Source organism: Atractosteus spatula, chromosome 13, assembly GCF_055471065.1.
Source record: "Atractosteus spatula isolate fAtrSpa1 chromosome 13, fAtrSpa1.hap1, whole genome shotgun sequence".
Taxonomy (NCBI): Eukaryota; Metazoa; Chordata; class Actinopteri; order Semionotiformes; family Lepisosteidae; genus Atractosteus; species Atractosteus spatula.
The window spans coordinates 13,283,738-13,427,916 of NC_142718.1; positions in this window are offsets into that span (position 1 = coordinate 13,283,738).

Sequence of the window (144,179 nt, forward strand, 5' to 3'; positions counted from 1 at the left end):
GAAAAACACGTTTTGACAATTTCTGAGCACTGGGGTTAAGGGCTGACTCAGTGTGCTCTTCTGAGCCAAGCAGTTACACTGCGAATCTAAGAGCTGAGAAAAAGCGTTTATTTCGGGCTGAAAAACACGTTTTGAAAACTGTGCTGTTCCTGCCCTATAAGTTACATGGGGGTTACCAAAGTTGCCAAAACATGTTTATTTCTGCTGAAAAACACGTTTTGACAATTTCTGTACACTGGGGTGAAGGGCTGACTCAATGTGCTCTTCTGAGCCAGGCAGTTACACTGCGAATCTAAGAGCTGAGAAAAAGCGTTTATTTCGGGCTGAAAAACACGTTTTGAAAACTGTGCTGTTCCTGCCCTATAAGTTACATGGGGGTTACCAAAGTTGCCAAAACATGTTTATTTCTGCTGAAAAACACGTTTTGACAATTTCTGTACACTGGGGTTAAGGGCTGACTCAATGTGCTCTTCTGTGCCAGGCAGTTACACAGCGATTCTAAGGGCTGACAAAACGCGTTTATTTCGGGCTGAAAAACACGTTTTGAAAACTGTGTTGTTCCTGCCCTATAAGTTACATGGGGGTTACCAAAGTTGCCAAAACGTGTTTATTTCTGCTGAAAAACACGTTTTGACAATTTCTGAGCACTGGGGTTAAGGGCTGACTCAGTGTGCTCTTCTGAGCCAGGCAGTTACACTGCGAATCTAAGAGCTGAGAAAAAGCGTTTATTTCGGGCTGAAAAACACGTTTTGAAAACTGTGCTGTTCCTGCCCTATAAGTTACATGGGGGTTACCAAAGTTGCCAAAACATGTTTATTTCTGCTGAAAAACACGTTTTGACAATTTCTGTACACTGGGGTGAAGGGCTGACTCAATGTGCTCTTCTGAGCCAGGCAGTTACACTGCGAATCTAAGAGCTGAGAAAAAGCGTTTATTTCGGGCTGAAAAACACGTTTTGAAAACTGTGCTGTTCCTGCCCTATAAGTTAAATGGGGGTTACCAAAGTTGCCAAAACATGTTTATTTCTGCTGAAAAACACGTTTTGACAATTTCTGTACTCTGGGGTTAAGGGCTGACTCAATGTGCTCTTCTGAGCCAGGCAGTTACACAGCGATTCTAAGGGCTGACAAAACGCGTTTATTTCGGGCTGAAAAACACGTTTTGAAAACTGTGTTGTTCCTGCCCTATAAGTTACATGGGGGTTACCAAAGTTGCCAAAACATGTTTATTTCTGCTGAAAAACACGTTTTGACAATTTCTGTACACTGGGGTTAAGGGCTGACTCAATGTGCTCTTCTGTGCCAAGCAGTTACACAGCGATTCTAAGGGCTGACAAAACGCGTTTATTTCGGGCTGAAAAACACGTTTTGAAAACTGTGTTGTTCCTGCCCTATAAGTTACATGGGGGTTACCAAAGTTGCCAAAACGTGTTTATTTCTGCTGAAAAACACGTTTTGACAATTTCTGAGCACTGGGGTTAAGGGCTGACTCAGTGTGCTCTTCTGAGCCAAGCAGTTACACTGCGAATCTAAGAGCTGAGAAAAAGCGTTTATTTCGGGCTGAAAAACACGTTTTGAAAACTGTGCTGTTCCTGCCCTATAAGTTACATGGGGGTTACCAAAGTTGCCAAAACATGTTTATTTCTGCTGAAAAACACGTTTTGACAATTTCTGTACACTGGGGTGAAGGGCTGACTCAATGTGCTCTTCTGAGCCAGGCAGTTACACTGCGAATCTAAGAGCTGAGAAAAAGCGTTTATTTCGGGCTGAAAAACACGTTTTGAAAACTGTGCTGTTCCTGCCCTATAAGTTACATGGGGGTTACCAAAGTTGCCAAAACATGTTTATTTCTGCTGAAAAACACGTTTTGACAATTTCTGTACACTGGGGTTAAGGGCTGACTCAATGTGCTCTTCTGAGCCAGGCAGTTACACAGCGATTCTAAGGGCTGACAAAACGCGTTTATTTCGGGCTGAAAAACACGTTTTGAAAACTGTGTTGTTCCTGCCCTATAAGTTACATGGGGGTTACCAAAGTTGCCAAAACATCTTTATTTCTGCTGAAAAACACGTTTTGACAATTTCTGTACACTGGGGTTAAGGGCTGACTCAATGTGCTCTTCTGTGCCAAGCAGTTACACAGCGATTCTAAGGGCTGACAAAACGCGTTTATTTCGGGCTGAAAAACACGTTTTGAAAACTGTGTTGTTCCTGCCCTATAAGTTACATGGGGGTTACCAAAGTTGCCAAAACGTGTTTATTTCTGCTGAAAAACACGTTTTGACAATTTCTGAGCACTGGGGTTAAGGGCTGACTCAGTGTGCTCTTCTGAGCCAAGCAGTTACACTGCGAATCTAAGAGCTGAGAAAAAGCGTTTATTTCGGGCTGAAAAACACGTTTTGAAAACTGTGCTGTTCCTGCCCTATAAGTTACATGGGGGTTACCAAAGTTGCCAAAACATGTTTATTTCTGCTGAAAAACACGTTTTGACAATTTCTGTACACTGGGGTGAAGGGCTGACTCAATGTGCTCTTCTGAGCCAGGCAGTTACACTGCGAATCTAAGAGCTGAGAAAAAGCGTTTATTTCGGGCTGAAAAACACGTTTTGAAAACTGTGCTGTTCCTGCCCTATAAGTTACATGGGGGTTACCAAAGTTGCCAAAACATGTTTATTTCTGCTGAAAAACACGTTTTGACAATTTCTGTACACTGGGGTTAAGGGCTGACTCAATGTGCTCTTCTGAGCCAGGCAGTTACACAGCGATTCTAAGGGCTGACAAAACGCGTTTATTTCGGGCTGAAAAACACGTTTTGAAAACTGTGTTGTTCCTGCCCTATAAGTTACATGGGGGTTACCAAAGTTGCCAAAACGTGTTTATTTCTGCTGAAAAACACGTTTTGACAATTTCTGAGCACTGGGGTTAAGGGCTGACTCAGTGTGCTCTTCTGAGCCAAGCAGTTACACTGCGAATCTAAGAGCTGAGAAAAAGCGTTTATTTCGGGCTGAAAAACACGTTTTGAAAACAGTGTTGTTCCTGCCCTATAAGTTACATGGGGGTTTCCAAAGTTGCCAAAACGTGTTTATTTCTGCTGAAAAACACGTTTTGACAATTTCTGAGCACTGGGGTTAAGGGCTGACTCAGTGTGCTCTTCTGAGCCAGGCAGTTACACTGCGAATCTAAGAGCTGAGAAAAAGCGTATATTTCGGGCTGAAAAACACGTTTTGAAAACTGTGCTGTTCCTGCCCTATAAGTTACATGGGGGTTACCAAAGTTGCCAAAACATGTTTATTTCTGCTGAAAAACACGTTTTGACAATTTCTGTACACTGGGGTTAAGGGCTGACTCAATGTGCTCTTCTGTGCCAGGCAGTTACACAGCGATTCTAAGGGCTGACAAAACGCGTTTATTTCGGGCTGAAAAACACGTTTTGAAAACTGTGTTGTTCCTGCCCTATAAGTTACATGGGGGTTACCAAAGTTGCCAAAACGTGTTTATTTCTGCTGAAAAACACGTTTTGACAATTTCTGAGCACTGGGGTTAAGGGCTGACTCAGTGTGCTCTTCTGAGCCAAGCAGTTACACTGCGAATCTAAGAGCTGAGAAAAAGCGTTTATTTCGGGCTGAAAAACACGTTTTGAAAACTGTGCTGTTCCTGCCCTATAAGTTACATGGGGGTTACCAAAGTTGCCAAAACATGTTTATTTCTGCTGAAAAACACGTTTTGACAATTTCTGTACACTGGGGTGAAGGGCTGACTCAATGTGCTCTTCTGAGCCAGGCAGTTACACTGCGAATCTAAGAGCTGAGAAAAAGCGTTTATTTCGGGCTGAAAAACACGTTTTGAAAACTGTGCTGTTCCTGCCCTATAAGTTACATGGGGGTTACCAAAGTTGCCAAAACATGTTTATTTCTGCTGAAAAACACGTTTTGACAATTTCTGTACACTGGGGTTAAGGGCTGACTCAATGTGCTCTTCTGTGCCAGGCAGTTACACAGCGATTCTAAGGGCTGACAAAACGCGTTTATTTCGGGCTGAAAAACACGTTTTGAAAACTGTGTTGTTCCTGCCCTATAAGTTACATGGGGGTTACCAAAGTTGCCAAAACGTGTTTATTTCTGCTGAAAAACACGTTTTGACAATTTCTGAGCACTGGGGTTAAGGGCTGACTCAGTGTGCTCTTCTGAGCCAAGCAGTTACACTGCGAATCTAAGAGCTGAGAAAAAGCGTTTATTTCGGGCTGAAAAACACGTTTTGAAAACAGTGTTGTTCCTGCCTTATAAGTTACATGGGGGTTACCAAAGTTGCCAAAACATCTTTATTTCTGCTGAAAAACACGTTTTGACTATTTCTGTACACTGGGGTTAAGGGCTGACTCAATGTGCTCTTCTGTGCCAAGCAGTTACACAGCGATTCTAAGGGCTGACAAAACGCGTTTATTTCGGGCTGAAAAACACGTTTTGAAAACTGTGTTGTTCCTGCCCTATAAGTTACATGGGGGTTACCAAAGTTGCCAAAACGTGTTTATTTCTGCTGAAAAACACGTTTTGACAATTTCTGAGCACTGGGGTTAAGGGCTGACTCAGTGTGCTCTTCTGAGCCAAGCAGTTACACTGCGAATCTAAGAGCTGAGAAAAAGCGTTTATTTCGGGCTGAAAAACACGTTTTGAAAACTGTGCTGTTCCTGCCCTATAAGTTACATGGGGGTTACCAAAGTTGCCAAAACATGTTTATTTCTGCTGAAAAACACGTTTTGACAATTTCTGTACACTGGGGTGAAGGGCTGACTCAATGTGCTCTTCTGAGCCAGGCAGTTACACTGCGAATCTAAGAGCTGAGAAAAAGCGTTTATTTCGGGCTGAAAAACACGTTTTGAAAACTGTGTTGTTCCTGCCCTATAAGTTACATGGGGGTTACCAAAGTTGCCAAAACGTGTTTATTTCTGCTGAAAAACACGTTTTGACAATTTCTGAGCACTGGGGTTAAGGGCTGACTCAGTGTGCTCTTCTGAGCCAAGCAGTTACACTGCGAATCTAAGAGCTGAGAAAAAGCGTTTATTTCGGGCTGAAAAACACGTTTTGAAAACTGTGCTGTTCCTGCCCTATAAGTTACATGGGGGTTACCAAAGTTGCCAAAACATGTTTATTTCTGCTGAAAAACACGTTTTGACAATTTCTGTACACTGGGGTGAAGGGCTGACTCAATGTGCTCTTCTGAGCCAGGCAGTTACACTGCGAATCTAAGAGCTGAGAAAAAGCGTTTATTTCGGGCTGAAAAACACGTTTTGAAAACTGTGCTGTTCCTGCCCTATAAGTTACATGGGGGTTACCAAAGTTGCCAAAACATGTTTATTTCTGCTGAAAAACACGTTTTGACAATTTCTGTACACTGGGGTTAAGGGCTGACTCAATGTGCTCTTCTGTGCCAGGCAGTTACACAGCGATTCTAAGGGCTGACAAAACGCGTTTATTTCGGGCTGAAAAACACGTTTTGAAAACTGTGTTGTTCCTGCCCTATAAGTTACATGGGGGTTACCAAAGTTGCCAAAACGTGTTTATTTCTGCTGAAAAACACGTTTTGACAATTTCTGAGCACTGGGGTTAAGGGCTGACTCAGTGTGCTCTTCTGAGCCAAGCAGTTACACTGCGAATCTAAGAGCTGAGAAAAAGCGTTTATTTCGGGCTGAAAAACACGTTTTGAAAACAGTGTTGTTCCTGCCTTATAAGTTACATGGGGGTTACCAAAGTTGCCAAAACGTGTTTATTTCTGCTGAAAAACACGTTTTGACAATTTCTGAGCACTGGGGTGAAGGGCTGACTCAATGTGCTCTTCTGAGCCAGGCAGTTACACTGCGAATCTAAGAGCTGAGAAAAAGCGTTTATTTCGGGCTGAAAAACACGTTTTGAAAACTGTGCTGTTCCTGCCCTATAAGTTACATGGGGGTTACCAAAGTTGCCAAAACATGTTTATTTCTGCTGAAAAACACGTTTTGACAATTTCTGTACACTGGGGTTAAGGGCTGACTCAATGTGCTCTTCTGAGCCAGGCAGTTACACAGCGATTCTAAGGGCTGACAAAACGCGTTTATTTCGGGCTGAAAAACACGTTTTGAAAACTGTGTTGTTCCTGCCCTATAAGTTACATGGGGGTTACCAAAGTTGCCAAAACATCTTTATTTCTGCTGAAAAACACGTTTTGACAATTTCTGTACACTGGGGTTAAGGGCTGACTCAATGTGCTCTTCTGTGCCAAGCAGTTACACAGCGATTCTAAGGGCTGACAAAACGCGTTTATTTCGGGCTGAAAAACACGTTTTGAAAACTGTGTTGTTCCTGCCCTATAAGTTACATGGGGGTTACCAAAGTTGCCAAAACGTGTTTATTTCTGCTGAAAAACACGTTTTGACAATTTCTGAGCACTGGGGTTAAGGGCTGACTCAGTGTGCTCTTCTGAGCCAAGCAGTTACACTGCGAATCTAAGAGCTGAGAAAAAGCGTTTATTTCGGGCTGAAAAACACGTTTTGAAAACTGTGCTGTTCCTGCCCTATAAGTTACATGGGGGTTACCAAAGTTGCCAAAACATGTTTATTTCTGCTGAAAAACACGTTTTGACAATTTCTGTACACTGGGGTGAAGGGCTGACTCAATGTGCTCTTCTGAGCCAGGCAGTTACACTGCGAATCTAAGAGCTGAGAAAAAGCGTTTATTTCGGGCTGAAAAACACGTTTTGAAAACTGTGCTGTTCCTGCCCTATAAGTTACATGGGGGTTACCAAAGTTGCCAAAACATGTTTATTTCTGCTGAAAAACACGTTTTGACAATTTCTGTACACTGGGGTTAAGGGCTGACTCAATGTGCTCTTCTGAGCCAGGCAGTTACACAGCGATTCTAAGGGCTGACAAAACGCGTTTATTTCGGGCTGAAAAACACGTTTTGAAAACTGTGTTGTTCCTGCCCTATAAGTTACATGGGGGTTACCAAAGTTGCCAAAACGTTTTTATTTCTGCTGAAAAACACGTTTTGACAATTTCTGAGCACTGGGGTTAAGGGCTGACTCAGTGTGCTCTTCTGAGCCAAGCAGTTACACTGCGAATCTAAGAGCTGAGAAAAAGCGTTTATTTCGGGCTGAAAAACACGTTTTGAAAACAGTGTTGTTCCTGCCCTATAAGTTACATGGGGGTTTCCAAAGTTGCCAAAACGTGTTTATTTCTGCTGAAAAACACGTTTTGACAATTTCTGAGCACTGGGGTTAAGGGCTGACTCAGTGTGCTCTTCTGAGCCAGGCAGTTACACTGCGAATCTAAGAGCTGAGAAAAAGCGTATATTTCGGGCTGAAAAACACGTTTTGAAAACTGTGCTGTTCCTGCCCTATAAGTTACATGGGGGTTACCAAAGTTGCCAAAACATGTTTATTTCTGCTGAAAAACACGTTTTGACAATTTCTGTACACTGGGGTTAAGGGCTGACTCAATGTGCTCTTCTGTGCCAGGCAGTTACACAGCGATTCTAAGGGCTGACAAAACGCGTTTATTTCGGGCTGAAAAACACGTTTTGAAAACTGTGTTGTTCCTGCCCTATAAGTTACATGGGGGTTACCAAAGTTGCCAAAACGTGTTTATTTCTGCTGAAAAACACGTTTTGACAATTTCTGAGCACTGGGGTTAAGGGCTGACTCAGTGTGCTCTTCTGAGCCAAGCAGTTACACTGCGAATCTAAGAGCTGAGAAAAAGCGTTTATTTCGGGCTGAAAAACACGTTTTGAAAACTGTGCTGTTCCTGCCCTATAAGTTACATGGGGGTTACCAAAGTTGCCAAAACATGTTTATTTCTGCTGAAAAACACGTTTTGACAATTTCTGTACACTGGGGTGAAGGGCTGACTCAATGTGCTCTTCTGAGCCAGGCAGTTACACTGCGAATCTAAGAGCTGAGAAAAAGCGTTTATTTCGGGCTGAAAAACACGTTTTGAAAACTGTGCTGTTCCTGCCCTATAAGTTACATGGGGGTTACCAAAGTTGCCAAAACATGTTTATTTCTGCTGAAAAACACGTTTTGACAATTTCTGTACACTGGGGTTAAGGGCTGACTCAATGTGCTCTTCTGTGCCAGGCAGTTACACAGCGATTCTAAGGGCTGACAAAACGCGTTTATTTCGGGCTGAAAAACACGTTTTGAAAACTGTGTTGTTCCTGCCCTATAAGTTACATGGGGGTTACCAAAGTTGCCAAAACGTGTTTATTTCTGCTGAAAAACACGTTTTGACAATTTCTGAGCACTGGGGTTAAGGGCTGACTCAGTGTGCTCTTCTGAGCCAAGCAGTTACACTGCGAATCTAAGAGCTGAGAAAAAGCGTTTATTTCGGGTTGAAAAACACGTTTTGAAAACAGTGTTGTTCCTGCCTTATAAGTTACATGGGGGTTACCAAAGTTGCCAAAACGTGTTTATTTCTGCTGAAAAACACGTTTTGACAATTTCTGAGCACTGGGGTTAAGGGCTGACTCAGTGTGCTCTTCTGAGCCAGGCAGTTACACTGCGAATCTAAGAGCTGAGAAAAAGCGTTTATTTCGGGCTGAAAAACACGTTTTGAAAACTGTGCTGTTCCTGCCCTATAAGTTACATGGGGGTTACCAAAGTTGCCAAAACATGTTTATTTCTGCTGAAAAACACGTTTTGACAATTTCTGTACACTGGGGTTAAGGGCTGACTCAATGTGCTCTTCTGTGCCAGGCAGTTACACAGCGATTCTAAGGGCTGAGAAAACGCGTTTATTTCGGGCTGAAAAACACGTTTTGAAAACTGTGTTGTTCCTGCCCTATAAGTTACATGGGGGTTACCAAAGTTGCCAAAACGTGTTTATTTCTGCTGAAAAACACGTTTTGACAATTTCTGAGCACTGGGGTTAAGGGCTGACTCAGTGTGCTCTTCTGAGCCAAGCAGTTACACTGCGAATCTAAGAGCTGAGAAAAAGCGTTTATTTCGGGCTGAAAAACACGTTTTGAAAACTGTGCTGTTCCTGCCCTATAAGTTACATGGGGGTTACCAAAGTTGCCAAAACATGTTTATTTCTGCTGAAAAACACGTTTTGACAATTTCTGTACACTGGGGTGAAGGGCTGACTCAATGTGCTCTTCTGAGCCAGGCAGTTACACTGCGAATCTAAGAGCTGAGAAAAAGCGTTTATTTCGGGCTGAAAAACACGTTTTGAAAACTGTGCTGTTCCTGCCCTATAAGTTACATGGGGGTTACCAAAGTTGCCAAAACATGTTTATTTCTGCTGAAAAACACGTTTTGACAATTTCTGTACTCTGGGGTTAAGGGCTGACTCAATGTGCTCTTCTGAGCCAGGCAGTTACACAGCGATTCTAAGGGCTGACAAAACGCGTTTATTTCGGGCTGAAAAACACGTTTTGAAAACTGTGTTGTTCCTGCCCTATAAGTTACATGGGGGTTACCAAAGTTGCCAAAACGTGTTTATTTCTGCTGAAAAACACGTTTTGACAATTTCTGTACACTGGGGTTAAGGGCTGACTCAATGTGCTCTTCTGTGCCAAGCAGTTACACAGCGATTCTAAGGGCTGACAAAACGCGTTTATTTCGGGCTGAAAAACACGTTTTGAAAACTGTGTTGTTCCTGCCCTATAAGTTACATGGGGGTTACCAAAGTTGCCAAAACGTGTTTATTTCTGCTGAAAAACACGTTTTGACAATTTCTGAGCACTGGGGTTAAGGGCTGACTCAGTGTGCTCTTCTGAGCCAAGCAGTTACACTGCGAATCTAAGAGCTGAGAAAAAGCGTTTATTTCGGGCTGAAAAACACGTTTTGAAAACTGTGCTGTTCCTGCCCTATAAGTTACATGGGGGTTACCAAAGTTGCCAAATCATGTTTATTTCTGCTGAAAAACACGTTTTGACAATTTCTGTACACTGGGGTGAAGGGCTGACTCAATGTGCTCTTCTGAGCCAGGCAGTTACACTGCGAATCTAAGAGCTGAGAAAAAGCGTTTATTTCGGGCTGAAAAACACGTTTTGAAAACTGTGCTGTTCCTGCCCTATAAGTTACATGGGGGTTACCAAAGTTGCCAAAACATGTTTATTTCTGCTGAAAAACACGTTTTGACAATTTCTGTACACTGGGGTTAAGGGCTGACTCAATGTGCTCTTCTGAGCCAGGCAGTTACACAGCGATTCTAAGGGCTGACAAAACGCGTTTATTTCGGGCTGAAAAACACGTTTTGAAAACTGTGTTGTTCCTGCCCTATAAGTTACATGGGGGTTACCAAAGTTGCCAAAACGTGTTTATTTCTGCTGAAAAACACGTTTTGACAATTTCTGAGCACTGGGGTTAAGGGCTGACTCAGTGTGCTCTTCTGAGCCAAGCAGTTACACTGCGAATCTAAGAGCTGAGAAAAAGCGTTTATTTCGGGCTGAAAAACACGTTTTGAAAACAGTGTTGTTCCTGCCCTATAAGTTACATGGGGGTTTCCAAAGTTGCCAAAACGTGTTTATTTCTGCTGAAAAACACGTTTTGACAATTTCTGAGCACTGGGGTTAAGGGCTGACTCAGTGTGCTCTTCTGAGCCAGGCAGTTACACTGCGAATCTAAGAGCTGAGAAAAAGCGTATATTTCGGGCTGAAAAACACGTTTTGAAAACTGTGCTGTTCCTGCCCTATAAGTTACATGGGGGTTACCAAAGTTGCCAAAACATGTTTATTTCTGCTGAAAAACACGTTTTGACAATTTCTGTACACTGGGGTTAAGGGCTGACTCAATGTGCTCTTCTGAGCCAGGCAGTTACACAGCGATTCTAAGGGCTGACAAAACGCGTTTATTTCGGGCTGAAAAACACGTTTTGAAAACTGTGTTGTTCCTGCCCTATAAGTTACATGGGGGTTACCAAAGTTGCCAAAACATGTTTATTTCTGCTGAAAAACACGTTTTGACAATTTCTGTACACTGGGGTTAAGGGCTGACTCAATGTGCTCTTCTGTGCCAGGCAGTTACACAGCGATTCTAAGGGCTGACAAAACGCGTTTATTTCGGGCTGAAAAACACGTTTTGAAAACTGTGTTGTTCCTGCCCTATAAGTTACATGGGGGTTACCAAAGTTGCCAAAACGTGTTTATTTCTGCTGAAAAACACGTTTTGACAATTTCTGAGCACTGGAGTTAAGGGCTGACTCAGTGTGCTCTTCTGAGCCAAGCAGTTACACTGCGAATCTAAGAGCTGAGAAAAAGCGTTTATTTCGGGCTGAAAAACACGTTTTGAAAACTGTGCTGTTCCTGCCCTATAAGTTACATGGGGGTTACCAAAGTTGCCAAAACATGTTTATTTCTGCTGAAAAACACGTTTTGACAATTTCTGTACACTGGGGTTAAGGGCTGACTCAATGTGCTCTTCTGTGCCAGGCAGTTACACAGCGATTCTAAGGGCTGACAAAACGCGTTTATTTCGGGCTGAAAAACACGTTTTGAAAACTGTGTTGTTCCTGCCCTATAAGTTACATGGGGGTTACCAAAGTTGCCAAAACGTGTTTATTTCTGCTGAAAAACACGTTTTGACAATTTCTGAGCACTGGGGTTAAGGGCTGACTCAGTGTGCTCTTCTGAGCCAAGCAGTTACACTGCGAATCTAAGAGCTGAGAAAAAGCGTTTATTTCGGGCTGAAAAACACGTTTTGAAAACTGTGCTGTTCCTGCCCTATAAGTTACATGGGGGTTACCAAAGTTGCCAAAACATGTTTATTTCTGCTGAAAAACACGTTTTGACAATTTCTGTACACTGGGGTGAAGGGCTGACTCAATGTGCTCTTCTGAGCCAGGCAGTTACACTGCGAATCTAAGAGCTGAGAAAAAGCGTTTATTTCGGGCTGAAAAACACGTTTTGAAAACTGTGCTGTTCCTGCCCTATAAGTTACATGGGGGTTACCAAAGTTGCCAAAACATGTTTATTTCTGCTGAAAAACACGTTTTGACAATTTCTGTACTCTGGGGTTAAGGGCTGACTCAATGTGCTCTTCTGAGCCAGGCAGTTACACAGCGATTCTAAGGGCTGACAAAACGCGTTTATTTCGGGCTGAAAAACACGTTTTGAAAACTGTGTTGTTCCTGCCCTATAAGTTACATGGGGGTTACCAAAGTTGCCAAAACATGTTTATTTCTGCTGAAAAACACGTTTTGACAATTTCTGTACACTGGGGTTAAGGGCTGACTCAATGTGCTCTTCTGTGCCAAGCAGTTACACAGCGATTCTAAGGGCTGACAAAACGCGTTTATTTCGGGCTGAAAAACACGTTTTGAAAACTGTGTTGTTCCTGCCCTATAAGTTACATGGGGGTTACCAAAGTTGCCAAAACGTGTTTATTTCTGCTGAAAAACACGTTTTGACAATTTCTGAGCACTGGGGTTAAGGGCTGACTCAGTGTGCTCTTCTGAGCCAAGCAGTTACACTGCGAATCTAAGAGCTGAGAAAAAGCGTTTATTACGGGCTGAAAAACACGTTTTGAAAACTGTGCTGTTCCTGCCCTATAAGTTACATGGGGGTTACCAAAGTTGCCAAAACATGTTTATTTCTGCTGAAAAACACGTTTTGACAATTTCTGTACACTGGGGTGAAGGGCTGACTCAATGTGCTCTTCTGAGCCAGGCAGTTACACTGCGAATCTAAGAGCTGAGAAAAAGCGTTTATTTCGGGCTGAAAAACACGTTTTGAAAACTGTGCTGTTCCTGCCCTATAAGTTACATGGGGGTTACCAAAGTTGCCAAAACATGTTTATTTCTGCTGAAAAACACGTTTTGACAATTTCTGTACACTGGGGTTAAGGGCTGACTCAATGTGCTCTTCTGAGCCAGGCAGTTACACAGCGATTCTAAGGGCTGACAAAACGCGTTTATTTCGGGCTGAAAAACACGTTTTGAAAACTGTGTTGTTCCTGCCCTATAAGTTACATGGGGGTTACCAAAGTTGCCAAAACGTGTTTATTTCTGCTGAAAAACACGTTTTGACAATTTCTGAGCACTGGGGTTAAGGGCTGACTCAGTGTGCTCTTCTGAGCCAAGCAGTTACACTGCGAATCTAAGAGCTGAGAAAAAGCGTTTATTTCGGGCTGAAAAACACGTTTTGAAAACAGTGTTGTTCCTGCCCTATAAGTTACATGGGGGTTTCCAAAGTTGCCAAAACGTGTTTATTTCTGCTGAAAAACACGTTTTGACAATTTCTGAGCACTGGGGTTAAGGGCTGACTCAGTGTGCTCTTCTGAGCCAGGCAGTTACACTGCGAATCTAAGAGCTGAGAAAAAGCGTATATTTCGGGCTGAAAAACACGTTTTGAAAACTGTGCTGTTCCTGCCCTATAAGTTACATGGGGGTTACCAAAGTTGCCAAAACATGTTTATTTCTGCTGAAAAACACGTTTTGACAATTTCTGTACACTGGGGTTAAGGGCTGACTCAATGTGCTCTTCTGAGCCAGGCAGTTACACAGCGATTCTAAGGGCTGACAAAACGCGTTTATTTCGGGTTGAAAAACACGTTTTGAAAACTGTGTTGTTCCTGCCCTATAAGTTACATGGGGGTTACCAAAGTTGCCAAAACATCTTTATTTCTGCTGAAAAACACGTTTTGACAATTTCTGTACACTGGGGTTAAGGGCTGACTCAATGTGCTCTTCTGTGCCAAGCAGTTACACAGCGATTCTAAGGGCTGACAAAACGCGTTTATTTCGGGCTGAAAAACACGTTTTGAAAACTGTGTTGTTCCTGCCCTATAAGTTACATGGGGGTTACCAAAGTTGCCAAAACGTGTTTATTTCTGCTGAAAAACACGTTTTGACAATTTCTGAGCACTGGGGTTAAGGGCTGACTCAGTGTGCTCTTCTGAGCCAAGCAGTTACACTGCGAATCTAAGAGCTGAGAAAAAGCGTTTATTTCGGGCTGAAAAACACGTTTTGAAAACTGTGCTGTTCCTGCCCTATAAGTTACATGGGGGTTACCAAAGTTGCCAAAACATGTTTATTTCTGCTGAAAAACACGTTTTGACAATTTCTGTACACTGGGGTGAAGGGCTGACTCAATGTGCTCTTCTGAGCCAGGCAGTTACACTGCGAATCTAAGAGCTGAGAAAAAGCGTTTATTTCGGGCTGAAAAACACGTTTTGAAAACTGTGCTGTTCCTGCCCTATAAGTTACATGGGGGTTACCAAAGTTGCCAAAACATGTTTATTTCTGCTGAAAAACACGTTTTGACAATTTCTGTACACTGGGGTTAAGGGCTGACTCAATGTGCTCTTCTGAGCCAGGCAGTTACACAGCGATTCTAAGGGCTGACAAAACGCGTTTATTTCGGGCTGAAAAACACGTTTTGAAAACTGTGTTGTTCCTGCCCTATAAGTTACATGGGGGTTACCAAAGTTGCCAAAACGTGTTTATTTCTGCTGAAAAACACGTTTTGACAATTTCTGAGCACTGGGGTTAAGGGCTGACTCAGTGTGCTCTTCTGAGCCAAGCAGTTACACTGCGAATCTAAGAGCTGAGAAAAAGCGTTTATTTCGGGCTGAAAAACACGTTTTGAAAACAGTGTTGTTCCTGCCCTATAAGTTACATGGGGGTTTCCAAAGTTGCCAAAACGTGTTTATTTCTGCTGAAAAACACGTTTTGACAATTTCTGAGCACTGGGGTTAAGGGCTGACTCAGTGTGCTCTTCTGAGCCAGGCAGTTACACTGCGAATCTAAGAGCTGAGAAAAAGCGTATATTTCGGGCTGAAAAACACGTTTTGAAAACTGTGCTGTTCCTGCCCTATAAGTTACATGGGGGTTACCAAAGTTGCCAAAACATGTTTATTTCTGCTGAAAAACACGTTTTGACAATTTCTGTACACTGGGGTTAAGGGCTGACTCAATGTGCTCTTCTGTGCCAGGCAGTTACACAGCGATTCTAAGGGCTGACAAAACGCGTTTATTTCGGGCTGAAAAACACGTTTTGAAAACTGTGTTGTTCCTGCCCTATAAGTTACATGGGGGTTACCAAAGTTGCCAAAACGTGTTTATTTCTGCTGAAAAACACGTTTTGACAATTTCTGAGCACTGGGGTTAAGGGCTGACTCAGTGTGCTCTTCTGAGCCAAGCAGTTACACTGCGAATCTAAGAGCTGAGAAAAAGCGTTTATTTCGGGCTGAAAAACACGTTTTGAAAACTGTGCTGTTCCTGCCCTATAAGTTACATGGGGGTTACCAAAGTTGCCAAAACATGTTTATTTCTGCTGAAAAACACGTTTTGACAATTTCTGTACACTGGGGTGAAGGGCTGACTCAATGTGCTCTTCTGAGCCAGGCAGTTACACTGCGAATCTAAGAGCTGAGAAAAAGCGTTTATTTCGGGCTGAAAAACACGTTTTGAAAACTGTGCTGTTCCTGCCCTATAAGTTACATGGGGGTTACCAAAGTTGCCAAAACATGTTTATTTCTGCTGAAAAACACGTTTTGACAATTTCTGTACACTGGGGTTAAGGGCTGACTCAATGTGCTCTTCTGTGCCAGGCAGTTACACAGCGATTCTAAGGGCTGACAAAACGCGTTTATTTCGGGCTGAAAAACACGTTTTGAAAACTGTGTTGTTCCTGCCCTATAAGTTACATGGGGGTTACCAAAGTTGCCAAAACGTGTTTATTTCTGCTGAAAAACACGTTTTGACAATTTCTGAGCACTGGGGTTAAGGGCTGACTCAGTGTGCTCTTCTGAGCCAAGCAGTTACACTGCGAATCTAAGAGCTGAGAAAAAGCGTTTATTTCGGGCTGAAAAACACGTTTTGAAAACAGTGTTGTTCCTGCCTTATAAGTTACATGGGGGTTACCAAAGTTGCCAAAACGTGTTTATTTCTGCTGAAAAACACGTTTTGACAATTTCTGAGCACTGGGGTTAAGGGCTGACTCAGTGTGCTCTTCTGAGCCAGGCAGTTACACTGCGAATCTAAGAGCTGAGAAAAAGCGTTTATTTCGGGCTGAAAAACACGTTTTGAAAACTGTGCTGTTCCTGCCCTATAAGTTACATGGGGGTTACCAAAGTTGCCAAAACATGTTTATTTCTGCTGAAAAACACGTTTTGACAATTTCTGTACACTGGGGTTAAGGGCTGACTCAATGTGCTCTTCTGTGCCAGGCAGTTACACAGCGATTCTAAGGGCTGAGAAAACGCGTTTATTTCGGGCTGAAAAACACGTTTTGAAAACTGTGTTGTTCCTGCCCTATAAGTTACATGGGGGTTACCAAAGTTGCCAAAACGTGTTTATTTCTGCTGAAAAACACGTTTTGACAATTTCTGAGCACTGGGGTTAAGGGCTGACTCAGTGTGCTCTTCTGAGCCAAGCAGTTACACTGCGAATCTAAGAGCTGAGAAAAAGCGTTTATTTCGGGCTGAAAAACACGTTTTGAAAACTGTGCTGTTCCTGCCCTATAAGTTACATGGGGGTTACCAAAGTTGCCAAAACATGTTTATTTCTGCTGAAAAACACGTTTTGACAATTTCTGTACACTGGGGTGAAGGGCTGACTCAATGTGCTCTTCTGAGCCAGGCAGTTACACTGCGAATCTAAGAGCTGAGAAAAAGCGTTTATTTCGGGCTGAAAAACACGTTTTGAAAACTGTGCTGTTCCTGCCCTATAAGTTACATGGGGGTTACCAAAGTTGCCAAAACATGTTTATTTCTGCTGAAAAACACGTTTTGACAATTTCTGTACTCTGGGGTTAAGGGCTGACTCAATGTGCTCTTCTGAGCCAGGCAGTTACACAGCGATTCTAAGGGCTGACAAAACGCGTTTATTTCGGGCTGAAAAACACGTTTTGAAAACTGTGTTGTTCCTGCCCTATAAGTTACATGGGGGTTACCAAAGTTGCCAAAACGTGTTTATTTCTGCTGAAAAACACGTTTTGACAATTTCTGTACACTGGGGTTAAGGGCTGACTCAATGTGCTCTTCTGTGCCAAGCAGTTACACAGCGATTCTAAGGGCTGACAAAACGCGTTTATTTCGGGCTGAAAAACACGTTTTGAAAACTGTGTTGTTCCTGCCCTATAAGTTACATGGGGGTTACCAAAGTTGCCAAAACGTGTTTATTTCTGCTGAAAAACACGTTTTGACAATTTCTGAGCACTGGGGTTAAGGGCTGACTCAGTGTGCTCTTCTGAGCCAAGCAGTTACACTGCGAATCTAAGAGCTGAGAAAAAGCGTTTATTTCGGGCTGAAAAACACGTTTTGAAAACTGTGCTGTTCCTGCCCTATAAGTTACATGGGGGTTACCAAAGTTGCCAAAACATGTTTATTTCTGCTGAAAAACACGTTTTGACAATTTCTGTACACTGGGGTGAAGGGCTGACTCAATGTGCTCTTCTGAGCCAGGCAGTTACACTGCGAATCTAAGAGCTGAGAAAAAGCGTTTATTTCGGGCTGAAAAACACGTTTTGAAAACTGTGCTGTTCCTGCCCTATAAGTTACATGGGGGTTACCAAAGTTGCCAAAACATGTTTATTTCTGCTGAAAAACACGTTTTGACAATTTCTGTACACTGGGGTTAAGGGCTGACTCAATGTGCTCTTCTGAGCCAGGCAGTTACACAGCGATTCTAAGGGCTGACAAAACGCGTTTATTTCGGGCTGAAAAACACGTTTTGAAAACTGTGTTGTTCCTGCCCTATAAGTTACATGGGGGTTACCAAAGTTGCCAAAACGTGTTTATTTCTGCTGAAAAACACGTTTTGACAATTTCTGAGCACTGGGGTTAAGGGCTGACTCAGTGTGCTCTTCTGAGCCAAGCAGTTACACTGCGAATCTAAGAGCTGAGAAAAAGCGTTTATTTCGGGCTGAAAAACACGTTTTGAAAACAGTGTTGTTCCTGCCCTATAAGTTACATGGGGGTTTCCAAAGTTGCCAAAACGTGTTTATTTCTGCTGAAAAACACGTTTTGACAATTTCTGAGCACTGGGGTTAAGGGCTGACTCAGTGTGCTCTTCTGAGCCAGGCAGTTACACTGCGAATCTAAGAGCTGAGAAAAAGCGTATATTTCGGGCTGAAAAACACGTTTTGAAAACTGTGCTGTTCCTGCCCTATAAGTTACATGGGGGTTACCAAAGTTGCCAAAACATGTTTATTTCTGCTGAAAAACACGTTTTGACAATTTCTGTACACTGGGGTTAAGGGCTGACTCAATGTGCTCTTCTGAGCCAGGCAGTTACACAGCGATTCTAAGGGCTGACAAAACGCGTTTATTTCGGGCTGAAAAACACGTTTTGAAAACTGTGTTGTTCCTGCCCTATAAGTTACATGGGGGTTACCAAAGTTGCCAAAACATGTTTATTTCTGCTGAAAAACACGTTTTGACAATTTCTGTACACTGGGGTTAAGGGCTGACTCAATGTGCTCTTCTGTGCCAGGCAGTTACACAGCGATTCTAAGGGCTGACAAAACGCGTTTATTTCGGGCTGAAAAACACGTTTTGAAAACTGTGTTGTTCCTGCCCTATAAGTTACATGGGGGTTACCAAAGTTGCCAAAACGTGTTTATTTCTGCTGAAAAACACGTTTTGACAATTTCTGAGCACTGGAGTTAAGGGCTGACTCAGTGTGCTCTTCTGAGCCAAGCAGTTACACTGCGAATCTAAGAGCTGAGAAAAAGCGTTTATTTCGGGCTGAAAAACACGTTTTGAAAACTGTGCTGTTCCTGCCCTATAAGTTACATGGGGGTTACCAAAGTTGCCAAAACATGTTTATTTCTGCTGAAAAACACGTTTTGACAATTTCTGTACACTGGGGTTAAGGGCTGACTCAATGTGCTCTTCTGTGCCAGGGAGTTACACAGCGATTCTAAGGGCTGACAAAACGCGTTTATTTCGGGCTGAAAAACACGTTTTGAAAACTGTGTTGTTCCTGCCCTATAAGTTACATGGGGGTTACCAAAGTTGCCAAAACGTGTTTATTTCTGCTGAAAAACACGTTTTGACAATTTCTGAGCACTGGAGTTAAGGGCTGACTCAGTGTGCTCTTCTGAGCCAAGCAGTTACACTGCGAATCTAAGAGCTGAGAAAAAGCGTTTATTTCGGGCTGAAAAACACGTTTTGAAAACTGTGCTGTTCCTGCCCTATAAGTTACATGGGGGTTACCAAAGTTGCCAAAACATGTTTATTTCTGCTGAAAAACACGTTTTGACAATTTCTGTACACTGGGGTGAAGGGCTGACTCAATGTGCTCTTCTGAGCCAGGCAGTTACACTGCGAATCTAAGAGCTGAGAAAAAGCGTTTATTTCGGGCTGAAAAACACGTTTTGAAAACTGTGCTGTTCCTGCCCTATAAGTTACATGGGGGTTACCAAAGTTGCCAAAACATGTTTATTTCTGCTGAAAAACACGTTTTGACAATTTCTGTACTCTGGGGTTAAGGGCTGACTCAATGTGCTCTTCTGAGCCAGGCAGTTACACAGCGATTCTAAGGGCTGACAAAACGCGTTTATTTCGGGCTGAAAAACACGTTTTGAAAACTGTGTTGTTCCTGCCCTATAAGTTACATGGGGGTTACCAAAGTTGCCAAAACATGTTTATTTCTGCTGAAAAACACGTTTTGACAATTTCTGTACACTGGGGTTAAGGGCTGACTCAATGTGCTCTTCTGTGCCAAGCAGTTACACAGCGATTCTAAGGGCTGACAAAACGCGTTTATTTCGGGCTGAAAAACACGTTTTGAAAACTGTTTTGTTCCTGCCCTATAAGTTACATGGGGGTTACCAAAGTTGCCAAAACGTGTTTATTTCTGCTGAAAAACACGTTTTGACAATTTCTGAGCACTGGGGTTAAGGGCTGACTCAGTGTGCTCTTCTGAGCCAAGCAGTTACACTGCGAATCTAAGAGCTGAGAAAAAGCGTTTATTTCGGGCTGAAAAACACGTTTTGAAAACTGTGCTGTTCCTGCCCTATAAGTTACATGGGGGTTACCAAAGTTGCCAAAACATGTTTATTTCTGCTGAAAAACACGTTTTGACAATTTCTGTACACTGGGGTGAAGGGCTGACTCAATGTGCTCTTCTGAGCCAGGCAGTTACACTGCGAATCTAAGAGCTGAGAAAAAGCGTTTATTTCGGGCTGAAAAACACGTTTTGAAAACTGTGCTGTTCCTGCCCTATAAGTTACATGGGGGTTACCAAAGTTGCCAAAACATGTTTATTTCTGCTGAAAAACACGTTTTGACAATTTCTGTACACTGGGGTTAAGGGCTGACTCAATGTGCTCTTCTGAGCCAGGCAGTTACACAGCGATTCTAAGGGCTGACAAAACGCGTTTATTTCGGGCTGAAAAACACGTTTTGAAAACTGTGTTGTTCCTGCCCTATAAGTTACATGGGGGTTACCAAAGTTGCCAAAACGTGTTTATTTCTGCTGAAAAACACGTTTTGACAATTTCTGAGCACTGGGGTTAAGGGCTGACTCAGTGTGCTCTTCTGAGCCAAGCAGTTACACTGCGAATCTAAGAGCTGAGAAAAAGCGTTTATATCGGGCTGAAAAACACGTTTTGAAAACTGTGCTGTTCCTGCCCTATAAGTTACATGGGGGTTACCAAAGTTGCCAAAACATGTTTATTTCTGCTGAAAAACACGTTTTGACAATTTCTGTACACTGGGGTGAAGGGCTGACTCAATGTGCTCTTCTGAGCCAGGCAGTTACACTGCGAATCTAAGAGCTGAGAAAAAGCGTTTATTTCGGGCTGAAAAACACGTTTTGAAAACTGTGCTGTTCCTGCCCTATAAGTTACATGGGGGTTACCAAAGTTGCCAAAACATGTTTATTTCTGCTGAAAAACACGTTTTGACAATTTCTGTACACTGGGGTTAAGGGCTGACTCAATGTGCTCTTCTGAGCCAGGCAGTTACACAGCGATTCTAAGGGCTGACAAAACGCGTTTATTTCGGGCTGAAAAACACGTTTTGAAAACTGTGTTGTTCCTGCCCTATAAGTTACATGGGGGTTACCAAAGTTGCCAAAACGTGTTTATTTCTGCTGAAAAACACGTTTTGACAATTTCTGAGCACTGGGGTTAAGGGCTGACTCAGTGTGCTCTTCTGAGCCAAGCAGTTACACTGCGAATCTAAGAGCTGAGAAAAAGCGTTTATTTCGGGCTGAAAAACACGTTTTGAAAACAGTGTTGTTCCTGCCCTATAAGTTACATGGGGGTTTCCAAAGTTGCCAAAACGTGTTTATTTCTGCTGAAAAACACGTTTTGACAATTTCTGAGCACTGGGGTTAAGGGCTGACTCAGTGTGCTCTTCTGAGCCAGGCAGTTACACTGCGAATCTAAGAGCTGAGAAAAAGCGTATATTTCGGGCTGAAAAACACGTTTTGAAAACTGTGCTGTTCCTGCCCTATAAGTTACATGGGGGTTACCAAAGTTGCCAAAACATGTTTATTTCTGCTGAAAAACACGTTTTGACAATTTCTGTACACTGGGGTTAAGGGCTGACTCAATGTGCTCTTCTGTGCCAGGCAGTTACACAGCGATTCTAAGGGCTGACAAAACGCGTTTATTTCGGGCTGAAAAACACGTTTTGAAAACTGTGTTGTTCCTGCCCTATAAGTTACATGGGGGTTACCAAAGTTGCCAAAACGTGTTTATTTCTGCTGAAAAACACGTTTTGACAATTTCTGAGCACTGGGGTTAAGGGCTGACTCAGTGTGCTCTTCTGAGCCAAGCAGTTACACTGCGAATCTAAGAGCTGAGAAAAAGCGTTTATTTCGGGCTGAAAAACACGTTTTGAAAACTGTGCTGTTCCTGCCCTATAAGTTACATGGGGGTTACCAAAGTTGCCAAAACATGTTTATTTCTGCTGAAAAACACGTTTTTACAATTTCTGTACACTGGGGTGAAGGGCTGACTCAATGTGCTCTTCTGAGCCAGGCAGTTACACTGCGAATCTAAGAGCTGAGAAAAAGCGTTTATTTCGGGCTGAAAAACACGTTTTGAAAACTGTGCTGTTCCTGCCCTATAAGTTACATGGGGGTTACCAAAGTTGCCAAAACATGTTTATTTCTGCTGAAAAACACGTTTTGACAATTTCTGTACACTGGGGTTAAGGGCTGACTCAATGTGCTCTTCTGTGCCAGGCAGTTACACAGCGATTCTAAGGGCTGACAAAACGCGTTTATTTCGGGCTGAAAAACACGTTTTGAAAACTGTGTTGTTCCTGCCCTATAAGTTACATGGGGGTTACCAAAGTTGCCAAAACGTGTTTATTTCTGCTGAAAAACACGTTTTGACAATTTCTGAGCACTGGGGTTAAGGGCTGACTCAGTGTGCTCTTCTGAGCCAAGCAGTTACACTGCGAATCTAAGAGCTGAGAAAAAGCGTTTATTTCGGGCTGAAAAACACGTTTTGAAAACTGTGCTGTTCCTGCCCTATAAGTTACATGGGGGTTACCAAAGTTGCCAAAACATGTTTATTTCTGCTGAAAAACACGTTTTGACAATTTCTGTACACTGGGGTGAAGGGCTGACTCAATGTGCTCTTCTGAGCCAGGCAGTTACACTGCGAATCTAAGAGCTGAGAAAAAGCGTTTATTTCGGGCTGAAAAACACGTTTTGAAAACTGTGCTGTTCCTGCCCTATAAGTTACATGGGGGTTACCAAAGTTGCCAAAACATGTTTATTTCTGCTGAAAAACACGTTTTGACAATTTCTGTACTCTGGGGTTAAGGGCTGACTCAATGTGCTCTTCTGAGCCAGGCAGTTACACAGCGATTCTAAGGGCTGACAAAACGCGTTTATTTCGGGCTGAAAAACACGTTTTGAAAACTGTGTTGTTCCTGCCCTATAAGTTACATGGGGGTTACCAAAGTTGCCAAAACGTGTTTATTTCTGCTGAAAAACACGTTTTGACAATTTCTGTACACTGGGGTTAAGGGCTGACTCAATGTGCTCTTCTGTGCCAAGCAGTTACACAGCGATTCTAAGGGCTGACAAAACGCGTTTATTTCGGGCTGAAAAACACGTTTTGAAAACTGTGTTGTTCCTGCCCTATAAGTTACATGGGGGTTACCAAAGTTGCCAAAACGTGTTTATTTCTGCTGAAAAACACGTTTTGACAATTTCTGAGCACTGGGGTTAAGGGCTGACTCAGTGTGCTCTTCTGAGCCAAGCAGTTACACTGCGAATCTAAGAGCTGAGAAAAAGCGTTTATTTCGGGCTGAAAAACACGTTTTGAAAACTGTGCTGTTCCTGCCCTATAAGTTACATGGGGGTTACCAAAGTTGCCAAAACATGTTTATTTCTGCTGAAAAACACGTTTTGACAATTTCTGTACACTGGGGTGAAGGGCTGACTCAATGTGCTCTTCTGAGCCAGGCAGTTACACAGCGATTCTAAGGGCTGACAAAACGCGTTTATTTCGGGCTGAAAAACACGTTTTGAAAACTGTGTTGTTCCTGCCCTATAAGTTACATGGGGGTTACCAAAGTTGCCAAAACGTGTTTATTTCTGCTGAAAAACACGTTTTGACAATTTCTGTACACTGGGGTTAAGGGCTGACTCAATGTGCTCTTCTGTGCCAAGCAGTTACACAGCGATTCTAAGGGCTGACAAAACGCGTTTATTTCGGGCTGAAAAACACGTTTTGAAAACTGTGTTGTTCCTGCCCTATAAGTTACATGGGGGTTACCAAAGTTGCCAAAACGTGTTTATTTCTGCTGAAAAACACGTTTTGACAATTTCTGAGCACTGGGGTTAAGGGCTGACTCAGTGTGCTCTTCTGAGCCAAGCAGTTACACTGCGAATCTAAGAGCTGAGAAAAAGCGTTTATTTCGGGCTGAAAAACACGTTTTGAAAACTGTGCTGTTCCTGCCCTATAAGTTACATGGGGGTTACCAAAGTTGCCAAAACATGTTTATTTCTGCTGAAAAACACGTTTTGACAATTTCTGTACACTGGGGTGAAGGGCTGACTCAATGTGCTCTTCTGAGCCAGGCAGTTACACTGCGAATCTAAGAGCTGAGAAAAAGCGTTTATTTCGGGCTGAAAAACACGTTTTGAAAACTGTGCTGTTCCTGCCCTATAAGTTACATGGGGGTTACCAAAGTTGCCAAAACATGTTTATTTCTGCTGAAAAACACGTTTTGACAATTTCTGTACACTGGGGTTAAGGGCTGACTCAATGTGCTCTTCTGAGCCAGGCAGTTACACAGCGATTCTAAGGGCTGACAAAACGCGTTTATTTCGGGCTGAAAAACACGTTTTGAAAACTGTGTTGTTCCTGCCCTATAAGTTACATGGGGGTTACCAAAGTTGCCAAAACGTGTTTATTTCTGCTGAAAAACACGTTTTGACAATTTCTGAGCACTGGGGTTAAGGGCTGACTCAGTGTGCTCTTCTGAGCCAAGCAGTTACACTGCGAATCTAAGAGCTGAGAAAAAGCGTTTATTTCGGGCTGAAAAACACGTTTTGAAAACAGTGTTGTTCCTGCCCTATAAGTTACATGGGGGTTTCCAAAGTTGCCAAAACGTGTTTATTTCTGCTGAAAAACACGTTTTGACAATTTCTGAGCACTGGGGTTAAGGGCTGACTCAGTGTGCTCTTCTGAGCCAGGCAGTTACACTGCGAATCTAAGAGCTGAGAAAAAGCGTATATTTCGGGCTGAAAAACACGTTTTGAAAACTGTGCTGTTCCTGCCCTATAAGTTACATGGGGGTTACCAAAGTTGCCAAAACATGTTTATTTCTGCTGAAAAACACGTTTTGACAATTTCTGTACACTGGGGTTAAGGGCTGACTCAATGTGCTCTTCTGAGCCAGGCAGTTACACAGCGATTCTAAGGGCTGACAAAACGCGTTTATTTCGGGCTGAAAAACACGTTTTGAAAACTGTGTTGTTCCTGCCCTATAAGTTACATGGGGGTTACCAAAGTTGCCAAAACATGTTTATTTCTGCTGAAAAACACGTTTTGACAATTTCTGTACACTGGGGTTAAGGGCTGACTCAATGTGCTCTTCTGTGCCAGGCAGTTACACAGCGATTCTAAGGGCTGACAAAACGCGTTTATTTCGGGCTGAAAAACACGTTTTGAAAACTGTGTTGTTCCTGCCCTATAAGTTACATGGGGGTTACCAAAGTTGCCAAAACGTGTTTATTTCTGCTGAAAAACACGTTTTGACAATTTCTGAGCACTGGAGTTAAGGGCTGACTCAGTGTGCTCTTCTGAGCCAAGCAGTTACACTGCGAATCTAAGAGCTGAGAAAAAGCGTTTATTTCGGGCTGAAAAACACGTTTTGAAAACTGTGCTGTTCCTGCCCTATAAGTTACATGGGGGTTACCAAAGTTGCCAAAACATGTTTATTTCTGCTGAAAAACACGTTTTGACAATTTCTGTACACTGGGGTTAAGGGCTGACTCAATGTGCTCTTCTGTGCCAGGCAGTTACACAGCGATTCTAAGGGCTGACAAAACGCGTTTATTTCGGGCTGAAAAACACGTTTTGAAAACTGTGTTGTTCCTGCCCTATAAGTTACATGGGGGTTACCAAAGTTGCCAAAACGTGTTTATTTCTGCTGAAAAACACGTTTTGACAATTTCTGAGCACTGGGGTTAAGGGCTGACTCAGTGTGCTCTTCTGAGCCAAGCAGTTACACTGCGAATCTAAGAGCTGAGAAAAAGCGTTTATTTCGGGCTGAAAAACACGTTTTGAAAACTGTGCTGTTCCTGCCCTATAAGTTACATGGGGGTTACCAAAGTTGCCAAAACATGTTTATTTCTGCTGAAAAACACGTTTTGACAATTTCTGTACACTGGGGTGAAGGGCTGACTCAATGTGCTCTTCTGAGCCAGGCAGTTACACTGCGAATCTAAGAGCTGAGAAAAAGCGTTTATTTCGGGCTGAAAAACACGTTTTGAAAACTGTGCTGTTCCTGCCCTATAAGTTACATGGGGGTTACCAAAGTTGCCAAAACATGTTTATTTCTGCTGAAAAACACGTTTTGACAATTTCTGTACTCTGGGGTTAAGGGCTGACTCAATGTGCTCTTCTGAGCCAGGCAGTTACACAGCGATTCTAAGGGCTGACAAAACGCGTTTATTTCGGGCTGAAAAACACGTTTTGAAAACTGTGTTGTTCCTGCCCTATAAGTTACATGGGGGTTACCAAAGTTGCCAAAACATGTTTATTTCTGCTGAAAAACACGTTTTGACAATTTCTGTACACTGGGGTTAAGGGCTGACTCAATGTGCTCTTCTGTGCCAAGCAGTTACACAGCGATTCTAAGGGCTGACAAAACGCGTTTATTTCGGGCTGAAAAACACGTTTTGAAAACTGTTTTGTTCCTGCCCTATAAGTTACATGTGGGTTACCAAAGTTGCCAAAACGTGTTTATTTCTGCTGAAAAACACGTTTTGACAATTTCTGAGCACTGGGGTTAAGGGCTGACTCAGTGTGCTCTTCTGAGCCAAGCAGTTACACTGCGAATCTAAGAGCTGAGAAAAAGCGTTTATTTCGGGCTGAAAAACACGTTTTGAAAACTGTGCTGTTCCTGCCCTATAAGTTACATGGGGGTTACCAAAGTTGCCAAAACATGTTTATTTCTGCTGAAAAACACGTTTTGACAATTTCTGTACACTGGGGTGAAGGGCTGACTCAATGTGCTCTTCTGAGCCAGGCAGTTACACTGCGAATCTAAGAGCTGAGAAAAAGCGTTTATTTCGGGCTGAAAAACACGTTTTGAAAACTGTGCTGTTCCTGCCCTATAAGTTACATGGGGGTTACCAAAGTTGCCAAAACATGTTTATTTCTGCTGAAAAACACGTTTTGACAATTTCTGTACACTGGGGTTAAGGGCTGACTCAATGTGCTCTTCTGAGCCAGGCAGTTACACAGCGATTCTAAGGGCTGACAAAACGCGTTTATTTCGGGCTGAAAAACACGTTTTGAAAACTGTGTTGTTCCTGCCCTATAAGTTACATGGGGGTTACCAAAGTTGCCAAAACGTGTTTATTTCTGCTGAAAAACACGTTTTGACAATTTCTGAGCACTGGGGTTAAGGGCTGACTCAGTGTGCTCTTCTGAGCCAAGCAGTTACACTGCGAATCTAAGAGCTGAGAAAAAGCGTTTATTTCGGGCTGAAAAACACGTTTTGAAAACAGTGTTGTTCCTGCCCTATAAGTTACATGGGGGTTTCCAAAGTTGCCAAAACGTGTTTATTTCTGCTGAAAAACACGTTTTGACAATTTCTGAGCACTGGGGTTAAGGGCTGACTCAGTGTGCTCTTCTGAGCCAGGCAGTTACACTGCGAATCTAAGAGCTGAGAAAAAGCGTATATTTCGGGCTGAAAAACACGTTTTGAAAACTGTGCTGTTCCTGCCCTATAAGTTACATGGGGGTTACCAAAGTTGCCAAAACATGTTTATTTCTGCTGAAAAACACGTTTTGACAATTTCTGTACACTGGGGTTAAGGGCTGACTCAATGTGCTCTTCTGAGCCAGGCAGTTACACAGCGATTCTAAGGGCTGACAAAACGCGTTTATTTCGGGTTGAAAAACACGTTTTGAAAACTGTGTTGTTCCTGCCCTATAAGTTACATGGGGGTTACCAAAGTTGCCAAAACATCTTTATTTCTGCTGAAAAACACGTTTTGACAATTTCTGTACACTGGGGTTAAGGGCTGACTCAATGTGCTCTTCTGTGCCAAGCAGTTACACAGCGATTCTAAGGGCTGACAAAACGCGTTTATTTCGGGCTGAAAAACACGTTTTGAAAACTGTGTTGTTCCTGCCCTATAAGTTACATGGGGGTTACCAAAGTTGCCAAAACGTGTTTATTTCTGCTGAAAAACACGTTTTGACAATTTCTGAGCACTGGGGTTAAGGGCTGACTCAGTGTGCTCTTCTGAGCCAAGCAGTTACACTGCGAATCTAAGAGCTGAGAAAAAGCGTTTATTTCGGGCTGAAAAACACGTTTTGAAAACTGTGCTGTTCCTGCCCTATAAGTTACATGGGGGTTACCAAAGTTGCCAAAACATGTTTATTTCTGCTGAAAAACACGTTTTGACAATTTCTGTACACTGGGGTGAAGGGCTGACTCAATGTGCTCTTCTGAGCCAGGCAGTTACACTGCGAATCTAAGAGCTGAGAAAAAGCGTTTATTTCGGGCTGAAAAACACGTTTTGAAAACTGTGCTGTTCCTGCCCTATAAGTTACATGGGGGTTACCAAAGTTGCCAAAACATGTTTATTTCTGCTGAAAAACACGTTTTGACAATTTCTGTACACTGGGGTTAAGGGCTGACTCAATGTGCTCTTCTGAGCCAGGCAGTTACACAGCGATTCTAAGGGCTGACAAAACGCGTTTATTTCGGGCTGAAAAACACGTTTTGAAAACTGTGTTGTTCCTGCCCTATAAGTTACATGGGGGTTACCAAAGTTGCCAAAACGTGTTTATTTCTGCTGAAAAACACGTTTTGACAATTTCTGAGCACTGGGGTTAAGGGCTGACTCAGTGTGCTCTTCTGAGCCAAGCAGTTACACTGCGAATCTAAGAGCTGAGAAAAAGCGTTTATTTCGGGCTGAAAAACACGTTTTGAAAACTGTGCTGTTCCTGCCCTATAAGTTACATGGGGGTTTCCAAAGTTGCCAAAACGTGTTTATTTCTGCTGAAAAACACGTTTTGACAATTTCTGTACACTGGGGTTAAGGGCTGACTCAATGTGCTCTTCTGAGCCAGGCAGTTACACAGCGATTCTAAGGGCTGACAAAACGCGTTTATTTCGGGTTGAAAAACACGTTTTGAAAACTGTGTTGTTCCTGCCCTATAAGTTACATGGGGGTTACCAAAGTTGCCAAAACATCTTTATTTCTGCTGAAAAACACGTTTTGACAATTTCTGTACACTGGGGTTAAGGGCTGACTCAATGTGCTCTTCTGTGCCAAGCAGTTACACAGCGATTCTAAGGGCTGACAAAACGCGTTTATTTCGGGCTGAAAAACACGTTTTGAAAACTGTGTTGTTCCTGCCCTATAAGTTACATGGGGGTTACCAAAGTTGCCAAAACGTGTTTATTTCTGCTGAAAAACACGTTTTGACAATTTCTGAGCACTGGGGTTAAGGGCTGACTCAGTGTGCTCTTCTGAGCCAAGCAGTTACACTGCGAATCTAAGAGCTGAGAAAAAGCGTTTATTTCGGGCTGAAAAACACGTTTTGAAAACTGTGCTGTTCCTGCCCTATAAGTTACATGGGGGTTACCAAAGTTGCCAAAACATGTTTATTTCTGCTGAAAAACACGTTTTGACAATTTCTGTACACTGGGGTGAAGGGCTGACTCAATGTGCTCTTCTGAGCCAGGCAGTTACACTGCGAATCTAAGAGCTGAGAAAAAGCGTTTATTTCGGGCTGAAAAACACGTTTTGAAAACTGTGCTGTTCCTGCCCTATAAGTTACATGGGGGTTACCAAAGTTGCCAAAACATGTTTATTTCTGCTGAAAAACACGTTTTGACAATTTCTGTACACTGGGGTGAAGGGCTGACTCAATGTGCTCTTCTGAGCCAGGCAGTTACACAGCGATTCTAAGGGCTGACAAAACGCGTTTATTTCGGGCTGAAAAACACGTTTTGAAAACTGTGTTGTTCCTGCCCTATAAGTTACATGGGGGTTACCAAAGTTGCCAAAACGTGTTTATTTCTGCTGAAAAACACGTTTTGACAATTTCTGAGCACTGGGGTTAAGGGCTGACTCAGTGTGCTCTTCTGAGCCAAGCAGTTACACTGCGAATCTAAGAGCTGAGAAAAAGCGTTTATTTCGGGCTGAAAAACACGTTTTGAAAACAGTGTTGTTCCTGCCCTATAAGTTACATGGGGGTTTCCAAAGTTGCCAAAACGTGTTTATTTCTGCTGAAAAACACGTTTTGACAATTTCTGAGCACTGGGGTTAAGGGCTGACTCAGTGTGCTCTTCTGAGCCAGGCAGTTACACTGCGAATCTAAGAGCTGAGAAAAAGCGTATATTTCGGGCTGAAAAACACGTTTTGAAAACTGTGCTGTTCCTGCCCTATAAGTTACATGGGGGTTACCAAAGTTGCCAAAACATGTTTATTTCTGCTGAAAAACACGTTTTGACAATTTCTGTACACTGGGGTTAAGGGCTGACTCAATGTGCTCTTCTGTGCCAGGCAGTTACACAGCGATTCTAAGGGCTGACAAAACGCGTTTATTTCGGGCTGAAAAACACGTTTTGAAAACTGTGTTGTTCCTGCCCTATAAGTTACATGGGGGTTACCAAAGTTGCCAAAACGTGTTTATTTCTGCTGAAAAACACGTTTTGACAATTTCTGAGCACTGGGGTTAAGGGCTGACTCAGTGTGCTCTTCTGAGCCAAGCAGTTACACTGCGAATCTAAGAGCTGAGAAAAAGCGTTTATTTCGGGCTGAAAAACACGTTTTGAAAACTGTGCTGTTCCTGCCCTATAAGTTACATGGGGGTTACCAAAGTTGCCAAAACATGTTTATTTCTGCTGAAAAACACGTTTTGACAATTTCTGTACACTGGGGTGAAGGGCTGACTCAATGTGCTCTTCTGAGCCAGGCAGTTACACTGCGAATCTAAGAGCTGAGAAAAAGCGTTTATTTCGGGCTGAAAAACACGTTTTGAAAACTGTGCTGTTCCTGCCCTATAAGTTACATGGGGGTTACCAAAGTTGCCAAAACATGTTTATTTCTGCTGAAAAACACGTTTTGACAATTTCTGTACACTGGGGTTAAGGGCTGACTCAATGTGCTCTTCTGTGCCAGGCAGTTACACAGCGATTCTAAGGGCTGACAAAACGCGTTTATTTCGGGCTGAAAAACACGTTTTGAAAACTGTGTTGTTCCTGCCCTATAAGTTACATGGGGGTTACCAAAGTTGCCAAAACGTGTTTATTTCTGCTGAAAAACACGTTTTGACAATTTCTGAGCACTGGGGTTAAGGGCTGACTCAGTGTGCTCTTCTGAGCCAAGCAGTTACACTGCGAATCTAAGAGCTGAGAAAAAGCGTTTATTTCGGGCTGAAAAACACGTTTTGAAAACAGTGTTGTTCCTGCCTTATAAGTTACATGGGGGTTACCAAAGTTGCCAAAACGTGTTTATTTCTGCTGAAAAACACGTTTTGACAATTTCTCAGCACTGGGGTTAAGGGCTGACTCAGTGTGCTCTTCTGAGCCAGGCAGTTACACTGCGAATCTAAGAGCTGAGAAAAAGCGTTTATTTCGGGCTGAAAAACACGTTTTGAAAACTGTGTTGTTCCTGCCCTATAAGTTACATGGGGGTTACCAAAGTTGCCAAAACATCTTTATTTCTGCTGAAAAACACGTTTTGACAATTTCTGTACACTGGGGTTAAGGGCTGACTCAATGTGCTCTTCTGTGCCAAGCAGTTACACAGCGATTCTAAGGGCTGACAAAACGCGTTTATTTCGGGCTGAAAAACACGTTTTGAAAACTGTGTTGTTCCTGCCCTATAAGTTACATGGGGGTTACCAAAGTTGCCAAAACGTGTTTATTTCTGCTGAAAAACACGTTTTGACAATTTCTGAGCACTGGGGTTAAGGGCTGACTCAGTGTGCTCTTCTGAGCCAAGCAGTTACACTGTGAATCTAAGAGCTGAGAAAAAGCGTTTATTTCGGGCTGAAAAACACGTTTTGAAAACTGTGCTGTTCCTGCCCTATAAGTTACATGGGGGTTACCAAAGTTGCCAAAACATGTTTATTTCTGCTGAAAAACACGTTTTGACAATTTCTGTACACTGGGGTGAAGGGCTGACTCAATGTGCTCTTCTGAGCCAGGCAGTTACACTGCGAATCTAAGAGCTGAGAAAAAGCGTTTATTTCGGGCTGAAAAACACGTTTTGAAAACTGTGCTGTTCCTGCCCTATAAGTTACATGGGGGTTACCAAAGTTGCCAAAACATGTTTATTTCTGCTGAAAAACACGTTTTGACAATTTCTGTACACTGGGGTTAAGGGCTGACTCAATGTGCTCTTCTGAGCCAGGCAGTTACACAGCGATTCTAAGGGCTGACAAAACGCGTTTATTTCGGGCTGAAAAACACGTTTTGAAAACTGTGTTGTTCCTGCCCTATAAGTTACATGGGGGTTACCAAAGTTGCCAAAACGTGTTTATTTCTGCTGAAAAACACGTTTTGACAATTTCTGAGCACTGGGGTTAAGGGCTGACTCAGTGTGCTCTTCTGAGCCAAGCAGTTACACTGCGAATCTAAGAGCTGAGAAAAAGCGTTTATTTCGGGCTGAAAAACACGTTTTGAAAACTGTGCTGTTCCTGCCCTATAAGTTACATGGGGGTTTCCAAAGTTGCCAAAACGTGTTTATTTCTGCTGAAAAACACGTTTTGACAATTTCTGTACACTGGGGTTAAGGGCTGACTCAATGTGCTCTTCTGAGCCAGGCAGTTACACAGCGATTCTAAGGGCTGACAAAACGCGTTTATTTCGGGTTGAAAAACACGTTTTGAAAACTGTGTTGTTCCTGCCCTATAAGTTACATGGGGGTTACCAAAGTTGCCAAAACATCTTTATTTCTGCTGAAAAACACGTTTTGACAATTTCTGTACACTGGGGTTAAGGGCTGACTCAATGTGCTCTTCTGTGCCAAGCAGTTACACAGCGATTCTAAGGGCTGACAAAACGCGTTTATTTCGGGCTGAAAAACACGTTTTGAAAACTGTGTTGTTCCTGCCCTATAAGTTACATGGGGGTTACCAAAGTTGCCAAAACGTGTTTATTTCTGCTGAAAAACACGTTTTGACAATTTCTGAGCACTGGGGTTAAGGGCTGACTCAGTGTGCTCTTCTGAGCCAAGCAGTTACACTGCGAATCTAAGAGCTGAGAAAAAGCGTTTATTTCGGGCTGAAAAACACGTTTTGAAAACTGTGCTGTTCCTGCCCTATAAGTTACATGGGGGTTACCAAAGTTGCCAAAACATGTTTATTTCTGCTGAAAAACACGTTTTGACAATTTCTGTACACTGGGGTGAAGGGCTGACTCAATGTGCTCTTCTGAGCCAGGCAGTTACACTGCGAATCTAAGAGCTGAGAAAAAGCGTTTATTTCGGGCTGAAAAACACGTTTTGAAAACTGTGCTGTTCCTGCCCTATAAGTTACATGGGGGTTACCAAAGTTGCCAAAACATGTTTATTTCTGCTGAAAAACACGTTTTGACAATTTCTGTACACTGGGGTTAAGGGCTGACTCAATGTGCTCTTCTGAGCCAGGCAGTTACACAGCGATTCTAAGGGCTGACAAAACGCGTTTATTTCGGCCTGAAAAACACGTTTTGAAAACTGTGTTGTTCCTGCCCTATAAGTTACATGGGGGTTACCAAAGTTGCCAAAACGTGTTTATTTCTGCTGAAAAACACGTTTTGACAATTTCTGAGCACTGGGGTTAAGGGCTGACTCAGTGTGCTCTTCTGAGCCAAGCAGTTACACTGCGAATCTAAGAGCTGAGAAAAAGCGTTTATTTCGGGCTGAAAAACACGTTTTGAAAACAGTGTTGTTCCTGCCCTATAAGTTACATGGGGGTTTCCAAAGTTGCCAAAACGTGTTTATTTCTGCTGAAAAACACGTTTTGACAATTTCTGAGCACTGGGGTTAAGGGCTGACTCAGTGTGCTCTTCTGAGCCAGGCAGTTACACTGCGAATCTAAGAGCTGAGAAAAAGCGTATATTTCGGGCTGAAAAACACGTTTTGAAAACTGTGCTGTTCCTGCCCTATAAGTTACATGGGGGTTACCAAAGTTGCCAAAACATGTTTATTTCTGCTGAAAAACACGTTTTGACAATTTCTGTACACTGGGGTTAAGGGCTGACTCAATGTGCTCTTCTGTGCCAGGCAGTTACACAGCGATTCTAAGGGCTGACAAAACGCGTTTATTTCGGGCTGAAAAACACGTTTTGAAAACTGTGTTGTTCCTGCCCTATAAGTTACATGGGGGTTACCAAAGTTGCCAAAACGTGTTTATTTCTGCTGAAAAACACGTTTTGACAATTTCTGAGCACTGGGGTTAAGGGCTGACTCAGTGTGCTCTTCTGAGCCAAGCAGTTACACTGCGAATCTAAGAGCTGAGAAAAAGCGTTTATTTCGGGCTGAAAAACACGTTTTGAAAACTGTGCTGTTCCTGCCCTATAAGTTACATGGGGGTTACCAAAGTTGCCAAAACATGTTTATTTCTGCTGAAAAACACGTTTTGACAATTTCTGTACACTGGGGTGAAGGGCTGACTCAATGTGCTCTTCTGAGCCAGGCAGTTACACTGCGAATCTAAGAGCTGAGAAAAAGCGTTTATTTCGGGCTGAAAAACACGTTTTGAAAACTGTGCTGTTCCTGCCCTATAAGTTACATGGGGGTTACCAAAGTTGCCAAAACATGTTTATTTCTGCTGAAAAACACGTTTTGACAATTTCTGTACTCTGGGGTTAAGGGCTGACTCAATGTGCTCTTCTGAGCCAGGCAGTTACACAGCGATTCTAAGGGCTGACAAAACGCGTTTATTTCGGGCTGAAAAACACGTTTTGAAAACTGTGTTGTTCCTGCCCTATAAGTTACATGGGGGTTACCAAAGTTGCCAAAACGTGTTTATTTCTGCTGAAAAACACGTTTTGACAATTTCTGTACACTGGGGTTAAGGGCTGACTCAATGTGCTCTTCTGTGCCAAGCAGTTACACAGCGATTCTAAGGGCTGACAAAACGCGTTTATTTCGGGCTGAAAAACACGTTTTGAAAACTGTGTTGTTCCTGCCCTATAAGTTACATGGGGGTTACCAAAGTTGCCAAAACGTGTTTATTTCTGCTGAAAAACACGTTTTGACAATTTCTGAGCACTGGGGTTAAGGGCTGACTCAGTGTGCTCTTCTGAGCCAAGCAGTTACACTGCGAATCTAAGAGCTGAGAAAAAGCGTTTATTTCGGGCTGAAAAACACGTTTTGAAAACTGTGCTGTTCCTGCCCTATAAGTTACATGGGGGTTACCAAAGTTGCCAAAACATGTTTATTTCTGCTGAAAAACACGTTTTGACAATTTCTGTACACTGGGGTGAAGGGCTGACTCAATGTGCTCTTCTGAGCCAGGCAGTTACACTGCGAATCTAAGAGCTGAGAAAAAGCGTTTATTTCGGGCTGAAAAACACGTTTTGAAAACTGTGCTGTTCCTGCCCTATAAGTTACATGGGGGTTACCAAAGTTGCCAAAACATGTTTATTTCTGCTGAAAAACACGTTTTGACAATTTCTGTACACTGGGGTTAAGGGCTGACTCAATGTGCTCTTCTGAGCCAGGCAGTTACACAGCGATTCTAAGGGCTGACAAAACGCGTTTATTTCGGGCTGAAAAACACGTTTTGAAAACTGTGTTGTTCCTGCCCTATAAGTTACATGGGGGTTACCAAAGTTGCCAAAACATCTTTATTTCTGCTGAAAAACACGTTTTGACTATTTCTGTACACTGGGGTTAAGGGCTGACTCAATGTGCTCTTCTGTGCCAAGCAGTTACACAGCGATTCTAAGGGCTGACAAAACGCGTTTATTTCGGGCTGAAAAACACGTTTTGAAAACTGTGTTGTTCCTGCCCTATAAGTTACATGGGGGTTACCAAAGTTGCCAAAACGTGTTTATTTCTGCTGAAAAACACGTTTTGACAATTTCTGAGCACTGGGGTTAAGGGCTGACTCAGTGTGCTCTTCTGAGCCAAGCAGTTACACTGCGAATCTAAGAGCTGAGAAAAAGCGTTTATTTCGGGCTGAAAAACACGTTTTGAAAACTGTGCTGTTCCTGCCCTATAAGTTACATGGGGGTTACCAAAGTTGCCAAAACATGTTTATTTCTGCTGAAAAACACGTTTTGACAATTTCTGTACACTGGGGTGAAGGGCTGACTCAATGTGCTCTTCTGAGCCAGGCAGTTACACTGCGAATCTAAGAGCTGAGAAAAAGCGTTTATTTCGGGCTGAAAAACACGTTTTGAAAACTGTGTTGTTCCTGCCCTATAAGTTACATGGGGGTTACCAAAGTTGCCAAAACGTGTTTATTTCTGCTGAAAAACACGTTTTGACAATTTCTGAGCACTGGGGTTAAGGGCTGACTCAGTGTGCTCTTCTGAGCCAAGCAGTTACACTGCGAATCTAAGAGCTGAGAAAAAGCGTTTATTTCGGGCTGAAAAACACGTTTTGAAAACTGTGCTGTTCCTGCCCTATAAGTTACATGGGGGTTACCAAAGTTGCCAAAACATGTTTATTTCTGCTGAAAAACACGTTTTGACAATTTCTGTACACTGGGGTGAAGGGCTGACTCAATGTGCTCTTCTGAGCCAGGCAGTTACACTGCGAATCTAAGAGCTGAGAAAAAGCGTTTATTTCGGGCTGAAAAACACGTTTTGAAAACTGTGCTGTTCCTGCCCTATAAGTTACATGGGGGTTACCAAAGTTGCCAAAACATGTTTATTTCTGCTGAAAAACACGTTTTGACAATTTCTGTACACTGGGGTTAAGGGCTGACTCAATGTGCTCTTCTGTGCCAGGCAGTTACACAGCGATTCTAAGGGCTGACAAAACGCGTTTATTTCGGGCTGAAAAACACGTTTTGAAAACTGTGTTGTTCCTGCCCTATAAGTTACATGGGGGTTACCAAAGTTGCCAAAACGTGTTTATTTCTGCTGAAAAACACGTTTTGACAATTTCTGAGCACTGGGGTTAAGGGCTGACTCAGTGTGCTCTTCTGAGCCAAGCAGTTACACTGCGAATCTAAGAGCTGAGAAAAAGCGTTTATTTCGGGCTGAAAAACACGTTTTGAAAACAGTGTTGTTCCTGCCTTATAAGTTACATGGGGGTTACCAAAGTTGCCAAAACGTGTTTATTTCTGCTGAAAAACACGTTTTGACAATTTCTGAGCACTGGGGTTAAGGGCTGACTCAGTGTGCTCTTCTGAGCCAGGCAGTTACACTGCGAATCTAAGAGCTGAGAAAAAGCGTTTATTTCGGGCTGAAAAACACGTTTTGAAAACTGTGCTGTTCCTGCCCTATAAGTTACATGGGGGTTACCAAAGTTGCCAAAACATGTTTATTTCTGCTGAAAAACACGTTTTGACAATTTCTGTACACTGGGGTGAAGGGCTGACTCAATGTGCTCTTCTGAGCCAGGCAGTTACACTGCGAATCTAAGAGCTGAGAAAAAGCGTTTATTTCGGGCTGAAAAACACGTTTTGAAAACTGTGCTGTTCCTGCCCTATAAGTTAAATGGGGGTTACCAAAGTTGCCAAAACATGTTTATTTCTGCTGAAAAACACGTTTTGACAATTTCTGTACTCTGGGGTTAAGGGCTGACTCAATGTGCTCTTCTGAGCCAGGCAGTTACACAGCGATTCTAAGGGCTGACAAAACGCGTTTATTTCGGGCTGAAAAACACGTTTTGAAAACTGTGTTGTTCCTGCCCTATAAGTTACATGGGGGTTACCAAAGTTGCCAAAACATGTTTATTTCTGCTGAAAAACACGTTTTGACAATTTCTGTACACTGGGGTTAAGGGCTGACTCAATGTGCTCTTCTGTGCCAAGCAGTTACACAGCGATTCTAAGGGCTGACAAAACGCGTTTATTTCGGGCTGAAAAACACGTTTTGAAAACTGTGTTGTTCCTGCCCTATAAGTTACATGGGGGTTACCAAAGTTGCCAAAACGTGTTTATTTCTGCTGAAAAACACGTTTTGACAATTTCTGAGCACTGGGGTTAAGGGCTGACTCAGTGTGCTCTTCTGAGCCAAGCAGTTACACTGCGAATCTAAGAGCTGAGAAAAAGCGTTTATTTCGGGCTGAAAAACACGTTTTGAAAACTGTGCTGTTCCTGCCCTATAAGTTACATGGGGGTTACCAAAGTTGCCAAAACATGTTTATTTCTGCTGAAAAACACGTTTTGACAATTTCTGTACACTGGGGTTAAGGGCTGACTCAATGTGCTCTTCTGAGCCAGGCAGTTACACAGCGATTCTAAGGGCTGACAAAACGCGTTTATTTCGGGCTGAAAAACACGTTTTGAAAACTGTGTTGTTCCTGCCCTATAAGTTACATGGGGGTTACCAAAGTTGCCAAAACATCTTTATTTCTGCTGAAAAACACGTTTTGACAATTTCTGTACACTGGGGTTAAGGGCTGACTCAATGTGCTCTTCTGTGCCAAGCAGTTACACAGCGATTCTAAGGGCTGACAAAACGCGTTTATTTCGGGCTGAAAAACACGTTTTGAAAACTGTGTTGTTCCTGCCCTATAAGTTACATGGGGGTTACCAAAGTTGCCAAAACGTGTTTATTTCTGCTGAAAAACACGTTTTGACAATTTCTGAGCACTGGGGTTAAGGGCTGACTCAGTGTGCTCTTCTGAGCCAAGCAGTTACACTGCGAATCTAAGAGCTGAGAAAAAGCGTTTATTTCGGGCTGAAAAACACGTTTTGAAAACTGTGCTGTTCCTGCCCTATAAGTTACATGGGGGTTACCAAAGTTGCCAAAACATGTTTATTTCTGCTGAAAAACACGTTTTGACAATTTCTGTACACTGGGGTGAAGGGCTGACTCAATGTGCTCTTCTGAGCCAGGCAGTTACACTGCGAATCTAAGAGCTGAGAAAAAGCGTTTATTTCGGGCTGAAAAACACGTTTTGAAAACTGTGCTGTTCCTGCCCTATAAGTTACATGGGGGTTACCAAAGTTGCCAAAACATGTTTATTTCTGCTGAAAAACACGTTTTGACAATTTCTGTACACTGGGGTTAAGGGCTGACTCAATGTGCTCTTCTGAGCCAGGCAGTTACACAGCGATTCTAAGGGCTGACAAAACGCGTTTATTTCGGGCTGAAAAACACGTTTTGAAAACTGTGTTGTTCCTGCCCTATAAGTTACATGGGGGTTACCAAAGTTGCCAAAACGTGTTTATTTCTGCTGAAAAACACGTTTTGACAATTTCTGAGCACTGGGGTTAAGGGCTGACTCAGTGTGCTCTTCTGAGCCAAGCAGTTACACTGCGAATCTAAGAGCTGAGAAAAAGCGTTTATTTCGGGCTGAAAAACACGTTTTGAAAACAGTGTTGTTCCTGCCCTATAAGTTACATGGGGGTTTCCAAAGTTGCCAAAACGTGTTTATTTCTGCTGAAAAACACGTTTTGACAATTTCTGAGCACTGGGGTTAAGGGCTGACTCAGTGTGCTCTTCTGAGCCAGGCAGTTACACTGCGAATCTAAGAGCTGAGAAAAAGCGTATATTTCGGGCTGAAAAACACGTTTTGAAAACTGTGCTGTTCCTGCCCTATAAGTTACATGGGGGTTACCAAAGTTGCCAAAACATGTTTATTTCTGCTGAAAAACACGTTTTGACAATTTCTGTACACTGGGGTTAAGGGCTGACTCAATGTGCTCTTCTGTGCCAGGCAGTTACACAGCGATTCTAAGGGCTGACAAAACGCGTTTATTTCGGGCTGAAAAACACGTTTTGAAAACTGTGTTGTTCCTGCCCTATAAGTTACATGGGGGTTACCAAAGTTGCCAAAACGTGTTTATTTCTGCTGAAAAACACGTTTTGACAATTTCTGAGCACTGGGGTTAAGGGCTGACTCAGTGTGCTCTTCTGAGCCAAGCAGTTACACTGCGAATCTAAGAGCTGAGAAAAAGCGTTTATTTCGGGCTGAAAAACACGTTTTGAAAACTGTGCTGTTCCTGCCCTATAAGTTACATGGGGGTTACCAAAGTTGCCAAAACATGTTTATTTCTGCTGAAAAACACGTTTTGACAATTTCTGTACACTGGGGTGAAGGGCTGACTCAATGTGCTCTTCTGAGCCAGGCAGTTACACTGCGAATCTAAGAGCTGAGAAAAAGCGTTTATTTCGGGCTGAAAAACACGTTTTGAAAACTGTGCTGTTCCTGCCCTATAAGTTACATGGGGGTTACCAAAGTTGCCAAAACATGTTTATTTCTGCTGAAAAACACGTTTTGACAATTTCTGTACACTGGGGTTAAGGGCTGACTCAATGTGCTCTTCTGTGCCAGGCAGTTACACAGCGATTCTAAGGGCTGACAAAACGCGTTTATTTCGGGCTGAAAAACACGTTTTGAAAACTGTGTTGTTCCTGCCCTATAAGTTACATGGGGGTTACCAAAGTTGCCAAAACGTGTTTATTTCTGCTGAAAAACACGTTTTGACAATTTCTGTACACTGGGGTGAAGGGCTGACTCAATGTGCTCTTCTGAGCCAGGCAGTTACACTGCGAATCTAAGAGCTGAGAAAAAGCGTTTATTTCGGGCTGAAAAACACGTTTTGAAAACTGTGCTGTTCCTGCCCTATAAGTTACATGGGGGTTACCAAAGTTGCCAAAACATGTTTATTTCTGCTGAAAAACACGTTTTGACAATTTCTGTACACTGGGGTGAAGGGCTGACTCAATGTGCTCTTCTGAGCCAGGCAGTTACACTGCGAATCTAAGAGCTGAGAAAAAGCGTTTATTTCGGGCTGAAAAACACGTTTTGAAAACTGTGCTGTTCCTGCCCTATAAGTTAAATGGGGGTTACCAAAGTTGCCAAAACATGTTTATTTCTGCTGAAAAACACGTTTTGACAATTTCTGTACTCTGGGGTTAAGGGCTGACTCAATGTGCTCTTCTGAGCCAGGCAGTTACACAGCGATTCTAAGGGCTGACAAAACGCGTTTATTTCGGGCTGAAAAACACGTTTTGAAAACTGTGTTGTTCCTGCCCTATAAGTTACATGGGGGTTACCAAAGTTGCCAAAACATGTTTATTTCTGCTGAAAAACACGTTTTGACAATTTCTGTACACTGGGGTTAAGGGCTGACTCAATGTGCTCTTCTGTGCCAAGCAGTTACACAGCGATTCTAAGGGCTGACAAAACGCGTTTATTTCGGGCTGAAAAACACGTTTTGAAAACTGTGTTGTTCCTGCCCTATAAGTTACATGGGGGTTACCAAAGTTGCCAAAACGTGTTTATTTCTGCTGAAAAACACGTTTTGACAATTTCTGAGCACTGGGGTTAAGGGCTGACTCAGTGTGCTCTTCTGAGCCAAGCAGTTACACTGCGAATCTAAGAGCTGAGAAAAAGCGTTTATTTCGGGCTGAAAAACACGTTTTGAAAACTGTGCTGTTCCTGCCCTATAAGTTACATGGGGGTTACCAAAGTTGCCAAAACATGTTTATTTCTGCTGAAAAACACGTTTTGACAATTTCTGTACACTGGGGTGAAGGGCTGACTCAATGTGCTCTTCTGAGCCAGGCAGTTACACTGCGAATCTAAGAGCTGAGAAAAAGCGTTTATTTCGGGCTGAAAAACACGTTTTGAAAACTGTGCTGTTCCTGCCCTATAAGTTACATGGGGGTTACCAAAGTTGCCAAAACATGTTTATTTCTGCTGAAAAACACGTTTTGACAATTTCTGTACACTGGGGTTAAGGGCTGACTCAATGTGCTCTTCTGAGCCAGGCAGTTACACAGCGATTCTAAGGGCTGACAAAACGCGTTTATTTCGGGCTGAAAAACACGTTTTGAAAACTGTGTTGTTCCTGCCCTATAAGTTACATGGGGGTTACCAAAGTTGCCAAAACATCTTTATTTCTGCTGAAAAACACGTTTTGACAATTTCTGTACACTGGGGTTAAGGGCTGACTCAATGTGCTCTTCTGTGCCAAGCAGTTACACAGCGATTCTAAGGGCTGACAAAACGCGTTTATTTCGGGCTGAAAAACACGTTTTGAAAACTGTGTTGTTCCTGCCCTATAAGTTACATGGGGGTTACCAAAGTTGCCAAAACGTGTTTATTTCTGCTGAAAAACACGTTTTGACAATTTCTGAGCACTGGGGTTAAGGGCTGACTCAGTGTGCTCTTCTGAGCCAAGCAGTTACACTGCGAATCTAAGAGCTGAGAAAAAGCGTTTATTTCGGGCTGAAAAACACGTTTTGAAAACTGTGCTGTTCCTGCCCTATAAGTTACATGGGGGTTACCAAAGTTGCCAAAACATGTTTATTTCTGCTGAAAAACACGTTTTGACAATTTCTGTACACTGGGGTGAAGGGCTGACTCAATGTGCTCTTCTGAGCCAGGCAGTTACACTGCGAATCTAAGAGCTGAGAAAAAGCGTTTATTTCGGGCTGAAAAACACGTTTTGAAAACTGTGCTGTTCCTGCCCTATAAGTTACATGGGGGTTACCAAAGTTGCCAAAACATGTTTATTTCTGCTGAAAAACACGTTTTGACAATTTCTGTACACTGGGGTTAAGGGCTGACTCAATGTGCTCTTCTGAGCCAGGCAGTTACACAGCGATTCTAAGGGCTGACAAAACGCGTTTATTTCGGGCTGAAAAACACGTTTTGAAAACTGTGTTGTTCCTGCCCTATAAGTTACATGGGGGTTACCAAAGTTGCCAAAACGTGTTTATTTCTGCTGAAAAACACGTTTTGACAATTTCTGAGCACTGGGGTTAAGGGCTGACTCAGTGTGCTCTTCTGAGCCAAGCAGTTACACTGCGAATCTAAGAGCTGAGAAAAAGCGTTTATTTCGGGCTGAAAAACACGTTTTGAAAACAGTGTTGTTCCTGCCCTATAAGTTACATGGGGGTTTCCAAAGTTGCCAAAACGTGTTTATTTCTGCTGAAAAACACGTTTTGACAATTTCTGAGCACTGGGGTTAAGGGCTGACTCAGTGTGCTCTTCTGAGCCAGGCAGTTACACTGCGAATCTAAGAGCTGAGAAAAAGCGTATATTTCGGGCTGAAAAACACGTTTTGAAAACTGTGCTGTTCCTGCCCTATAAGTTACATGGGGGTTACCAAAGTTGCCAAAACATGTTTATTTCTGCTGAAAAACACGTTTTGACAATTTCTGTACACTGGGGTTAAGGGCTGACTCAATGTGCTCTTCTGTGCCAGGCAGTTACACAGCGATTCTAAGGGCTGACAAAACGCGTTTATTTCGGGCTGAAAAACACGTTTTGAAAACTGTGTTGTTCCTGCCCTATAAGTTACATGGGGGTTACCAAAGTTGCCAAAACGTGTTTATTTCTGCTGAAAAACACGTTTTGACAATTTCTGAGCACTGGGGTTAAGGGCTGACTCAGTGTGCTCTTCTGAGCCAAGCAGTTACACTGCGAATCTAAGAGCTGAGAAAAAGCGTTTATTTCGGGCTGAAAAACACGTTTTGAAAACTGTGCTGTTCCTGCCCTATAAGTTACATGGGGGTTACCAAAGTTGCCAAAACATGTTTATTTCTGCTGAAAAACACGTTTTGACAATTTCTGTACACTGGGGTGAAGGGCTGACTCAATGTGCTCTTCTGAGCCAGGCAGTTACACTGCGAATCTAAGAGCTGAGAAAAAGCGTTTATTTCGGGCTGAAAAACACGTTTTGAAAACTGTGCTGTTCCTGCCCTATAAGTTACATGGGGGTTACCAAAGTTGCCAAAACATGTTTATTTCTGCTGAAAAACACGTTTTGACAATTTCTGTACACTGGGGTTAAGGGCTGACTCAATGTGCTCTTCTGTGCCAGGCAGTTACACAGCGATTCTAAGGGCTGACAAAACGCGTTTATTTCGGGCTGAAAAACACGTTTTGAAAACTGTGTTGTTCCTGCCCTATAAGTTACATGGGGGTTACCAAAGTTGCCAAAACGTGTTTATTTCTGCTGAAAAACACGTTTTGACAATTTCTGAGCACTGGGGTTAAGGGCTGACTCAGTGTGCTCTTCTGAGCCAAGCAGTTACACTGCGAATCTAAGAGCTGAGAAAAAGCGTTTATTTCGGGCTGAAAAACACGTTTTGAAAACAGTGTTGTTCCTGCCTTATAAGTTACATGGGGGTTACCAAAGTTGCCAAAACGTGTTTATTTCTGCTGAAAAACACGTTTTGACAATTTCTGAGCACTGGGGTTAAGGGCTGACTCAGTGTGCTCTTCTGAGCCAGGCAGTTACACTGCGAATCTAAGAGCTGAGAAAAAGCGTTTATTTCGGGCTGAAAAACACGTTTTGAAAACTGTGCTGTTCCTGCCCTATAAGTTACATGGGGGTTACCAAAGTTGCCAAAACATGTTTATTTCTGCTGAAAAACACGTTTTGACAATTTCTGTACACTGGGGTTAAGGGCTGACTCAATGTGCTCTTCTGTGCCAGGCAGTTACACAGCGATTCTAAGGGCTGAGAAAACGCGTTTATTTCGGGCTGAAAAACACGTTTTGAAAACTGTGTTGTTCCTGCCCTATAAGTTACATGGGGGTTACCAAAGTTGCCAAAACGTGTTTATTTCTGCTGAAAAACACGTTTTGACAATTTCTGAGCACTGGGGTTAAGGGCTGACTCAGTGTGCTCTTCTGAGCCAAGCAGTTACACTGCGAATCTAAGAGCTGAGAAAAAGCGTTTATTTCGGGCTGAAAAACACGTTTTGAAAACTGTGCTGTTCCTGCCCTATAAGTTACATGGGGGTTACCAAAGTTGCCAAAACATGTTTATTTCTGCTGAAAAACACGTTTTGACAATTTCTGTACACTGGGGTGAAGGGCTGACTCAATGTGCTCTTCTGAGCCAGGCAGTTACACTGCGAATCTAAGAGCTGAGAAAAAGCGTTTATTTCGGGCTGAAAAACACGTTTTGAAAACTGTGCTGTTCCTGCCCTATAAGTTACATGGGGGTTACCAAAGTTGCCAAAACATGTTTATTTCTGCTGAAAAACACGTTTTGACAATTTCTGTACTCTGGGGTTAAGGGCTGACTCAATGTGCTCTTCTGAGCCAGGCAGTTACACAGCGATTCTAAGGGCTGACAAAACGCGTTTATTTCGGGCTGAAAAACACGTTTTGAAAACTGTGTTGTTCCTGCCCTATAAGTTACATGGGGGTTACCAAAGTTGCCAAAACGTGTTTATTTCTGCTGAAAAACACGTTTTGACAATTTCTGTACACTGGGGTTAAGGGCTGACTCAATGTGCTCTTCTGTGCCAAGCAGTTACACAGCGATTCTAAGGGCTGACAAAACGCGTTTATTTCGGGCTGAAAAACACGTTTTGAAAACTGTGTTGTTCCTGCCCTATAAGTTACATGGGGGTTACCAAAGTTGCCAAAACGTGTTTATTTCTGCTGAAAAACACGTTTTGACAATTTCTGAGCACTGGGGTTAAGGGCTGACTCAGTGTGCTCTTCTGAGCCAAGCAGTTACACTGCGAATCTAAGAGCTGAGAAAAAGCGTTTATTTCGGGCTGAAAAACACGTTTTGAAAACTGTGCTGTTCCTGCCCTATAAGTTACATGGGGGTTACCAAAGTTGCCAAAACATGTTTATTTCTGCTGAAAAACACGTTTTGACAATTTCTGTACACTGGGGTGAAGGGCTGACTCAATGTGCTCTTCTGAGCCAGGCAGTTACACTGCGAATCTAAGAGCTGAGAAAAAGCGTTTATTTCGGGCTGAAAAACACGTTTTGAAAACTGTGCTGTTCCTGCCCTATAAGTTACATGGGGGTTACCAAAGTTGCCAAAACATGTTTATTTCTGCTGAAAAACACGTTTTGACAATTTCTGTACACTGGGGTTAAGGGCTGACTCAATGTGCTCTTCTGAGCCAGGCAGTTACACAGCGATTCTAAGGGCTGACAAAACGCGTTTATTTCGGGCTGAAAAACACGTTTTGAAAACTGTGTTGTTCCTGCCCTATAAGTTACATGGGGGTTACCAAAGTTGCCAAAACGTGTTTATTTCTGCTGAAAAACACGTTTTGACAATTTCTGAGCACTGGGGTTAAGGGCTGACTCAGTGTGCTCTTCTGAGCCAAGCAGTTACACTGCGAATCTAAGAGCTGAGAAAAAGCGTTTATTTCGGGCTGAAAAACACGTTTTGAAAACAGTGTTGTTCCTGCCCTATAAGTTACATGGGGGTTTCCAAAGTTGCCAAAACGTGTTTATTTCTGCTGAAAAACACGTTTTGACAATTTCTGAGCACTGGGGTTAAGGGCTGACTCAGTGTGCTCTTCTGAGCCAGGCAGTTACACTGCGAATCTAAGAGCTGAGAAAAAGCGTATATTTCGGGCTGAAAAACACGTTTTGAAAACTGTGCTGTTCCTGCCCTATAAGTTACATGGGGGTTACCAAAGTTGCCAAAACATGTTTATTTCTGCTGAAAAACACGTTTTGACAATTTCTGTACACTGGGGTTAAGGGCTGACTCAATGTGCTCTTCTGAGCCAGGCAGTTACACAGCGATTCTAAGGGCTGACAAAACGCGTTTATTTCGGGCTGAAAAACACGTTTTGAAAACTGTGTTGTTCCTGCCCTATAAGTTACATGGGGGTTACCAAAGTTGCCAAAACATGTTTATTTCTGCTGAAAAACACGTTTTGACAATTTCTGTACACTGGGGTTAAGGGCTGACTCAATGTGCTCTTCTGTGCCAGGCAGTTACACAGCGATTCTAAGGGCTGACAAAACGCGTTTATTTCGGGCTGAAAAACACGTTTTGAAAACTGTGTTGTTCCTGCCCTATAAGTTACATGGGGGTTACCAAAGTTGCCAAAACGTGTTTATTTCTGCTGAAAAACACGTTTTGACAATTTCTGAGCACTGGAGTTAAGGGCTGACTCAGTGTGCTCTTCTGAGCCAAGCAGTTACACTGCGAATCTAAGAGCTGAGAAAAAGCGTTTATTTCGGGCTGAAAAACACGTTTTGAAAACTGTGCTGTTCCTGCCCTATAAGTTACATGGGGGTTACCAAAGTTGCCAAAACATGTTTATTTCTGCTGAAAAACACGTTTTGACAATTTCTGTACACTGGGGTTAAGGGCTGACTCAATGTGCTCTTCTGTGCCAGGCAGTTACACAGCGATTCTAAGGGCTGACAAAACGCGTTTATTTCGGGCTGAAAAACACGTTTTGAAAACTGTGTTGTTCCTGCCCTATAAGTTACATGGGGGTTACCAAAGTTGCCAAAACGTGTTTATTTCTGCTGAAAAACACGTTTTGACAATTTCTGAGCACTGGGGTTAAGGGCTGACTCAGTGTGCTCTTCTGAGCCAAGCAGTTACACTGCGAATCTAAGAGCTGAGAAAAAGCGTTTATTTCGGGCTGAAAAACACGTTTTGAAAACTGTGCTGTTCCTGCCCTATAAGTTACATGGGGGTTACCAAAGTTGCCAAAACATGTTTATTTCTGCTGAAAAACACGTTTTGACAATTTCTGTACACTGGGGTGAAGGGCTGACTCAATGTGCTCTTCTGAGCCAGGCAGTTACACTGCGAATCTAAGAGCTGAGAAAAAGCGTTTATTTCGGGCTGAAAAACACGTTTTGAAAACTGTGCTGTTCCTGCCCTATAAGTTACATGGGGGTTACCAAAGTTGCCAAAACATGTTTATTTCTGCTGAAAAACACGTTTTGACAATTTCTGTACTCTGGGGTTAAGGGCTGACTCAATGTGCTCTTCTGAGCCAGGCAGTTACACAGCGATTCTAAGGGCTGACAAAACGCGTTTATTTCGGGCTGAAAAACACGTTTTGAAAACTGTGTTGTTCCTGCCCTATAAGTTACATGGGGGTTACCAAAGTTGCCAAAACATGTTTATTTCTGCTGAAAAACACGTTTTGACAATTTCTGTACACTGGGGTTAAGGGCTGACTCAATGTGCTCTTCTGTGCCAAGCAGTTACACAGCGATTCTAAGGGCTGACAAAACGCGTTTATTTCGGGCTGAAAAACACGTTTTGAAAACTGTGTTGTTCCTGCCCTATAAGTTACATGGGGGTTACCAAAGTTGCCAAAACGTGTTTATTTCTGCTGAAAAACACGTTTTGACAATTTCTGAGCACTGGGGTTAAGGGCTGACTCAGTGTGCTCTTCTGAGCCAGGCAGTTACACTGCGAATCTAAGAGCTGAGAAAAAGCGTATATTTCGGGCTGAAAAACACGTTTTGAAAACTGTGCTGTTCCTGCCCTATAAGTTACATGGGGGTTACCAAAGTTGCCAAAACATGTTTATTTCTGCTGAAAAACACGTTTTGACAATTTCTGTACACTGGGGTTAAGGGCTGACTCAATGTGCTCTTCTGAGCCAGGCAGTTACACAGCGATTCTAAGGGCTGACAAAACGCGTTTATTTCGGGTTGAAAAACACGTTTTGAAAACTGTGTTGTTCCTGCCCTATAAGTTACATGGGGGTTACCAAAGTTGCCAAAACATCTTTATTTCTGCTGAAAAACACGTTTTGACAATTTCTGTACACTGGGGTTAAGGGCTGACTCAATGTGCTCTTCTGTGCCAAGCAGTTACACAGCGATTCTAAGGGCTGACAAAACGCGTTTATTTCGGGCTGAAAAACACGTTTTGAAAACTGTGTTGTTCCTGCCCTATAAGTTACATGGGGGTTACCAAAGTTGCCAAAACGTGTTTATTTCTGCTGAAAAACACGTTTTGACAATTTCTGAGCACTGGGGTTAAGGGCTGACTCAGTGTGCTCTTCTGAGCCAAGCAGTTACACTGCGAATCTAAGAGCTGAGAAAAAGCGTTTATTTCAGGCTGAAAAACACGTTTTGAAAACTGTGCTGTTCCTGCCCTATAAGTTACATGGGGGTTACCAAAGTTGCCAAAACATGTTTATTTCTGCTGAAAAACACGTTTTGACAATTTCTGTACACTGGGGTGAAGGGCTGACTCAATGTGCTCTTCTGAGCCAGGCAGTTACACTGCGAATCTAAGAGCTGAGAAAAAGCGTTTATTTCGGGCTGAAAAACACGTTTTGAAAACTGTGCTGTTCCTGCCCTATAAGTTACATGGGGGTTACCAAAGTTGCCAAAACATGTTTATTTCTGCTGAAAAACACGTTTTGACAATTTCTGTACACTGGGGTTAAGGGCTGACTCAATGTGCTCTTCTGAGCCAGGCAGTTACACAGCGATTCTAAGGGCTGACAAAACGCGTTTATTTCGGGCTGAAAAACACGTTTTGAAAACTGTGTTGTTCCTGCCCTATAAGTTACATGGGGGTTACCAAAGTTGCCAAAACGTGTTTATTTCTGCTGAAAAACACGTTTTGACAATTTCTGAGCACTGGGGTTAAGGGCTGACTCAGTGTGCTCTTCTGAGCCAAGCAGTTACACTGCGAATCTAAGAGCTGAGAAAAAGCGTTTATTTCGGGCTGAAAAACACGTTTTGAAAACAGTGTTGTTCCTGCCCTATAAGTTACATGGGGGTTTCCAAAGTTGCCAAAACGTGTTTATTTCTGCTGAAAAACACGTTTTGACAATTTCTGAGCACTGGGGTTAAGGGCTGACTCAGTGTGCTCTTCTGAGCCAGGCAGTTACACTGCGAATCTAAGAGCTGAGAAAAAGCGTATATTTCGGGCTGAAAAACACGTTTTGAAAACTGTGCTGTTCCTGCCCTATAAGTTACATGGGGGTTACCAAAGTTGCCAAAACATGTTTATTTCTGCTGAAAAACACGTTTTGACAATTTCTGTACACTGGGGTTAAGGGCTGACTCAATGTGCTCTTCTGTGCCAGGCAGTTACACAGCGATTCTAAGGGCTGACAAAACGCGTTTATTTCGGGCTGAAAAACACGTTTTGAAAACTGTGTTGTTCCTGCCCTATAAGTTACATGGGGGTTACCAAAGTTGCCAAAACGTGTTTATTTCTGCTGAAAAACACGTTTTGACAATTTCTGAGCACTGGGGTTAAGGGCTGACTCAGTGTGCTCTTCTGAGCCAAGCAGTTACACTGCGAATCTAAGAGCTGAGAAAAAGCGTTTATTTCGGGCTGAAAAACACGTTTTGAAAACTGTGCTGTTCCTGCCCTATAAGTTACATGGGGGTTACCAAAGTTGCCAAAACATGTTTATTTCTGCTGAAAAACACGTTTTGACAATTTCTGTACACTGGGGTGAAGGGCTGACTCAATGTGCTCTTCTGAGCCAGGCAGTTACACTGCGAATCTAAGAGCTGAGAAAAAGCGTTTATTTCGGGCTGAAAAACACGTTTTGAAAACTGTGCTGTTCCTGCCCTATAAGTTACATGGGGGTTACCAAAGTTGCCAAAACATGTTTATTTCTGCTGAAAAACACGTTTTGACAATTTCTGTACACTGGGGTTAAGGGCTGACTCAATGTGCTCTTCTGTGCCAGGCAGTTACACAGCGATTCTAAGGGCTGACAAAACGCGTTTATTTCGGGCTGAAAAACACGTTTTGAAAACTGTGTTGTTCCTGCCCTATAAGTTACATGGGGGTTACCAAAGTTGCCAAAACGTGTTTATTTCTGCTGAAAAACACGTTTTGACAATTTCTGAGCACTGGGGTTAAGGGCTGACTCAGTGTGCTCTTCTGAGCCAAGCAGTTACACTGCGAATCTAAGAGCTGAGAAAAAGCGTTTATTTCGGGCTGAAAAACACGTTTTGAAAACAGTGTTGTTCCTGCCTTATAAGTTACATGGGGGTTACCAAAGTTGCCAAAACGTGTTTATTTCTGCTGAAAAACACGTTTTGACAATTTCTGAGCACTGGGGTTAAGGGCTGACTCAGTGTGCTCTTCTGAGCCAGGCAGTTACACTGCGAATCTAAGAGCTGAGAAAAAGCGTTTATTTCGGGCTGAAAAACACGTTTTGAAAACTGTGCTGTTCCTGCCCTATAAGTTACATGGGGGTTACCAAAGTTGCCAAAACATGTTTATTTCTGCTGAAAAACACGTTTTGACAATTTCTGTACACTGGGGTTAAGGGCTGACTCAATGTGCTCTTCTGTGCCAGGCAGTTACACAGCGATTCTAAGGGCTGAGAAAACGCGTTTATTTCGGGCTGAAAAACACGTTTTGAAAACTGTGTTGTTCCTGCCCTATAAGTTACATGGGGGTTACCAAAGTTGCCAAAACGTGTTTATTTCTGCTGAAAAACACGTTTTGACAATTTCTGAGCACTGGGGTTAAGGGCTGACTCAGTGTGCTCTTCTGAGCCAAGCAGTTACACTGCGAATCTAAGAGCTGAGAAAAAGCGTTTATTTCGGGCTGAAAAACACGTTTTGAAAACTGTGCTGTTCCTGCCCTATAAGTTACATGGGGGTTACCAAAGTTGCCAAAACATGTTTATTTCTGCTGAAAAACACGTTTTGACAATTTCTGTACACTGGGGTGAAGGGCTGACTCAATGTGCTCTTCTGAGCCAGGCAGTTACACTGCGAATCTAAGAGCTGAGAAAAAGCGTTTATTTCGGGCTGAAAAACACGTTTTGAAAACTGTGCTGTTCCTGCCCTATAAGTTACATGGGGGTTACCAAAGTTGCCAAAACATGTTTATTTCTGCTGAAAAACACGTTTTGACAATTTCTGTACTCTGGGGTTAAGGGCTGACTCAATGTGCTCTTCTGAGCCAGGCAGTTACACAGCGATTCTAAGGGCTGACAAAACGCGTTTATTTCGGGCTGAAAAACACGTTTTGAAAACTGTGTTGTTCCTGCCCTATAAGTTACATGGGGGTTACCAAAGTTGCCAAAACGTGTTTATTTCTGCTGAAAAACACGTTTTGACAATTTCTGTACACTGGGGTTAAGGGCTGACTCAATGTGCTCTTCTGTGCCAAGCAGTTACACAGCGATTCTAAGGGCTGACAAAACGCGTTTATTTCGGGCTGAAAAACACGTTTTGAAAACTGTGTTGTTCCTGCCCTATAAGTTACATGGGGGTTACCAAAGTTGCCAAAACGTGTTTATTTCTGCTGAAAAACACGTTTTGACAATTTCTGAGCACTGGGGTTAAGGGCTGACTCAGTGTGCTCTTCTGAGCCAAGCAGTTACACTGCGAATCTAAGAGCTGAGAAAAAGCGTTTATTTCGGGCTGAAAAACACGTTTTGAAAACTGTGCTGTTCCTGCCCTATAAGTTACATGGGGGTTACCAAAGTTGCCAAAACATGTTTATTTCTGCTGAAAAACACGTTTTGACAATTTCTGTACACTGGGGTGAAGGGCTGACTCAATGTGCTCTTCTGAGCCAGGCAGTTACACTGCGAATCTAAGAGCTGAGAAAAAGCGTTTATTTCGGGCTGAAAAACACGTTTTGAAAACTGTGCTGTTCCTGCCCTATAAGTTACATGGGGGTTACCAAAGTTGCCAAAACATGTTTATTTCTGCTGAAAAACACGTTTTGACAATTTCTGTACACTGGGGTTAAGGGCTGACTCAATGTGCTCTTCTGAGCCAGGCAGTTACACAGCGATTCTAAGGGCTGACAAAACGCGTTTATTTCGGTCTGAAAAACACGTTTTGAAAACTGTGTTGTTCCTGCCCTATAAGTTACATGGGGGTTACCAAAGTTGCCAAAACGTGTTTATTTCTGCTGAAAAACACGTTTTGACAATTTCTGAGCACTGGGGTTAAGGGCTGACTCAGTGTGCTCTTCTGAGCCAAGCAGTTACACTGCGAATCTAAGAGCTGAGAAAAAGCGTTTATTTCGGGCTGAAAAACACGTTTTGAAAACAGTGTTGTTCCTGCCCTATAAGTTACATGGGGGTTTCCAAAGTTGCCAAAACGTGTTTATTTCTGCTGAAAAACACGTTTTGACAATTTCTGAGCACTGGGGTTAAGGGCTGACTCAGTGTGCTCTTCTGAGCCAGGCAGTTACACTGCGAATCTAAGAGCTGAGAAAAAGCGTATATTTCGGGCTGAAAAACACGTTTTGAAAACTGTGCTGTTCCTGCCCTATAAGTTACATGGGGGTTACCAAAGTTGCCAAAACATGTTTATTTCTGCTGAAAAACACGTTTTGACAATTTCTGTACACTGGGGTTAAGGGCTGACTCAATGTGCTCTTCTGAGCCAGGCAGTTACACAGCGATTCTAAGGGCTGACAAAACGCGTTTATTTCGGGCTGAAAAACACGTTTTGAAAACTGTGTTGTTCCTGCCCTATAAGTTACATGGGGGTTACCAAAGTTGCCAAAACATGTTTATTTCTGCTGAAAAACACGTTTTGACAATTTCTGTACACTGGGGTTAAGGGCTGACTCAATGTGCTCTTCTGTGCCAGGCAGTTACACAGCGATTCTAAGGGCTGACAAAACGCGTTTATTTCGGGCTGAAAAACACGTTTTGAAAACTGTGTTGTTCCTGCCCTATAAGTTACATGGGGGTTACCAAAGTTGCCAAAACGTGTTTATTTCTGCTGAAAAACACGTTTTGACAATTTCTGAGCACTGGAGTTAAGGGCTGACTCAGTGTGCTCTTCTGAGCCAAGCAGTTACACTGCGAATCTAAGAGCTGAGAAAAAGCGTTTATTTCGGGCTGAAAAACACGTTTTGAAAACTGTGCTGTTCCTGCCCTATAAGTTACATGGGGGTTACCAAAGTTGCCAAAACATGTTTATTTCTGCTGAAAAACACGTTTTGACAATTTCTGTACACTGGGGTTAAGGGCTGACTCAATGTGCTCTTCTGTGCCAGGCAGTTACACAGCGATTCTAAGGGCTGACAAAACGCGTTTATTTCGGGCTGAAAAACACGTTTTGAAAACTGTGTTGTTCCTGCCCTATAAGTTACATGGGGGTTACCAAAGTTGCCAAAACGTGTTTATTTCTGCTGAAAAACACGTTTTGACAATTTCTGAGCACTGGGGTTAAGGGCTGACTCAGTGTGCTCTTCTGAGCCAAGCAGTTACACTGCGAATCTAAGAGCTGAGAAAAAGCGTTTATTTCGGGCTGAAAAACACGTTTTGAAAACTGTGCTGTTCCTGCCCTATAAGTTACATGGGGGTTACCAAAGTTGCCAAAACATGTTTATTTCTGCTGAAAAACACGTTTTGACAATTTCTGTACACTGGGGTGAAGGGCTGACTCAATGTGCTCTTCTGAGCCAGGCAGTTACACTGCGAATCTAAGAGCTGAGAAAAAGCGTTTATTTCGGGCTGAAAAACACGTTTTGAAAACTGTGCTGTTCCTGCCCTATAAGTTACATGGGGGTTACCAAAGTTGCCAAAACATGTTTATTTCTGCTGAAAAACACGTTTTGACAATTTCTGTACTCTGGGGTTAAGGGCTGACTCAATGTGCTCTTCTGAGCCAGGCAGTTACACAGCGATTCTAAGGGCTGACAAAACGCGTTTATTTCGGGCTGAAAAACACGTTTTGAAAACTGTGTTGTTCCTGCCCTATAAGTTACATGGGGGTTACCAAAGTTGCCAAAACATGTTTATTTCTGCTGAAAAACACGTTTTGACAATTTCTGTACACTGGGGTTAAGGGCTGACTCAATGTGCTCTTCTGTGCCAAGCAGTTACACAGCGATTCTAAGGGCTGACAAAACGCGTTTATTTCGGGCTGAAAAACACGTTTTGAAAACTGTTTTGTTCCTGCCCTATAAGTTACATGGGGGTTACCAAAGTTGCCAAAACGTGTTTATTTCTGCTGAAAAACACGTTTTGACAATTTCTGAGCACTGGGGTTAAGGGCTGACTCAGTGTGCTCTTCTGAGCCAAGCAGTTACACTGCGAATCTAAGAGCTGAGAAAAAGCGTTTATTTCGGGCTGAAAAACACGTTTTGAAAACTGTGCTGTTCCTGCCCTATAAGTTACATGGGGGTTACCAAAGTTGCCAAAACATGTTTATTTCTGCTGAAAAACACGTTTTGACAATTTCTGTACACTGGGGTGAAGGGCTGACTCAATGTGCTCTTCTGAGCCAGGCAGTTACACTGCGAATCTAAGAGCTGAGAAAAAGCGTTTATTTCGGGCTGAAAAACACGTTTTGAAAACTGTGCTGTTCCTGCCCTATAAGTTACATGGGGGTTACCAAAGTTGCCAAAACATGTTTATTTCTGCTGAAAAACACGTTTTGACAATTTCTGTACACTGGGGTTAAGGGCTGACTCAATGTGCTCTTCTGAGCCAGGCAGTTACACAGCGATTCTAAGGGCTGACAAAACGCGTTTATTTCGGGCTGAAAAACACGTTTTGAAAACTGTGTTGTTCCTGCCCTATAAGTTACATGGGGGTTACCAAAGTTGCCAAAACGTGTTTATTTCTGCTGAAAAACACGTTTTGACAATTTCTGAGCACTGGGGTTAAGGGCTGACTCAGTGTGCTCTTCTGAGCCAAGCAGTTACACTGCGAATCTAAGGGCTGACAAAACGCGTTTATTTCGGGCTGAAAAACACGTTTTGAAAACTGTGTTGTTCCTGCCCTATAAGTTACATGGGGGTTACCAAAGTTGCCAAAACGTGTTTATTTCTGCTGAAAAACACGTTTTGACAATTTCTGAGCACTGGGGTTAAGGGCTGACTCAGTGTGCTCTTCTGAGCCAAGCAGTTACACTGCGAATCTAAGAGCTGAGAAAAAGCGTTTATTTCGGGCTGAAAAACACGTTTTGAAAACAGTGTTGTTCCTGCCCTATAAGTTACATGGGGGTTTCCAAAGTTGCCAAAACGTGTTTATTTCTGCTGAAAAACACGTTTTGACAATTTCTGAGCACTGGGGTTAAGGGCTGACTCAGTGTGCTCTTCTGAGCCAGGCAGTTACACTGCGAATCTAAGAGCTGAGAAAAAGCGTATATTTCGGGCTGAAAAACACGTTTTGAAAACTGTGCTGTTCCTGCCCTATAAGTTACATGGGGGTTACCAAAGTTGCCAAAACATGTTTATTTCTGCTGAAAAACACGTTTTGACAATTTCTGTACACTGGGGTTAAGGGCTGACTCAATGTGCTCTTCTGTGCCAGGCAGTTACACAGCGATTCTAAGGGCTGACAAAACGCGTTTATTTCGGGCTGAAAAACACGTTTTGAAAACTGTGCTGTTCCTGCCCTATAAGTTACATGGGGGTTACCAAAGTTGCCAAAACATGTTTATTTCTGCTGAAAAACACGTTTTGACAATTTCTGTACACTGGGGTTAAGGGCTGACTCAATGTGCTCTTCTGTGCCAGGCAGTTACACAGCGATTCTAAGGGCTGACAAAACGCGTTTATTTCGGGCTGAAAAACACGTTTTGAAAACTGTGTTGTTCCTGCCCTATAAGTTACATGGGGGTTACCAAAGTTGCCAAAACGTGTTTATTTCTGCTGAAAAACACGTTTTGACAATTTCTGAGCACTGGGGTTAAGGGCTGACTCAGTGTGCTCTTCTGAGCCAAGCAGTTACACTGCGAATCTAAGAGCTGAGAAAAAGCGTTTATTTCGGGCTGAAAAACACGTTTTGAAAACTGTGCTGTTCCTGCCCTATAAGTTACATGGGGGTTACCAAAGTTGCCAAAACATGTTTATTTCTGCTGAAAAACACGTTTTGACAATTTCTGTACACTGGGGTGAAGGGCTGACTCAATGTGCTCTTCTGAGCCAGGCAGTTACACTGCGAATCTAAGAGCTGAGAAAAAGCGTTTATTTCGGGCTGAAAAACACGTTTTGAAAACTGTGCTGTTCCTGCCCTATAAGTTACATGGGGGTTACCAAAGTTGCCAAAACATGTTTATTTCTGCTGAAAAACACGTTTTGACAATTTCTGTACTCTGGGGTTAAGGGCTGACTCAATGTGCTCTTCTGAGCCAGGCAGTTACACAGCGATTCTAAGGGCTGACAAAACGCGTTTATTTCGGGCTGAAAAACACGTTTTGAAAACTGTGTTGTTCCTGCCCTATAAGTTACATGGGGGTTACCAAAGTTGCCAAAACGTGTTTATTTCTGCTGAAAAACACGTTTTGACAATTTCTGTACACTGGGGTTAAGGGCTGACTCAATGTGCTCTTCTGTGCCAAGCAGTTACACAGCGATTCTAAGGGCTGACAAAACGCGTTTATTTCGGGCTGAAAAACACGTTTTGAAAACTGTGTTGTTCCTGCCCTATAAGTTACATGGGGGTTACCAAAGTTGCCAAAACGTGTTTATTTCTGCTGAAAAACACGTTTTGACAATTTCTGAGCACTGGGGTTAAGGGCTGACTCAGTGTGCTCTTCTGAGCCAAGCAGTTACACTGCGAATCTAAGAGCTGAGAAAAAGCGTTTATTTCGGGCTGAAAAACACGTTTTGAAAACTGTGCTGTTCCTGCCCTATAAGTTACATGGGGGTTACCAAAGTTGCCAAAACATGTTTATTTCTGCTGAAAAACACGTTTTGACAATTTCTGTACACTGGGGTGAAGGGCTGACTCAATGTGCTCTTCTGAGCCAGGCAGTTACACTGCGAATCTAAGAGCTGAGAAAAAGCGTTTATTTCGGGCTGAAAAACACGTTTTGAAAACTGTGCTGTTCCTGCCCTATAAGTTACATGGGGGTTACCAAAGTTGCCAAAACATGTTTATTTCTGCTGAAAAACACGTTTTGACAATTTCTGTACACTGGGGTTAAGGGCTGACTCAATGTGCTCTTCTGAGCCAGGCAGTTACACAGCGATTCTAAGGGCTGACAAAACGCGTTTATTTCGGGCTGAAAAACACGTTTTGAAAACTGTGTTGTTCCTGCCCTATAAGTTACATGGGGGTTACCAAAGTTGCCAAAACATGTTTATTTCTGCTGAAAAACACGTTTTGACAATTTCTGAGCACTGGGGTTAAGGGCTGACTCAGTGTGCTCTTCTGAGCCAAGCAGTTACACTGCGAATCTAAGAGCTGAGAAAAAGCGTTTATTTCGGGCTGAAAAACACGTTTTGAAAACAGTGTTGTTCCTGCCCTATAAGTTACATGGGGGTTTCCAAAGTTGCCAAAACGTGTTTATTTCTGCTGAAAAACACGTTTTGACAATTTCTGAGCACTGGGGTTAAGGGCTGACTCAGTGTGCTCTTCTGAGCCAGGCAGTTACACTGCGAATCTAAGAGCTGAGAAAAAGCGTATATTTCGGGCTGAAAAACACGTTTTGAAAACTGTGCTGTTCCTGCCCTATAAGTTACATGGGGGTTACCAAAGTTGCCAAAACATGTTTATTTCTGCTGAAAAACACGTTTTGACAATTTCTGTACACTGGGGTTAAGGGCTGACTCAATGTGCTCTTCTGAGCCAGGCAGTTACACAGCGATTCTAAGGGCTGACAAAACGCGTTTATTTCGGGCTGAAAAACACGTTTTGAAAACTGTGTTGTTCCTGCCCTATAAGTTACATGGGGGTTACCAAAGTTGCCAAAACATGTTTATTTCTGCTGAAAAACACGTTTTGACAATTTCTGTACACTGGGGTTAAGGGCTGACTCAATGTGCTCTTCTGTGCCAGGCAGTTACACAGCGATTCTAAGGGCTGACAAAACGCGTTTATTTCGGGCTGAAAAACACGTTTTGAAAACTGTGTTGTTCCTGCCCTATAAGTTACATGGGGGTTACCAAAGTTGCCAAAACGTGTTTATTTCTGCTGAAAAACACGTTTTGACAATTTCTGAGCACTGGAGTTAAGGGCTGACTCAGTGTGCTCTTCTGAGCCAAGCAGTTACACTGCGAATCTAAGAGCTGAGAAAAAGCGTTTATTTCGGGCTGAAAAACACGTTTTGAAAACTGTGCTGTTCCTGCCCTATAAGTTACATGGGGGTTACCAAAGTTGCCAAAACATGTTTATTTCTGCTGAAAAACACGTTTTGACAATTTCTGTACACTGGGGTTAAGGGCTGACTCAATGTGCTCTTCTGTGCCAGGCAGTTACACAGCGATTCTAAGGGCTGACAAAACGCGTTTATTTCGGGCTGAAAAACACGTTTTGAAAACTGTGTTGTTCCTGCCCTATAAGTTACATGGGGGTTACCAAAGTTGCCAAAACGTGTTTATTTCTGCTGAAAAACACGTTTTGACAATTTCTGAGCACTGGGGTTAAGGGCTGACTCAGTGTGCTCTTCTGAGCCAAGCAGTTACACTGCGAATCTAAGAGCTGAGAAAAAGCGTTTATTTCGGGCTGAAAAACACGTTTTGAAAACTGTGCTGTTCCTGCCCTATAAGTTACATGGGGGTTACCAAAGTTGCCAAAACATGTTTATTTCTGCTGAAAAACACGTTTTGACAATTTCTGTACACTGGGGTGAAGGGCTGACTCAATGTGCTCTTCTGAGCCAGGCAGTTACACTGCGAATCTAAGAGCTGAGAAAAAGCGTTTATTTCGGGCTGAAAAACACGTTTTGAAAACTGTGCTGTTCCTGCCCTATAAGTTACATGGGGGTTACCAAAGTTGCCAAAACATGTTTATTTCTGCTGAAAAACACGTTTTGACAATTTCTGTACTCTGGGGTTAAGGGCTGACTCAATGTGCTCTTCTGAGCCAGGCAGTTACACAGCGATTCTAAGGGCTGACAAAACGCGTTTATTTCGGGCTGAAAAACACGTTTTGAAAACTGTGTTGTTCCTGCCCTATAAGTTACATGGGGGTTACCAAAGTTGCCAAAACATGTTTATTTCTGCTGAAAAACACGTTTTGACAATTTCTGTACACTGGGGTTAAGGGCTGACTCAATGTGCTCTTCTGTGCCAAGCAGTTACACAGCGATTCTAAGGGCTGACAAAACGCGTTTATTTCGGGCTGAAAAACACGTTTTGAAAACTGTTTTGTTCCTGCCCTATAAGTTACATGGGGGTTACCAAAGTTGCCAAAACGTGTTTATTTCTGCTGAAAAACACGTTTTGACAATTTCTGAGCACTGGGGTTAAGGGCTGACTCAGTGTGCTCTTCTGAGCCAAGCAGTTACACTGCGAATCTAAGAGCTGAGAAAAAGCGTTTATTTCGGGCTGAAAAACACGTTTTGAAAACTGTGCTGTTCCTGCCCTATAAGTTACATGGGGGTTACCAAAGTTGCCAAAACATGTTTATTTCTGCTGAAAAACACGTTTTGACAATTTCTGTACACTGGGGTGAAGGGCTGACTCAATGTGCTCTTCTGAGCCAGGCAGTTACACTGCGAATCTAAGAGCTGAGAAAAAGCGTTTATTTCGGGCTGAAAAACACGTTTTGAAAACTGTGCTGTTCCTGCCCTATAAGTTACATGGGGGTTACCAAAGTTGCCAAAACATGTTTATTTCTGCTGAAAAACACGTTTTGACAATTTCTGTACACTGGGGTTAAGGGCTGACTCAATGTGCTCTTCTGAGCCAGGCAGTTACACAGCGATTCTAAGGGCTGACAAAACGCGTTTATTTCGGGCTGAAAAACACGTTTTGAAAACTGTGTTGTTCCTGCCCTATAAGTTACATGGGGGTTACCAAAGTTGCCAAAACGTGTTTATTTCTGCTGAAAAACACGTTTTGACAATTTCTGAGCACTGGGGTTAAGGGCTGACTCAGTGTGCTCTTCTGAGCCAAGCAGTTACACTGCGAATCTAAGAGCTGAGAAAAAGCGTTTATTTCGGGCTGAAAAACACGTTTTGAAAACAGTGTTGTTCCTGCCCTATAAGTTACATGGGGGTTACCAAAGTTGCCAAAACATGTTTATTTCTGCTGAAAAACACGTTTTGACAATTTCTGTACACTGGGGTTAAGGGCTGACTCAATGTGCTCTTCTGAGCCAGGCAGTTACACAGCGATTCTAAGGGCTGACAAAACGCGTTTATTTCGGGTTGAAAAACACGTTTTGAAAACTGTGTTGTTCCTGCCCTATAAGTTACATGGGGGTTACCAAAGTTGCCAAAACATCTTTATTTCTGCTGAAAAACACGTTTTGACAATTTCTGTACACTGGGGTTAAGGGCTGACTCAATGTGCTCTTCTGTGCCAAGCAGTTACACAGCGATTCTAAGGGCTGACAAAACGCGTTTATTTCGGGCTGAAAAACACGTTTTGAAAACTGTGTTGTTCCTGCCCTATAAGTTACATGGGGGTTACCAAAGTTGCCAAAACGTGTTTATTTCTGCTGAAAAACACGTTTTGACAATTTCTGAGCACTGGGGTTAAGGGCTGACTCAGTGTGCTCTTCTGAGCCAAGCAGTTACACTGCGAATCTAAGAGCTGAGAAAAAGCGTTTATTTCGGGCTGAAAAACACGTTTTGAAAACTGTGCTGTTCCTGCCCTATAAGTTACATGGGGGTTACCAAAGTTGCCAAAACATGTTTATTTCTGCTGAAAAACACGTTTTGACAATTTCTGTACACTGGGGTGAAGGGCTGACTCAATGTGCTCTTCTGAGCCAGGCAGTTACACTGCGAATCTAAGAGCTGAGAAAAAGCGTTTATTTCGGGCTGAAAAACACGTTTTGAAAACTGTGCTGTTCCTGCCCTATAAGTTACATGGGGGTTACCAAAGTTGCCAAAACATGTTTATTTCTGCTGAAAAACACGTTTTGACAATTTCTGTACACTGGGGTTAAGGGCTGACTCAATGTGCTCTTCTGAGCCAGGCAGTTACACAGCGATTCTAAGGGCTGACAAAACGCGTTTATTTCGGGCTGAAAAACACGTTTTGAAAACTGTGTTGTTCCTGCCCTATAAGTTACATGGGGGTTACCAAAGTTGCCAAAACGTGTTTATTTCTGCTGAAAAACACGTTTTGACAATTTCTGAGCACTGGGGTTAAGGGCTGACTCAGTGTGCTCTTCTGAGCCAAGCAGTTACACTGCGAATCTAAGAGCTGAGAAAAAGCGTTTATTTCGGGCTGAAAAACACGTTTTGAAAACAGTGTTGTTCCTGCCCTATAAGTTACATGGGGGTTTCCAAAGTTGCCAAAACGTGTTTATTTCTGCTGAAAAACACGTTTTGACAATTTCTGAGCACTGGGGTTAAGGGCTGACTCAGTGTGCTCTTCTGAGCCAGGCAGTTACACTGCGAATCTAAGAGCTGAGAAAAAGCGTATATTTCGGGCTGAAAAACACGTTTTGAAAACTGTGCTGTTCCTGCCCTATAAGTTACATGGGGGTTACCAAAGTTGCCAAAACATGTTTATTTCTGCTGAAAAACACGTTTTGACAATTTCTGTACACTGGGGTTAAGGGCTGACTCAATGTGCTCTTCTGTGCCAGGCAGTTACACAGCGATTCTAAGGGCTGACAAAACGCGTTTATTTCGGGCTGAAAAACACGTTTTGAAAACTGTGTTGTTCCTGCCCTATAAGTTACATGGGGGTTACCAAAGTTGCCAAAACGTGTTTATTTCTGCTGAAAAACACGTTTTGACAATTTCTGAGCACTGGGGTTAAGGGCTGACTCAGTGTGCTCTTCTGAGCCAAGCAGTTACACTGCGAATCTAAGAGCTGAGAAAAAGCGTTTATTTCGGGCTGAAAAACACGTTTTGAAAACTGTGCTGTTCCTGCCCTATAAGTTACATGGGGGTTACCAAAGTTGCCAAAACATGTTTATTTCTGCTGAAAAACACGTTTTGACAATTTCTGTACACTGGGGTGAAGGGCTGACTCAATGTGCTCTTCTGAGCCAGGCAGTTACACTGCGAATCTAAGAGCTGAGAAAAAGCGTTTATTTCGGGCTGAAAAACACGTTTTGAAAACTGTGCTGTTCCTGCCCTATAAGTTACATGGGGGTTACCAAAGTTGCCAAAACATGTTTATTTCTGCTGAAAAACACGTTTTGACAATTTCTGTACACTGGGGTTAAGGGCTGACTCAATGTGCTCTTCTGTGCCAGGCAGTTACACAGCGATTCTAAGGGCTGACAAAACGCGTTTATTTCGGGCTGAAAAACACGTTTTGAAAACTGTGTTGTTCCTGCCCTATAAGTTACATGGGGGTTACCAAAGTTGCCAAAACGTGTTTATTTCTGCTGAAAAACACGTTTTGACAATTTCTGAGCACTGGGGTTAAGGGCTGACTCAGTGTGCTCTTCTGAGCCAAGCAGTTACACTGCGAATCTAAGAGCTGAGAAAAAGCGTTTATTTCGGGCTGAAAAACACGTTTTGAAAACAGTGTTGTTCCTGCCTTATAAGTTACATGGGGGTTACCAAAGTTGCCAAAACGTGTTTATTTCTGCTGAAAAACACGTTTTGACAATTTCTGAGCACTGGGGTTAAGGGCTGACTCAGTGTGCTCTTCTGAGCCAGGCAGTTACACTGCGAATCTAAGAGCTGAGAAAAAGCGTTTATTTCGGGCTGAAAAACACGTTTTGAAAACTGTGCTGTTCCTGCCCTATAAGTTACATGGGGGTTACCAAAGTTGCCAAAACATGTTTATTTCTGCTGAAAAACACGTTTTGACAATTTCTGTACACTGGGGTTAAGGGCTGACTCAATGTGCTCTTCTGTGCCAGGCAGTTACACAGCGATTCTAAGGGCTGAGAAAACGCGTTTATTTCGGGCTGAAAAACACGTTTTGAAAACTGTGTTGTTCCTGCCCTATAAGTTACATGGGGGTTACCAAAGTTGCCAAAACGTGTTTATTTCTGCTGAAAAACACGTTTTGACAATTTCTGAGCACTGGGGTTAAGGGCTGACTCAGTGTGCTCTTCTGAGCCAAGCAGTTACACTGCGAATCTAAGAGCTGAGAAAAAGCGTTTATTTCGGGCTGAAAAACACGTTTTGAAAACTGTGCTGTTCCTGCCCTATAAGTTACATGGGGGTTACCAAAGTTGCCAAAACATGTTTATTTCTGCTGAAAAACACGTTTTGACAATTTCTGTACACTGGGGTGAAGGGCTGACTCAATGTGCTCTTCTGAGCCAGGCAGTTACACTGCGAATCTAAGAGCTGAGAAAAAGCGTTTATTTCGGGCTGAAAAACACGTTTTGAAAACTGTGCTGTTCCTGCCCTATAAGTTACATGGGGGTTACCAAAGTTGCCAAAACATGTTTATTTCTGCTGAAAAACACGTTTTGACAATTTCTGTACTCTGGGGTTAAGGGCTGACTCAATGTGCTCTTCTGAGCCAGGCAGTTACACAGCGATTCTAAGGGCTGACAAAACGCGTTTATTTCGGGCTGAAAAACACATTTTGAAAACTGTGTTGTTCCTGCCCTATAAGTTACATGGGGGTTACCAAAGTTGCCAAAACGTGTTTATTTCTGCTGAAAAACACGTTTTGACAATTTCTGTACACTGGGGTTAAGGGCTGACTCAATGTGCTCTTCTGTGCCAAGCAGTTACACAGCGATTCTAAGGGCTGACAAAACGCGTTTATTTCGGGCTGAAAAACACGTTTTGAAAACTGTGTTGTTCCTGCCCTATAAGTTACATGGGGGTTACCAAAGTTGCCAAAACGTGTTTATTTCTGCTGAAAAACACGTTTTGACAATTTCTGAGCACTGGGGTTAAGGGCTGACTCAGTGTGCTCTTCTGAGCCAAGCAGTTACACTGCGAATCTAAGAGCTGAGAAAAAGCGTTTATTTCGGGCTGAAAAACACGTTTTGAAAACTGTGCTGTTCCTGCCCTATAAGTTACATGGGGGTTACCAAAGTTGCCAAAACATGTTTATTTCTGCTGAAAAACACGTTTTGACAATTTCTGTACACTGGGGTGAAGGGCTGACTCAATGTGCTCTTCTGAGCCAGGCAGTTACACAGCGATTCTAAGGGCTGACAAAACGCGTTTATTTCGGGCTGAAAAACACGTTTTGAAAACTGTGTTGTTCCTGCCCTATAAGTTACATGGGGGTTACCAAAGTTGCCAAAACATCTTTATTTCTGCTGAAAAACACGTTTTGACTATTTCTGTACACTGGGGTTAAGGGCTGACTCAATGTGCTCTTCTGTGCCAAGCAGTTACACAGCGATTCTAAGGGCTGACAAAACGCGTTTATTTCGGGCTGAAAAACACGTTTTGAAAACTGTGTTGTTCCTGCCCTATAAGTTACATGGGGGTTACCAAAGTTGCCAAAACGTGTTTATTTCTGCTGAAAAACACGTTTTGACATTTTCTGAGCACTGGGGTTAAGGGCTGACTCAGTGTGCTCTTCTGAGCCAAGCAGTTACACTGCGAATCTAAGAGCTGAGAAAAAGCGTTTATTTCGGGCTGAAAAACACGTTTTGAAAACTGTGCTGTTCCTGCCCTATAAGTTACATGGGGGTTACCAAAGTTGCCAAAACATGTTTATTTCTGCTGAAAAACACGTTTTGACAATTTCTGTACACTGGGGTGAAGGGCTGACTCAATGTGCTCTTCTGAGCCAGGCAGTTACACTGCGAATCTAAGAGCTGAGAAAAAGCGTTTATTTCGGGCTGAAAAACACGTTTTGAAAACTGTGCTGTTCCTGCCCTATAAGTTACATGGGGGTTACCAAAGTTGCCAAAACATGTTTATTTCTGCTGAAAAACACGTTTTGACAATTTCTGTACACTGGGGTTAAGGGCTGACTCAATGTGCTCTTCTGAGCCAGGCAGTTACACAGCGATTCTAAGGGCTGACAAAACGCGTTTATTTCGGGCTGAAAAACACGTTTTGAAAACTGTGTTGTTCCTGCCCTATAAGTTACATGGGGGTTACCAAAGTTGCCAAAACATGTTTATTTCTGCTGAAAAACACGTTTTGACAATTTCTGAGCACTGGGGTTAAGGGCTGACTCAGTGTGCTCTTCTGAGCCAAGCAGTTACACTGCGAATCTAAGAGCTGAGAAAAAGCGTTTATTTCGGGCTGAAAAACACGTTTTGAAAACAGTGTTGTTCCTGCCCTATAAGTTACATGGGGGTTTCCAAAGTTGCCAAAACGTGTTTATTTCTGCTGAAAAACACGTTTTGACAATTTCTGAGCACTGGGGTTAAGGGCTGACTCAGTGTGCTCTTCTGAGCCAGGCAGTTACACTGCGAATCTAAGAGCTGAGAAAAAGCGTATATTTCGGGCTGAAAAACACGTTTTGAAAACTGTGCTGTTCCTGCCCTATAAGTTACATGGGGGTTACCAAAGTTGCCAAAACATGTTTATTTCTGCTGAAAAACACGTTTTGACAATTTCTGTACACTGGGGTTAAGGGCTGACTCAATGTGCTCTTCTGAGCCAGGCAGTTACACAGCGATTCTAAGGGCTGACAAAACGCGTTTATTTCGGGCTGAAAAACACGTTTTGAAAACTGTGTTGTTCCTGCCCTATAAGTTACATGGGGGTTACCAAAGTTGCCAAAACATGTTTATTTCTGCTGAAAAACACGTTTTGACAATTTCTGTACACTGGGGTTAAGGGCTGACTCAATGTGCTCTTCTGTGCCAGGCAGTTACACAGCGATTCTAAGGGCTGACAAAACGCGTTTATTTCGGGCTGAAAAACACGTTTTGAAAACTGTGTTGTTCCTGCCCTATAAGTTACATGGGGGTTACCAAAGTTGCCAAAACGTGTTTATTTCTGCTGAAAAACACGTTTTGACAATTTCTGAGCACTGGAGTTAAGGGCTGACTCAGTGTGCTCTTCTGAGCCAAGCAGTTACACTGCGAATCTAAGAGCTGAGAAAAAGCGTTTATTTCGGGCTGAAAAACACGTTTTGAAAACTGTGCTGTTCCTGCCCTATAAGTTACATGGGGGTTACCAAAGTTGCCAAAACATGTTTATTTCTGCTGAAAAACACGTTTTGACAATTTCTGTACACTGGGGTTAAGGGCTGACTCAATGTGCTCTTCTGTGCCAGGCAGTTACACAGCGATTCTAAGGGCTGACAAAACGCGTTTATTTCGGGCTGAAAAACACGTTTTGAAAACTGTGTTGTTCCTGCCCTATAAGTTACATGGGGGTTACCAAAGTTGCCAAAACGTGTTTATTTCTGCTGAAAAACACGTTTTGACAATTTCTGAGCACTGGGGTTAAGGGCTGACTCAGTGTGCTCTTCTGAGCCAAGCAGTTACACTGCAAATCTAAGAGCTGAGAAAAAGCGTTTATTTCGGGCTGAAAAACACGTTTTGAAAACTGTGCTGTTCCTGCCCTATAAGTTACATGGGGGTTACCAAAGTTGCCAAAACATGTTTATTTCTGCTGAAAAACACGTTTTGACAATTTCTGTACACTGGGGTGAAGGGCTGACTCAATGTGCTCTTCTGAGCCAGGCAGTTACACTGCGAATCTAAGAGCTGAGAAAAAGCGTTTATTTCGGGCTGAAAAACACGTTTTGAAAACTGTGCTGTTCCTGCCCTATAAGTTACATGGGGGTTACCAAAGTTGCCAAAACATGTTTATTTCTGCTGAAAAACACGTTTTGACAATTTCTGTACTCTGGGGTTAAGGGCTGACTCAATGTGCTCTTCTGAGCCAGGCAGTTACACAGCGATTCTAAGGGCTGACAAAACGCGTTTATTTCGGGCTGAAAAACACGTTTTGAAAACTGTGTTGTTCCTGCCCTATAAGTTACATGGGGGTTACCAAAGTTGCCAAAACATGTTTATTTCTGCTGAAAAACACGTTTTGACAATTTCTGTACACTGGGGTTAAGGGCTGACTCAATGTGCTCTTCTGTGCCAAGCAGTTACACAGCGATTCTAAGGGCTGACAAAACGCGTTTATTTCGGGCTGAAAAACACGTTTTGAAAACTGTTTTGTTCCTGCCCTATAAGTTACATGGGGGTTACCAAAGTTGCCAAAACGTGTTTATTTCTGCTGAAAAACACGTTTTGACAATTTCTGAGCACTGGGGTTAAGGGCTGACTCAGTGTGCTCTTCTGAGCCAAGCAGTTACACTGCGAATCTAAGAGCTGAGAAAAAGCGTTTATTTCGGGCTGAAAAACACGTTTTGAAAACTGTGCTGTTCCTGCCCTATAAGTTACATGGGGGTTACCAAAGTTGCCAAAACATGTTTATTTCTGCTGAAAAACACGTTTTGACAATTTCTGTACACTGGGGTGAAGGGCTGACTCAATGTGCTCTTCTGAGCCAGGCAGTTACACTGCGAATCTAAGAGCTGAGAAAAAGCGTTTATTTCGGGCTGAAAAACACGTTTTGAAAACTGTGCTGTTCCTGCCCTATAAGTTACATGGGGGTTACCAAAGTTGCCAAAACATGTTTATTTCTGCTGAAAAACACGTTTTGACAATTTCTGTACACTGGGGTTAAGGGCTGACTCAATGTGCTCTTCTGAGCCAGGCAGTTACACAGCGATTCTAAGGGCTGACAAAACGCGTTTATTTCGGGCTGAAAAACACGTTTTGAAAACTGTGTTGTTCCTGCCCTATAAGTTACATGGGGGTTACCAAAGTTGCCAAAACGTGTTTATTTCTGCTGAAAAACACGTTTTGACAATTTCTGAGCACTGGGGTTAAGGGCTGACTCAGTGTGCTCTTCTGAGCCAAGCAGTTACACTGCGAATCTAAGAGCTGAGAAAAAGCGTTTATTTCGGGCTGAAAAACACGTTTTGAAAACAGTGTTGTTCCTGCCCTATAAGTTACATGGGGGTTACCAAAGTTGCCAAAACATGTTTATTTCTGCTGAAAAACACGTTTTGACAATTTCTGTACACTGGGGTTAAGGGCTGACTCAATGTGCTCTTCTGAGCCAGGCAGTTACACAGCGATTCTAAGGGCTGACAAAACGCGTTTATTTCGGGTTGAAAAACACGTTTTGAAAACTGTGTTGTTCCTGCCCTATAAGTTACATGGGGGTTACCAAAGTTGCCAAAACATCTTTATTTCTGCTGAAAAACACGTTTTGACAATTTCTGTACACTGGGGTTAAGGGCTGACTCAATGTGCTCTTCTGTGCCAAGCAGTTACACAGCGATTCTAAGGGCTGACAAAACGCGTTTATTTCGGGCTGAAAAACACGTTTTGAAAACTGTGTTGTTCCTGCCCTATAAGTTACATGGGGGTTACCAAAGTTGCCAAAACGTGTTTATTTCTGCTGAAAAACACGTTTTGACAATTTCTGAGCACTGGGGTTAAGGGCTGACTCAGTGTGCTCTTCTGAGCCAAGCAGTTACACTGCGAATCTAAGAGCTGAGAAAAAGCGTTTATTTCGGGCTGAAAAACACGTTTTGAAAACTGTGCTGTTCCTGCCCTATAAGTTACATGGGGGTTACCAAAGTTGCCAAAACATGTTTATTTCTGCTGAAAAACACGTTTTGACAATTTCTGTACACTGGGGTGAAGGGCTGACTCAATGTGCTCTTCTGAGCCAGGCAGTTACACTGCGAATCTAAGAGCTGAGAAAAAGCGTTTATTTCGGGCTGAAAAACACGTTTTGAAAACTGTGCTGTTCCTGCCCTATAAGTTACATGGGGGTTACCAAAGTTGCCAAAACATGTTTATTTCTGCTGAAAAACACGTTTTGACAATTTCTGTACACTGGGGTTAAGGGCTGACTCAATGTGCTCTTCTGAGCCAGGCAGTTACACAGCGATTCTAAGGGCTGACAAAACGCGTTTATTTCGGGCTGAAAAACACGTTTTGAAAACTGTGTTGTTCCTGCCCTATAAGTTACATGGGGGTTACCAAAGTTGCCAAAACGTGTTTATTTCTGCTGAAAAACACGTTTTGACAATTTCTGAGCACTGGGGTTAAGGGCTGACTCAGTGTGCTCTTCTGAGCCAAGCAGTTACACTGCGAATCTAAGAGCTGAGAAAAAGCGTTTATTTCGGGCTGAAAAACACGTTTTGAAAACAGTGTTGTTCCTGCCCTATAAGTTACATGGGGGTTTCCAAAGTTGCCAAAACGTGTTTATTTCTGCTGAAAAACACGTTTTGACAATTTCTGAGCACTGGGGTTAAGGGCTGACTCAGTGTGCTCTTCTGAGCCAGGCAGTTACACTGCGAATCTAAGAGCTGAGAAAAAGCGTATATTTCGGGCTGAAAAACACGTTTTGAAAACTGTGCTGTTCCTGCCCTATAAGTTACATGGGGGTTACCAAAGTTGCCAAAACATGTTTATTTCTGCTGAAAAACACGTTTTGACAATTTCTGTACACTGGGGTTAAGGGCTGACTCAATGTGCTCTTCTGTGCCAGGCAGTTACACAGCGATTCTAAGGGCTGACAAAACGCGTTTATTTCGGGCTGAAAAACACGTTTTGAAAACTGTGTTGTTCCTGCCCTATAAGTTACATGGGGGTTACCAAAGTTGCCAAAACGTGTTTATTTCTGCTGAAAAACACGTTTTGACAATTTCTGAGCACTGGGGTTAAGGGCTGACTCAGTGTGCTCTTCTGAGCCAAGCAGTTACACTGCGAATCTAAGAGCTGAGAAAAAGCGTTTATTTCGGGCTGAAAAACACGTTTTGAAAACTGTGCTGTTCCTGCCCTATAAGTTACATGGGGGTTACCAAAGTTGCCAAAACATGTTTATTTCTGCTGAAAAACACGTTTTGACAATTTCTGTACACTGGGGTGAAGGGCTGACTCAATGTGCTCTTCTGAGCCAGGCAGTTACACTGCGAATCTAAGAGCTGAGAAAAAGCGTTTATTTCGGGCTGAAAAACACGTTTTGAAAACTGTGCTGTTCCTGCCCTATAAGTTACATGGGGGTTACCAAAGTTGCCAAAACATGTTTATTTCTGCTGAAAAACACGTTTTGACAATTTCTGTACACTGGGGTTAAGGGCTGACTCAATGTGCTCTTCTGTGCCAGGCAGTTACACAGCGATTCTAAGGGCTGACAAAACGCGTTTATTTCGGGCTGAAAAACACGTTTTGAAAACTGTGTTGTTCCTGCCCTATAAGTTACATGGGGGTTACCAAAGTTGCCAAAACGTGTTTATTTCTGCTGAAAAACACGTTTTGACAATTTCTGAGCACTGGGGTTAAGGGCTGACTCAGTGTGCTCTTCTGAGCCAAGCAGTTACACTGCGAATCTAAGAGCTGAGAAAAAGCGTTTATTTCGGGCTGAAAAACACGTTTTGAAAACAGTGTTGTTCCTGCCTTATAAGTTACATGGGGGTTACCAAAGTTGCCAAAACGTGTTTATTTCTGCTGAAAAACACGTTTTGACAATTTCTGAGCACTGGGGTTAAGGGCTGACTCAGTGTGCTCTTCTGAGCCAGGCAGTTACACTGCGAATCTAAGAGCTGAGAAAAAGCGTTTATTTCGGGCTGAAAAACACGTTTTGAAAACTGTGCTGTTCCTGCCCTATAAGTTACATGGGGGTTACCAAAGTTGCCAAAACATGTTTATTTCTGCTGAAAAACACGTTTTGACAATTTCTGTACACTGGGGTTAAGGGCTGACTCAATGTGCTCTTCTGTGCCAGGCAGTTACACAGCGATTCTAAGGGCTGAGAAAACGCGTTTATTTCGGGCTGAAAAACACGTTTTGAAAACTGTGTTGTTCCTGCCCTATAAGTTACATGGGGGTTACCAAAGTTGCCAAAACGTGTTTATTTCTGCTGAAAAACACGTTTTGACAATTTCTGAGCACTGGGGTTAAGGGCTGACTCAGTGTGCTCTTCTGAGCCAAGCAGTTACACTGCGAATCTAAGAGCTGAGAAAAAGCGTTTATTTCGGGCTGAAAAACACGTTTTGAAAACTGTGCTGTTCCTGCCCTATAAGTTACATGGGGGTTACCAAAGTTGCCAAAACATGTTTATTTCTGCTGAAAAACACGTTTTGACAATTTCTGTACACTGGGGTGAAGGGCTGACTCAATGTGCTCTTCTGAGCCAGGCAGTTACACTGCGAATCTAAGAGCTGAGAAAAAGCGTTTATTTCGGGCTGAAAAACACGTTTTGAAAACTGTGCTGTTCCTGCCCTATAAGTTACATGGGGGTTACCAAAGTTGCCAAAACATGTTTATTTCTGCTGAAAAACACGTTTTGACAATTTCTGTACTCTGGGGTTAAGGGCTGACTCAATGTGCTCTTCTGAGCCAGGCAGTTACACAGCGATTCTAAGGGCTGACAAAACGCGTTTATTTCGGGCTGAAAAACACGTTTTGAAAACTGTGTTGTTCCTGCCCTATAAGTTACATGGGGGTTACCAAAGTTGCCAAAACGTGTTTATTTCTGCTGAAAAACACGTTTTGACAATTTCTGTACACTGGGGTTAAGGGCTGACTCAATGTGCTCTTCTGTGCCAAGCAGTTACACAGCGATTCTAAGGGCTGACAAAACGCGTTTATTTCGGGCTGAAAAACACGTTTTGAAAACTGTGTTGTTCCTGCCCTATAAGTTACATGGGGGTTACCAAAGTTGCCAAAACGTGTTTATTTCTGCTGAAAAACACGTTTTGACAATTTCTGAGCACTGGGGTTAAGGGCTGACTCAGTGTGCTCTTCTGAGCCAAGCAGTTACACTGCGAATCTAAGAGCTGAGAAAAAGCGTTTATTTCGGGCTGAAAAACACGTTTTGAAAACTGTGCTGTTCCTGCCCTATAAGTTACATGGGGGTTACCAAAGTTGCCAAAACATGTTTATTTCTGCTGAAAAACACGTTTTGACAATTTCTGTACACTGGGGTGAAGGGCTGACTCAATGTGCTCTTCTGAGCCAGGCAGTTACACAGCGATTCTAAGGGCTGACAAAACGCGTTTATTTCGGGCTGAAAAACACGTTTTGAAAACTGTGTTGTTCCTGCCCTATAAGTTACATGGGGGTTACCAAAGTTGCCAAAACATCTTTATTTCTGCTGAAAAACACGTTTTGACTATTTCTGTACACTGGGGTTAAGGGCTGACTCAATGTGCTCTTCTGTGCCAAGCAGTTACACAGCGATTCTAAGGGCTGACAAAACGCGTTTATTTCGGGCTGAAAAACACGTTTTGAAAACTGTGTTGTTCCTGCCCTATAAGTTACATGGGGGTTACCAAAGTTGCCAAAACGTGTTTATTTCTGCTGAAAAACACGTTTTGACAATTTCTGAGCACTGGGGTTAAGGGCTGACTCAGTGTGCTCTTCTGAGCCAAGCAGTTACACTGCGAATCTAAGAGCTGAGAAAAAGCGTTTATTTCGGGCTGAAAAACACGTTTTGAAAACTGTGCTGTTCCTGCCCTATAAGTTACATGGGGGTTACCAAAGTTGCCAAAACATGTTTATTTCTGCTGAAAAACACGTTTTGACAATTTCTGTACACTGGGGTGAAGGGCTGACTCAATGTGCTCTTCTGAGCCAGGCAGTTACACTGCGAATCTAAGAGCTGAGAAAAAGCGTTTATTTCGGGCTGAAAAACACGTTTTGAAAACTGTGTTGTTCCTGCCCTATAAGTTACATGGGGGTTACCAAAGTTGCCAAAACGTGTTTATTTCTGCTGAAAAACACGTTTTGACAATTTCTGAGCACTGGGGTTAAGGGCTGACTCAGTGTGCTCTTCTGAGCCAAGCAGTTACACTGCGAATCTAAGAGCTGAGAAAAAGCGTTTATTTCGGGCTGAAAAACACGTTTTGAAAACTGTGCTGTTCCTGCCCTATAAGTTACATGGGGGTTACCAAAGTTGCCAAAACATGTTTATTTCTGCTGAAAAACACGTTTTGACAATTTCTGTACACTGGGGTGAAGGGCTGACTCAATGTGCTCTTCTGAGCCAGGCAGTTACACTGCGAATCTAAGAGCTGAGAAAAAGCGTTTATTTCGGGCTGAAAAACACGTTTTGAAAACTGTGCTGTTCCTGCCCTATAAGTTACATGGGGGTTACCAAAGTTGCCAAAACATGTTTATTTCTGCTGAAAAACACGTTTTGACAATTTCTGTACACTGGGGTTAAGGGCTGACTCAATGTGCTCTTCTGAGCCAGGCAGTTACACAGCGATTCTAAGGGCTGACAAGCGTTTATTTCGGGCTGAAAAACACGTTTTGAAAACTGTGTTGTTCCTGCCCTATAAGTTACATGGGGGTTACCAAAGTTGCCAAAACATCTTTATTTCTGCTGAAAAACACGTTTTGACAATTTCTGTACACTGGGGTTAAGGGCTGACTCAATGTGCTCTTCTGTGCCAAGCAGTTACACAGCGATTCTAAGGGCTGACAAAACGCGTTTATTTCGGGCTGAAAAACACGTTTTGAAAACTGTGTTGTTCCTGCCCTATAAGTTACATGGGGGTTACCAAAGTTGCCAAAACGTGTTTATTTCTGCTGAAAAACACGTTTTGACAATTTCTGAGCACTGGGGTTAAGGGCTGACTCAGTGTGCTCTTCTGAGCCAAGCAGTTACACTGCGAATCTAAGAGCTGAGAAAAAGCGTTTATTTCGGGCTGAAAAACACGTTTTGAAAACTGTGCTGTTCCTGCCCTATAAGTTACATGGGGGTTACCAAAGTTGCCAAAACATGTTTATTTCTGCTGAAAAACACGTTTTGACAATTTCTGTACACTGGGGTGAAGGGCTGACTCAATGTGCTCTTCTGAGCCAGGCAGTTACACTGCGAATCTAAGAGCTGAGAAAAAGCGTTTATTTCGGGCTGAAAAACACGTTTTGAAAACTGTGCTGTTCCTGCCCTATAAGTTACATGGGGGTTACCAAAGTTGCCAAAACATGTTTATTTCTGCTGAAAAACACGTTTTGACAATTTCTGTACACTGGGGTTAAGGGCTGACTCAATGTGCTCTTCTGAGCCAGGCAGTTACACAGCGATTCTAAGGGCTGACAAAACGCGTTTATTTCGGGCTGAAAAACACGTTTTGAAAACTGTGTTGTTCCTGCCCTATAAGTTACATGGGGGTTACCAAAGTTGCCAAAACGTGTTTATTTCTGCTGAAAAACACGTTTTGACAATTTCTGAGCACTGGGGTTAAGGGCTGACTCAGTGTGCTCTTCTGAGCCAAGCAGTTACACTGCGAATCTAAGAGCTGAGAAAAAGCGTTTATTTCGGGCTGAAAAACACGTTTTGAAAACAGTGTTGTTCCTGCCCTATAAGTTACATGGGGGTTACCAAAGTTGCCAAAACATGTTTATTTCTGCTGAAAAACACGTTTTGACAATTTCTGTACACTGGGGTGAAGGGCTGACTCAATGTGCTCTTCTGAGCCAGGCAGTTACACAGCGATTCTAAGGGCTGACAAAACGCGTTTATTTCGGGCTGAAAAACACGTTTTGAAAACTGTGTTGTTCCTGCCCTATAAGTTACATGGGGGTTACCAAAGTTGCCAAAACGTGTTTATTTCTGCTGAAAAACACGTTTTGACAATTTCTGAGCACTGGGGTTAAGGGCTGACTCAGTGTGCTCTTCTGAGCCAAGCAGTGACACTGCGAATCTAAGAGCTGAGAAAAAGCGTTTATTTCGGGCTGAAAAACACGTTTTGAAAACAGTGTTGTTCCTGCCCTATAAGTTACATGGGGGTTTCCAAAGTTGCCAAAACGTGTTTATTTCTGCTGAAAAACACGTTTTGACAATTTCTGTACACTGGGGTTAAGGGCTGACTCAATGTGCTCTTCTGAGCCAGGCAGGTACACAGCGATTCTAAGGGCTGACAAAACGCGTTTATTTCGGGCTGAAAAACACGTTTTGAAAACTGTGTTGTTCCTGCCCTATAAGTTACATGGGGGTTACCAAAGTTGCCAAAACGTGTTTATTTCTGCTGAAAAACACGTTTTGACAATTTCTGAGCACTGGGGTTAAGGGCTGACTCAGTGTGCTCTTCTGTGCCAAGCAGTTACACAGCGATTCTAAGGGCTGACAAAACGCGTTTATTTCGGGCTGAAAAACACGTTTTGAAAACTGTGTTGTTCCTGCCCTATAAGTTACATGGGGGTTACCAAAGTTGCCAAAACGTGTTTATTTCTGCTGAAAAACACGTTTTGACAATTTCTGAGCACTGGGGTTAAGGGCTGACTCAGTGTGCTCTTCTGAGCCAAGCAGTTACACTGCGAATCTAAGAGCTGAGAAAAAGCGTTTATTTCGGGCTGAAAAACACGTTTTGAAAACTGTGCTGTTCCTGCCCTATAAGTTACATGGGGGTTACCAAAGTTGCCAAAACATGTTTATTTCTGCTGAAAAACACGTTTTGACAATTTCTGTACACTGGGGTGAAGGGCTGACTCAATGTGCTCTTCTGAGCCAGGCAGTTACACTGCGAATCTAAGAGCTGAGAAAAAGCGTTTATTTCGGGCTGAAAAACACGTTTTGAAAACTGTGCTGTTCCTGCCCTATAAGTTACATGGGGGTTACCAAAGTTGCCAAAACATGTTTATTTCTGCTGAAAAACACGTTTTGACAATTTCTGTACACTGGGGTTAAGGGCTGACTCAATGTGCTCTTCTGAGCCAGGCAGTTACACAGCGATTCTAAGGGCTGACAAAACGCGTTTATTTCGGGCTGAAAAACACGTTTTGAAAACTGTGTTGTTCCTGCCCTATAAGTTACATGGGGGTTACCAAAGTTGCCAAAACATGTTTATTTCTGCTGAAAAACACGTTTTGACAATTTCTGAGCACTGGGGTTAAGGGCTGACTCAGTGTGCTCTTCTGAGCCAAGCAGTTACACTGCGAATCTAAGAGCTGAGAAAAAGCGTTTATTTCGGGCTGAAAAACACGTTTTGAAAACAGTGTTGTTCCTGCCCTATAAGTTACATGGGGGTTTCCAAAGTTGCCAAAACGTGTTTATTTCTGCTGAAAAACACGTTTTGACAATTTCTGAGCACTGGGGTTAAGGGCTGACTCAGTGTGCTCTTCTGAGCCAGGCAGTTACACTGCGAATCTAAGAGCTGAGAAAAAGCGTATATTTCGGGCTGAAAAACACGTTTTGAAAACTGTGCTGTTCCTGCCCTATAAGTTACATGGGGGTTACCAAAGTTGCCAAAACATGTTTATTTCTGCTGAAAAACACGTTTTGACAATTTCTGTACACTGGGGTTAAGGGCTGACTCAATGTGCTCTTCTGTGCCAGGCAGTTACACAGCGATTCTAAGGGCTGACAAAACGCGTTTATTTCGGGCTGAAAAACACGTTTTGAAAACTGTGTTGTTCCTGCCCTATAAGTTACATGGGGGTTACCAAAGTTGCCAAAACGTGTTTATTTCTGCTGAAAAACACGTTTTGACAATTTCTGAGCACTGGGGTTAAGGGCTGACTCAGTGTGCTCTTCTGAGCCAAGCAGTTACACTGCGAATCTAAGAGCTGAGAAAAAGCGTTTATTTCGGGCTGAAAAACACGTTTTGAAAACTGTGCTGTTCCTGCCCTATAAGTTACATGGGGGTTACCAAAGTTGCCAAAACATGTTTATTTCTGCTGAAAAACACGTTTTGACAATTTCTGTACACTGGGGTGAAGGGCTGACTCAATGTGCTCTTCTGAGCCAGGCAGTTACACTGCGAATCTAAGAGCTGAGAAAAAGCGTTTATTTCGGGCTGAAAAACACGTTTTGAAAACTGTGCTGTTCCTGCCCTATAAGTTACATGGGGGTTACCAAAGTTGCCAAAACATGTTTATTTCTGCTGAAAAACACGTTTTGACAATTTCTGTACACTGGGGTTAAGGGCTGACTCAATGTGCTCTTCTGTGCCAGGCAGTTACACAGCGATTCTAAGGGCTGACAAAACGCGTTTATTTCGGGCTGAAAAACACGTTTTGAAAACTGTGTTGTTCCTGCCCTATAAGTTACATGGGGGTTACCAAAGTTGCCAAAACGTGTTTATTTCTGCTGAAAAACACGTTTTGACAATTTCTGAGCACTGGGGTTAAGGGCTGACTCAGTGTGCTCTTCTGAGCCAAGCAGTTACACTGCGAATCTAAGAGCTGAGAAAAAGCGTTTATTTCGGGCTGAAAAACACGTTTTGAAAACAGTGTTGTTCCTGCCTTATAAGTTACATGGGGGTTACCAAAGTTGCCAAAACGTGTTTATTTCTGCTGAAAAACACGTTTTGACAATTTCTGAGCACTGGGGTTAAGGGCTGACTCAGTGTGCTCTTCTGAGCCAGGCAGTTACACTGCGAATCTAAGAGCTGAGAAAAAGCGTTTATTTCGGGCTGAAAAACACGTTTTGAAAACTGTGCTGTTCCTGCCCTATAAGTTACATGGGGGTTACCAAAGTTGCCAAAACATGTTTATTTCTGCTGAAAAACACGTTTTGACAATTTCTGTACACTGGGGTTAAGGGCTGACTCAATGTGCTCTTCTGTGCCAGGCAGTTACACAGCGATTCTAAGGGCTGAGAAAACGCGTTTATTTCGGGCTGAAAAACACGTTTTGAAAACTGTGCTGTTCCTGCCCTATAAGTTACATGGGGGTTACCAAAGTTGCCAAAACATGTTTATTTCTGCTGAAAAACACGTTTTGACAATTTCTGTACACTGGGGTTAAGGGCTGACTCAATGTGCTCTTCTGTGCCAGGCAGTTACACAGCGATTCTAAGGGCTGACAAAACGCGTTTATTTCGGGCTGAAAAACACGTTTTGAAAACTGTGTTGTTCCTGCCCTATAAGTTACATGGGGGTTACCAAAGTTGCCAAAACGTGTTTATTTCTGCTGAAAAACACGTTTTGACAATTTCTGAGCACTGGGGTTAAGGGCTGACTCAGTGTGCTCTTCTGAGCCAAGCAGTTACACTGCGAATCTAAGAGCTGAGAAAAAGCGTTTATTTCGGGCTGAAAAACACGTTTTGAAAACAGTGTTGTTCCTGCCTTATAAGTTACATGGGGGTTACCAAAGTTGCCAAAACGTGTTTATTTCTGCTGAAAAACACGTTTTGACAATTTCTGAGCACTGGGGTTAAGGGCTGACTCAGTGTGCTCTTCTGAGCCAGGCAGTTACACTGCGAATCTAAGAGCTGAGAAAAAGCGTTTATTTCGGGCTGAAAAACACGTTTTGAAAACTGTGCTGTTCCTGCCCTATAAGTTACATGGGGGTTACCAAAGTTGCCAAAACATGTTTATTTCTGCTGAAAAACACGTTTTGACAATTTCTGTACACTGGGGTGAAGGGCTGACTCAATGTGCTCTTCTGAGCCAGGCAGTTACACTGCGAATCTAAGAGCTGAGAAAAAGCGTTTATTTCGGGCTGAAAAACACGTTTTGAAAACTGTGCTGTTCCTGCCCTATAAGTTACATGGGGGTTACCAAAGTTGCCAAAACATGTTTATTTCTGCTGAAAAACACGTTTTGACAATTTCTGTACTCTGGGGTTAAGGGCTGACTCAATGTGCTCTTCTGAGCCAGGCAGTTACACAGCGATTCTAAGGGCTGACAAAACGCGTTTATTTCGGGCTGAAAAACACGTTTTGAAAACTGTGTTGTTCCTGCCCTATAAGTTACATGGGGGTTACCAAAGTTGCCAAAACGTGTTTATTTCTGCTGAAAAACACGTTTTGACAATTTCTGTACACTGGGGTTAAGGGCTGACTCAATGTGCTCTTCTGTGCCAAGCAGTTACACAGCGATTCTAAGGGCTGACAAAACGCGTTTATTTCGGGCTGAAAAACACGTTTTGAAAACTGTGTTGTTCCTGCCCTATAAGTTACATGGGGGTTACCAAAGTTGCCAAAACGTGTTTATTTCTGCTGAAAAACACGTTTTGACAATTTCTGAGCACTGGGGTTAAGGGCTGACTCAGTGTGCTCTTCTGAGCCAAGCAGTTACACTGCGAATCTAAGAGCTGAGAAAAAGCGTTTATTTCGGGCTGAAAAACACGTTTTGAAAACTGTGCTGTTCCTGCCCTATAAGTTACATGGGGGTTACCAAAGTTGCCAAAACATGTTTATTTCTGCTGAAAAACACGTTTTGACAATTTCTGTACACTGGGGTGAAGGGCTGACTCAATGTGCTCTTCTGAGCCAGGCAGTTACACTGCGAATCTAAGAGCTGAGAAAAAGCGTTTATTTCGGGCTGAAAAACACGTTTTGAAAACTGTGCTGTTCCTGCCCTATAAGTTACATGGGGGTTACCAAAGTTGCCAAAACATGTTTATTTCTGCTGAAAAACACGTTTTGACAATTTCTGTACACTGGGGTTAAGGGCTGACTCAATGTGCTCTTCTGAGCCAGGCAGTTACACAGCGATTCTAAGGGCTGACAAAACGCGTTTATTTCGGGCTGAAAAACACGTTTTGAAAACTGTGTTGTTCCTGCCCTATAAGTTACATGGGGGTTACCAAAGTTGCCAAAACATCTTTATTTCTGCTGAAAAACACGTTTTGACTATTTCTGTACACTGGGGTTAAGGGCTGACTCAATGTGCTCTTCTGTGCCAAGCAGTTACACAGCGATTCTAAGGGCTGACAAAACGCGTTTATTTCGGGCTGAAAAACACGTTTTGAAAACTGTGTTGTTCCTGCCCTATAAGTTACATGGGGGTTACCAAAGTTGCCAAAACGTGTTTATTTCTGCTGAAAAACACGTTTTGACAATTTCTGAGCACTGGGGTTAAGGGCTGACTCAGTGTGCTCTTCTGAGCCAAGCAGTTACACTGCGAATCTAAGAGCTGAGAAAAAGCGTTTATTTCGGGCTGAAAAACACGTTTTGAAAACTGTGCTGTTCCTGCCCTATAAGTTACATGGGGGTTACCAAAGTTGCCAAAACATGTTTATTTCTGCTGAAAAACACGTTTTGACAATTTCTGTACACTGGGGTGAAGGGCTGACTCAATGTGCTCTTCTGAGCCAGGCAGTTACACTGCGAATCTAAGAGCTGAGAAAAAGCGTTTATTTCGGGCTGAAAAACACGTTTTGAAAACTGTGTTGTTCCTGCCCTATAAGTTACATGGGGGTTACCAAAGTTGCCAAAACGTGTTTATTTCTGCTGAAAAACACGTTTTGACAATTTCTGAGCACTGGGGTTAAGGGCTGACTCAGTGTGCTCTTCTGAGCCAAGCAGTTACACTGCGAATCTAAGAGCTGAGAAAAAGCGTTTATTTCGGGCTGAAAAACACGTTTTGAAAACTGTGCTGTTCCTGCCCTATAAGTTACATGGGGGTTACCAAAGTTGCCAAAACATGTTTATTTCTGCTGAAAAACACGTTTTGACAATTTCTGTACACTGGGGTGAAGGGCTGACTCAATGTGCTCTTCTGAGCCAGGCAGTTACACTGCGAATCTAAGAGCTGAGAAAAAGCGTTTATTTCGGGCTGAAAAACACGTTTTGAAAACTGTGCTGTTCCTGCCCTATAAGTTACATGGGGGTTACCAAAGTTGCCAAAACATGTTTATTTCTGCTGAAAAACACGTTTTGACAATTTCTGTACACTGGGGTTAAGGGCTGACTCAATGTGCTCTTCTGTGCCAGGCAGTTACACAGCGATTCTAAGGGCTGACAAAACGCGTTTATTTCGGGCTGAAAAACACGTTTTGAAAACTGTGTTGTTCCTGCCCTATAAGTTACATGGGGGTTACCAAAGTTGCCAAAACGTGTTTATTTCTGCTGAAAAACACGTTTTGACAATTTCTGAGCACTGGGGTTAAGGGCTGACTCAGTGTGCTCTTCTGAGCCAAGCAGTTACACTGCGAATCTAAGAGCTGAGAAAAAGCGTTTATTTCGGGCTGAAAAACACGTTTTGAAAACAGTGTTGTTCCTGCCTTATAAGTTACATGGGGGTTACCAAAGTTGCCAAAACGTGTTTATTTCTGCTGAAAAACACGTTTTGACAATTTCTGAGCACTGGGGTTAAGGGCTGACTCAGTGTGCTCTTCTGAGCCAGGCAGTTACACTGCGAATCTAAGAGCTGAGAAAAAGCGTTTATTTCGGGCTGAAAAACACGTTTTGAAAACTGTGCTGTTCCTGCCCTATAAGTTACATGGGGGTTACCAAAGTTGCCAAAACATGTTTATTTCTGCTGAAAAACACGTTTTGACAATTTCTGTACACTGGGGTGAAGGGCTGACTCAATGTGCTCTTCTGAGCCAGGCAGTTACACTGCGAATCTAAGAGCTGAGAAAAAGCGTTTATTTCGGGCTGAAAAACACGTTTTGAAAACTGTGCTGTTCCTGCCCTATAAGTTAAATGGGGGTTACCAAAGTTGCCAAAACATGTTTATTTCTGCTGAAAAACACGTTTTGACAATTTCTGTACTCTGGGGTTAAGGGCTGACTCAATGTGCTCTTCTGAGCCAGGCAGTTACACAGCGATTCTAAGGGCTGACAAAACGCGTTTATTTCGGGCTGAAAAACACGTTTTGAAAACTGTGTTGTTCCTGCCCTATAAGTTACATGGGGGTTACCAAAGTTGCCAAAACATGTTTATTTCTGCTGAAAAACACGTTTTGACAATTTCTGTACACTGGGGTTAAGGGCTGACTCAATGTGCTCTTCTGTGCCAAGCAGTTACACAGCGATTCTAAGGGCTGACAAAACGCGTTTATTTCGGGCTGAAAAACACGTTTTGAAAACTGTGTTGTTCCTGCCCTATAAGTTACATGGGGGTTACCAAAGTTGCCAAAACATGTTTATTTCTGCTGAAAAACACGTTTTGACAATTTCTGTACACTGGGGTGAAGGGCTGACTCAATGTGCTCTTCTGAGCCAGGCAGTTACACTGCGAATCTAAGAGCTGAGAAAAAGCGTTTATTTCGGGCTGAAAAACACGTTTTGAAAACTGTGCTGTTCCTGCCCTATAAGTTACATGGGGGTTACCAAAGTTGCCAAAACATGTTTATTTCTGCTGAAAAACACGTTTTGACAATTTCTGTACACTGGGGTTAAGGGCTGACTCAATGTGCTCTTCTGAGCCAGGCAGTTACACAGCGATTCTAAGGGCTGACAAAACGCGTTTATTTCGGGCTGAAAAACACGTTTTGAAAACTGTGTTGTTCCTGCCCTATAAGTTACATGGGGGTTACCAAAGTTGCCAAAACGTGTTTATTTCTGCTGAAAAACACGTTTTGACAATTTCTGAGCACTGGGGTTAAGGGCTGACTCAGTGTGCTCTTCTGAGCCAAGCAGTTACACTGCGAATCTAAGAGCTGAGAAAAAGCGTTTATTTCGGGCTGAAAAACACGTTTTGAAAACAGTGTTGTTCCTGCCCTATAAGTTACATGGGGGTTTCCAAAGTTGCCAAAACGTGTTTATTTCTGCTGAAAAACACGTTTTGACAATTTCTGAGCACTGGGGTTAAGGGCTGACTCAGTGTGCTCTTCTGAGCCAGGCAGTTACACTGCGAATCTAAGAGCTGAGAAAAAGCGTATATTTCGGGCTGAAAAACACGTTTTGAAAACTGTGCTGTTCCTGCCCTATAAGTTACATGGGGGTTACCAAAGTTGCCAAAACATGTTTATTTCTGCTGAAAAACACGTTTTGACAATTTCTGTACACTGGGGTTAAGGGCTGACTCAATGTGCTCTTCTGTGCCAGGCAGTTACACAGCGATTCTAAGGGCTGACAAAACGCGTTTATTTCGGGCTGAAAAACACGTTTTGAAAACTGTGTTGTTCCTGCCCTATAAGTTACATGGGGGTTACCAAAGTTGCCAAAACGTGTTTATTTCTGCTGAAAAACACGTTTTGACAATTTCTGAGCACTGGGGTTAAGGGCTGACTCAGTGTGCTCTTCTGAGCCAAGCAGTTACACTGCGAATCTAAGAGCTGAGAAAAAGCGTTTATTTCGGGCTGAAAAACACGTTTTGAAAACTGTGCTGTTCCTGCCCTATAAGTTACATGGGGGTTACCAAAGTTGCCAAAACATGTTTATTTCTGCTGAAAAACACGTTTTGACAATTTCTGTACACTGGGGTGAAGGGCTGACTCAATGTGCTCTTCTGAGCCAGGCAGTTACACTGCGAATCTAAGAGCTGAGAAAAAGCGTTTATTTCGGGCTGAAAAACACGTTTTGAAAACTGTGCTGTTCCTGCCCTATAAGTTACATGGGGGTTACCAAAGTTGCCAAAACATGTTTATTTCTGCTGAAAATCACGTTTTGACAATTTCTGTACACTGGGGTTAAGGGCTGACTCAATGTGCTCTTCTGTGCCAGGCAGTTACACAGCGATTCTAAGGGCTGACAAAACGCGTTTATTTCGGGCTGAAAAACACGTTTTGAAAACTGTGTTGTTCCTGCCCTATAAGTTACATGGGGGTTACCAAAGTTGCCAAAACGTGTTTATTTCTGCTGAAAAACACGTTTTGACAATTTCTGAGCACTGGGGTTAAGGGCTGACTCAGTGTGCTCTTCTGAGCCAAGCAGTTACACTGCGAATCTAAGAGCTGAGAAAAAGCGTTTATTTCGGGCTGAAAAACACGTTTTGAAAACAGTGTTGTTCCTGCCTTATAAGTTACATGGGGGTTACCAAAGTTGCCAAAACGTGTTTATTTCTGCTGAAAAACACGTTTTGACAATTTCTGAGCACTGGGGTTAAGGGCTGACTCAGTGTGCTCTTCTGAGCCAGGCAGTTACACTGCGAATCTAAGAGCTGAGAAAAAGCGTTTATTTCGGGCTGAAAAACACGTTTTGAAAACTGTGCTGTTCCTGCCCTATAAGTTACATGGGGGTTACCAAAGTTGCCAAAACATGTTTATTTCTGCTGAAAAACACGTTTTGACAATTTCTGTACACTGGGGTTAAGGGCTGACTCAATGTGCTCTTCTGTGCCAGCAGTTACACAGCGATTCTAAGGGCTGAGAAAACGCGTTTATTTCGGGCTGAAAAACACGTTTTGAAAACTGTGTTGTTCCTGCCCTATAAGTTACATGGGGGTTACCAAAGTTGCCAAAACGTGTTTATTTCTGCTGAAAAACACGTTTTGACAATTTCTGAGCACTGGGGTTAAGGGCTGACTCAGTGTGCTCTTCTGAGCCAAGCAGTTACACTGCGAATCTAAGAGCTGAGAAAAAGCGTTTATTTCGGGCTGAAAAACACGTTTTGAAAACTGTGCTGTTCCTGCCCTATAAGTTACATGGGGGTTACCAAAGTTGCCAAAACATGTTTATTTCTGCTGAAAAACACGTTTTGACAATTTCTGTACACTGGGGTGAAGGGCTGACTCAATGTGCTCTTCTGAGCCAGGCAGTTACACTGCGAATCTAAGAGCTGAGAAAAAGCGTTTATTTCGGGCTGAAAAACACGTTTTGAAAACTGTGCTGTTCCTGCCCTATAAGTTACATGGGGGTTACCAAAGTTGCCAAAACATGTTTATTTCTGCTGAAAAACACGTTTTGACAATTTCTGTACTCTGGGGTTAAGGGCTGACTCAATGTGCTCTTCTGAGCCAGGCAGTTACACAGCGATTCTAAGGGCTGACAAAACGCGTTTATTTCGGGCTGAAAAACACGTTTTGAAAACTGTGTTGTTCCTGCCCTATAAGTTACATGGGGGTTACCAAAGTTGCCAAAACGTGTTTATTTCTGCTGAAAAACACGTTTTGACAATTTCTGTACACTGGGGTTAAGGGCTGACTCAATGTGCTCTTCTGTGCCAAGCAGTTACACAGCGATTCTAAGGGCTGACAAAACGCGTTTATTTCGGGCTGAAAAACACGTTTTGAAAACTGTGTTGTTCCTGCCCTATAAGTTACATGGGGGTTACCAAAGTTGCCAAAACGTGTTTATTTCTGCTGAAAAACACGTTTTGACAATTTCTGAGCACTGGGGTTAAGGGCTGACTCAGTGTGCTCTTCTGAGCCAAGCAGTTACACTGCGAATCTAAGAGCTGAGAAAAAGCGTTTATTTCGGGCTGAAAAACACGTTTTGAAAACTGTGCTGTTCCTGCCCTATAAGTTACATGGGGGTTACCAAAGTTGCCAAAACATGTTTATTTCTGCTGAAAAACACGTTTTGACAATTTCTGTACACTGGGGTGAAGGGCTGACTCAATGTGCTCTTCTGAGCCAGGCAGTTACACTGCGAATCTAAGAGCTGAGAAAAAGCGTTTATTTCGGGCTGAAAAACACGTTTTGAAAACTGTGCTGTTCCTGCCCTATAAGTTACATGGGGGTTACCAAAGTTGCCAAAACATGTTTATTTCTGCTGAAAAACACGTTTTGACAATTTCTGTACACTGGGGTTAAGGGCTGACTCAATGTGCTCTTCTGAGCCAGGCAGTTACACAGCGATTCTAAGGGCTGACAAAACGCGTTTATTTCGGGCTGAAAAACACGTTTTGAAAACTGTGTTGTTCCTGCCCTATAAGTTACATGGGGGTTACCAAAGTTGCCAAAACGTGTTTATTTCTGCTGAAAAACACGTTTTGACAATTTCTGAGCACTGGGGTTAAGGGCTGACTCAGTGTGCTCTTCTGAGCCAAGCAGTTACACTGCGAATCTAAGAGCTGAGAAAAAGCGTTTATTTCGGGCTGAAAAACACGTTTTGAAAACAGTGTTGTTCCTGCCCTATAAGTTACATGGGGGTTTCCAAAGTTGCCAAAACGTGTTTATTTCTGCTGAAAAACACGTTTTGACAATTTCTGAGCACTGGGGTTAAGGGCTGACTCAGTGTGCTCTTCTGAGCCAGGCAGTTACACTGCGAATCTAAGAGCTGAGAAAAAGCGTATATTTCGGGCTGAAAAACACGTTTTGAAAACTGTGCTGTTCCTGCCCTATAAGTTACATGGGGGTTACCAAAGTTGCCAAAACATGTTTATTTCTGCTGAAAAACACGTTTTGACAATTTCTGTACACTGGGGTTAAGGGCTGACTCAATGTGCTCTTCTGAGCCAGGCAGTTACACAGCGATTCTAAGGGCTGACAAAACGCGTTTATTTCGGGCTGAAAAACACGTTTTGAAAACTGTGTTGTTCCTGCCCTATAAGTTACATGGGGGTTACCAAAGTTGCCAAAACATGTTTATTTCTGCTGAAAAACACGTTTTGACAATTTCTGTACACTGGGGTTAAGGGCTGACTCAATGTGCTCTTCTGTGCCAGGCAGTTACACAGCGATTCTAAGGGCTGACAAAACGCGTTTATTTCGGGCTGAAAAACACGTTTTGAAAACTGTGTTGTTCCTGCCCTATAAGTTACATGGGGGTTACCAAAGTTGCCAAAACGTGTTTATTTCTGCTGAAAAACACGTTTTGACAATTTCTGAGCACTGGAGTTAAGGGCTGACTCAGTGTGCTCTTCTGAGCCAAGCAGTTACACTGCGAATCTAAGAGCTGAGAAAAAGCGTTTATTTCGGGCTGAAAAACACGTTTTGAAAACTGTGCTGTTCCTGCCCTATAAGTTACATGGGGGTTACCAAAGTTGCCAAAACATGTTTATTTCTGCTGAAAAACACGTTTTGACAATTTCTGTACACTGGGGTTAAGGGCTGACTCAATGTGCTCTTCTGTGCCAGGCAGTTACACAGCGATTCTAAGGGCTGACAAAACGCGTTTATTTCGGGCTGAAAAACACGTTTTGAAAACTGTGTTGTTCCTGCCCTATAAGTTACATGGGGGTTACCAAAGTTGCCAAAACGTGTTTATTTCTGCTGAAAAACACGTTTTGACAATTTCTGAGCACTGGGGTTAAGGGCTGACTCAGTGTGCTCTTCTGAGCCAAGCAGTTACACTGCGAATCTAAGAGCTGAGAAAAAGCGTTTATTTCGGGCTGAAAAACACGTTTTGAAAACTGTGCTGTTCCTGCCCTATAAGTTACATGGGGGTTACCAAAGTTGCCAAAACATGTTTATTTCTGCTGAAAAACACGTTTTGACAATTTCTGTACACTGGGGTGAAGGGCTGACTCAATGTGCTCTTCTGAGCCAGGCAGTTACACTGCGAATCTAAGAGCTGAGAAAAAGCGTTTATTTCGGGCTGAAAAACACGTTTTGAAAACTGTGCTGTTCCTGCCCTATAAGTTACATGGGGGTTACCAAAGTTGCCAAAACATGTTTATTTCTGCTGAAAAACACGTTTTGACAATTTCTGTACACTGGGGTTAAGGGCTGACTCAATGTGCTCTTCTGAGCCAGGCAGTTACACAGCGATTCTAAGGGCTGACAAAACGCGTTTATTTCGGGCTGAAAAACACGTTTTGAAAACTGTGTTGTTCCTGCCCTATAAGTTACATGGGGGTTACCAAAGTTGCCAAAACGTGTTTATTTCTGCTGAAAAACACGTTTTGACAATTTCTGAGCACTGGGGTTAAGGGCTGACTCAGTGTGCTCTTCTGAGCCAAGCAGTTACACTGCGAATCTAAGAGCTGAGAAAAAGCGTTTATTTCGGGCTGAAAAACACGTTTTGAAAACAGTGTTGTTCCTGCCCTATAAGTTACATGGGGGTTTCCAAAGTTGCCAAAACGTGTTTATTTCTGCTGAAAAACACGTTTTGACAATTTCTGAGCACTGGGGTTAAGGGCTGACTCAGTGTGCTCTTCTGAGCCAGGCAGTTACACTGCGAATCTAAGAGCTGAGAAAAAGCGTATATTTCGGGCTGAAAAACACGTTTTGAAAACTGTGCTGTTCCTGCCCTATAAGTTACATGGGGGTTACCAAAGTTGCCAAAACATGTTTATTTCTGCTGAAAAACACGTTTTGACAATTTCTGTACACTGGGGTTAAGGGCTGACTCAATGTGCTCTTCTGAGCCAGGCAGTTACACAGCGATTCTAAGGGCTGACAAAACGCGTTTATTTCGGGTTGAAAAACACGTTTTGAAAACTGTGTTGTTCCTGCCCTATAAGTTACATGGGGGTTACCAAAGTTGCCAAAACATCTTTATTTCTGCTGAAAAACACGTTTTGACAATTTCTGTACACTGGGGTTAAGGGCTGACTCAATGTGCTCTTCTGTGCCAAGCAGTTACACAGCGATTCTAAGGGCTGACAAAACGCGTTTATTTCGGGCTGAAAAACACGTTTTGAAAACTGTGTTGTTCCTGCCCTATAAGTTACATGGGGGTTACCAAAGTTGCCAAAACGTGTTTATTTCTGCTGAAAAACACGTTTTGACAATTTCTGAGCACTGGGGTTAAGGGCTGACTCAGTGTGCTCTTCTGAGCCAAGCAGTTACACTGCGAATCTAAGAGCTGAGAAAAAGCGTTTATTTCGGGCTGAAAAACACGTTTTGAAAACTGTGCTGTTCCTGCCCTATAAGTTACATGGGGGTTACCAAAGTTGCCAAAACATGTTTATTTCTGCTGAAAAACACGTTTTGACAATTTCTGTACACTGGGGTGAAGGGCTGACTCAATGTGCTCTTCTGAGCCAGGCAGTTACACTGCGAATCTAAGAGCTGAGAAAAAGCGTTTATTTCGGGCTGAAAAACACGTTTTGAAAACTGTGCTGTTCCTGCCCTATAAGTTACATGGGGGTTACCAAAGTTGCCAAAACATGTTTATTTCTGCTGAAAAACACGTTTTGACAATTTCTGTACACTGGGGTTAAGGGCTGACTCAATGTGCTCTTCTGAGCCAGGCAGTTACACAGCGATTCTAAGGGCTGACAAAACGCGTTTATTTCGGGCTGAAAAACACGTTTTGAAAACTGTGTTGTTCCTGCCCTATAAGTTACATGGGGGTTACCAAAGTTGCCAAAACGTGTTTATTTCTGCTGAAAAACACGTTTTGACAATTTCTGAGCACTGGGGTTAAGGGCTGACTCAGTGTGCTCTTCTGAGCCAAGCAGTTACACTGCGAATCTAAGAGCTGAGAAAAAGCGTTTATTTCGGGCTGAAAAACACGTTTTGAAAACAGTGTTGTTCCTGCCCTATAAGTTACATGGGGGTTTCCAAAGTTGCCAAAACGTGTTTATTTCTGCTGAAAAACACGTTTTGACAATTTCTGAGCACTGGGGTTAAGGGCTGACTCAGTGTGCTCTTCTGAGCCAGGCAGTTACACTGCGAATCTAAGAGCTGAGAAAAAGCGTATATTTCGGGCTGAAAAACACGTTTTGAAAACTGTGCTGTTCCTGCCCTATAAGTTACATGGGGGTTACCAAAGTTGCCAAAACATGTTTATTTCTGCTGAAAAACACGTTTTGACAATTTCTGTACACTGGGGTTAAGGGCTGACTCAATGTGCTCTTCTGTGCCAGGCAGTTACACAGCGATTCTAAGGGCTGACAAAACGCGTTTATTTCGGGCTGAAAAACACGTTTTGAAAACTGTGTTGTTCCTGCCCTATAAGTTACATGGGGGTTACCAAAGTTGCCAAAACGTGTTTATTTCTGCTGAAAAACACGTTTTGACAATTTCTGAGCACTGGGGTTAAGGGCTGACTCAGTGTGCTCTTCTGAGCCAAGCAGTTACACTGCGAATCTAAGAGCTGAGAAAAAGCGTTTATTTCGGGCTGAAAAACACGTTTTGAAAACTGTGCTGTTCCTGCCCTATAAGTTACATGGGGGTTACCAAAGTTGCCAAAACATGTTTATTTCTGCTGAAAAACACGTTTTGACAATTTCTGTACACTGGGGTGAAGGGCTGACTCAATGTGCTCTTCTGAGCCAGGCAGTTACACTGCGAATCTAAGAGCTGAGAAAAAGCGTTTATTTCGGGCTGAAAAACACGTTTTGAAAACTGTGCTGTTCCTGCCCTATAAGTTACATGGGGGTTACCAAAGTTGCCAAAACATGTTTATTTCTGCTGAAAAACACGTTTTGACAATTTCTGTACACTGGGGTTAAGGGCTGACTCAATGTGCTCTTCTGTGCCAGGCAGTTACACAGCGATTCTAAGGGCTGACAAAACGCGTTTATTTCGGGCTGAAAAACACGTTTTGAAAACTGTGTTGTTCCTGCCCTATAAGTTACATGGGGGTTACCAAAGTTGCCAAAACGTGTTTATTTCTGCTGAAAAACACGTTTTGACAATTTCTGAGCACTGGGGTTAAGGGCTGACTCAGTGTGCTCTTCTGAGCCAAGCAGTTACACTGCGAATCTAAGAGCTGAGAAAAAGCGTTTATTTCGGGCTGAAAAACACGTTTTGAAAACAGTGTTGTTCCTGCCTTATAAGTTACATGGGGGTTACCAAAGTTGCCAAAACGTGTTTATTTCTGCTGAAAAACACGTTTTGACAATTTCTGAGCACTGGGGTTAAGGGCTGACTCAGTGTGCTCTTCTGAGCCAGGCAGTTACACTGCGAATCTAAGAGCTGAGAAAAAGCGTTTATTTCGGGCTGAAAAACACGTTTTGAAAACTGTGCTGTTCCTGCCCTATAAGTTACATGGGGGTTACCAAAGTTGCCAAAACATGTTTATTTCTGCTGAAAAACACGTTTTGACAATTTCTGTACACTGGGGTTAAGGGCTGACTCAATGTGCTCTTCTGTGCCAGGCAGTTACACAGCGATTCTAAGGGCTGAGAAAACGCGTTTATTTCGGGCTGAAAAACACGTTTTGAAAACTGTGTTGTTCCTGCCCTATAAGTTACATGGGGGTTACCAAAGTTGCCAAAACGTGTTTATTTCTGCTGAAAAACACGTTTTGACAATTTCTGAGCACTGGGGTTAAGGGCTGACTCAGTGTGCTCTTCTGAGCCAAGCAGTTACACTGCGAATCTAAGAGCTGAGAAAAAGCGTTTATTTCGGGCTGAAAAACACGTTTTGAAAACTGTGCTGTTCCTGCCCTATAAGTTACATGGGGGTTACCAAAGTTGCCAAAACATGTTTATTTCTGCTGAAAAACACGTTTTGACAATTTCTGTACACTGGGGTGAAGGGCTGACTCAATGTGCTCTTCTGAGCCAGGCAGTTACACTGCGAATCTAAGAGCTGAGAAAAAGCGTTTATTTCGGGCTGAAAAACACGTTTTGAAAACTGTGCTGTTCCTGCCCTATAAGTTACATGGGGGTTACCAAAGTTGCCAAAACATGTTTATTTCTGCTGAAAAACACGTTTTGACAATTTCTGTACTCTGGGGTTAAGGGCTGACTCAATGTGCTCTTCTGAGCCAGGCAGTTACACAGCGATTCTAAGGGCTGACAAAACGCGTTTATTTCGGGCTGAAAAACACGTTTTGAAAACTGTGTTGTTCCTGCCCTATAAGTTACATGGGGGTTACCAAAGTTGCCAAAACGTGTTTATTTCTGCTGAAAAACACGTTTTGACAATTTCTGTACACTGGGGTTAAGGGCTGACTCAATGTGCTCTTCTGTGCCAAGCAGTTACACAGCGATTCTAAGGGCTGACAAAACGCGTTTCTTTCGGGCTGAAAAACACGTTTTGAAAACTGTGTTGTTCCTGCCCTATAAGTTACATGGGGGTTACCAAAGTTGCCAAAACGTGTTTATTTCTGCTGAAAAACACGTTTTGACAATTTCTGAGCACTGGGGTTAAGGGCTGACTCAGTGTGCTCTTCTGAGCCAAGCAGTTACACTGCGAATCTAAGAGCTGAGAAAAAGCGTTTATTTCGGGCTGAAAAACACGTTTTGAAAACTGTGCTGTTCCTGCCCTATAAGTTACATGGGGGTTACCAAAGTTGCCAAAACATGTTTATTTCTGCTGAAAAACACGTTTTGACAATTTCTGTACACTGGGGTGAAGGGCTGACTCAATGTGCTCTTCTGAGCCAGGCAGTTACACAGCGATTCTAAGGGCTGACAAAACGCGTTTATTTCGGGCTGAAAAACACGTTTTGAAAACTGTGTTGTTCCTGCCCTATAAGTTACATGGGGGTTACCAAAGTTGCCAAAACATCTTTATTTCTGCTGAAAAACACGTTTTGACTATTTCTGTACACTGGGGTTAAGGGCTGACTCAATGTGCTCTTCTGTGCCAAGCAGTTACACAGCGATTCTAAGGGCTGACAAAACGCGTTTATTTCGGGCTGAAAAACACGTTTTGAAAACTGTGTTGTTCCTGCCCTATAAGTTACATGGGGGTTACCAAAGTTGCCAAAACGTGTTTATTTCTGCTGAAAAACACGTTTTGACAATTTCTGAGCACTGGGGTTAAGGGCTGACTCAGTGTGCTCTTCTGAGCCAAGCAGTTACACTGCGAATCTAAGAGCTGAGAAAAAGCGTTTATTTCGGGCTGAAAAACACGTTTTGAAAACTGTGCTGTTCCTGCCCTATAAGTTACATGGGGGTTACCAAAGTTGCCAAAACATGTTTATTTCTGCTGAAAAACACGTTTTGACAATTTCTGTACACTGGGGTGAAGGGCTGACTCAATGTGCTCTTCTGAGCCAGGCAGTTACACTGCGAATCTAAGAGCTGAGAAAAAGCGTTTATTTCGGGCTGAAAAACACGTTTTGAAAACTGTGTTGTTCCTGCCCTATAAGTTACATGGGGGTTACCAAAGTTGCCAAAACGTGTTTATTTCTGCTGAAAAACACGTTTTGACAATTTCTGAGCACTGGGGTTAAGGGCTGACTCAGTGTGCTCTTCTGAGCCAAGCAGTTACACTGCGAATCTAAGAGCTGAGAAAAAGCGTTTATTTCGGGCTGAAAAACACGTTTTGAAAACTGTGCTGTTCCTGCCCTATAAGTTACATGGGGGTTACCAAAGTTGCCAAAACATGTTTATTTCTGCTGAAAAACACGTTTTGACAATTTCTGTACACTGGGGTGAAGGGCTGACTCAATGTGCTCTTCTGAGCCAGGCAGTTACACTGCGAATCTAAGAGCTGAGAAAAAGCGTTTATTTCGGGCTGAAAAACACGTTTTGAAAACTGTGCTGTTCCTGCCCTATAAGTTACATGGGGGTTACCAAAGTTGCCAAAACATGTTTATTTCTGCTGAAAAACACGTTTTGACAATTTCTGTACACTGGGGTTAAGGGCTGACTCAATGTGCTCTTCTGAGCCAGGCAGTTACACAGCGATTCTAAGGGCTGACAAGCGTTTATTTCGGGCTGAAAAACACGTTTTGAAAACTGTGCTGTTCCTGCCCTATAAGTTACATGGGGGTTACCAAAGTTGCCAAAACATGTTTATTTCTGCTGAAAAACACGTTTTGACAATTTCTGTACACTGGGGTGAAGGGCTGACTCAATGTGCTCTTCTGAGCCAGGCAGTTACACTGCGAATCTAAGAGCTGAGAAAAAGCGTTTATTTCGGGCTGAAAAACACGTTTTGAAAACTGTGCTGTTCCTGCCCTATAAGTTACATGGGGGTTACCAAAGTTGCCAAAACATGTTTATTTCTGCTGAAAAACACGTTTTGACAATTTCTGTACACTGGGGTTAAGGGCTGACTCAATGTGCTCTTCTGAGCCAGGCAGTTACACAGCGATTCTAAGGGCTGACAAGCGTTTATTTCGGGCTGAAAAACACGTTTTGAAAACTGTGTTGTTCCTGCCCTATAAGTTACATGGGGGTTACCAAAGTTGCCAAAACATCTTTATTTCTGCTGAAAAACACGTTTTGACAATTTCTGTACACTGGGGTTAAGGGCTGACTCAATGTGCTCTTCTGTGCCAAGCAGTTACACAGCGATTCTAAGGGCTGACAAAACGCGTTTATTTCGGGCTGAAAAACACGTTTTGAAAACTGTGTTGTTCCTGCCCTATAAGTTACATGGGGGTTACCAAAGTTGCCAAAACGTGTTTATTTCTGCTGAAAAACACGTTTTGACAATTTCTGAGCACTGGGGTTAAGGGCTGACTCAGTGTGCTCTTCTGAGCCAAGCAGTTACACTGCGAATCTAAGAGCTGAGAAAAAGCGTTTATTTCGGGCTGAAAAACACGTTTTGAAAACTGTGCTGTTCCTGCCCTATAAGTTACATGGGGGTTACCAAAGTTGCCAAAACATGTTTATTTCTGCTGAAAAACACGTTTTGACAATTTCTGTACACTGGGGTGAAGGGCTGACTCAATGTGCTCTTCTGAGCCAGGCAGTTACACTGCGAATCTAAGAGCTGAGAAAAAGCGTTTATTTCGGGCTGAAAAACACGTTTTGAAAACTGTGCTGTTCCTGCCCTATAAGTTACATGGGGGTTACCAAAGTTGCCAAAACATGTTTATTTCTGCTGAAAAACACGTTTTGACAATTTCTGTACACTGGGGTTAAGGGCTGACTCAATGTGCTCTTCTGAGCCAGGCAGTTACACAGCGATTCTAAGGGCTGACAAAACGCGTTTATTTCGGGCTGAAAAACACGTTTTGAAAACTGTGTTGTTCCTGCCCTATAAGTTACATGGGGGTTACCAAAGTTGCCAAAACGTGTTTATTTCTGCTGAAAAACACGTTTTGACAATTTCTGAGCACTGGGGTTAAGGGCTGACTCAGTGTGCTCTTCTGAGCCAAGCAGTTACACTGCGAATCTAAGAGCTGAGAAAAAGCGTTTATTTCGGGCTGAAAAACACGTTTTGAAAACAGTGTTGTTCCTGCCCTATAAGTTACATGGGGGTTACCAAAGTTGCCAAAACATGTTTATTTCTGCTGAAAAACACGTTTTGACAATTTCTGTACACTGGGGTTAAGGGCTGACTCAATGTGCTCTTCTGAGCCAGGCAGTTACACAGCGATTCTAAGGGCTGACAAAACGCGTTTATTTCGGGCTGAAAAACACGTTTTGAAAACTGTGTTGTTCCTGCCCTATAAGTTACATGGGGGTTACCAAAGTTGCCAAAACGTGTTTATTTCTGCTGAAAAACACGTTTTGACAATTTCTGAGCACTGGGGTTAAGGGCTGACTCAGTGTGCTCTTCTGAGCCAAGCAGTGACACTGCGAATCTAAGAGCTGAGAAAAAGCGTTTATTTCGGGCTGAAAAACACGTTTTGAAAACAGTGTTGTTCCTGCCCTATAAGTTACATGGGGGTTTCCAAAGTTGCCAAAACGTGTTTATTTCTGCTGAAAAACACGTTTTGACAATTTCTGTACACTGGGGTTAAGGGCTGACTCAATGTGCTCTTCTGAGCCAGGCAGGTACACAGCGATTCTAAGGGCTGACAAAACGCGTTTATTTCGGGCTGAAAAACACGTTTTGAAAACTGTGTTGTTCCTGCCCTATAAGTTACATGGGGGTTACCAAAGTTGCCAAAACGTGTTTATTTCTGCTGAAAAACACGTTTTGACAATTTCTGAGCACTGGGGTTAAGGGCTGACTCAGTGTGCTCTTCTGTGCCAAGCAGTTACACAGCGATTCTAAGGGCTGACAAAACGCGTTTATTTCGGGCTGAAAAACACGTTTTGAAAACTGTGTTGTTCCTGCCCTATAAGTTACATGGGGGTTACCAAAGTTGCCAAAACGTGTTTATTTCTGCTGAAAAACACGTTTTGACAATTTCTGAGCACTGGGGTTAAGGGCTGACTCAGTGTGCTCTTCTGAGCCAAGCAGTTACACTGCGAATCTAAGAGCTGAGAAAAAGCGTTTATTTCGGGCTGAAAAACACGTTTTGAAAACTGTGCTGTTCCTGCCCTATAAGTTACATGGGGGTTTCCAAAGTTGCCAAAACGTGTTTATTTCTGCTGAAAAACACGTTTTGACAATTTCTGTACACTGGGGTTAAGGGCTGACTCAATGTGCTCTTCTGAGCCAGGCAGTTACACTGCGAATCTAAGAGCTGAGAAAAAGCGTTTATTTCGGGCTGAAAAACACGTTTTGAAAACTGTGCTGTTCCTGCCCTATAAGTTACATGGGGGTTACCAAAGTTGCCAAAACATGTTTATTTCTGCTGAAAAACACGTTTTGACAATTTCTGTACACTGGGGTTAAGGGCTGACTCAATGTGCTCTTCTGAGCCAGGCAGTTACACAGCGATTCTAAGGGCTGACAAAACGCGTTTATTTCGGGCTGAAAAACACGTTTTGAAAACTGTGTTGTTCCTGCCCTATAAGTTACATGGGGGTTACCAAAGTTGCCAAAACGTGTTTATTTCTGCTGAAAAACACGTTTTGACAATTTCTGAGCACTGGGGTTAAGGGCTGACTCAGTGTGCTCTTCTGAGCCAAGCAGTTACACTGCGAATCTAAGAGCTGAGAAAAAGCGTTTATTTCGGGCTGAAAAACACGTTTTGAAAACAGTGTTGTTCCTGCCCTATAAGTTACATGGGGGTTTCCAAAGTTGCCAAAACGTGTTTATTTCTGCTGAAAAACACGTTTTGACAATTTCTGAGCACTGGGGTTAAGGGCTGACTCAGTGTGCTCTTCTGAGCCAGGCAGTTACACTGCGAATCTAAGAGCTGAGAAAAAGCGTATATTTCGGGCTGAAAAACACGTTTTGAAAACTGTGCTGTTCCTGCCCTATAAGTTACATGGGGGTTACCAAAGTTGCCAAAACATGTTTATTTCTGCTGAAAAACACGTTTTGACAATTTCTGTACACTGGGGTTAAGGGCTGACTCAATGTGCTCTTCTGTGCCAGGCAGTTACACAGCGATTCTAAGGGCTGACAAAACGCGTTTATTTCGGGCTGAAAAACACGTTTTGAAAACTGTGTTGTTCCTGCCCTATAAGTTACATGGGGGTTACCAAAGTTGCCAAAACGTGTTTATTTCTGCTGAAAAACACGTTTTGACAATTTCTGAGCACTGGGGTTAAGGGCTGACTCAGTGTGCTCTTCTGAGCCAAGCAGTTACACTGCGAATCTAAGAGCTGAGAAAAAGCGTTTATTTCGGGCTGAAAAACACGTTTTGAAAACTGTGCTGTTCCTGCCCTATAAGTTACATGGGGGTTACCAAAGTTGCCAAAACATGTTTATTTCTGCTGAAAAACACGTTTTGACAATTTCTGTACACTGGGGTGAAGGGCTGACTCAATGTGCTCTTCTGAGCCAGGCAGTTACACTGCGAATCTAAGAGCTGAGAAAAAGCGTTTATTTCGGGCTGAAAAACACGTTTTGAAAACTGTGCTGTTCCTGCCCTATAAGTTACATGGGGGTTACCAAAGTTGCCAAAACATGTTTATTTCTGCTGAAAAACACGTTTTGACAATTTCTGTACACTGGGGTTAAGGGCTGACTCAATGTGCTCTTCTGTGCCAGGCAGTTACACAGCGATTCTAAGGGCTGACAAAACGCGTTTATTTCGGGCTGAAAAACACGTTTTGAAAACTGTGTTGTTCCTGCCCTATAAGTTACATGGGGGTTACCAAAGTTGCCAAAACGTGTTTATTTCTGCTGAAAAACACGTTTTGACAATTTCTGAGCACTGGGGTTAAGGGCTGACTCAGTGTGCTCTTCTGAGCCAAGCAGTTACACTGCGAATCTAAGAGCTGAGAAAAAGCGTTTATTTCGGGCTGAAAAACACGTTTTGAAAACAGTGTTGTTCCTGCCTTATAAGTTACATGGGGGTTACCAAAGTTGCCAAAACGTGTTTATTTCTGCTGAAAAACACGTTTTGACAATTTCTGAGCACTGGGGTTAAGGGCTGACTCAGTGTGCTCTTCTGAGCCAGGCAGTTACACTGCGAATCTAAGAGCTGAGAAAAAGCGTTTATTTCGGGCTGAAAAACACGTTTTGAAAACTGTGCTGTTCCTGCCCTATAAGTTACATGGGGGTTACCAAAGTTGCCAAAACATGTTTATTTCTGCTGAAAAACACGTTTTGACAATTTCTGTACACTGGGGTTAAGGGCTGACTCAATGTGCTCTTCTGTGCCAGGCAGTTACACAGCGATTCTAAGGGCTGAGAAAACGCGTTTATTTCGGGCTGAAAAACACGTTTTGAAAACTGTGCTGTTCCTGCCCTATAAGTTACATGGGGGTTACCAAAGTTGCCAAAACATGTTTATTTCTGCTGAAAAACACGTTTTGACAATTTCTGTACACTGGGGTTAAGGGCTGACTCAATGTGCTCTTCTGTGCCAGGCAGTTACACAGCGATTCTAAGGGCTGACAAAACGCGTTTATTTCGGGCTGAAAAACACGTTTTGAAAACTGTGTTGTTCCTGCCCTATAAGTTACATGGGGGTTACCAAAGTTGCCAAAACGTGTTTATTTCTGCTGAAAAACACGTTTTGACAATTTCTGAGCACTGGGGTTAAGGGCTGACTCAGTGTGCTCTTCTGAGCCAAGCAGTTACACTGCGAATCTAAGAGCTGAGAAAAAGCGTTTATTTCGGGCTGAAAAACACGTTTTGAAAACAGTGTTGTTCCTGCCTTATAAGTTACATGGGGGTTACCAAAGTTGCCAAAACGTGTTTATTTCTGCTGAAAAACACGTTTTGACAATTTCTGAGCACTGGGGTTAAGGGCTGACTCAGTGTGCTCTTCTGAGCCAGGCAGTTACACTGCGAATCTAAGAGCTGAGAAAAAGCGTTTATTTCGGGCTGAAAAACACGTTTTGAAAACTGTGCTGTTCCTGCCCTATAAGTTACATGGGGGTTACCAAAGTTGCCAAAACATGTTTATTTCTGCTGAAAAACACGTTTTGACAATTTCTGTACACTGGGGTTAAGGGCTGACTCAATGTGCTCTTCTGTGCCAGGCAGTTACACAGCGATTCTAAGGGCTGAGAAAACGCGTTTATTTCGGGCTGAAAAACACGTTTTGAAAACTGTGTTGTTCCTGCCCTATAAGTTACATGGGGGTTACCAAAGTTGCCAAAACGTGTTTATTTCTGCTGAAAAACACGTTTTGACAATTTCTGAGCACTGGGGTTAAGGGCTGACTCAGTGTGCTCTTCTGAGCCAAGCAGTTACACTGCGAATCTAAGAGCTGAGAAAAAGCGTTTATTTCGGGCTGAAAAACACGTTTTGAAAACTGTGCTGTTCCTGCCCTATAAGTTACATGGGGGTTACCAAAGTTGCCAAAACATGTTTATTTCTGCTGAAAAACACGTTTTGACAATTTCTGTACACTGGGGTGAAGGGCTGACTCAATGTGCTCTTCTGAGCCAGGCAGTTACACTGCGAATCTAAGAGCTGAGAAAAAGCGTTTATTTCGGGCTGAAAAACACGTTTTGAAAACTGTGCTGTTCCTGCCCTATAAGTTACATGGGGGTTACCAAAGTTGCCAAAACATGTTTATTTCTGCTGAAAAACACGTTTTGACAATTTCTGTACTCTGGGGTTAAGGGCTGACTCAATGTGCTCTTCTGAGCCAGGCAGTTACACAGCGATTCTAAGGGCTGACAAAACGCGTTTATTTCGGGCTGAAAAACACGTTTTGAAAACTGTGTTGTTCCTGCCCTATAAGTTACATGGGGGTTACCAAAGTTGCCAAAACGTGTTTATTTCTGCTGAAAAACACGTTTTGACAATTTCTGTACACTGGGGTTAAGGGCTGACTCAATGTGCTCTTCTGTGCCAAGCAGTTACACAGCGATTCTAAGGGCTGACAAAACGCGTTTATTTCGGGCTGAAAAACACGTTTTGAAAACTGTGTTGTTCCTGCCCTATAAGTTACATGGGGGTTACCAAAGTTGCCAAAACGTGTTTATTTCTGCTGAAAAACACGTTTTGACAATTTCTGAGCACTGGGGTGAAGGGCTGACTCAGTGTGCTCTTCTGAGCCAAGCAGTTACACTGCGAATCTAAGAGCTGAGAAAAAGCGTTTATTTCGGGCTGAAAAACACGTTTTGAAAACTGTGCTGTTCCTGCCCTATAAGTTACATGGGGGTTACCAAAGTTGCCAAAACATGTTTATTTCTGCTGAAAAACACGTTTTGACAATTTCTGTACACTGGGGTGAAGGGCTGACTCAATGTGCTCTTCTGAGCCAGGCAGTTACACTGCGAATCTAAGAGCTGAGAAAAAGCGTTTATTTCGGGCTGAAAAACACGTTTTGAAAACTGTGCTGTTCCTGCCCTATAAGTTACATGGGGGTTACCAAAGTTGCCAAAACATGTTTATTTCTGCTGAAAAACACGTTTTGACAATTTCTGTACACTGGGGTTAAGGGCTGACTCAATGTGCTCTTCTGAGCCAGGCAGTTACACAGCGATTCTAAGGGCTGACAAAACGCGTTTATTTCGGGCTGAAAAACACGTTTTGAAAACTGTGTTGTTCCTGCCCTATAAGTTACATGGGGGTTACCAAAGTTGCCAAAACATCTTTATTTCTGCTGAAAAACACGTTTTGACTATTTCTGTACACTGGGGTTAAGGGCTGACTCAATGTGCTCTTCTGTGCCAAGCAGTTACACAGCGATTCTAAGGGCTGACAAAACGCGTTTATTTCGGGCTGAAAAACACGTTTTGAAAACTGTGTTGTTCCTGCCCTATAAGTTACATGGGGGTTACCAAAGTTGCCAAAACGAGTTTATTTCTGCTGAAAAACACGTTTTGACAATTTCTGAGCACTGGGGTTAAGGGCTGACTCAGTGTGCTCTTCTGAGCCAAGCAGTTACACTGCGAATCTAAGAGCTGAGAAAAAGCGTTTATTTCGGGCTGAAAAACACGTTTTGAAAACTGTGCTGTTCCTGCCCTATAAGTTACATGGGGGTTACCAAAGTTGCCAAAACATGTTTATTTCTGCTGAAAAACACGTTTTGACAATTTCTGTACACTGGGGTGAAGGGCTGACTCAATGTGCTCTTCTGAGCCAGGCAGTTACACTGCGAATCTAAGAGCTGAGAAAAAGCGTTTATTTCGGGCTGAAAAACACGTTTTGAAAACTGTGTTGTTCCTGCCCTATAAGTTACATGGGGGTTACCAAAGTTGCCAAAACGTGTTTATTTCTGCTGAAAAACACGTTTTGACAATTTCTGAGCACTGGGGTTAAGGGCTGACTCAGTGTGCTCTTCTGAGCCAAGCAGTTACACTGCGAATCTAAGAGCTGAGAAAAAGCGTTTATTTCGGGCTGAAAAACACGTTTTGAAAACTGTGCTGTTCCTGCCCTATAAGTTACATGGGGGTTACCAAAGTTGCCAAAACATGTTTATTTCTGCTGAAAAACACGTTTTGACAATTTCTGTACACTGGGGTGAAGGGCTGACTCAATGTGCTCTTCTGAGCCAGGCAGTTACACTGCGAATCTAAGAGCTGAGAAAAAGCGTTTATTTCGGGCTGAAAAACACGTTTTGAAAACTGTGCTGTTCCTGCCCTATAAGTTACATGGGGGTTACCAAAGTTGCCAAAACATGTTTATTTCTGCTGAAAAACACGTTTTGACAATTTCTGTACACTGGGGTTAAGGGCTGACTCAATGTGCTCTTCTGTGCCAGGCAGTTACACAGCGATTCTAAGGGCTGACAAAACGCGTTTATTTCGGGCTGAAAAACACGTTTTGAAAACTGTGTTGTTCCTGCCCTATAAGTTACATGGGGGTTACCAAAGTTGCCAAAACGTGTTTATTTCTGCTGAAAAACACGTTTTGACAATTTCTGAGCACTGGGGTTAAGGGCTGACTCAGTGTGCTCTTCTGAGCCAAGCAGTTACACTGCGAATCTAAGAGCTGAGAAAAAGCGTTTATTTCGGGCTGAAAAACACGTTTTGAAAACAGTGTTGTTCCTGCCTTATAAGTTACATGGGGGTTACCAAAGTTGCCAAAACGTGTTTATTTCTGCTGAAAAACACGTTTTGACAATTTCTGAGCACTGGGGTTAAGGGCTGACTCAGTGTGCTCTTCTGAGCCAGGCAGTTACACTGCGAATCTAAGAGCTGAGAAAAAGCGTTTATTTCGGGCTGAAAAACACGTTTTGAAAACTGTGCTGTTCCTGCCCTATAAGTTACATGGGGGTTACCAAAGTTGCCAAAACATGTTTATTTCTGCTGAAAAACACGTTTTGACAATTTCTGTACACTGGGGTGAAGGGCTGACTCAATGTGCTCTTCTGAGCCAGGCAGTTACACTGCGAATCTAAGAGCTGAGAAAAAGCGTTTATTTCGGGCTGAAAAACACGTTTTGAAAACTGTGCTGTTCCTGCCCTATAAGTTAAATGGGGGTTACCAAAGTTGCCAAAACATGTTTATTTCTGCTGAAAAACACGTTTTGACAATTTCTGTACTCTGGGGTTAAGGGCTGACTCAATGTGCTCTTCTGAGCCAGGCAGTTACACAGCGATTCTAAGGGCTGACAAAACGCGTTTATTTCGGGCTGAAAAACACGTTTTGAAAACTGTGTTGTTCCTGCCCTATAAGTTACATGGGGGTTACCAAAGTTGCCAAAACATGTTTATTTCTGCTGAAAAACACGTTTTGACAATTTCTGTACACTGGGGTTAAGGGCTGACTCAATGTGCTCTTCTGTGCCAAGCAGTTACACAGCGATTCTAAGGGCTGACAAAACGCGTTTATTTCGGGCTGAAAAACACGTTTTGAAAACTGTGTTGTTCCTGCCCTATAAGTTACATGGGGGTTACCAAAGTTGCCAAAACGTGTTTATTTCTGCTGAAAAACACGTTTTGACAATTTCTGAGCACTGGGGTTAAGGGCTGACTCAGTGTGCTCTTCTGAGCCAAGCAGTTACACTGCGAATCTAAGAGCTGAGAAAAAGCGTTTATTTCGGGCTGAAAAACACGTTTTGAAAACTGTGCTGTTCCTGCCCTATAAGTTACATGGGGGTTACCAAAGTTGCCAAAACATGTTTATTTCTGCTGAAAAACACGTTTTGACAATTTCTGTACACTGGGGTGAAGGGCTGACTCAATGTGCTCTTCTGAGCCAGGCAGTTACACTGCGAATCTAAGAGCTGAGAAAAAGCGTTTATTTCGGGCTGAAAAACACGTTTTGAAAACTGTGCTGTTCCTGCCCTATAAGTTACATGGGGGTTACCAAAGTTGCCAAAACATGTTTATTTCTGCTGAAAAACACGTTTTGACAATTTCTGTACACTGGGGTTAAGGGCTGACTCAATGTGCTCTTCTGAGCCAGGCAGTTACACAGCGATTCTAAGGGCTGACAAAACGCGTTTATTTCGGGCTGAAAAACACGTTTTGAAAACTGTGTTGTTCCTGCCCTATAAGTTACATGGGGGTTACCAAAGTTGCCAAAACATCTTTATTTCTGCTGAAAAACACGTTTTGACAATTTCTGTACACTGGGGTTAAGGGCTGACTCAATGTGCTCTTCTGTGCCAAGCAGTTACACAGCGATTCTAAGGGCTGACAAAACGCGTTTATTTCGGGCTGAAAAACACGTTTTGAAAACTGTGTTGTTCCTGCCCTATAAGTTACATGGGGGTTACCAAAGTTGCCAAAACGTGTTTATTTCTGCTGAAAAACACGTTTTGACAATTTCTGAGCACTGGGGTTAAGGGCTGACTCAGTGTGCTCTTCTGAGCCAAGCAGTTACACTGCGAATCTAAGAGCTGAGAAAAAGCGTTTATTTCGGGCTGAAAAACACGTTTTGAAAACTGTGCTGTTCCTGCCCTATAAGTTACATGGGGGTTACCAAAGTTGCCAAAACATGTTTATTTCTGCTGAAAAACACGTTTTGACAATTTCTGTACACTGGGGTGAAGGGCTGACTCAATGTGCTCTTCTGAGCCAGGCAGTTACACTGCGAATCTAAGAGCTGAGAAAAAGCGTTTATTTCGGGCTGAAAAACACGTTTTGAAAACTGTGTTGTTCCTGCCCTATAAGTTACATGGGGGTTACCAAAGTTGCCAAAACGTGTTTATTTCTGCTGAAAAACACGTTTTGACAATTTCTGAGCACTGGGGTTAAGGGCTGACTCAGTGTGCTCTTCTGAGCCAAGCAGTTACACTGCGAATCTAAGAGCTGAGAAAAAGCGTTTATTTCGGGCTGAAAAACACGTTTTGAAAACAGTGTTGTTCCTGCCCTATAAGTTACATGGGGGTTTCCAAAGTTGCCAAAACGTGTTTATTTCTGCTGAAAAACACGTTTTGACAATTTCTGAGCACTGGGGTTAAGGGCTGACTCAGTGTGCTCTTCTGAGCCAGGCAGTTACACTGCGAATCTAAGAGCTGAGAAAAAGCGTATATTTCGGGCTGAAAAACACGTTTTGAAAACTGTGCTGTTCCTGCCCTATAAGTTACATGGGGGTTACCAAAGTTGCCAAAACATGTTTATTTCTGCTGAAAAACACGTTTTGACAATTTCTGTACACTGGGGTTAAGGGCTGACTCAATGTGCTCTTCTGTGCCAGGCAGTTACACAGCGATTCTAAGGGCTGACAAAACGCGTTTATTTCGGGCTGAAAAACACGTTTTGAAAACTGTGTTGTTCCTGCCCTATAAGTTACATGGGGGTTACCAAAGTTGCCAAAACGTGTTTATTTCTGCTGAAAAACACGTTTTGACAATTTCTGAGCACTGGGGTTAAGGGCTGACTCAGTGTGCTCTTCTGAGCCAAGCAGTTACACTGCGAATCTAAGAGCTGAGAAAAAGCGTTTATTTCGGGCTGAAAAACACGTTTTGAAAACTGTGCTGTTCCTGCCCTATAAGTTACATGGGGGTTACCAAAGTTGCCAAAACATGTTTATTTCTGCTGAAAAACACGTTTTGACAATTTCTGTACACTGGGGTGAAGGGCTGACTCAATGTGCTCTTCTGAGCCAGGCAGTTACACTGCGAATCTAAGAGCTGAGAAAAAGCGTTTATTTCTGGCTGAAAAACACGTTTTGAAAACTGTGCTGTTCCTGCCCTATAAGTTACATGGGGGTTACCAAAGTTGCCAAAACATGTTTATTTCTGCTGAAAAACACGTTTTGACAATTTCTGTACACTGGGGTTAAGGGCTGACTCAATGTGCTCTTCTGAGCCAGGCAGTTACACAGCGATTCTAAGGGCTGACAAAACGCGTTTATTTCGGGCTGAAAAACACGTTTTGAAAACTGTGTTGTTCCTGCCCTATAAGTTACATGGGGGTTACCAAAGTTGCCAAAACATGTTTATTTCTGCTGAAAAACACGTTTTGACAATTTCTGTACACTGGGGTTAAGGGCTGACTCAATGTGCTCTTCTGTGCCAGGCAGTTACACAGCGATTCTAAGGGCTGACATAACGCGTTTATTTCGGGCTGAAAAACACGTTTTGAAAACTGTGTTGTTCCTGCCCTATAAGTTACATGGGGGTTACCAAAGTTGCCAAAACGTGTTTATTTCTGCTGAAAAACACGTTTTGACAATTTCTGAGCACTGGGGTTAAGGGCTGACTCAGTGTGCTCTTCTGAGCCAAGCAGTTACACTGCGAATCTAAGAGCTGAGAAAAAGCGTTTATTTCGGGCTGAAAAACACGTTTTGAAAACTGTGCTGTTCCTGCCCTATAAGTTACATGGGGGTTACCAAAGTTGCCAAAACATGTTTATTTCTGCTGAAAAACACGTTTTGACAATTTCTGTACACTGGGGTGAAGGGCTGACTCAATGTGCTCTTCTGAGCCAGGCAGTTACACTGCGAATCTAAGAGCTGAGAAAAAGCGTTTATTTCGGGCTGAAAAACACGTTTTGAAAACTGTGCTGTTCCTGCCCTATAAGTTACATGGGGGTTACCAAAGTTGCCAAAACATGTTTATTTCTGCTGAAAAACACGTTTTGACAATTTCTGTACACTGGGGTTAAGGGCTGACTCAATGTGCTCTTCTGAGCCAGGCAGTTACACAGCGATTCTAAGGGCTGACAAGCGTTTATTTCGGGCTGAAAAACACGTTTTGAAAACTGTGTTGCTCCTGCCCTATAAGTTACATGGGGGTTACCAAAGTTGCCAAAACATCTTTATTTCTGCTGAAAAACACGTTTTGACAATTTCTGTACACTGGGGTTAAGGGCTGACTCAATGTGCTCTTCTGTGCCAAGCAGTTACACAGCGATTCTAAGGGCTGACAAAACGCGTTTATTTCGGGCTGAAAAACACGTTTTGAAAACTGTGTTGTTCCTGCCCTATAAGTTACATGGGGGTTACCAAAGTTGCCAAAACGTGTTTATTTCTGCTGAAAAACACGTTTTGACAATTTCTGAGCACTGGGGTTAAGGGCTGACTCAGTGTGCTCTTCTGAGCCAAGCAGTTACACTGCGAATCTAAGAGCTGAGAAAAAGCGTTTATTTCGGGCTGAAAAACACGTTTTGAAAACAGTGTTGTTCCTGCCCTATAAGTTACATGGGGGTTACCAAAGTTGCCAAAACATGTTTATTTCTGCTGAAAAACACGTTTTGACAATTTCTGTACACTGGGGTTAAGGGCTGACTCAATGTGCTCTTCTGAGCCAGGCAGTTACACAGCGATTCTAAGGGCTGACAAAACGCGTTTATTTCGGGCTGAAAAACACGTTTTGAAAACTGTGTTGTTCCTGCCCTATAAGTTACATGGGGGTTACCAAAGTTGCCAAAACGTGTTTATTTCTGCTGAAAAACACGTTTTGACAATTTCTGAGCACTGGGGTTAAGGGCTGACTCAGTGTGCTCTTCTGAGCCAAGCAGTGACACTGCGAATCTAAGAGCTGAGAAAAAGCGTTTATTTCGGGCTGAAAAACACGTTTTGAAAACAGTGTTGTTCCTGCCCTATAAGTTACATGGGGGTTTCCAAAGTTGCCAAAACGTGTTTATTTCTGCTGAAAAACACGTTTTGACAATTTCTGTACACTGGGGTTAAGGGCTGACTCAATGTGCTCTTCTGAGCCAGGCAGGTACACAGCGATTCTAAGGGCTGACAAAACGCGTTTATTTCGGGCTGAAAAACACGTTTTGAAAACTGTGTTGTTCCTGCCCTATAAGTTACATGGGGGTTACCAAAGTTGCCAAAACGTGTTTATTTCTGCTGAAAAACACGTTTTGACAATTTCTGAGCACTGGGGTTAAGGGCTGACTCAGTGTGCTCTTCTGTGCCAAGCAGTTACACAGCGATTCTAAGGGCTGACAAAACGCGTTTATTTCGGGCTGAAAAACACGTTTTGAAAACTGTGTTGTTCCTGCCCTATAAGTTACATGGGGGTTACCAAAGTTGCCAAAACGTGTTTATTTCTGCTGAAAAACACGTTTTGACAATTTCTGAGCACTGGGGTTAAGGGCTGACTCAGTGTGCTCTTCTGAGCCAAGCAGTTACACTGCGAATCTAAGAGCTGAGAAAAAGCGTTTATTTCGGGCTGAAAAACACGTTTTGAAAACTGTGCTGTTCCTGCCCTATAAGTTACATGGGGGTTACCAAAGTTGCCAAAACATGTTTATTTCTGCTGAAAAACACGTTTTGACAATTTCTGTACACTGGGGTGAAGGGCTGACTCAATGTGCTCTTCTGAGCCAGGCAGTTACACTGCGAATCTAAGAGCTGAGAAAAAGCGTTTATTTCGGGCTGAAAAACACGTTTTGAAAACTGTGCTGTTCCTGCCCTATAAGTTACATGGGGGTTACCAAAGTTGCCAAAACATGTTTATTTCTGCTGAAAAACACGTTTTGACAATTTCTGTACACTGGGGTTAAGGGCTGACTCAATGTGCTCTTCTGAGCCAGGCAGTTACACAGCGAATCTAAGAGCTGAGAAAAAGCGTTTATTTCGGGCTGAAAAACACGTTTTGAAAACTGTGCTGTTCCTGCCCTATAAGTTACATGGGGGTTACCAAAGTTGCCAAAACATGTTTATTTCTGCTGAAAAACACGTTTTGACAATTTCTGTACACTGGGGTGAAGGGCTGACTCAATGTGCTCTTCTGAGCCAGGCAGTTACACTGCGAATCTAAGAGCTGAGAAAAAGCGTTTATTTCGGGCTGAAAAACACGTTTTGAAAACTGTGCTGTTCCTGCCCTATAAGTTACATGGGGGTTACCAAAGTTGCCAAAACATGTTTATTTCTGCTGAAAAACACGTTTTGACAATTTCTGTACACTGGGGTTAAGGGCTGACTCAATGTGCTCTTCTGAGCCAGGCAGTTACACAGCGATTCTAAGGGCTGACAAAACGCGTTTATTTCGGGCTGAAAAACACGTTTTGAAAACTGTGTTGTTCCTGCCCTATAAGTTACATGGGGGTTACCAAAGTTGCCAAAACATGTTTATTTCTGCTGAAAAACACGTTTTGACAATTTCTGTACACTGGGGTTAAGGGCTGACTCAATGTGCTCTTCTGTGCCAGGCAGTTACACAGCGATTCTAAGGGCTTACAAAACGCGTTTATTTCGGGCTGAAAAACACGTTTTGAAAACTGTGTTGTTCCTGCCCTATAAGTTACATGGGGGTTACCAAAGTTGCCAAAACGTGTTTATTTCTGCTGAAAAACACGTTTTGACAATTTCTGAGCACTGGGGTTAAGGGCTGACTCAGTGTGCTCTTCTGAGCCAAGCAGTTACACTGCGAATCTAAGAGCTGAGAAAAAGCGTTTATTTCGGGCTGAAAAACACGTTTTGAAAACTGTGCTGTTCCTGCCCTATAAGTTACATGGGGGTTACCAAAGTTGCCAAAACATGTTTATTTCTGCTGAAAAACACGTTTTGACAATTTCTGTACACTGGGGTGAAGGGCTGACTCAATGTGCTCTTCTGAGCCAGGCAGTTACACTGCGAATCTAAGAGCTGAGAAAAAGCGTTTATTTCGGGCTGAAAAACACGTTTTGAAAACTGTGCTGTTCCTGCCCTATAAGTTACATGGGGGTTACCAAAGTTGCCAAAACATGTTTATTTCTGCTGAAAAACACGTTTTGACAATTTCTGTACACTGGGGTTAAGGGCTGACTCAATGTGCTCTTCTGAGCCAGGCAGTTACACAGCGATTCTAAGGGCTGACAAGCGTTTATTTCGGGCTGAAAAACACGTTTTGAAAACTGTGTTGTTCCTGCCCTATAAGTTACATGGGGGTTACCAAAGTTGCCAAAACATCTTTATTTCTGCTGAAAAACACGTTTTGACAATTTCTGTACACTGGGGTTAAGGGCTGACTCAATGTGCTCTTCTGTGCCAAGCAGTTACACAGCGATTCTAAGGGCTGACAAAACGCGTTTATTTCGGGCTGAAAAACACGTTTTGAAAACTGTGTTGTTCCTGCCCTATAAGTTACATGGGGGTTACCAAAGTTGCCAAAACGTGTTTATTTCTGCTGAAAAACACGTTTTGACAATTTCTGAGCACTGGGGTTAAGGGCTGACTCAGTGTGCTCTTCTGAGCCAAGCAGTTACACTGCGAATCTAAGAGCTGAGAAAAAGCGTTTATTTCGGGCTGAAAAACACGTTTTGAAAACTGTGCTGTTCCTGCCCTATAAGTTACATGGGGGTTACCAAAGTTGCCAAAACATGTTTATTTCTGCTGAAAAACACGTTTTGACAATTTCTGTACACTGGGGTGAAGGGCTGACTCAATGTGCTCTTCTGAGCCAGGCAGTTACACTGCGAATCTAAGAGCTGAGAAAAAGCGTTTATTTCGGGCTGAAAAACACGTTTTGAAAACTGTGCTGTTCCTGCCCTATAAGTTACATGGGGGTTACCAAAGTTGCCAAAACATGTTTATTTCTGCTGAAAAACACGTTTTGACAATTTCTGTACACTGGGGTTAAGGGCTGACTCAATGTGCTCTTCTGAGCCAGGCAGTTACACAGCGATTCTAAGGGCTGACAAAACGCGTTTATTTCGGGCTGAAAAACACGTTTTGAAAACTGTGTTGTTCCTGCCCTATAAGTTACATGGGGGTTACCAAAGTTGCCAAAACGTGTTTATTTCTGCTGAAAAACACGTTTTGACAATTTCTGAGCACTGGGGTTAAGGGCTGACTCAGTGTGCTCTTCTGAGCCAAGCAGTTACACTGCGAATCTAAGAGCTGAGAAAAAGCGTTTATTTCGGGCTGAAAAACACGTTTTGAAAACAGTGTTGTTCCTGCCCTATAAGTTACATGGGGGTTACCAAAGTTGCCAAAACATGTTTATTTCTGCTGAAAAACACGTTTTGACAATTTCTGTACACTGGGGTTAAGGGCTGACTCAATGTGCTCTTCTGAGCCAGGCAGTTACACAGCGATTCTAAGGGCTGACAAAACGCGTTTATTTCGGGCTGAAAAACACGTTTTGAAAACTGTGTTGTTCCTGCCCTATAAGTTACATGGGGGTTACCAAAGTTGCCAAAACGTGTTTATTTCTGCTGAAAAACACGTTTTGACAATTTCTGAGCACTGGGGTTAAGGGCTGACTCAGTGTGCTCTTCTGAGCCAAGCAGTTACACTGCGAATCTAAGAGCTGAGAAAAAGCGTTTATTTCGGGCTGAAAAACACGTTTTGAAAACTGTGCTGTTCCTGCCCTATAAGTTACATGGGGGTTACCAAAGTTGCCAAAACATGTTTATTTCTGCTGAAAAACACGTTTTGACAATTTCTGTACACTGGGGTGAAGGGCTGACTCAATGTGCTCTTCTGAGCCAGGCAGTTACACTGCGAATCTAAGAGCTGAGAAAAAGCGTTTATTTCGGGCTGAAAAACACGTTTTGAAAACTGTGCTGTTCCTGCCCTATAAGTTACATGGGGGTTACCAAAGTTGCCAAAACATGTTTATTTCTGCTGAAAAACACGTTTTGACAATTTCTGTACACTGGGGTTAAGGGCTGACTCAATGTGCTCTTCTGAGCCAGGCAGTTACACAGCGATTCTAAGGGCTGACAAAACGCGTTTATTTCGGGCTGAAAAACACGTTTTGAAAACTGTGTTGTTCCTGCCCTATAAGTTACATGGGGGTTACCAAAGTTGCCAAAACGTGTTTATTTCTGCTGAAAAACACGTTTTGACAATTTCTGAGCACTGGGGTTAAGGGCTGACTCAGTGTGCTCTTCTGAGCCAAGCAGTTACACTGCGAATCTAAGAGCTGAGAAAAAGCGTTTATTTCGGGCTGAAAAACACGTTTTGAAAACAGTGTTGTTCCTGCCCTATAAGTTACATGGGGGTTTCCAAAGTTGCCAAAACGTGTTTATTTCTGCTGAAAAACACGTTTTGACAATTTCTGAGCACTGGGGTTAAGGGCTGACTCAGTGTGCTCTTCTGAGCCAGGCAGTTACACTGCGAATCTAAGAGCTGAGAAAAAGCGTATATTTCGGGCTGAAAAACACGTTTTGAAAACTGTGCTGTTCCTGCCCTATAAGTTACATGGGGGTTACCAAAGTTGCCAAAACATGTTTATTTCTGCTGAAAAACACGTTTTGACAATTTCTGTACACTGGGGTTAAGGGCTGACTCAATGTGCTCTTCTGTGCCAGGCAGTTACACAGCGATTCTAAGGGCTGACAAAACGCGTTTATTTCGGGCTGAAAAACACGTTTTGAAAACTGTTTTGTTCCTGCCCTATAAGTTACATGGGGGTTACCAAAGTTACCAAAACGTGTTTATTTCTGCTGAAAAACACGTTTTGACAATTTCTGAGCACTGGGGTTAAGGGCTGACTCAGTGTGCTCTTCTGAGCCAAGCAGTTACACTGCGAATCTAAGAGCTGAGAAAAAGCGTTTATTTCGGGCTGAAAAACACGTTTTGAAAACTGTGCTGTTCCTGCCCTATAAGTTACATGGGGGTTACCAAAGTTGCCAAAACATGTTTATTTCTGCTGAAAAACACGTTTTGACAATTTCTGTACACTGGGGTGAAGGGCTGACTCAATGTGCTCTTCTGAGCCAGGCAGTTACACTGCGAATCTAAGAGCTGAGAAAAAGCGTTTATTTCGGGCTGAAAAACACGTTTTGAAAACTGTGCTGTTCCTGCCCTATAAGTTACATGGGGGTTACCAAAGTTGCCAAAACATGTTTATTTCTGCTGAAAAACACGTTTTGACAATTTCTGTACACTGGGGTTAAGGGCTGACTCAATGTGCTCTTCTGAGCCAGGCAGTTACACAGCGATTCTAAGGGCTGACAAAACGCGTTTATTTCGGGCTGAAAAACACGTTTTGAAAACTGTGTTGTTCCTGCCCTATAAGTTACATGGGGGTTACCAAAGTTGCCAAAACATGTTTATTTCTGCTGAAAAACACGTTTTGACAATTTCTGTACACTGGGGTTAAGGGCTGACTCAATGTGCTCTTCTGTGCCAGGCAGTTACACAGCGATTCTAAGGGCTTACAAAACGCGTTTATTTCGGGCTGAAAAACACGTTTTGAAAACTGTGTTGTTCCTGCCCTATAAGTTACATGGGGGTTACCAAAGTTGCCAAAACGTGTTTATTTCTGCTGAAAAACACGTTTTGACAATTTCTGAGCACTGGGGTTAAGGGCTGACTCAGTGTGCTCTTCTGAGCCAAGCAGTTACACTGCGAATCTAAGAGCTGAGAAAAAGCGTTTATTTCGGGCTGAAAAACACGTTTTGAAAACTGTGCTGTTCCTGCCCTATAAGTTACATGGGGGTTACCAAAGTTGCCAAAACATGTTTATTTCTGCTGAAAAACACGTTTTGACAATTTCTGTACACTGGGGTGAAGGGCTGACTCAATGTGCTCTTCTGAGCCAGGCAGTTACACTGCGAATCTAAGAGCTGAGAAAAAGCGTTTATTTCGGGCTGAAAAACACGTTTTGAAAACTGTGCTGTTCCTGCCCTATAAGTTACATGGGGGTTACCAAAGTTGCCAAAACATGTTTATTTCTGCTGAAAAACACGTTTTGACAATTTCTGTACACTGGGGTTAAGGGCTGACTCAATGTGCTCTTCTGAGCCAGGCAGTTACACAGCGATTCTAAGGGCTGACAAGCGTTTATTTCGGGCTGAAAAACACGTTTTGAAAACTGTGTTGTTCCTGCCCTATAAGTTACATGGGGGTTACCAAAGTTGCCAAAACATCTTTATTTCTGCTGAAAAACACGTTTTGACAATTTCTGTACACTGGGGTTAAGGGCTGACTCAATGTGCTCTTCTGTGCCAAGCAGTTACACAGCGATTCTAAGGGCTGACAAAACGCGTTTATTTCGGGCTGAAAAACACGTTTTGAAAACTGTGTTGTTCCTGCCCTATAAGTTACATGGGGGTTACCAAAGTTGCCAAAACGTGTTTATTTCTGCTGAAAAACACGTTTTGACAATTTCTGAGCACTGGGGTTAAGGGCTGACTCAGTGTGCTCTTCTGAGCCAAGCAGTTACACTGCGAATCTAAGAGCTGAGAAAAAGCGTTTATTTCGGGCTGAAAAACACGTTTTGAAAACAGTGTTGTTCCTGCCCTATAAGTTACATGGGGGTTACCAAAGTTGCCAAAACGTGTTTATTTCTGCTGAAAAACACGTTTTGACAATTTCTGAGCACTGGGGTTAAGGGCTGACTCAGTGTGCTCTTCTGAGCCAAGCAGTTACACTGCGAATCTAAGAGCTGAGAAAAAGCGTTTATTTCGGGCTGAAAAACACGTTTTGAAAACTGTGCTGTTCCTGCCCTATAAGTTACATGGGGGTTACCAAAGTTGCCAAAACATGTTTATTTCTGCTGAAAAACACGTTTTGACAATTTCTGTACACTGGGGTGAAGGGCTGACTCAATGTGCTCTTCTGAGCCAGGCAGTTACACTGCGAATCTAAGAGCTGAGAAAAAGCGTTTATTTCGGGCTGAAAAACACGTTTTGAAAACTGTGCTGTTCCTGCCCTATAAGTTACATGGGGGTTACCAAAGTTGCCAAAACATGTTTATTTCTGCTGAAAAACACGTTTTGACAATTTCTGTACACTGGGGTTAAGGGCTGACTCAATGTGCTCTTCTGAGCCAGGCAGTTACACAGCGATTCTAAGGGCTGACAAAACGCGTTTATTTCGGGCTGAAAAACACGTTTTGAAAACTGTGTTGTTCCTGCCCTATAAGTTACATGGGGGTTACCAAAGTTGCCAAAACGTGTTTATTTCTGCTGAAAAACACGTTTTGACAATTTCTGAGCACTGGGGTTAAGGGCTGACTCAGTGTGCTCTTCTGAGCCAAGCAGTTACACTGCGAATCTAAGAGCTGAGAAAAAGCGTTTATTTCGGGCTGAAAAACACGTTTTGAAAACAGTGTTGTTCCTGCCCTATAAGTTACATGGGGGTTACCAAAGTTGCCAAAACATGTTTATTTCTGCTGAAAAACACGTTTTGACAATTTCTGTACACTGGGGTTAAGGGCTGACTCAATGTGCTCTTCTGAGCCAGGCAGTTACACAGCGATTCTAAGGGCTGACAAAACGCGTTTATTTCGGGCTGAAAAACACGTTTTGAAAACTGTGTTGTTCCTGCCCTATAAGTTACATGGGGGTTACCAAAGTTGCCAAAACGTGTTTATTTCTGCTGAAAAACACGTTTTGACAATTTCTGAGCACTGGGGTTAAGGGCTGACTCAGTGTGCTCTTCTGAGCCAAGCAGTGACACTGCGAATCTAAGAGCTGAGAAAAAGCGTTTATTTCGGGCTGAAAAACACGTTTTGAAAACAGTGTTGTTCCTGCCCTATAAGTTACATGGGGGTTTCCAAAGTTGCCAAAACGTGTTTATTTCTGCTGAAAAACACGTTTTGACAATTTCTGTACACTGGGGTTAAGGGCTGACTCAATGTGCTCTTCTGAGCCAGGCAGGTACACAGCGATTCTAAGGGCTGACAAAACGCGTTTATTTCGGGCTGAAAAACACGTTTTGAAAACTGTGTTGTTCCTGCCCTATAAGTTACATGGGGGTTACCAAAGTTGCCAAAACGTGTTTATTTCTGCTGAAAAACACGTTTTGACAATTTCTGAGCACTGGGGTTAAGGGCTGACTCAGTGTGCTCTTCTGTGCCAAGCAGTTACACAGCGATTCTAAGGGCTGACAAAACGCGTTTATTTCGGGCTGAAAAACACGTTTTGAAAACTGTGTTGTTCCTGCCCTATAAGTTACATGGGGGTTACCAAAGTTGCCAAAACGTGTTTATTTCTGCTGAAAAACACGTTTTGACAATTTCTGAGCACTGGGGTTAAGGGCTGACTCAGTGTGCTCTTCTGAGCCAAGCAGTTACACTGCGAATCTAAGAGCTGAGAAAAAGCGTTTATTTCGGGCTGAAAAACACGTTTTGAAAACTGTGCTGTTCCTGCCCTATAAGTTACATGGGGGTTACCAAAGTTGCCAAAACATGTTTATTTCTGCTGAAAAACACGTTTTGACAATTTCTGTACACTGGGGTGAAGGGCTGACTCAATGTGCTCTTCTGAGCCAGGCAGTTACACTGCGAATCTAAGAGCTGAGAAAAAGCGTTTATTTCGGGCTGAAAAACACGTTTTGAAAACTGTGCTGTTCCTGCCCTATAAGTTACATGGGGGTTACCAAAGTTGCCAAAACATGTTTATTTCTGCTGAAAAACACGTTTTGACAATTTCTGTACACTGGGGTTAAGGGCTGACTCAATGTGCTCTTCTGAGCCAGGCAGTTACACAGCGATTCTAAGGGCTGACAAAACGCGTTTATTTCGGGCTGAAAAACACGTTTTGAAAACTGTGTTGTTCCTGCCCTATAAGTTACATGGGGGTTACCAAAGTTGCCAAAACGTGTTTATTTCTGCTGAAAAACACGTTTTGACAATTTCTGAGCACTGGGGTTAAGGGCTGACTCAGTGTGCTCTTCTGAGCCAAGCAGTTACACTGCGAATCTAAGAGCTGAGAAAAAGCGTTTATTTCGGGCTGAAAAACACGTTTTGAAAACAGTGTTGTTCCTGCCCTATAAGTTACATGGGGGTTTCCAAAGTTGCCAAAACGTGTTTATTTCTGCTGAAAAACACGTTTTGACAATTTCTGAGCACTGGGGTTAAGGGCTGACTCAGTGTGCTCTTCTGAGCCAGGCAGTTACACTGCGAATCTAAGAGCTGAGAAAAAGCGTATATTTCGGGCTGAAAAACACGTTTTGAAAACTGTGCTGTTCCTGCCCTATAAGTTACATGGGGGTTACCAAAGTTGCCAAAACATGTTTATTTCTGCTGAAAAACACGTTTTGACAATTTCTGTACACTGGGGTTAAGGGCTGACTCAATGTGCTCTTCTGTGCCAGGCAGTTACACAGCGATTCTAAGGGCTGACAAAACGCGTTTATTTCGGGCTGAAAAACACGTTTTGAAAACTGTTTTGTTCCTGCCCTATAAGTTACATGGGGGTTACCAAAGTTACCAAAACGTGTTTATTTCTGCTGAAAAACACGTTTTGACAATTTCTGAGCACTGGGGTTAAGGGCTGACTCAGTGTGCTCTTCTGAGCCAAGCAGTTACACTGCGAATCTAAGAGCTGAGAAAAAGCGTTTATTTCGGGCTGAAAAACACGTTTTGAAAACTGTGCTGTTCCTGCCCTATAAGTTACATGGGGGTTACCAAAGTTGCCAAAACATGTTTATTTCTGCTGAAAAACACGTTTTGACAATTTCTGTACACTGGGGTGAAGGGCTGACTCAATGTGCTCTTCTGAGCCAGGCAGTTACACTGCGAATCTAAGAGCTGAGAAAAAGCGTTTATTTCGGGCTGAAAAACACGTTTTGAAAACTGTGCTGTTCCTGCCCTATAAGTTACATGGGGGTTACCAAAGTTGCCAAAACATGTTTATTTCTGCTGAAAAACACGTTTTGACAATTTCTGTACACTGGGGTTAAGGGCTGACTCAATGTGCTCTTCTGAGCCAGGCAGTTACACAGCGATTCTAAGGGCTGACAAAACGCGTTTATTTCGGGCTGAAAAACACGTTTTGAAAACTGTGTTGTTCCTGCCCTATAAGTTACATGGGGGTTACCAAAGTTGCCAAAACATGTTTATTTCTGCTGAAAAACACGTTTTGACAATTTCTGTACACTGGGGTTAAGGGCTGACTCAATGTGCTCTTCTGTGCCAGGCAGTTACACAGCGATTCTAAGGGCTTACAAAACGCGTTTATTTCGGGCTGAAAAACACGTTTTGAAAACTGTGTTGTTCCTGCCCTATAAGTTACATGGGGGTTACCAAAGTGGCCAAAACGTGTTTATTTCTGCTGAAAAACACGTTTTGACAATTTCTGAGCACTGGGGTTAAGGGCTGACTCAGTGTGCTCTTCTGAGCCAAGCAGTTACACTGCGAATCTAAGAGCTGAGAAAAAGCGTTTATTTCGGGCTGAAAAACACGTTTTGAAAACTGTGCTGTTCCTGCCCTATAAGTTACATGGGGGTTACCAAAGTTGCCAAAACATGTTTATTTCTGCTGAAAAACACGTTTTGACAATTTCTGTACTCTGGGGTTAAGGGCTGACTCAATGTGCTCTTCTGAGCCAGGCAGTTACACAGCGATTCTAAGGGCTGACAAAACGCGTTTATTTCGGGCTGAAAAACACGTTTTGAAAACTGTGTTGTTCCTGCCCTATAAGTTACATGGGGGTTACCAAAGTTGCCAAAACGTGTTTATTTCTGCTGAAAAACACGTTTTGACAATTTCTGAGCACTGGGGTTAAGGGCTGACTCAGTGTGCTCTTCTGAGCCAAGCAGTTACACTGCGAATCTAAGAGCTGAGAAAAAGCGTTTATTTCGGGCTGAAAAACACGTTTTGAAAACAGTGTTGTTCCTGCCTTATAAGTTACATGGGGGTTACCAAAGTTGCCAAAACGTGTTTATTTCTGCTGAAAAACACGTTTTGACAATTTCTGAGCACTGGGGTTAAGGGCTGACTCAGTGTGCTCTTCTGAGCCAGGCAGTTACACTGCGAATCTAAGAGCTGAGAAAAAGCTTTTATTTCGGGCTGAAAAACACGTTTTGAAAACTGTGCTGTTCCTGCCCTATAAGTTACATGGGGGTTACCAAAGTTGCCAAAACATGTTTATTTCTGCTGAAAAACACGTTTTGACAATTTCTGTACACTGGGGTGAAGGGCTGACTCAATGTGCTCTTCTGAGCCAGGCAGTTACACTGCGAATCTAAGAGCTGAGAAAAAGCGTTTATTTCGGGCTGAAAAACACGTTTTGAAAACTGTGCTGTTCCTGCCCTATAAGTTAAATGGGGGTTACCAAAGTTGCCAAAACATGTTTATTTCTGCTGAAAAACACGTTTTGACAATTTCTGTACTCTGGGGTTAAGGGCTGACTCAATGTGCTCTTCTGAGCCAGGCAGTTACACAGCGATTCTAAGGGCTGACAAAACGCGTTTATTTCGGGCTGAAAAACACGTTTTGAAAACTGTGTTGTTCCTGCCCTATAAGTTACATGGGGGTTACCAAAGTTGCCAAAACATGTTTATTTCTGCTGAAAAACACGTTTTGACAATTTCTGTACACTGGGGTTAAGGGCTGACTCAATGTGCTCTTCTGTGCCAAGCAGTTACACAGCGATTCTAAGGGCTGACAAAACGCGTTTATTTCGGGCTGAAAAACACGTTTTGAAAACTGTGTTGTTCCTGCCCTATAAGTTACATGGGGGTTACCAAAGTTGCCAAAACGTGTTTATTTCTGCTGAAAAACACGTTTTGACAATTTCTGAGCACTGGGGTTAAGGGCTGACTCAGTGTGCTCTTCTGAGCCAAGCAGTTACACTGCGAATCTAAGAGCTGAGAAAAAGCGTTTATTTCGGGCTGAAAAACATGTTTTGAAAACTGTGCTGTTCCTGCCCTATAAGTTACATGGGGGTTACCAAAGTTGCCAAAACATGTTTATTTCTGCTGAAAAACACGTTTTGACAATTTCTGTACACTGGGGTGAAGGGCTGACTCAATGTGCTCTTCTGAGCCAGGCAGTTACACTGCGAATCTAAGAGCTGAGAAAAAGCGTTTATTTCGGGCTGAAAAACACGTTTTGAAAACTGTGCTGTTCCTGCCCTATAAGTTACATGGGGGTTACCAAAGTTGCCAAAACATGTTTATTTCTGCTGAAAAACACGTTTTGACAATTTCTGTACACTGGGGTTAAGGGCTGACTCAATGTGCTCTTCTGAGCCAGGCAGTTACACAGCGATTCTAAGGGCTGACAAAACGCGTTTATTTCGGGCTGAAAAACACGTTTTGAAAACTGTGTTGTTCCTGCCCTATAAGTTACATGGGGGTTACCAAAGTTGCCAAAACATCTTTATTTCTGCTGAAAAACACGTTTTGACAATTTCTGTACACTGGGGTTAAGGGCTGACTCAATGTGCTCTTCTGTGCCAAGCAGTTACACAGCGATTCTAAGGGCTGACAAAACGCGTTTATTTCGGGCTGAAAAACACGTTTTGAAAACTGTGTTGTTCCTGCCCTATAAGTTACATGGGGGTTACCAAAGTTGCCAAAACGTGTTTATTTCTGCTGAAAAACACGTTTTGACAATTTCTGAGCACTGGGGTTAAGGGCTGACTCAGTGTGCTCTTCTGAGCCAAGCAGTTACACTGCGAATCTAAGAGCTGAGAAAAAGCGTTTATTTCGGGCTGAAAAACACGTTTTGAAAACTGTGCTGTTCCTGCCCTATAAGTTACATGGGGGTTACCAAAGTTGCCAAAACATGTTTATTTCTGCTGAAAAACACGTTTTGACAATTTCTGTACACTGGGGTGAAGGGCTGACTCAATGTGCTCTTCTGAGCCAGGCAGTTACACTGCGAATCTAAGAGCTGAGAAAAAGCGTTTATTTCGGGCTGAAAAACACGTTTTGAAAACTGTGTTGTTCCTGCCCTATAAGTTACATGGGGGTTACCAAAGTTGCCAAAACGTGTTTATTTCTGCTGAAAAACACGTTTTGACAATTTCTGAGCACTGGGGTTAAGGGCTGACTCAGTGTGCTCTTCTGAGCCAAGCAGTTACACTGCGAATCTAAGAGCTGAGAAAAAGCGTTTATTTCGGGCTGAAAAACACGTTTTGAAAACAGTGTTGTTCCTGCCCTATAAGTTACATGGGGGTTTCCAAAGTTGCCAAAACGTGTTTATTTCTGCTGAAAAACACGTTTTGACAATTTCTGAACACTGGGGTTAAGGGCTGACTCAGTGTGCTCTTCTGAGCCAGGCAGTTACACTGCGAATCTAAGAGCTGAGAAAAAGCGTATATTTCGGGCTGAAAAACACGTTTTGAAAACTGTGCTGTTCCTGCCCTATAAGTTACATGGGGGTTACCAAAGTTGCCAAAACATGTTTATTTCTGCTGAAAAACACGTTTTGACAATTTCTGTACACTGGGGTTAAGGGCTGACTCAATGTGCTCTTCTGTGCCAGGCAGTTACACAGCGATTCTAAGGGCTGACAAAACGCGTTTATTTCGGGCTGAAAAACACGTTTTGAAAACTGTGTTGTTCCTGCCCTATAAGTTACATGGGGGTTACCAAAGTTGCCAAAACGTGTTTATTTCTGCTGAAAAACACGTTTTGACAATTTCTGAGCACTGGGGTTAAGGGCTGACTCAGTGTGCTCTTCTGAGCCAAGCAGTTACACTGCGAATCTAAGAGCTGAGAAAAAGCGTTTATTTCGGGCTGAAAAACACGTTTTGAAAACTGTGCTGTTCCTGCCCTATAAGTTACATGGGGGTTACCAAAGTTGCCAAAACATGTTTATTTCTGCTGAAAAACACGTTTTGACAATTTCTGTACACTGGGGTGAAGGGCTGACTCAATGTGCTCTTCTGAGCCAGGCAGTTACACTGCGAATCTAAGAGCTGAGAAAAAGCGTTTATTTCGGGCTGAAAAACACGTTTTGAAAACTGTGCTGTTCCTGCCCTATAAGTTACATGGGGGTTACCAAAGTTGCCAAAACATGTTTATTTCTGCTGAAAAACACGTTTTGACAATTTCTGTACACTGGGGTTAAGGGCTGACTCAATGTGCTCTTCTGTGCCAGGCAGTTACACAGCGATTCTAAGGGCTGAGAAAACGCGTTTATTTCGGGCTGAAAAACACGTTTTGAAAACTGTGTTGTTCCTGCCCTATAAGTTACATGGGGGTTACCAAAGTTGCCAAAACGTGTTTATTTCTGCTGAAAAACACGTTTTGACAATTTCTGAGCACTGGGGTTAAGGGCTGACTCAGTGTGCTCTTCTGAGCCAAGCAGTTACACTGCGAATCTAAGAGCTGAGAAAAAGCGTTTATTTCGGGCTGAAAAACACGTTTTGAAAACTGTGCTGTTCCTGCCCTATAAGTTACATGGGGGTTACCAAAGTTGCCAAAACATGTTTATTTCTGCTGAAAAACACGTTTTGACAATTTCTGTACACTGGGGTGAAGGGCTGACTCAATGTGCTCTTCTGAGCCAGGCAGTTACACTGCGAATCTAAGAGCTGAGAAAAAGCGTTTATTTCGGGCTGAAAAACACGTTTTGAAAACTGTGCTGTTCCTGCCCTATAAGTTACATGGGGGTTACCAAAGTTTCCAAAACATGTTTATTTCTGCTGAAAAACACGTTTTGACAATTTCTGTACTCTGGGGTTAAGGGCTGACTCAATGTGCTCTTCTGAGCCAGGCAGTTACACAGCGATTCTAAGGGCTGACAAAACGCGTTTATTTCGGGCTGAAAAACACGTTTTGAAAACTGTGTTGTTCCTGCCCTATAAGTTACATGGGGGTTACCAAAGTTGCCAAAACATGTTTATTTCTGCTGAAAAACACGTTTTGACAATTTCTGTACACTGGGGTTAAGGGCTGACTCAATGTGCTCTTCTGTGCCAAGCAGTTACACAGCGATTCTAAGGGCTGACAAAACGCGTTTATTTCGGGCTGAAAAACACGTTTTGAAAACTGTGTTGTTCCTGCCCTATAAGTTACATGGGGGTTACCAAAGTTGCCAAAACGTGTTTATTTCTGCTGAAAAACACGTTTTGACAATTTCTGAGCACTGGGGTTAAGGGCTGACTCAGTGTGCTCTTCTGAGCCAAGCAGTTACACTGCGAATCTAAGAGCTGAGAAAAAGCGTTTATTTCGGGCTGAAAAACACGTTTTGAAAACTGTGCTGTTCCTGCCCTATAAGTTACATGGGGGTTACCAAAGTTGCCAAAACATGTTTATTTCTGCTGAAAAACACGTTTTGACAATTTCTGTACACTGGGGTGAAGGGCTGACTCAATGTGCTCTTCTGAGCCAGGCAGTTACACTGCGAATCTAAGAGCTGAGAAAAAGCGTTTATTTCGGGCTGAAAAACACGTTTTGAAAACTGTGCTGTTCCTGCCCTATAAGTTACATGGGGGTTACCAAAGTTGCCAAAACATGTTTATTTCTGCTGAAAAACACGTTTTGACAATTTCTGTACACTGGGGTTAAGGGCTGACTCAATGTGCTCTTCTGAGCCAGGCAGTTACACAGCGATTCTAAGGGCTGACAAGCGTTTATTTCGGGCTGAAAAACACGTTTTGAAAACTGTGTTGTTCCTGCCCTATAAGTTACATGGGGGTTACCAAAGTTGCCAAAACATGTTTATTTCTGCTGAAAAACACGTTTTGACAATTTCTGTACACTGGGGTTAAGGGCTGACTCAATGTGCTCTTCTGTGCCAAGCAGTTACACAGCGATTCTAAGGGCTGACAAAACGCGTTTATTTCGGGCTGAAAAACACGTTTTGAAAACTGTGTTGTTCCTGCCCTATAAGTTACATGGGGGTTACCAAAGTTGCCAAAACGTGTTTATTTCTGCTGAAAAACACGTTTTGACAATTTCTGAGCACTGGGGTTAAGGGCTGACTCAGTGTGCTCTTCTGAGCCAAGCAGTTACACTGCGAATCTAAGAGCTGAGAAAAAGCGTTTATTTCGGGCTGAAAAACACGTTTTGAAAACTGTGCTGTTCCTGCCCTATAAGTTACATGGGGGTTACCAAAGTTGCCAAAACATGTTTATTTCTGCTGAAAAACACGTTTTGACAATTTCTGTACACTGGGGTGAAGGGCTGACTCAATGTGCTCTTCTGAGCCAGGCAGTTACACTGCGAATCTAAGAGCTGAGAAAAAGCGTTTATTTCGGGCTGAAAAACACGTTTTGAAAACTGTGCTGTTCCTGCCCTATAAGTTACATGGGGGTTACCAAAGTTGCCAAAACATGTTTATTTCTGCTGAAAAACACGTTTTGACAATTTCTGTACACTGGGGTTAAGGGCTGACTCAATGTGCTCTTCTGAGCCAGGCAGTTACACAGCGATTCTAAGGGCTGACAAAACGCGTTTATTTCGGGCTGAAAAACACGTTTTGAAAACTGTGTTGTTCCTGCCCTATAAGTTACATGGGGGTTACCAAAGTTGCCAAAACGTGTTTATTTCTGCTGAAAAACACGTTTTGACAATTTCTGAGCACTGGGGTTAAGGGCTGACTCAGTGTGCTCTTCTGAGCCAAGCAGTTACACTGCGAATCTAAGAGCTGAGAAAAAGCGTTTATTTCGGGCTGAAAAACACGTTTTGAAAACAGTGTTGTTCCTGCCCTATAAGTTACATGGGGGTTACCAAAGTTGCCAAAACATGTTTATTTCTGCTGAAAAACACGTTTTGACAATTTCTGTACACTGGGGTTAAGGGCTGACTCAATGTGCTCTTCTGAGCCAGGCAGTTACACAGCGATTCTAAGGGCTGACAAAATGCGTTTATTTCGGGCTGAAAAACACGTTTTGAAAACTGTGTTGTTCCTGCCCTATAAGTTACATGGGGGTTACCAAAGTTGCCAAAACGTGTTTATTTCTGCTGAAAAACACGTTTTGACAATTTCTGAGCACTGGGGTTAAGGGCTGACTCAGTGTGCTCTTCTGAGCCAAGCAGTGACACTGCGAATCTAAGAGCTGAGAAAAAGCGTTTATTTCGGGCTGAAAAACACGTTTTGAAAACAGTGTTGTTCCTGCCCTATAAGTTACATGGGGGTTTCCAAAGTTGCCAAAACGTGTTTATTTCTGCTGAAAAACACGTTTTGACAATTTCTGTACACTGGGGTTAAGGGCTGACTCAATGTGCTCTTCTGAGCCAGGCAGGTACACAGCGATTCTAAGGGCTGACAAAACGCGTTTATTTCGGGCTGAAAAACACGTTTTGAAAACTGTGTTGTTCCTGCCCTATAAGTTACATGGGGGTTACCAAAGTTGCCAAAACGTGTTTATTTCTGCTGAAAAACACGTTTTGACAATTTCTGAGCACTGGGGTTAAGGGCTGACTCAGTGTGCTCTTCTGTGCCAAGCAGTTACACAGCGATTCTAAGGGCTGACAAAACGCGTTTATTTCGGGCTGAAAAACACGTTTTGAAAACTGTGTTGTTCCTGCCCTATAAGTTACATGGGGGTTACCAAAGTTGCCAAAACGTGTTTATTTCTGCTGAAAAACACGTTTTGACAATTTCTGAGCACTGGGGTTAAGGGCTGACTCAGTGTGCTCTTCTGAGCCAAGCAGTTACACTGCGAATCTAAGAGCTGAGAAAAAGCGTTTATTTCGGGCTGAAAAACACGTTTTGAAAACTGTGCTGTTCCTGCCCTATAAGTTACATGGGGGTTACCAAAGTTGCCAAAACATGTTTATTTCTGCTGAAAAACACGTTTTGACAATTTCTGTACACTGGGGTGAAGGGCTGACTCAATGTGCTCTTCTGAGCCAGGCAGTTACACTGCGAATCTAAGAGCTGAGAAAAAGCGTTTATTTCGGGCTGAAAAACACGTTTTGAAAACTGTGCTGTTCCTGCCCTATAAGTTACATGGGGGTTACCAAAGTTGCCAAAACATGTTTATTTCTGCTGAAAAACACGTTTTGACAATTTCTGTACACTGGGGTTAAGGGCTGACTCAATGTGCTCTTCTGAGCCAGGCAGTTACACAGCGATTCTAAGGGCTGACAAAACGCGTTTATTTCGGGCTGAAAAACACGTTTTGAAAACTGTGTTGTTCCTGCCCTATAAGTTACATGGGGGTTACCAAAGTTGCCAAAACGTGTTTATTTCTGCTGAAAAACACGTTTTGACAATTTCTGAGCACTGGGGTTAAGGGCTGACTCAGTGTGCTCTTCTGAGCCAAGCAGTTACACTGCGAATCTAAGAGCTGAGAAAAAGCGTTTATTTCGGGCTGAAAAACACGTTTTGAAAACAGTGTTGTTCCTGCCCTATAAGTTACATGGGGGTTTCCAAAGTTGCCAAAACGTGTTTATTTCTGCTGAAAAACACGTTTTGACAATTTCTGAGCACTGGGGTTAAGGGCTGACTCAGTGTGCTCTTCTGAGCCAGGCAGTTACACTGCGAATCTAAGAGCTGAGAAAAAGCGTATATTTCGGGCTGAAAAACACGTTTTGAAAACTGTGCTGTTCCTGCCCTATAAGTTACATGGGGGTTACCAAAGTTGCCAAAACATGTTTATTTCTGCTGAAAAACACGTTTTGACAATTTCTGTACACTGGGGTTAAGGGCTGACTCAATGTGCTCTTCTGTGCCAGGCAGTTACACAGCGATTCTAAGGGCTGACAAAACGCGTTTATTTCGGGCTGAAAAACACGTTTTGAAAACTGTTTTGTTCCTGCCCTATAAGTTACATGGGGGTTACCAAAGTTACCAAAACGTGTTTATTTCTGCTGAAAAACACGTTTTGACAATTTCTGAGCACTGGGGTTAAGGGCTGACTCAGTGTGCTCTTCTGAGCCAAGCAGTTACACTGCGAATCTAAGAGCTGAGAAAAAGCGTTTATTTCGGGCTGAAAAACACGTTTTGAAAACTGTGCTGTTCCTGCCCTATAAGTTACATGGGGGTTACCAAAGTTGCCAAAACATGTTTATTTCTGCTGAAAAACACGTTTTGACAATTTCTGTACACTGGGGTGAAGGGCTGACTCAATGTGCTCTTCTGAGCCAGGCAGTTACACTGCGAATCTAAGAGCTGAGAAAAAGCGTTTATTTCGGGCTGAAAAACACGTTTTGAAAACTGTGCTGTTCCTGCCCTATAAGTTACATGGGGGTTACCAAAGTTGCCAAAACATGTTTATTTCTGCTGAAAAACACGTTTTGACAATTTCTGTACACTGGGGTTAAGGGCTGACTCAATGTGCTCTTCTGAGCCAGGCAGTTACACAGCGATTCTAAGGGCTGACAAAACGCGTTTATTTCGGGCTGAAAAACACGTTTTGAAAACTGTGTTGTTCCTGCCCTATAAGTTACATGGGGGTTACCAAAGTTGCCAAAACATGTTTATTTCTGCTGAAAAACACGTTTTGACAATTTCTGTACACTGGGGTTAAGGGCTGACTCAATGTGCTCTTCTGTGCCAGGCAGTTACACAGCGATTCTAAGGGCTTACAAAACGCGTTTATTTCGGGCTGAAAAACACGTTTTGAAAACTGTGTTGTTCCTGCCCTATAAGTTACATGGGGGTTACCAAAGTTGCCAAAACGTGTTTATTTCTGCTGAAAAACACGTTTTGACAATTTCTGAGCACTGGGGTTAAGGGCTGACTCAGTGTGCTCTTCTGAGCCAAGCAGTTACACTGCGAATCTAAGAGCTGAGAAAAAGCGTTTATTTCGGGCTGAAAAACACGTTTTGAAAACTGTGCTGTTCCTGCCCTATAAGTTACATGGGGGTTACCAAAGTTGCCAAAACATGTTTATTTCTGCTGAAAAACACGTTTTGACAATTTCTGTACACTGGGGTGAAGGGCTGACTCAATGTGCTCTTCTGAGCCAGGCAGTTACACTGCGAATCTAAGAGCTGAGAAAAAGCGTTTATTTCGGGCTGAAAAACACGTTTTGAAAACTGTGCTGTTCCTGCCCTATAAGTTACATGGGGGTTACCAAAGTTGCCAAAACATGTTTATTTCTGCTGAAAAACACGTTTTGACAATTTCTGTACACTGGGGTTAAGGGCTGACTCAATGTGCTCTTCTGAGCCAGGCAGTTACACAGCGATTCTAAGGGCTGACAAGCGTTTATTTCGGGCTGAAAAACACGTTTTGAAAACTGTGTTGTTCCTGCCCTATAAGTTACATGGGGGTTACCAAAGTTGCCAAAACATCTTTATTTCTGCTGAAAAACACGTTTTGACAATTTCTGTACACTGGGGTTAAGGGCTGACTCAATGTGCTCTTCTGTGCCAAGCAGTTACACAGCGATTCTAAGGGCTGACAAAACGCGTTTATTTCGGGCTGAAAAACACGTTTTGAAAACTGTGTTGTTCCTGCCCTATAAGTTACATGGGGGTTACCAAAGTTGCCAAAACGTGTTTATTTCTGCTGAAAAACACGTTTTGACAATTTCTGAGCACTGGGGTTAAGGGCTGACTCAGTGTGCTCTTCTGAGCCAAGCAGTTACACTGCGAATCTAAGAGCTGAGAAAAAGCGTTTATTTCGGGCTGAAAAACACGTTTTGAAAACTGTGCTGTTCCTGCCCTATAAGTTACATGGGGGTTACCAAAGTTGCCAAAACATGTTTATTTCTGCTGAAAAACACGTTTTGACAATTTCTGTACACTGGGGTGAAGGGCTGACTCAATGTGCTCTTCTGAGCCAGGCAGTTACACTGCGAATCTAAGAGCTGAGAAAAAGCGTTTATTTCGGGCTGAAAAACACGTTTTGAAAACTGTGCTGTTCCTGCCCTATAAGTTACATGGGGGTTACCAAAGTTGCCAAAACATGTTTATTTCTGCTGAAAAACACGTTTTGACAATTTCTGTACACTGGGGTTAAGGGCTGACTCAATGTGCTCTTCTGAGCCAGGCAGTTACACAGCGATTCTAAGGACTGACAAAACGCGTTTATTTCGGGCTGAAAAACACGTTTTGAAAACTGTGTTGTTCCTGCCCTATAAGTTACATGGGGGTTACCAAAGTTGCCAAAACGTGTTTATTTCTGCTGAAAAACACGTTTTGACAATTTCTGAGCACTGGGGTTAAGGGCTGACTCAGTGTGCTCTTCTGAGCCAAGCAGTTACACTGCGAATCTAAGAGCTGAGAAAAAGCGTTTATTTCGGGCTGAAAAACACGTTTTGAAAACAGTGTTGTTCCTGCCTTATAAGTTACATGGGGGTTACCAAAGTTGCCAAAACGTGTTTATTTCTGCTGAAAAACACGTTTTGACAATTTCTGAGCACTGGGGTTAAGGGCTGACTCAGTGTGCTCTTCTGAGCCAGGCAGTTACACTGCGAATCTAAGAGCTGAGAAAAAGCGTTTATTTCGGGCTGAAAAACACGTTTTGAAAACTGTGCTGTTCCTGCCCTATAAGTTACATGGGGGTTACCAAAGTTGCCAAAACATGTTTATTTCTGCTGAAAAACACGTTTTGACAATTTCTGTACACTGGGGTTAAGGGCTGACTCAATGTGCTCTTCTGTGCCAGGCAGTTACACAGCGATTCTAAGGGCTGAGAAAACGCGTTTATTTCGGGCTGAAAAACACGTTTTGAAAACTGTGTTGTTCCTGCCCTATAAGTTACATGGGGGTTACCAAAGTTGCCAAAACGTGTTTATTTCTGCTGAAAAACACGTTTTGACAATTTCTGAGCACTGGGGTTAAGGGCTGACTCAGTGTGCTCTTCTGAGCCAAGCAGTTACACTGCGAATCTAAGAGCTGAGAAAAAGCGTTTATTTCGGGCTGAAAAACACGTTTTGAAAACTGTGCTGTTCCTGCCCTATAAGTTACATGGGGGTTACCAAAGTTGCCAAAACATGTTTATTTCTGCTGAAAAACACGTTTTGACAATTTCTGTACACTGGGGTGAAGGGCTGACTCAATGTGCTCTTCTGAGCCAGGCAGTTACACTGCGAATCTAAGAGCTGAGAAAAAGCGTTTATTTCGGGCTGAAAAACACGTTTTGAAAACTGTGCTGTTCCTGCCCTATAAGTTACATGGGGGTTACCAAAGTTGCCAAAACATGTTTATTTCTGCTGAAAAACACGTTTTGACAATTTCTGTACTCTGGGGTTAAGGGCTGACTCAATGTGCTCTTCTGAGCCAGGCAGTTACACAGCGATTCTAAGGGCTGACAAAACGCGTTTATTTCGGGCTGAAAAACACGTTTTGAAAACTGTGTTGTTCCTGCCCTATAAGTTACATGGGGGTTACCAAAGTTGCCAAAACATGTTTATTTCTGCTGAAAAACACGTTTTGACAATTTCTGTACACTGGGGTTAAGGGCTGACTCAATGTGCTCTTCTGTGCCAAGCAGTTACACAGCGATTCTAAGGGCTGACAAAACGCGTTTATTTCGGGCTGAAAAACACGTTTTGAAAACTGTGTTGTTCCTGCCCTATAAGTTACATGGGGGTTACCAAAGTTGCCAAAACGTGTTTATTTCTGCTGAAAAACACGTTTTGACAATTTCTGAGCACTGGGGTTAAGGGCTGACTCAGTGTGCTCTTCTGAGCCAAGCAGTTACACTGCGAATCTAAGAGCTGAGAAAAAGCGTTTATTTCGGGCTGAAAAACACGTTTTGAAAACTGTGCTGTTCCTGCCCTATAAGTTACATGGGGGTTACCAAAGTTGCCAAAACATGTTTATTTCTGCTGAAAAACACGTTTTGACAATTTCTGTACACTGGGGTGAAGGGCTGACTCAATGTGCTCTTCTGAGCCAGGCAGTTACACTGCGAATCTAAGAGCTGAGAAAAAGCGTTTATTTCGGGCTGAAAAACACGTTTTGAAAACTGTGCTGTTCCTGCCCTATAAGTTACATGGGGGTTACCAAAGTTGCCAAAACATGTTTATTTCTGCTGAAAAACACGTTTTGACAATTTCTGTACACTGGGGTTAAGGGCTGACTCAATGTGCTCTTCTGAGCCAGGCAGTTACACAGCGATTCTAAGGGCTGACAAGCGTTTATTTCGGGCTGAAAAACACGTTTTGAAAACTGTGTTGTTCCTGCCCTATAAGTTACATGGGGGTTACCAAAGTTGCCAAAACGTGTTTATTTCTGCTGAAAAACACGTTTTGACAATTTCTGAGCACTGGGGTTAAGGGCTGACTCAGTGTGCTCTTCTGAGCCAAGCAGTTACACTGCGAATCTAAGAGCTGAGAAAAAGCGTTTATTTCGGGCTGAAAAACACGTTTTGAAAACTGTGCTGTTCCTGCCCTATAAGTTACATGGGGGTTACCAAAGTTGCCAAAACATGTTTATTTCTGCTGAAAAACACGTTTTGACAATTTCTGTACACTGGGGTGAAGGGCTGACTCAATGTGCTCTTCTGAGCCAGGCAGTTACACTGCGAATCTAAGAGCTGAGAAAAAGCGTTTATTTCGGGCTGAAAAACACGTTTTGAAAACTGTGCTGTTCCTGCCCTATAAGTTACATGGGGGTTACCAAAGTTGCCAAAACATGTTTATTTCTGCTGAAAAACACGTTTTGACAATTTCTGTACACTGGGGTTAAGGGCTGACTCAATGTGCTCTTCTGAGCCAGGCAGTTACACAGCGATTCTAAGGGCTGACAAAACGCGTTTATTTCGGGCTGAAAAACACGTTTTGAAAACTGTGTTGTTCCTGCCCTATAAGTTACATGGGGGTTACCAAAGTTGCCAAAACGTGTTTATTTCTGCTGAAAAACACGTTTTGACAATTTCTGAGCACTGGGGTTAAGGGCTGACTCAGTGTGCTCTTCTGAGCCAAGCAGTTACACTGCGAATCTAAGAGCTGAGAAAAAGCGTTTATTTCGGGCTGAAAAACACGTTTTGAAAACAGTGTTGTTCCTGCCCTATAAGTTACATGGGGGTTACCAAAGTTGCCAAAACATGTTTATTTCTGCTGAAAAACACGTTTTGACAATTTCTGTACACTGGGGTTAAGGGCTGACTCAATGTGCTCTTCTGAGCCAGGCAGTTACACAGCGATTCTAAGGGCTGACAAAACGCGTTTATTTCGGGCTGAAAAACACGTTTTGAAAACTGTGTTGTTCCTGCCCTATAAGTTACATGGGGGTTACCAAAGTTGCCAAAACGTGTTTATTTCTGCTGAAAAACACGTTTTGACAATTTCTGAGCACTGGGGTTAAGGGCTGACTCAGTGTGCTCTTCTGAGCCAAGCAGTGACACTGCGAATCTAAGAGCTGAGAAAAAGCGTTTATTTCGGGCTGAAAAACACGTTTTGAAAACAGTGTTGTTCCTGCCCTATAAGTTACATGGGGGTTTCCAAAGTTGCCAAAACGTGTTTATTTCTGCTGAAAAACACGTTTTGACAATTTCTGTACACTGGGGTTAAGGGCTGACTCAATGTGCTCTTCTGAGCCAGGCAGGTACACAGCGATTCTAAGGGCTGACAAAACGCGTTTATTTCGGGCTGAAAAACACGTTTTGAAAACTGTGTTGTTCCTGCCCTATAAGTTACATGGGGGTTACCAAAGTTGCCAAAACGTGTTTATTTCTGCTGAAAAACACGTTTTGACAATTTCTGAGCACTGGGGTTAAGGGCTGACTCAGTGTGCTCTTCTGTGCCAAGCAGTTACACAGCGATTCTAAGGGCTGACAAAACGCGTTTATTTCGGGCTGAAAAACACGTTTTGAAAACTGTGTTGTTCCTGCCCTATAAGTTACATGGGGGTTACCAAAGTTGCCAAAACGTGTTTATTTCTGCTGAAAAACACGTTTTGACAATTTCTGAGCACTGGGGTTAAGGGCTGACTCAGTGTGCTCTTCTGAGCCAAGCAGTTACACTGCGAATCTAAGAGCTGAGAAAAAGCGTTTATTTCGGGCTGAAAAACACGTTTTGAAAACTGTGCTGTTCCTGCCCTATAAGTTACATGGGGGTTACCAAAGTTGCCAAAACATGTTTATTTCTGCTGAAAAACACGTTTTGACAATTTCTGTACACTGGGGTGAAGGGCTGACTCAATGTGCTCTTCTGAGCCAGGCAGTTACACTGCGAATCTAAGAGCTGAGAAAAAGCGTTTATTTCGGGCTGAAAAACACGTTTTGAAAACTGTGCTGTTCCTGCCCTATAAGTTACATGGGGGTTACCAAAGTTGCCAAAACATGTTTATTTCTGCTGAAAAACACGTTTTGACAATTTCTGTACACTGGGGTTAAGGGCTGACTCAATGTGCTCTTCTGAGCCAGGCAGTTACACAGCGATTCTAAGGGCTGACAAAACGCGTTTATTTCGGGCTGAAAAACACGTTTTGAAAACTGTGTTGTTCCTGCCCTATAAGTTACATGGGGGTTACCAAAGTTGCCAAAACGTGTTTATTTCTGCTGAAAAACACGTTTTGACAATTTCTGAGCACTGGGGTTAAGGGCTGACTCAGTGTGCTCTTCTGAGCCAAGCAGTTACACTGCGAATCTAAGAGCTGAGAAAAAGCGTTTATTTCGGGCTGAAAAACACGTTTTGAAAACAGTGTTGTTCCTGCCCTATAAGTTACATGGGGGTTTCCAAAGTTGCCAAAACATGTTTATTTCTGCTGAAAAACACGTTTTGACAATTTCTGAGCACTGGGGTTAAGGGCTGACTCAGTGTGCTCTTCTGAGCCAGGCAGTTACACTGCGAATCTAAGAGCTGAGAAAAAGCGTATATTTCGGGCTGAAAAACACGTTTTGAAAACTGTGCTGTTCCTGCCCTATAAGTTACATGGGGGTTACCAAAGTTGCCAAAACATGTTTATTTCTGCTGAAAAACACGTTTTGACAATTTCTGTACACTGGGGTTAAGGGCTGACTCAATGTGCTCTTCTGTGCCAGGCAGTTACACAGCGATTCTAAGGGCTGACAAAACGCGTTTATTTCGGGCTGAAAAACACGTTTTGAAAACTGTTTTGTTCCTGCCCTATAAGTTACATGGGGGTTACCAAAGTTACCAAAACGTGTTTATTTCTGCTGAAAAACACGTTTTGACAATTTCTGAGCACTGGGGTTAAGGGCTGACTCAGTGTGCTCTTCTGAGCCAAGCAGTTACACTGCGAATCTAAGAGCTGAGAAAAAGCGTTTATTTCGGGCTGAAAAACACGTTTTGAAAACTGTGCTGTTCCTGCCCTATACAGTGCCTTGCGAAAGTATTCGGCCCCCTTGAACTTTTCAACCTTTTGCCACATTTCAGGCTTCAAACATAAAGATATACATTTTTTATTTTATGTGAAGAATCACCAACAAGTGGGACACAATTGTGAAGTGGAACGAAATCTATTGGATTTTTGAAACTTTTTTAACTAATAAAAAAATGAAAAGTGGGGCGTGCAAAATTATTCGGCCCCCTTGCGTTAATACTTTGTAGAGCCACCTTTTGCTGCGATTACAGCTGCAAGTCGCTTGGGGTATGTCTCTATCAGTTTTGCACATCGAGAGACTGAAATTCTTGCCCATTCTTCCTTGCAAAACAGCTCGAGCTCAGTGAGGTTGGATGGAGAGCGTTTGTGAACAGCAGTTTTCAGCTCTTTCCACAGATTCTCGATTGGATTCAGGTCTGGACTTTGACTTGGCCATTCAAACACCTGGATACGTTTATTTGTGAACCATTCCTTTGTAGATTTTGCTGTATGTTTGGGATCATTGTCTTGTTGGAAGATAAATCTCCGTCCCAGTCTCAGGTCTTTTGCAGACTCCAACAGGTTTTCATCCAGAATGGTCCTGTATTTGGCTGCATCCATCTTCCCCTCAATTGTAACCATCTTCCCTGTCCCTGCTGAAGAAAAGCAGGCCCAAACCATGATGCTGCCACCACCATGTTTGACAGTGGGGATGGTGTGTTGAGGGTGATGAGCTGTGATGCTTTTACGCCAAACATATCGTTTTGCATTGTGGCCAAAAAGTTCGATTTTGGTTTCATCTGACCAGAGCACCTTCTTCCACATGTTTGGGGTGTCTCCCAGGTGGCTTGTGGCAAACTTTAGACGAGACTTTTTATGGATATCTTTGAGAAATGGCTTTCTTCTTGCCACTCTTCCATAAAGGCCAGATTTGTGCAGTGTAAGACTGATTGTTGTCCTATGGACAGACTCTCCCACCTCAGCTGTAGTTCTCTGCAGTTCATCCAGAGTGATCATGGGCCTCTTGGCTGCATCTCTGATCAGTCTTCTCCTTGTCTGAGCTGAAAGTTTAGAGGGACGGCCAGGTCTTGGTAGATTTGCAGTGGTCTGATACTCCTTCCATTTCAAGATGATCGCTTGCACAGTGCTCCTTGGGATGTTTGAAGCTTGGGAAATCTTTTTGTATCCAAATCCGGCTTTAAACTTCTCCACAACAGTATTACGGACCTGCCTGGTGTGTTCCTTGGTCTTCATGATGCTCTCTGCGCTTTCAACAGAACCTTGAGACTATCACAGAGCAGGTGCATTTATACAGAGACTTGATTACACACAGGTGGATTCTATTTATCACCATCAGTCATTTAGGACAACATTGGATCATTCAGAGATCCTCGCTGAACTTCTGGAGTGAGTTTGCTGCACTGAAAGTAAAGGGGCCGAATAATTTTGCACGCCCCACTTTTCATTTTTTTATTAGTTAGAAAAGTTTCAAAAATCCAATAGATTTCGTTCCACTTCACAATTGTGTCCCACTTGTTGGTGATTCTTCACATAAAATAAAAAATGTATATCTTTATGTTTGAAGCCTGAAATGTGGCAAAAGGTTGAAAAGTTCAAGGGGGCCGAATACTTTCGCAAGGCACTGTAAGTTACATGGGGGTTACCAAAGTTGCCAAAACATGTTTATTTCTGCTGAAAAACACGTTTTGACAATTTCTGTACACTGGGGTGAAGGGCTGACTCAATGTGCTCTTCTGAGCCAGGCAGTTACACTGCGAATCTAAGAGCTGAGAAAAAGCGTTTATTTCGGGCTGAAAAACACGTTTTGAAAACTGTGCTGTTCCTGCCCTATAAGTTACATGGGGGTTACCAAAGTTGCCAAAACATGTTTATTTCTGCTGAAAAACACGTTTTGACAATTTCTGTACACTGGGGTTAAGGGCTGACTCAATGTGCTCTTCTGAGCCAGGCAGTTACACAGCGATTCTAAGGGCTGACAAAACGCGTTTATTTCGGGCTGAAAAACACGTTTTGAAAACTGTGTTGTTCCTGCCCTATAAGTTACATGGGGGTTACCAAAGTTGCCAAAACATGTTTATTTCTGCTGAAAAACACGTTTTGACAATTTCTGTACACTGGGGTTAAGGGCTGACTCAATGTGCTCTTCTGTGCCAGGCAGTTACACAGCGATTCTAAGGGCTTACAAAACGCGTTTATTTCGGGCTGAAAAACACGTTTTGAAAACTGTGTTGTTCCTGCCCTATAAGTTACATGGGGGTTACCAAAGTGGCCAAAACGTGTTTATTTCTGCTGAAAAACACGTTTTGACAATTTCTGAGCACTGGGGTTAAGGGCTGACTCAGTGTGCTCTTCTGAGCCAAGCAGTTACACTGCGAATCTAAGAGCTGAGAAAAAGCGTTTATTTCGGGCTGAAAAACACGTTTTGAAAACTGTGCTGTTCCTGCCCTATAAGTTACATGGGGGTTACCAAAGTTGCCAAAACATGTTTATTTCTGCTGAAAAACACGTTTTGACAATTTCTGTACACTGGGGTTAAGGGCTGACTCAATGTGCTCTTCTGAGCCAGGCAGTTACACAGCGATTCTAAGGGCTGACAAGCGTTTATTTCGGGCTGAAAAACACGTTTTGAAAACTGTGTTGTTCCTGCCCTATAAGTTACATGGGGGTTACCAAAGTTGCCAAAACGTGTTTATTTCTGCTGAAAAACACGTTTTGACAATTTCTGAGCACTGGGGTTAAGGGCTGACTCAGTGTGCTCTTCTGAGCCAAGCAGTTACACTGCGAATCTAAGAGCTGAGAAAAAGCGTTTATTTCGGGCTGAAAAACACGTTTTGAAAACTGTGCTGTTCCTGCCCTATAAGTTACATGGGGGTTACCAAAGTTGCCAAAACATGTTTATTTCTGCTGAAAAACACGTTTTGACAATTTCTGTACACTGGGGTGAAGGGCTGACTCAATGTGCTCTTCTGAGCCAGGCAGTTACACTGCGAATCTAAGAGCTGAGAAAAAGCGTTTATTTCGGGCTGAAAAACACGTTTTGAAAACTGTGCTGTTCCTGCCCTATAAGTTACATGGGGGTTACCAAAGTTGCCAAAACATGTTTATTTCTGCTGAAAAACACGTTTTGACAATTTCTGTACACTGGGGTTAAGGGCTGACTCAATGTGCTCTTCTGAGCCAGGCAGTTACACAGCGATTCTAAGGGCTGACAAAACGCGTTTATTTCGGGCTGAAAAACACGTTTTGAAAACTGTGTTGTTCCTGCCCTATAAGTTACATGGGGGTTACCAAAGTTGCCAAAACGTGTTTATTTCTGCTGAAAAACACGTTTTGACAATTTCTGAGCACTGGGGTTAAGGGCTGACTCAGTGTGCTCTTCTGAGCCAAGCAGTTACACTGCGAATCTAAGAGCTGAGAAAAAGCGTTTATTTCGGGCTGAAAAACACGTTTTGAAAACAGTGTTGTTCCTGCCCTATAAGTTACATGGGGGTTACCAAAGTTGCCAAAACATGTTTATTTCTGCTGAAAAACACGTTTTGACAATTTCTGTACACTGGGGTTAAGGGCTGACTCAATGTGCTCTTCTGAGCCAGGCAGTTACACAGCGATTCTAAGGGCTGACAAAACGCGTTTATTTCGGGCTGAAAAACACGTTTTGAAAACTGTGTTGTTCCTGCCCTATAAGTTACATGGGGGTTACCAAAGTTGCCAAAACGTGTTTATTTCTGCTGAAAAACACGTTTTGACAATTTCTGAGCACTGGGGTTAAGGGCTGACTCAGTGTGCTCTTCTGAGCCAAGCAGTGACACTGCGAATCTAAGAGCTGAGAAAAAGCGTTTATTTCGGGCTGAAAAACACGTTTTGAAAACAGTGTTGTTCCTGCCCTATAAGTTACATGGGGGTTTCCAAAGTTGCCAAAACGTGTTTATTTCTGCTGAAAAACACGTTTTGACAATTTCTGTACACTGGGGTTAAGGGCTGACTCAATGTGCTCTTCTGAGCCAGGCAGGTACACAGCGATTCTAAGGGCTGACAAAACGCGTTTATTTCGGGCTGAAAAACACGTTTTGAAAACTGTGTTGTTCCTGCCCTATAAGTTACATGGGGGTTACCAAAGTTGCCAAAACGTGTTTATTTCTGCTGAAAAACACGTTTTGACAATTTCTGAGCACTGGGGTTAAGGGCTGACTCAGTGTGCTCTTCTGTGCCAAGCAGTTACACAGCGATTCTAAGGGCTGACAAAACGCGTTTATTTCGGGCTGAAAAACACGTTTTGAAAACTGTGTTGTTCCTGCCCTATAAGTTACATGGGGGTTACCAAAGTTGCCAAAACGTGTTTATTTCTGCTGAAAAACACGTTTTGACAATTTCTGAGCACTGGGGTTAAGGGCTGACTCAGTGTGCTCTTCTGAGCCAAGCAGTTACACTGCGAATCTAAGAGCTGAGAAAAAGCGTTTATTTCGGGCTGAAAAACACGTTTTGAAAACTGTGCTGTTCCTGCCCTATAAGTTACATGGGGGTTACCAAAGTTGCCAAAACATGTTTATTTCTGCTGAAAAACACGTTTTGACAATTTCTGTACACTGGGGTGAAGGGCTGACTCAATGTGCTCTTCTGAGCCAGGCAGTTACACTGCGAATCTAAGAGCTGAGAAAAAGCGTTTATTTCGGGCTGAAAAACACGTTTTGAAAACTGTGCTGTTCCTGCCCTATAAGTTACATGGGGGTTACCAAAGTTGCCAAAACATGTTTATTTCTGCTGAAAAACACGTTTTGACAATTTCTGTACACTGGGGTTAAGGGCTGACTCAATGTGCTCTTCTGAGCCAGGCAGTTACACAGCGATTCTAAGGGCTGACAAAACGCGTTTATTTCGGGCTGAAAAACACGTTTTGAAAACTGTGTTGTTCCTGCCCTATAAGTTACATGGGGGTTACCAAAGTTGCCAAAACGTGTTTATTTCTGCTGAAAAACACGTTTTGACAATTTCTGAGCACTGGGGTTAAGGGCTGACTCAGTGTGCTCTTCTGAGCCAAGCAGTTACACTGCGAATCTAAGAGCTGAGAAAAAGCGTTTATTTCGGGCTGAAAAACACGTTTTGAAAACAGTGTTGTTCCTGCCCTATAAGTTACATGGGGGTTTCCAAAGTTGCCAAAACGTGTTTATTTCTGCTGAAAAACACGTTTTGACAATTTCTGAGCACTGGGGTTAAGGGCTGACTCAGTGTGCTCTTCTGAGCCAGGCAGTTACACTGCGAATCTAAGAGCTGAGAAAAAGCGTATATTTCGGGCTGAAAAACACGTTTTGAAAACTGTGCTGTTCCTGCCCTATAAGTTACATGGGGGTTACCAAAGTTGCCAAAACATGTTTATTTCTGCTGAAAAACACGTTTTGACAATTTCTGTACACTGGGGTTAAGGGCTGACTCAATGTGCTCTTCTGTGCCAGGCAGTTACACAGCGATTCTAAGGGCTGACAAAACGCGTTTATTTCGGGCTGAAAAACACGTTTTGAAAACTGTTTTGTTCCTGCCCTATAAGTTACATGGGGGTTACCAAAGTTACCAAAACGTGTTTATTTCTGCTGAAAAACACGTTTTGACAATTTCTGAGCACTGGGGTTAAGGGCTGACTCAGTGTGCTCTTCTGAGCCAAGCAGTTACACTGCGAATCTAAGAGCTGAGAAAAAGCGTTTATTTCGGGCTGAAAAACACGTTTTGAAAACTGTGCTGTTCCTGCCCTATAAGTTACATGGGGGTTACCAAAGTTGCCAAAACATGTTTATTTCTGCTGAAAAACACGTTTTGACAATTTCTGTACACTGGGGTGAAGGGCTGACTCAATGTGCTCTTCTGAGCCAGGCAGTTACACTGCGAATCTAAGAGCTGAGAAAAAGCGTTTATTTCGGGCTGAAAAACACGTTTTGAAAACTGTGCTGTTCCTGCCCTATAAGTTACATGGGGGTTACCAAAGTTGCCAAAACATGTTTATTTCTGCTGAAAAACAAGTTTTGACAATTTCTGTACACTGGGGTTAAGGGCTGACTCAATGTGCTCTTCTGAGCCAGGCAGTTACACAGCGATTCTAAGGGCTGACAAAACGCGTTTATTTCGGGCTGAAAAACACGTTTTGAAAACTGTGTTGTTCCTGCCCTATAAGTTACATGGGGGTTACCAAAGTTGCCAAAACATGTTTATTTCTGCTGAAAAACACGTTTTGACAATTTCTGTACACTGGGGTTAAGGGCTGACTCAATGTGCTCTTCTGTGCCAGGCAGTTACACAGCGATTCTAAGGGCTTACAAAACGCGTTTATTTCGGGCTGAAAAACACGTTTTGAAAACTGTGTTGTTCCTGCCCTATAAGTTACATGGGGGTTACCAAAGTGGCCAAAACGTGTTTATTTCTGCTGAAAAACACGTTTTGACAATTTCTGAGCACTGGGGTTAAGGGCTGACTCAGTGTGCTCTTCTGAGCCAAGCAGTTACACTGCGAATCTAAGAGCTGAGAAAAAGCGTTTATTTCGGGCTGAAAAACACGTTTTGAAAACTGTGCTGTTCCTGACCTATAAGTTACATGGGGGTTTCCAAAGTTGCCAAAACGTGTTTATTTCTGCTGAAAAACACGTTTTGACAATTTCTGAGCACTGGGGTTAAGGGCTGACTCAGTGTGCTCTTCTGAGCCAGGCATTTACACTGCGAATCTAAGAGCTGAGAAAAAGCGTTTATTTCGGGCTGAAAAACACGTTTTGAAAACTGTGCTGTTCCTGCCCTATAAGTTACATGGGGGTTACCAAAGTTGCCAAAACATGTTTATTTCTGCTGAAAAACACGTTTTGACAATTTCTGTACACTGGGGTTAAGGGCTGACTCAATGTGCTCTTCTGTGCCAGGCAGTTACACAGCGATTCTAAGGGCTGACAAAACGCGTTTATTTCGGGCTGAAAAACACGTTTTGAAAACTGTGTTGTTCCTGCCCTATAAGTTACATGGGGGTTACCAAAGTTGCCAAAACGTGTTTATTTCTGCTGAAAAACACGTTTTGACAATTTCTGAGCACTGGGGTTAAGGGCTGACTCAGTGTGCTCTTCTGAGCCAAGCAGTTACACTGCGAATCTAAGAGCTGAGAAAAAGCGTTTATTTCGGGCTGAAAAACACGTTTTGAAAACTGTGCTGTTCCTGCCCTATAAGTTACATGGGGGTTACCAAAGTTGCCAAAACATGTTTATTTCTGCTGAAAAACACGTTTTGACAATTTCTGTACACTGGGGTGAAGGGCTGACTCAATGTGCTCTTCTGAGCCAGGCAGTTACACTGCGAATCTAAGAGCTGAGAAAAAGCGTTTATTTCTGGCTGAAAAACACGTTTTGAAAACTGTGCTGTTCCTGCCCTATAAGTTACATGGGGGTTACCAAAGTTGCCAAAACATGTTTATTTCTGCTGAAAAACACGTTTTGACAATTTCTGTACACTGGGGTTAAGGGCTGACTCAATGTGCTCTTCTGAGCCAGGCAGTTACACAGCGATTCTAAGGGCTGACAAAACGCGTTTATTTCGGGCTGAAAAACACGTTTTGAAAACTGTGTTGTTCCTGCCCTATAAGTTACATGGGGGTTACCAAAGTTGCCAAAACGTGTTTATTTCTGCTGAAAAACACGTTTTGACAATTTCTGAGCACTGGGGTTAAGGGCTGACTCAGTGTGCTCTTCTGAGCCAAGCAGTTACACTGCGAATCTAAGAGCTGAGAAAAAGCGTTTATTTCGGGCTGAAAAACACGTTTTGAAAACTGTGCTGTTCCTGCCCTATAAGTTACATGGGGGTTACCAAAGTTGCCAAAACATGTTTATTTCTGCTGAAAAACACGTTTTGACAATTTCTGTACACTGGGGTGAAGGGCTGACTCAATGTGCTCTTCTGAGCCAAGCAGTTACACAGCGATTCTAAGGGCTGACAAAACGCGTTTATTTCGGGCTGAAAAACACGTTTTGAAAACTGTGTTGTTCCTGCCCTATAAGTTACATGGGGGTTACCAAAGTTGCCAAAACATGTTTATTTCTGCTGAAAAACACGTTTTGACAATTTCTGTACACTGGGGTTAAGGGCTGACTCAATGTGCTCTTCTGTGCCAGGCAGTTACACAGCGATTCTAAGGGCTGACAAAACGCGTTTATTTCGGGCTGAAAAACACGTTTTGAAAACTGTGTTGTTCCTGCCCTATAAGTTACATGGGGGTTACCAAAGTTGCCAAAACGTGTTTATTTCTGCTGAAAAACACGTTTTGACAATTTCTGAGCACTGGGGTTAAGGGCTGACTCAGTGTGCTCTTCTGAGCCAAGCAGTTACACTGCGAATCTAAGAGCTGAGAAAAAGCGTTTATTTCGGGCTGAAAAACACGTTTTGAAAACTGTGCTGTTCCTGCCCTATAAGTTACATGGGGGTTACCAAAGTTGCCAAAACATGTTTATTTCTGCTGAAAAACACGTTTTGACAATTTCTGTACACTGGGGTGAAGGGCTGACTCAATGTGCTCTTCTGAGCCAGGCAGTTACACTGCGAATCTAAGAGCTGAGAAAAAGCGTTTATTTCGGGCTGAAAAACACGTTTTGAAAACTGTGCTGTTCCTGCCCTATAAGTTACATGGGGGTTTCCAAAGTTGCCAAAACGTGTTTATTTCTGCTGAAAAACACGTTTTGACAATTTCTGAGCACTGGGGTTAAGGGCTGACTCAGTGTGCTCTTCTGAGCCAGGCAGTTACACTGCGAATCTAAGAGCTGAGAAAAAGCGTTTATTTCGGGCTGAAAAACACGTTTTGAAAACTGTGCTGTTCCTGCCCTATAAGTTACATGGGGGTTACCAAAGTTGCCAAAACATGTTTATTTCTGCTGAAAAACACGTTTTGACAATTTCTGTACACTGGGGTTAAGGGCTGACTCAATGTGCTCTTCTGAGCCAGGCAGTTACACAGCGAATCTAAGAGCTGAGAAAAAGCGTTTATTTCTGGCTGAAAAACACGTTTTGAAAACTGTGCTGTTCCTGCCCTATAAGTTACATGGGGGTTACCAAAGTTGCCAAAACATGTTTATTTCTGCTGAAAAACACGTTTTGACAATTTCTGTACACTGGGGTTAAGGGCTGACTCAATGTGCTCTTCTGAGCCAGGCAGTTACACAGCGATTCTAAGGGCTGACAAAACGCGTTTATTTCGGGCTGAAAAACACGTTTTGAAAACTGTGTTGTTCCTGCCCTATAAGTTACATGGGGGTTACCAAAGTTGCCAAAACGTGTTTATTTCTGCTGAAAAACACGTTTTGACAATTTCTGAGCACTGGGGTTAAGGGCTGACTCAGTGTGCTCTTCTGAGCCAAGCAGTTACACTGCGAATCTAAGAGCTGAGAAAAAGCGTTTATTTCGGGCTGAAAAACACGTTTTGAAAACAGTGTTGTTCCTGCCTTATAAGTTACATGGGGGTTACCAAGTTGCCAAAACGTGTTTATTTCTGCTGAAAAACACGTTTTGACAATTTCTGAGCACTGGGGTTAAGGGCTGACTCAGTGTGCTCTTCTGAGCCAGGCAGTTACACTGCGAATCTAAGAGCTGAGAAAAAGCGTTTATTTCGGGCTGAAAAACACGTTTTGAAAACTGTGCTGTTCCTGCCCTATAAGTTACATGGGGGTTACCAAAGTTGCCAAAACATGTTTATTTCTGCTGAAAAACACGTTTTGACAATTTCTGTACACTGGGGTTAAGGGCTGACTCAATGTGCTCTTCTGTGCCAGGCAGTTACACAGCGATTCTAAGGGCTGACAAAACGCGTTTATTTCGGGCTGAAAAACACGTTTTGAAAACTGTGTTGTTCCTGCCCTATAAGTTACATGGGGGTTACCAAAGTTGCCAAAACGTGTTTATTTCTGCTGAAAAACACGTTTTGACAATTTCTGAGCACTGGGGTTAAGGGCTGACTCAGTGTGCTCTTCTGAGCCAAGCAGTTACACTGCGAATCTAAGAGCTGAGAAAAAGCGTTTATTTCGGGCTGAAAAACACGTTTTGAAAACTGTGCTGTTCCTGCCCTATAAGTTACATGGGGGTTACCAAAGTTGCCAAAACATGTTTATTTCTGCTGAAAAACACGTTTTGACAATTTCTGTACACTGGGGTGAAGGGCTGACTCAATGTGCTCTTCTGAGCCAGGCAGTTACACTGCGAATCTAAGAGCTGAGAAAAAGCGTTTATTTCGGGCTGAAAAACACGTTTTGAAAACTGTGCTGTTCCTGCCCTATAAGTTACATGGGGGTTACCAAAGTTGCCAAAACATGTTTATTTCTGCTGAAAAACACGTTTTGACAATTTCTGTACTCTGGGGTTAAGGGCTGACTCAATGTGCTCTTCTGAGCCAGGCAGTTACACAGCGATTCTAAGGGCTGACAAAACGCGTTTATTTCGGGCTGAAAAACACGTTTTGAAAACTGTGTTGTTCCTGCCCTATAAGTTACATGGGGGTTACCAAAGTTGCCAAAACATGTTTATTTCTGCTGAAAAACACGTTTTGACAATTTCTGTACACTGGGGTTAAGGGCTGACTCAATGTGCTCTTCTGTGCCAGGCAGTTACACAGCGATTCTAAGGGCTGACAAAACGCGTTTATTTCGGGCTGAAAAACACGTTTTGAAAACTGTGTTGTTACTGCCCTATAAGTTACATGGGGGTTACCAAAGTTGCCAAAACGTGTTTATTTCTGCTGAAAAACACGTTTTGACAATTTCTGAGCACTGGGGTTAAGGGCTGACTCAGTGTGCTCTTCTGAGCCAAGCAGTTACACTGCGAATCTAAGAGCTGAGAAAAAGCGTTTATTTCGGGCTGAAAAACACGTTTTGAAAACTGTGCTGTTCCTGCCCTATAAGTTACATGGGGGTTACCAAAGTTGCCAAAACATGTTTATTTCTGCTGAAAAACACGTTTTGACAATTTCTGTACACTGGGGTGAAGGGCTGACTCAATGTGCTCTTCTGAGCCAGGCAGTTACACTGCGAATCTAAGAGCTGAGAAAAAGCGTTTATTTCGGGCTGAAAAACACGTTTTGAAAACTGTGCTGTTCCTGCCCTATAAGTTACATGGGGGTTACCAAAGTTGCCAAAACATGTTTATTTCTGCTGAAAAACACGTTTTGACAATTTCTGTACACTGGGGTTAAGGGCTGACTCAATGTGCTCTTCTGAGCCAGGCAGTTACACAGCGATTCTAAGGGCTGACAAAACGCGTTTATTTCGGGCTGAAAAACACGTTTTGAAAACTGTGTTGTTCCTGCCCTATAAGTTACATGGGGGTTACCAAAGTTGCCAAAACATCTTTATTTCTGCTGAAAAACACGTTTTGACAATTTCTGTA